At 40.7% G+C, this 144179-nt stretch overlaps 1 protein-coding gene and 1 long non-coding RNA gene across 5 annotated transcripts; both read left to right on the top strand.

Moving 5' to 3' along the window:
• The first annotated feature begins 4067 nt into the window (after positions 1–4067).
• LOC134299307 (uncharacterized) lies at positions 4068–10655 on the top strand. Its single transcript, XR_010006491.1, has 2 exons — positions 4068–4511; positions 10195–10655. It is a non-coding gene; the product is annotated as an uncharacterized LOC134299307 (long non-coding RNA).
• A 48527-nt stretch (positions 10656–59182) lies between these two features.
• On the top strand, positions 59183–142459 carry rnf24 (ring finger protein 24). Of its 4 annotated transcripts, none has more exons than XM_062980885.1 (6): positions 59183–59329; positions 118887–119036; positions 129488–129530; positions 130196–130237; positions 137512–137591; positions 139789–142459. In XM_062980885.1, the coding sequence occupies exons 2-6, from the start codon at positions 118894–118896 to the stop codon at positions 139931–139933; spliced, it is 453 nt and encodes a 150-aa protein (XP_062836955.1). In that variant the 5' UTR covers positions 59183–59329; positions 118887–118893; the 3' UTR covers positions 139934–142459. The 4 variants fall into 4 exon arrangements, with proteins under 4 accessions (XP_062836955.1, XP_062836956.1, XP_062836954.1 ...); XM_062980886.1 differs by lacking the exon at positions 59183–59329 and adding an exon at positions 80544–80568; XM_062980884.1 differs by lacking the exon at positions 59183–59329 and adding an exon at positions 80589–80690.
• The last annotated feature ends 1720 nt before the right edge of the window (positions 142460–144179 follow it).

Below are 144179 nucleotides of genomic sequence, written 5' to 3'. Positions count from 1 at the left end.
CTACAAACCTAGGGTCCCAAAAGGGACAAATTGTAATAATACTTACTAATAGGCATCTACCAAACATTTTCCTTCTCTGATGAGAGAGTTTAGGTCCAACAACCACTGACCTCTGCAGTGCTTCAGTTTCCCTGGTAATTTCCTTTCATGCTTCAAGCCAAGATCCTCCTTATACTTTTAGGTAAAGGTAAAGGTTTTCCCCTGACGTTACGTCCAGTCATGTCTGACTCTGGGGGTTGGTGCTCATCTCCATTTCTAAGCTGAAGAGCCGGCGTTGTCCATAGACACCTCCAAGGTCATGTGGCCATAGGCATGACTGCATGGAGCGCCGTTACCTTCCCGCCGGAGCGGTACCTATTAATCTACTCACATTTGCATGTTTTCGAACTGCTAGGTTGGCAGGAGCTGGAGCTAACAGCAGGACATCACTCCGCTCTCCGGATTGGAAACTGACAACCTTTCGGTCAGCAAGTTCAACAACTCAGCTGTTTAACTCACTGCGCCACTGGGGGCTCCTCTATATCTATATATCGATATCTATAGGTATATATGTGTGTGTATAGATACAGATATAGATATATAAAGGTAAAGGTTTTCCCCTGACGTTAAGTCCAGTCGTGACCGACTCTGGGGGTTGGTGCTCATCTCCATTTCTAAGCTGAAGAACCGGCGTTGTCCGTAGACACCTCCAAGGTCATGTGGTCGGCATGACTGCATGGAGCGCCGTTACCTTCCCTCCGGAGGTACCTATTGATCTACTCACATTGGCATGTTTTCGAACTGCTAGGTTGGCAGGAGCTGGAGCTAACAGCGGGCGCTCATTCCGCTCCCGGGATTTGAACCTGGGACCTTTTGGTCTGCAAGTTCAGCAGCTCAGCAGTTTAACTTTTAGTTAGTTTATACTTTTAGCATTGTGTAAACAGACACCGAGCCCCCGGTGGCGCAGTGTGTTAAAGTGCTGAGCTGCTGAACTTGCAGACCAAAAAATGGTTGCAGGTTTGAGCCCAGGGAGAGGAGTGAGCGCCCACTGTTAGCTCCAGCTTCTGCCAACCTAGCAGTTCGAAAACATGCCAATGTGAGTAGATCAATAGGTACCGCTCCGGCGGGAAGGTAATGACACTCCATGCAGTCATGCCGGCTACATGACCTTGGAGGTGTCTATGGACAACACTGGCTCTTCAGCTTAGAAATGGAGATGAACACCAACCTCCAGAGTCGGACACGACTGGATTTCACATGCTTCAAGCCAAGATCCTCCTTATACTTTTAGGTAAAGGTAAAGGTTTTCCCCTGACGTTAAGTCCAGTCGTGACCAACTCTGGGGGTTGGTGCTCATCTCCATTTCTAAGCCAAAGAGCCGGCGTTGTCCGTAGACACCTCCAAGGTCATGTGGCTAGCATGACTGCATGGAGCGCCGTTACCTTCCCACTGGAGCGGTACCTATTGATCTACTCACATTTGCATGTTTTCGAACTGCTAGGTTGGCAGGAGCTGGGGCTTTTACTTTTACCTTTACTTTACTAGACAGACACCGGCATCGTCATCCGGGCTCCCACACTTACGTAACTGACGCCATGACCTGAAGGTCAACCTGCCGCCTATTCGCTCCACAAGAACAAGGGAGAAAGTTGCATACAGAGCTGTAAAACGATTGTCTGTACTAAGGGCGCATTTACACTGTAGAATCAATGCAGTTTGACACTACTTTAATGGCCATGGCTCAATGCAATGGAATCCTGAGAGTTGCAGTTTAGTGAGACACCAGCACTACAGACCTTGTAAAACCACAACACCCATTATCCCATAGCCTCGATATCATTGAGACATAGTCTTTAAAGTGATGCCAAGCTGCATTAATTCCACAGTGTAGATGCACCCTTGGATTACACCAACTTTTAACTAACTTGTCAGGCTGGCTCAGTAAACTTCCATGCTCAGATGCAATAACCATCACTTGGAAGAGTGAAGCATTCCTGATCCCGGTCAGATGGTAACCGAATCAGCTGCAAAGCGGTCTAGCAAGCTGCTTGTTTGCTATGAGATCATATGAAGGTAACCCTATACCCCAAATCCTTCCCTTCCAGTCTCCAGTTTAATAACAATCTATAATTAGCTTTTTAAAAAGCAGTTCTATACCTTAGACCAGGAGCCCATGGTGTCGCAGTGGGTTAAACCGCTGAGCTGCTGAACTTTCTGACTGAAAGGTCACCAGTTTGAATCCGCGGAGCAGGGTGAGCTCCTGCTGTTAGCCCCAGCTTCTGCCAACCTAGCAGTTTGGAAAAATGCAAATGTGAGTAGATCAATAGGTACTGCTCCGGCAGGAAGATAACGGCACTTCATGCAGTCATGCCGGCCACATGACCTTGGAGGTGTCTATGGACAACGCCGGCTCTTCGGCTTAGAAATGGAGATGAGCACCAACCCCCAGAGTCAGACACGCCTAGACTTAATATCAGGGCAAAACCTTTACCTTTACTATACCTTAGACAGGTTTCCGGAGATAGCCAAAGCAAGATTAAAAGCTGTTTGAATCTTGCACTTCTCATTTCTAGAGCTTGAAAATAAATTAGCAAAAGACTCAATTTGGAAAGTTTGCACAGAGCAGTGTGTCTAAACCTGACCCCTAGTGGCTATTTCTGAATATTTCGTGTAGAGTTATGCATCAATTGTGAACTGTTTCTACCTTTGCAGATTTGTTTATATTCTCAGACTGTCCTGATTTAATAGAGATGGTGCCATTGAATCCTCTGTCATCCCACTGTTTCGGCAGACTTTAAAATGTCCTGGATTTGATTTTTTCCTCCACTTTTCTCCGTTATCCTCAGCTTACTTCTATTGCTGAAAACTGGGATCAAAGTGCGTAAGTAGTTTGCATTTAAATGAATGAGAAGAGGATACATTGGAGAAGAGATGATGGATTTTTTATCTTTCCAGTCGGCTCTGGCAAAAGGAAACTGCTGATCAATAAATCCCAATAACTTTTGCCATTTTGACCGCTGGTATTGCTTGTCCACATGTATCTCAGTGTGCAGACTATAGAATTAATGCAGTTTTGACACTACTTTAACTCCCGTGTCTCCGTGCTATAGAATGATAGGAGATGTAGTTTAGTGTGCACATCTGCAGTCTTTGGCAAAGACAACTTCGTAAAACTATAGCTTGTGCAATTCCAAAACATTGGATCACGGCAATTAAAGCGGCATCAAACTATATACAGTTGGTTTCTTTTAACTCTATAATTCTATGATTAATTCTACAATAAAGGCTGGCTCAAAAATTCCATACATTCCATACAAAAATTCCATACACAGCCCAGGCTGTGGTGCAGGCTGGTGAGCAGCCAGGTGCAGCCAGCTGCAACAAATCACTCTGACCAAGAGGTCATGAGTTCGAGGCCAGCTCAGAGCCTGCGTTTGTCTATGTCTTTGTTCTATGTTAAGGCATTGAATGTTTGCCTTATATGTGTAATGTGATCCACCCTGAGTCCCCTTTGGGGTGAGAAGGGCGGAATATAAATACTGTAAATAAATAATAAATAATAAATACATAGGGAAAGTTAGATTATATTATAAATTTTATTTTAAAAAATTGTAAATAAAGCTACATTTAGCTATAATTTCCCATTTTCCCTTTATATCTATATATAGAAAAGAGTGATGGCATCACGGCGACCCACAAAACAACAAAACTACAGGCCCCCCAACCTCGAAATTTGACAACACAACCCATCATCCACACCTCTAGGTTGATACAACAAAAAGAAAAGAAAAATAAAGTCCTAATTAGAGGGAGAGGAATAATTGCTTTTATCCAATTGCTGCCAGTTAGAAGGCTAAGCTCCTCCAACTTGGTCTCCTAGCAACCCAATAAAAAATAATAAAAAACACTAAAAAAATTGATACAATAAAATACTATAATAACAGAAAATAACTAAAAATAATACAAGAAAATAATAAAATATAATAAATAAAAATATAACTTACAATAAAATTAATTTTAAAAATGCAAATAACGTCAAATAAAAATTACACAACAATTTTTAACCAATACCGCCACAGCAACGCGTGGCCGGGCACAGCTAGTGACCCTATATAATTGCACCCTTGGTTTCCATCTGTACCGAAATGAGACAATTGGAGGGTGCGTCAATATATATAAATCGTGCCTGCGAATCTTTTCATATTTAAAAAGGAAAGTAGGATGTTTTCATCTTGCAAGGGAATCTTCAGTTGGATCTCGCTTTACTCTCCCCGTCTTCTCAAACCAAGGCCAAGGGGTCAGCTGGGGTGAGGGTCAATGCGTTGCCCAGAGATAATTTGGACGCTTTTGCAAGTATTTGGTCCTGGCTTTTTCCATGCTTGCAAACCTAAGAGCGGGCCCTTGAGTTACCAAGCAACCAGGAAGGACGAAAAAGGGATGCGGGAGGAAAGAACATCCCGGCTTTTTCTTTTGTCCATCTCTTGCAGGCGAGCTATTGAGAAAACAAGGTCAAGGACCACGGATATGGAGAGGTGGGCAGTTGTTCTCCTTTCTAAACTGGAACATTTGAGTTGCATGTTAATTTTATGTATCCTTTTGGAATTATATATAGAGTGGAATTAATTTCATTCTGAAGTATGTTGTTAATCATGTGCATTAGGTCTCATTTGTTTATTTATTTGCTGCACTTACTGTATATACTCGAGTATAAGCCTAGTTTTTCAGCCCTTTTTTTAAGACTGAAAAAGCCCCCCTCGGTTTATACTTGGGTGAGGGTCCTGGGTGGCTTATATTTGAGTCAGCTTATACTCGAGAATATATGGTACATTTGTTATTTTTCTCTATTATTATTGGTATTATTACATTTACAGTAGAGTCTCACTTATCCAAGCTAAATGAGCCCGCAGAAGCTTGGATAAGCGAATATCTTGGATAATAAGGAGGGATTAAGGAAAAGCCTATTAAACATCAAATTAGGTTATGATTTTACAAATCAAGCACCAAAACTTCATGTTATACAACAAATTTGACAGAAAAGTAGTTCAATACGCAGTAATGTTATGTTGTAATTACTGTATTTACGAATTTAGCACCAAAATATCACGATATATTGAAAACATTGACTACAAAAATGGCTTGGATTATCCAGAGGCTTGGATAAGCGAGGCTTGGATAAGTGAGACTCTACTGTATTATTTTTTCTCTATTATTGTTGCTACTATTACATTTATTTTACTCTGTTTTTATTATTTCACTCTGATCTTATTATTATTATTGCATTTATTATTTTACTCTATTTATTATTACATGTATTATTTTCCTGTATTTTTATTATTATTATTATTATTATTATTATTATTATTATTATTATTATTACATGTATTATCTTACTCTATTATTATTATTAAAAGGATACATAAGCACATTTACATTGGAGAAGATGAGAATAATGATTTAATCAGAGTTAGACAGTCTTATCTTAAATTAGAGCTTGATGTAAATATTCAAAAACATTTAACCTACCGATGCCTCAATTAATATAATTTTATTGATATCTATTTTTATTTCTGAAATTTACCACTCTCGGCTTATACTGGAGTCAATGTTTTCCCAGGTTTTTTTGTGGTAAAATTAGGTGCCTCGTCTTATATTCGGGTTGGCTTATACTCAAGTATATACGGTATATCTCACTTTTCTCAAAGGCAACAATTCAATGCTGTGTGTATAAATACATCAATGAATAAACAAAAACATTAAAACCAACCAATTAAAACATACCAGTAAGACAAGAATTAAAATCAAATAATCCAGATCATATTCCAAAGCCAGTCAGGGTCATAGGTAAATTAATGTATAGTCTATTATTGCACTGCTCCCATTATTGATTGTTGATATGTACTTGCAAAGTTACACACAATCTTCAGGTCACCTGTTGACATGTGACAACCCCATGCATTTTGTAGGATTTTCTTAGGCAAGGAATCCACAGAGATGGTTTTGCCAGTTCCTTCCTCTGAAATGCAGCGCCCGGTATGTACTGGTGGTCTCCCATCCAAGTATTAACAAGGACTAACTCTGCTTAGCATATACAATCAGATAGGATCTGGTGCTTTTGAGTACTTAGGCTCCTGAACACTAACCATACCCTCCAACATTGGGAGATTGAGCAACATCAGTGTGCGGCCACAGCAAAGGAGGGCAAAAGTCTTTAAGGAGGAATACATGAAAGTCCTAATTTAAGAATAAATTGGTTACATACAGAGTGTCGCACCTCAGGTTAGTTTCACCTTGCTGAACACACCAGGCTGTACACAGATTGAAGTCTTTTGTAGTTTATTAGGAAATAGGAAATAAACAATCCTTAAAAAGCAAAAGTAAAGATCCAAAAGATTGTTGCAAAACCAAGGCTATAGAGAATAATCCAAAAAATCCTTAGGCATAAAATAAGGTTCCATTAATACATGACATAGTCCCATGACCTTGAATACACAAAACTGCAGGATAATCCAAGAAAGCAAGAGCTGCTTCTAACTCAAATGAGACGTTGCTTTTGACAAAGATTTCTCTCTCAGCACACCCTTTAATATTCCCTGCATAGCATGAACGCATTTCTTTGGCCTCTGACCTTTTTTGTTTGCTATTCTGACACTCCTGCGAACCTGAAATTCCAAACCCAGCTCGATCCGATCCAGAGATTCCGTTTCATCAAGGCCAGACAGCTCATTAGCAGCAGCCCCTGTCTGCATGCTATCTAACTGGGAGCTATCCTCCCTTTGCACCTGGCTAGCTTCGGTATCAACTCCAGTATCATCAACACCATTCCCTGCCTTGGGAATGCCTCCCTGCTCCTCATGTCTCACAGCAGGGACACTCTGAACCTGAATCCATAATTCCCATCAGAGTCATCTTGCACCTGAATCCCATCATCTTGAACATCTGGAACCTGAATCCCACAATCCCCATCAGAGTTACTCTGAGACTCCAACTGAGTCACAACACAGAGTTTTGAGAAGCCGGAGCTAAGTAGGAAGGACAGGACTCTCACAATGTCCCCTCCCTACTGCTGAGTTAACTGCTCTATTTACTCAAATCTAATGCTCACCTTTTTTGGCTACATCACCTTGCCAAAATTAGGGTGTGCATTAGATTCGCATCATACCGTGATGTTAGCATTGAACCAAAGTAAGTTGCTTCAGGAGCACCTGGAGCTCCTATCTGAGGGACCTCATCTCTCATTTAATTGTCATGGCAGGATAAGAACGGTGTCAGCTAGTGTGTCCCATATCCGTTCACTTGGGGGTTTAGTCTGAACCTTATAGGCTCTATATTTAATGATGAACCCTATATAGACAGATAGAATTCAAAATCTTGGATAGCTCCTTTAACCTTTGGAATAAAACCTAGGGTGGACTCACTGCTGCACTCACATGGAAGCCAACAGCCACCACAGGGCAATTTTTTGTGTGTGATGATGTTATTGGGAAAAGAAAGGACCACAAAAACGAGAAACAGATGGATTGCCTTGTGAGGTCCCCTTTTGCTCCTTCTTCCACATTCCAGGACCAAATGGAGGCTCTTCCTCAGGCTCTCAAATCAATTGAAAGCTGTTGTGCATTGGAAAGGACCCACAATTTCAGATAAGCACTATTTGTTGATTTGTCCACAATTCAAGAAGGATATGGGCAAACTGGAATGTGTCCAGAAAAAGGTGACCAACTTTGTCAAAAATCTAGAAACCATGAATCCCTATGAGGAACAGATTAGGAATTGAATATATTTATCTTGGAGAAGAAAAGGTGATCGTCATGTTTAAATAGATGATGGATCCAGCATGTTTTCTACAGCTCCAGAGCAAGGGATCCAAACTTCAGGAAAAGATAGTCCACTTTCATGATAGTAAATATTAAAAATATTAAAACACACATCCTCAGAGTCCAGTGGAATCTCCTTCTCTGGAGGTTTTTAAGCAGAGGCTGGATGGCCATCTGATGAGAGTGCTTTGATTGAGCATTCTTCCATGGTAGACTGGGACAGGGTTGGGCAGCCCTTGGGGTGTCCTCCAACTCTATCTATATATATAAAAGGGTAATGAAATTTCGGCCTAGGACAAAACAACAAAACTACACATCCCAGAAACACTAAACTTGGCAGCACAACCCCTCATCCATGCCTCTACGTTCATACAACAAAAAGAAAAATAAAGTCCTAATTAGAGGGAGAGGAATAATTGTTTTTATCCAATTGCTGCCAGTTAGAAGGCTAAACTCCATCAGGGGAAAACCTTTATCCTTTACCTTAACTACCAGCAATACCTCAATACTTTATTTCCCATACCACCATACTTTGCCACAGCAACGCGTGGCCGGGCACAGCTAGTGAATCTATAAAGCAACTCAATTGAAGTTGGGTTCTTGTGTGTGTGTAATTAGCATTTCTGTCTCAAGTTAGCTCCTCTTAATTTGTGCACAATCTGCATTTTTTAAAAAAAAAATGCTGTATCATCCGAAAAAATGAAGCACCCGATTTTGGCTATTTAAAGAGAGATCAAAGCAACGCTTCGGGGTTTGTCCAGATCTTGGGAACATTGTTGGCTAATTGAACAGACTAGAGAATTTTTCAGCCAGTATTGCTCCTATACCATTTCATACATTCCTCCCCCCAATTAAGCCACGAGATTTATAGTCTGGGGACTCTTGGAACTATAGTCAAAAAGCAGAACTTTTTCCAGACCTATGGATATGAAGCTATTTTACATCGAGTGAGAACATTGTTCCAACTCTGGGTTTGTCTCTTGGCAGCTGCCAGCTAGATGCCTCCTTATCAAAGGAAGCCAAGGACCAAGGGACTGCCCTTCTCATTGCATCAGATTAGTCTGAGAGGCTTTGCCAGGCAGCTGTCAACATGGCACTCTTGTCTGAATCACTCCACTAGTCCCAAGAGCAGACCATTATGTGTGGCCAAGCTGTTGAAAGAGTGGGGATTTGGACGGGAGCTGGAAACTGGCTTTATTTGTTGCCAAGTGATTTGAGCGATGGCTCTCGTCTCAAGAGCCGGACTTCCCAACCAGCTAGAAGGTACCAAAAGGGAAATGCCACTTCCTCCACAATGATCCTCTGCATGGAGAGAGGCAGCTGTTAGGGAAACGGTGCTGGTTTAGAACCTATAGGAATCTTGGGCTTCAGGGGATCATAAAATCTGAGACACCACATACACAAAGTCTATCAGAAATCAAGCAGGGTTATGAAGTAGGTTTGCTTACAAATGACAAAAGCTTCCTAACATCTCAAGGTGAGTGGCTCTGTACCATGAACTGCTGGTTAGTAGCCAGCTGCAATAAATCATGACTGACCGAGGAGCCTCCGGTGGCCTAGGGGATAAAAGCCTCGTGACTTGAAGGTTGGGTTGCTAATCTGAAAGCTGCCAGGTTCGAATCCCACCCGGGGAGAGTGCAGATGAGCTCTATCAGCTCCAGCTCCATGCGGGGACATGAGAGAAGTCTCCCACAAGGATGGTAAAAAGATCAAAAACATCCGGGCATCCCCTAGGCAACGTCCTTGCAGACAGCCAATTCTCTCACTCCAGAAGCAACTCCGGTTGCTCCTAACATGGAAAAAAAAACTACTGACCGAGAGGTCATGAGTTCGAAGCCAGTCTGTGTCGGAGTGAGCGGCGACCATTAAAAATAGCCCAGCTCGTTGCTGACCTAAGCAACCTGCAAGATAGTTGCATCTATCAAGTAGGAAAATTTAGGTACCACTTATGCAGGGAGGCTAATTTAACTAATTTACAACACCATAAAATCATTGAGCAGCATGCAGAAAGGAATGAGGAAGCAATCCATCAAGGACTCAGCATCACAGTGGATGATGAAGCAGCAGCTCCCCCTGTGGCCGGAATCAAGCATCCCTCTTGGCTGAAATGAATAAACCTCTGTGGCTTGTCTTCAACCTGGTGAGTGTTTCTCTGTCTTGGCCTATTTGGTTTAGCTTGTGATCACCAGGCACAGATCCTTTTATCTGCGATCCTAGGTATCCACAACAAGAGCTTAGAGATATCACTGTTTTGGACCCCAACTCGCCAGAAGATTTCAGGAATTGCGATCCAAAACAGTAACTTTTTGTGCCCTTTCTGCACTGGAGGAAAAGCTTCTTCAAAACACTAACAATGAGTTCCATTTCTTTTTCTTTCCCTTCTCCTCCTTTTCTTTTCTTGCAGTAATGTTACAGCGAGGTTAGTTGATGGGCACATGCTTTGCTAATGAGATCAGCTGCAACAAACCAAACCGAGGGAGTGTATTTGTTTTAATCTTCCTTCCTGAGGTCCAGCAGGGGTTTTTCACAGAAGAATTTCTTCCAGAAGGCAGAGATAAACAAATCGAGCAACACAAAGAGGATGGAATGACTGGCACAACATGGTCAAGATCCTACATCGAAGATCTGGAAAGGAAGGTTAAGATCAGAAGTATGCCGTCACACTCGGGCATCTATGATAAACTAAAATGTGCTGCTTTCTTTGCCCGGGTGAACTGCGGGGCCTTACTTCGAAGCTCAGGAGTCCCAGTAACCAAGGCCACTTCAAGTTGAACATCCAACAAGATTTTTATTTTCTCAAAGTCCTTGACAGACTTGACACACGTAGTTAAGGGTACAAATATAAACAGTCAACTTATAAAATCATGCAGATGTTTCTTTCTTGCTTTTCCCCTTAGCTGCTGGGCTAACTTCCTCCAAAGGCAAAGAGATCCTGAGATGCTCTCTACCCTAGCCCTGAGCTGCTATATTAGAAAGAGCAGATCTTTCCCTATCTAAGCTCAAAGCTAGCTTGGAGACGAAGTAGTTGGAGCTTCTTCCAATGGCAGAGAAATCCTGAGATATTCTCTGCCCCAGTGCTGAGTTGCTATATTAGAAAGAGCAGGTCTTTCCCTATCTGAGCTCAGCACCGGTTTCAAAGACAAGCAGTCAGTACTTACGATGGCTTGTCTGAGCTGGCCTGGCTTGACCACACAAACACATCTGAGTTCTTTTCTCTTCTGTGGAAAGGCAGAAAAGGCTTCTCAAAATGGAGATCTCATCCCCAGGAAAAGGGGAGGTCTCAAAAATAAAAGGATACTTTGCAAGCTTTCAGCAGCAGAGACTTTGCAGAATGGTTACAAATCTCTGCTAATGGCTAACTGTCAGAGTGCTGCTGAGTCTGCAGCAACCCTGGAAAAAATGCAAAAAGAGTGCTATTCCCTACAACCATAGAACAATGCAAAACAAACCTCTGGGGTATGGAACGATAAGGTTAAGCAGAAGTTATGCAGTTTATTAGGGAATTAGGATATTGCAGAACCATCACTATGTTCTATGCATCACTTTATGTGCATCCATGTGCCATGTGCATCGTGAGTTTTAAATGTTATTTTAAGTGTGTGTATTATATTTTAACTGTATTTTCACCTAAATCCACACACTATTTAGTTGTTTTTAAGCCCGCCCGCCCCTACACAGGTTATGGATTATCTTCATCTACACTGCCATATAATCCAGTTCAAAGCAGTTAATGTGGATTTTATATGGCAGTGTAGGAGGGGCCACACTCTCTCAGCCTCTGAGGAAGGCAAAGGCAAACCATCTCTGAGCAAACCAAGAAAACACAGTGATAATTTCCCCTTGGGTCCCAATAAGTCAGAAATTACTTGAAAGCACACAACAACCGCAGTAACCGGGTTCCTGGTAGAATATTTATTTGTGCCCAGAGAGAGATAGGAAAAAACAAGAGAACTAGGGCCAAGGGAAGTGGCAGCGGGTATTTTCTTTTCAGAATACAAATACTGTTTTCCTTGGTCTTCCTTCCTTCCTTTGCACAGACATTAGCGTTATGCTTTCTGTCTGAACGGGTATCCCAGGGCAATGAACACAGCTGTCGAAAACATCACAACAACCACAGTCAAAACAGAATCCAGACTGGTGCATATTTCATTTGTAACAAAGAGATTCTGTCCTACACTAAATGTATAAGGTTTCAGGATTTTACCTAAACAGGAAGTCCCTGACTTACAAACATCTAACCTACATCAGAACAGGGCTGAGACAACCGAAAGTAAGAGAAATCTACCCCTTGGAAGGGAAATTCACCCCTGGAAGAGTTATTATCCTGCAGGAAAAGGGTCTCAATTAAGCTTTATCTCCTATTCTTGTTTCCCCAACAAGCCAAATTTTTCAAAATCCAATTCTCACAGGGGCAGAAAGTGAGAGGAAATCTTCTGAACAGGAGCACAGGCAGCAAAGGAAATGCCATAGGGGTGTGTTCACCTTTCCCTATGCTATCCAAAGCTTAGTTATACTTAAAAATGTCTCTGTTCCAACTTACATACGAATTGACCTTAAGAACAAACCTACAAAACCTACCCTGTTCGTAGCTTCGAAGACTGACTATGCATGTAACATGTATTTGAAGCTCGAATTATGCCTTCTGCAAGTTGAGGTGCTGGAGTAGCAGGCTGCAAAAACAGTACAACTGCCATATCTGTGGGATTTATCCATATTTGATTGCTTACTTACTTATTTACTTAGGCAACACCTCCTTGCCCGAGTATGATGGCCTTCCAAGTGTCTTGACGGTGGGTAGGTAGGTGGCTGTGGAATCCTATTCTGGATCCGTGTGTGGACATTGGTTTCCAGGTGGAAGGCGGTCCCGGTCAGGGTTGGCTTCCTCTTGGCCCGTTTCTCCCTTAAGCCCTCCATTTGTGCCTCTTCGAATTCCATAGCACTGCTGGTCACAGCTGACCTCCAGTTAGAGAGCTCAAGGGCCAGGGCTTCCCAGTTCTCAGTGTCTATGCCACAGTTTTTAAGGTTGGCTTTAAGCCCATCTTTAAATCTCTTTTTCTGTCCACTGACTTTCCGTTTCCCGTTCTTGAGTTGGGAGTAGAGTAGCTGCTTTGGGAGATGGTGATCGGGCATTTGGACAACAGAGCAGATGGTGTAGGAGCATCGCTTCAATGCTGGTGGTCTTTGCTTCTTCCAGCACACTGACATTGGTCCGCCTGTCTTCCCAAGAGATTTGCAGTATTTTTCTGAGGCAACGCTAATGGAATCGTTTCAGGAGGTGAGTATGACGTCTGTAGACCATCCACATTTCGCAGGCGTAGAGCAGGGTTGGAAGGACAATGGCTTTGTAAATTAGCACTTTGGTATCTCTACGGATGTCCCGGTCATCCAACACTCTCTGCTTCATTCGGAAGAATGCTGCGCTCACAGAGCTCAGAAGTTGTTGTATTTCAGTGTCAATGTTGACTTTTGTGAAGAGGTGCTGCCAAGGTAGCGGAAAGGGTCAACATTTTCTAGTGTTACACCATTAAGCTGCATTTTATTTGATTAAACATGTCATCTCTAGTAATTTTCTATTTCATCCAAGTAATTGTTTCATAGAGGATACCATGGAGTTGCACTGGAGTATCTAGCAAATTTTTAAAGAGGATATCGCTGAGTGTTCGAGGTTTATAATAACTTCTGGCAGACATCATTCATTTTCCACAGTTTCCTGTAAGTTCAGGAATGTATCCCCGATGAATACAAGGGTCATACTGTATATCATTCCATAAAAATAGAAAAATAGTTTATCAGGAATGAGATACAGAAAATGTGTAAGTCCAGTGGTCACCAAATGGTGACAGGAGACATAGAGCTGAATGAAAATAAGTCGTAGGTATTAATCACTAATACTTTTGCATATGTATGTCTTCATGTCACCTATGGAAAACCTATGAATAGGGTTTTTTTAGGCAAGGATTCCTCAGAGATGATTTGGCCAGTTCCTTCCATTGGAATATAGCCTGTAACACCTGGGATTTGTAGGTGGTCTCCCGTCCAAGTACTAACCAGGGCTGATCCTGCTTAGCTTCCAAAATTGGACTGATCTTGGCCAGGTTTATGTTTCAAACCAGCTAGTTCCATTACTGACCATCAGAGGGCAGAAAAGCTCCATTTCTCATGCAAGCTCGTGACAATACACATTATTGGCCACTAAAAATATCATAATTGCAATCAAATTGATTTGGCATGCAGCAACTCAGTCCATTTCAGGTCTCGAAAAGCTGTTCCGTGTCTATTCTTTTGATGTCCAAACAGGGCTAGAAACCTATGTCATGCCACTGTAGTATGTATTTACAGTAAAATGCTTAAATTGCAGTTGCATTACACAACCCTTTACCTAAAAACTGACATTTTTCAGCCAGATACACAGCTGTGAACATGTCTAATACGTCCACAGTTTTGGTGAATGAAACACTGCATGGATGAGTAGTTAATGTTATATACAGCCGGAGAATGCACAACTTTTGCTTGCAAAAATCCACATATACACCTGTGAACAGAATATAGCCATTATGTCAGAGCCAAAAAAAGTACAAAGAGTTGTGAAAGAAGGATGGTCTATCTATCTATCTATCTATCTATCTATCTATCTATCTATCTATCTATCTATCTATCTATCTATCTATCTATCATCTCCACAGTGTGTGTATATGAATTTCCACAATGTACACAGTATTGTATGTACACTATACAATATCACAGTGCAGCAATGAATCATAGCCTCAAATCATGCCTTATTCCACCTACTCTTCCTCTCCTCCCCAAATCACTGCTTGTCTGTCCTCTTCATAATAAATTATCCTCAACTCTATTGTTTTAGTTTAATAATAAGTCATATGATAGCTTCCCCTCGTCATTTCATCTAAGGATTATTTTAATTTGCTATTGCTCTGGTGCATACAGCTGATAAGTGGCTTCGCTATAACCTCAAACAAATTCTCTTTTATGTCTCCTCTCTCATATTACTTTGTATGCTAATTTTTCAGATAAAGCAATGGTTAAAGCTGTTTAACTAATTCTGTTCTGATATATCCTCTAATGGTTTCCATACTTTGATGATCTCCTTATTTGAAGGCATAAATGAGAATCTACGGAATAAAGGCGTTATAGTATTTCGGGTATGCTCTGCAAGGATGGAGATAGTCAAGGGATGGTCAACACTGTCGTGTCCCAAAAAAGCTTTCAAGGGGTCACAGCTTTTGGCTTCTAAGTCACTGGAGTGGCAATTTTTCTGGGGTTTAATTACATTATTTAAGAGGAGTGATCCAGGATATTGAACAGTATCTCTCTGTTAGGTCCTTTGATGATATGGTGACCTTTCTTTAAAGTCCGGACTAAAATCTGAGGCTGATTTAAAAACTCCTTGATACCAGTCAGTTGCAAGTGCCCTGGCTGTTTCTTCATTGCTTTGCACCAAGGCATCTACAAAAAGATTTCTCCTAATCAAAGCAAGGTCCAGGAGTTCATCATGGCATATTTGCAATTGAGCTAGTTTTGTTATAGTGGAGTAAAGAGTGTTGGATGGTTATGATATCAAGAAATCGGACCCCAAATTATATAAAATACAAGCTCTACTAGGACCTAGCCAATGTACACACCTTTTGTCTTACATTTACTTTTCGTATGAATTGTCTCTAGGATGCTGTCTGATCACACACAAACTTACATTATAATTATTATTATTATTATTATTATACCCCGCCTCCATCTCCCCAGGGGGACTCGGGACGGCTTACAAATACAAAACAAACATACAATACATTATATCCCCCCCCCCCAAAAAAAACCACGCAAATGTAAATTAAAAAGACATAAAATAAAATCACAATCAGCAATAAAACACAGATTAAAATACAGCAATAAAATCATAAAATGAACTGGACAAAAGTGCACTAAATAAGGCTTGAAAATATGGAGGAAGTTAAAGTGCTATAAAACCATGGGGGAGAACCTTAAAATGGGGGTGAACCCTGAGGCTATATCCAACAATTAACCATGCGGGTGCAACCGATCAAAAAGTAACCGCTAGTGCAAGAGTTTAATATACAAATTGGAGGTACTTATTCAAAAGCCTGTGTAAAGAGCCAGGTTTTCAGGCTCTTCCTAAACACTTCCAAGACATGAAAGACATGATGGGAGCACATAATAAATTTGCATCAGAGTTTCTGGGTTCATTTTCTGATTTACCTGACATTATCTAAGATATTGGTGGAAACAGCTTGGCTCCCATGCCTCAAGACAGCCTCACCTATTGAAATGGACATCATCTCCAAGCACCCACTGCATACTTGAACTAACCCTATTGTTTTCACCAGAGTCAGCTCATGAAGCATATCAAGGACTCAATGCCTAATGCCACACCACATTCCTTTTGAAACGTGCTTCTCTCTGTTGGAAATAGCAAACTCCCAAGCCTCTTACTATTGATTTGTTAATGTTTATAATTGCTAACCTGTATTCTATGTGTATGTTGGTTTGCCAGTTTGACTGTACCTCTTTGATGGAGGGACCAGAGACATGTGATTATACTGAGCATGTTCAGACTCAGGACTCCATTTTGTCTTCATCTTTTGCTTCAGACCTCAGTGGAGGTGGATGCTGTTTGGACTTCAATATAGAAGTATGCTTATGGACTTCAGTGAGTTCAAGTATACTTAAAGACTATGGACTATTGATTAAGAATGATACCCTGTGTTGTTCTATGTTTTCTGGGCTGTATGGCCATGTTCCAGAAGTATTATCTCCTGACGTTTCGCCCACATCTATGGCAGGCATCCTCTGAGGTTGTGAGATACCTCACAACCTCTGAGGATGCCTGCCATAGATGTGGGCAAAACGTCAGGTGAGAATACTTCTGGAACATGGCTATACAGCCTGGAAAACATACAACAACCCTGTGATCCCAGCCATGGGCCGGGCTGTGGCGCAGGCTGTTGAGCAACCAGCTGCAACAAATCACTCTGACCAAGAGGTCATGAGTTCGAGGCCAGCTTGGGGCCTGTGTTTGTCTTGTCTTTGTTCTATGTTAAGGCATTGAATGTTTGCCTTATATGTGTAATGTGATTCGCCCTGCGTCCCCTTCGGGGTGAGAAGGGCGGAATATAAATACTATAAATAAATAAACGAAAGCCTTCAACAACACATTGATACCCTGTGTATTCAACACAGAGAAGCTACATCCTATCTGTAACTGAACTTCAATAAGAAATGTGCCTGTATGGTGAATTAATACAAGATGTTTATGAGTAAACAAGATACGTTATTTTTCAAAGAAGACTTTGTTTTTACCTCTGAGTGTATATTTTAAACTAAACAGTATTTTAAGGAAGTGTATATGTTTTGGGGAAATGCAACTACAATTTCAGTTTTAATGAAACAACCATCCTCTGCTAGCCAAATATATTTTTGTAGTCTTTGTCCTTGGCAGTTCAGAGACATGGTTCTTCAGTTTAATGGCTGAGTTACCTGTGTGCCATTACATGAATGCTTATAAATATCACTTGTTCAAAGGGTTGACTTCTAACAAGGTCATGATTTTCTTGAATAATGGTTTTCAAAAGGTGGTCTCCATATGTTCATGGAGATTCATGTTTGCCAAACAGATATGACATCATTTTTTTCCTTTTCAACAAGGTTATGATTTCCATTTATTTCCAAAAGGATATGTGCCCAGAGATTGGGTGTAGTTATTTTCCAATACTCCATTAAATAGGCTGACACTTCAAATGCTCCAATGACAGTTTATTGAATTTCTGCCACCACAAAGAACCAATCAATGATGACATCTGACAGTGTCCTGCGCCACTCAAAGCACAGTTCCTAGCCAGACAGTTTTCCAACCAATAAGAAGTTGCCACGGGTTTTTTTGAATGAAATAAAAATGCTCCATATTTACCATTGTATTATGTTAGTACTTTGGAGCATTTTCTTCGCTAACATCCGATTTAGCCATTGAGAATAAACCTTTGGTTTTTCCTTCTACCCATCTGTGTCCGATTTGGTCTTCTGGAAAGCTAGATACACCGGGGACCCCGAACTCACGGTTTTAGCAAAGCTGAAATCACAAAACAGGTATAAGAATGTTTGCAATGTGTGTCCGTCCAGCCTCATTGAGCACCGCTGTCCTTTTCCGCTGAGTCATTCCACCTCATTCTCGGTTCGAAGCGATTTAGGAATATCTGGGATTCCCTGGGAGCAACAGTGCAAGGAGGCGGCTCAAGAGGCTATTGTGCTTGAAGATCTCCTTGAAAGAGGATCTATTTGGGGCCTCCTCTCTTCTCCACAAATCCAGAAAGCGAATGCAAGCTGCCCAGTGCAAAAGATTAACATGAACTGGGTTCTTTACAGTTCGCTTCCTCAAAGGAAAAACTCTCATACCTTCAAGTTCAAAGTGAAAAAAAAAGTTCAGTCAGTTAATTCAATGTGGTTCTTCCAAAATAGTTTCAGACAAAAGCAAACTCCTGCAGCCTCTCTTCTCTTGTATATAATTCCTCATTAATAATTTCTGCAGCCTTGGCCACACTTTGGGTGCATCTACACTGTGGGATTAATGCAGTTCAGTGCCACTGCTATGAAATTATGTGAGTTCTAGTTTTACAAATTCCTTGGTCTCCTCTTCCAAGTAATGCTGGTGCCTCACCAAAGCACATCTCCCAGGATACCATAGCATTGGAAGTTAAAGCGGTGCCAAAGTGTATTAATTCTACAGTGTAGATGCACTACTTGAGTCCACAAATGGCTGGATGTAAATGGTGACAAAAAGGAAATCATCATAACAAGACACCTTTCTATCCAGGTAAGCTTTTTACTATTTTGGTTTGGCACTTATTAACCCTTTCTGGTTGTCTTCTGGTGGATGTTAATATTGGTATCAGCTGTTTGAATTGCTGGTTTTGTTATGTGGCATCGTTGGATTTTTATGTCGCAGTTTCCTTGTTGGGTGGCATATCATCCCAATAATTCAACACACCCACCCTTTCTCTCTCTTCAAATGACTTCACAGCCCGGCCGGTCTTTTTCCAAATGCCATAATAACAACCTCAGGTGCGTCCTCCTGTCGAATCTTGTCTGAACACAATCTCCCTGCTGACTCCAAAAGAATGACACCGGCTTTCGCCTTGCCAGCTTGCAAAGACGCACAGGAATTTTACGCAACGGCCAACCCCAAAGCTGGGCCCTCCCTTTGGGGATTTCAAAGGAGCCGAGAAGAGATCAAGTTGCCTTCACTTAGTAATTATGTCAAGCAGCGTAATTATGCCATTGAACCTGGAGCTTTTCAGGCTCAAGAGTTGCTTGCTTTGCAACTCAGGTAGAGAATCTGGATGCCTTGAGCGCTTCATCCTGACAGCCCTGGCTGGGAACCGAGAGTTACCAACTACCCAGTAGTAAAGTTCTCTATTTGCTCTTCTGCTTTACGTAAGTTTCTCTTACATAAGTGTATAAATGCCCACCACCAACTATTCTGATTTGGCAGAAAAATTCTCAAGGCCAGCCAGCTGGGCCAACAATCAGAAATTTGGGCAGATGAAGTCCAAAACATCTAGAAGACCAACAACCAGTGGATTCAAACCAGGATGGGTGATATCTGGCTTGGAATTTAGAGCTCTTGGTAAATGAACATGAACCAACAGTGTGTTGCGGCAACTAAAATGTAATTGTAGGCTGCATCAATATAAGACAAGTGTCCAAATCGAGGGACGTCAACATTCCACTCTCTTCTGCTTTGGTCAGATCTCACCTGGAATAATAGTGTCCAGTTCTGGTCACCAAATCCCAGACAGAGATGGACATTGTGTGTGCCGTCGCGCCTGGGGCTATAATTCTTAGCGAAAGAGGCATGGATGTGACATCTTTCCCCAGGGGATTGCTTCTTGCCCTCCTTTAGGAAAGCTGGAACTCCCAAGGTGTGACGCCTCAGGGCAGCGTGAGCACTGGGAATCAGACACGGAGGCCAATAAACAATCTAATATCTTTATTAAGGAAATAAAGGAGACAACTAAAAATAAGCAGAGTATATAGTCCAGCAATAGACCTTTCAGAAAAGGTCAAATATAGTCTAGTAATGTGAAAGTAGATGTCCAGTATTAGAGTTCAAAGTTTTAAATCCAATCACCGAAACACACTCAAACCTTTAGGCTGTTTGAGTGGGGATTAAGGCAAGATCTGTCAAAGAGTTCCAGGGCTCAAATCCGAGGCTAGGATGCAAGGCAAGGCAAAGTTAGTCGTGGTAAAGCTGAATCGCTGTCCAGGCTTGACAGGGGGACGAGATGCAATGCCGGTCTACTTGAGAGTAGCACGCTGCAGAACTAGAGTCGATGTGAATTCATCAACTGACACATTGAACACCGCAAAGGTCAGACGGCTCCCAGAACTTTTATGGGACTTCCTCTCCAGCCAGGTGTCTGAACACTCTTTCCCAAGGGAAAGTGGACTAAGTCAACAACTTGCCAGATGCAATCCTCCCGGGAAACTCTCAAGGGAACCGGCTTAATTAACGCTTGCTCTCTCCGCTAATCTAGCGCTTCTCCTCAAATTCTGCTTCTCCGAGCGAGATGTTTCCCAAAACATTCTGCGGTCAAACATAGCATTCTCTGGAGAACCGGGCTGTGAGTCAAGGCCCTTTTTAATTAACTGTGGGCTAAAACTGTCAACAGGGGACATCTGGAAGGGAGCAGAATCGTGCGGAAATGGCACAAACCCCATTTCTTCTTCGGTCTGATCCATAATGGCAACGGGGTCACGACTCGGGGGTCTCTGAGACACTACACAAGGATCAAAACACTGTAGATAACTCAAAACTGGTTTTATTGTTTACAAAAGGTTATCCCTTCAAAGCAATAAGCTGGAAGTTTCAAAGGGGTAAAGGAAAATATACATTACAGTCTCTGGTTATCTTGAGTCCAAGGAGCTTTGCAGCTGAGAAGCTTTTCCAGGTCCCTCTTTCTCAATGGCTGTGAATGCCAGAGCAATCCTCAACCTCAGTCCAAATGGCCTATGTTTGAAGACACTGTCTTCCTCTGGTGCCAAAGAACTGATTTGAAGGCACTTGAGACTTCTCAACGTCGTCCAGGTTGGTCTGAACATGAAGCATGTCTCAAGGGTAAGAACCTCAGAATTGGTGCTGAGAGGTAACTTAATCAAGGGCTTTTAGAACCAAGTCTCTCTCTCACGTCCCTCTGATAGAAAGCTTGATGGTGTAATGAAAAAGGAAACACTGACCTACTCCAGGAAAGAGTGGAGCCAAACAATTGAGCTGAGGGAGCAATATAACTGGTGCAAACAACATTGATTGACAGCTATAAATAACCAATCAATCCAACTACATTTACAGGGTAAAAGGGCAAAATCAGGCATGATACAACAATTCAAATCTTGCAACTTACAGTTCCACATATAGATAGCACCACTCGCATTGTCACACTATGGAAGGTGGCCAGAGAAGGACAACAAAATAGCCTGGAAGCCAAGCCCTATGAAGAACAGTTTAGGGAGCTGGCTGTATTTACCATAATTTGGAAAATACAAGGTTGCAAGTGGACATGATAGCTTGGCTTAAATATCTGAAAGGACGTCATATTGAGGAAGGAACTAGCTGGGTTTCTGCTGCCTCCGAGACGAGGACACAGTGGAGCCATGGATTCAAATTTCAGAAAAAGAGATTCCATAAACATTAAGAAGATCTTGATAGCAAGAGCGGTTTGACGGATGCTGCTGCTCTGAAGTTTGCTTTTCTGGAGGTTTTTAAGCAGATGCTCGATCATCATCCTCAGTCGAGAGGGTTTGGATTGTGGATTCCTGCATGGCAGGACAGGGTTAATTGGATGGTCCTTGAGGTCTCTTCCAACTCTATTATTCAACGATAACCACTTAATTCCATAAATGTTGACTCACATTGTGCTGGAATGATGTCGGATCTCAGCCAAAGTTTGCAAACAGTGCTGAATATATGTGTTTCCATTGCATGATTAAAACTTCCCTACGCACACGCACTTTCTTCCATTTCCTAAATGATGTTTTCAGTCTCCCATCAGGGAAGTGATCTTTTCTTATCTGGTGGTTTGCTTTTCACCAGGAGACCGGCGCTGATCCTATCTTTCAGCAGAACTTAATGGCATGCTAAAATAACTTTGTCTCGGCATATCAATTTGTGGGGTGGCCATAAGATGACTGGAAGGCTCCATATCTTTTTTCCTCTTTCATTCTCAGCCAGCGCTCTGCGGAACTGTGAAAGCTATTGCATAATTTACAGTCCACTCCCTTATTATATAACAGCTTTGAATTTCAACCAAGAATCAAAGCCATACAGCTCCACTGTTTACATGCTGTTTGCCTCTTATCAAATGATAAGCTGCTGAGTAGTCGGTGGCTTCAGTGGCTTCTGAAAGCATTTTTAAATCAACAGAATGCAAGTCTATTGATGTCTGATAAATATAATTAAAAGATTGTTGCTGCTGTTGTGTACATTAATATCATTTCTGACTATGGTGACCATATCATGGGGTTTTCTTTGCAATATTTGTTCAAAAGAGGTTTGCCATTGTCTTCCTCTGAGGCTGAGAGAGTGTGACTTGCCCAATAGAGCTTTCCTAAGCAGTTGATGTTTTTGTCTCTCAAAAATATTATTTATCCTAAGCAGCTTTGTAATGATTTCCAGAGGCATATGTTAGGATTGCCAACTCTCCTGTAGTGCATTTAACAATGGCTTGGTATGTAGTACCATGTTGTTATTATTATTATTATTATTATGATTACCCCATTTTATCTCTCCCAAAAGTTGTGTCTGTCTCTATGCTGCCCAAAATTTGGCTGACGTAACTAATAGCTTAATAATCAAGCTCTTTCTACACAGGCACAGCTGCAGAATCTGTCTGAAGATTTGGCAGTCTTTGTGAAATGTGCTCTCGTAGGCTACCTCACAACCTCTGAGGATGCCTGCCATAGATCTGGGTGAAACATCAGGAGAGCATGCTTCTGAAACATGGCCATACAGCCCGGAAAACAAACAACATGTATGATCCTGGCCATGAAAGCCTTTGACAACACATTGATTCATGCAGTAGTGCATTTAACAACAACTTGGTATGTAGTGCCATGTATTTATTATTATTATTATTATTATTATTATTATTATTATTATTATTCCCATGTTATCTTTCCCAAAGGTTGTGACTATGCTGCCCAAAATTTGGCTAACACAACTAATCGCTTAATGATCAAGCTCTTTTTCCACAGGCACAGCTGCAGAATCTGTCTGAAGATTTGTGTTGTCAAAGGCTACCTCACAACCTCTGAGGATGCCTGCCATAGATGTGGGTGAAACGTCAGGAGAGAATGCTTCTGGAACATGGCTATACAGCCCGGAAAATTCGAAGGGAATTTTCAGGGCAAAGTCAGCACTCCTCAAATCTCATTAAATCTCATTGAGAAGTAGCAAGCAAGCAAGCAAGCAAATCAGTTGCCACCTTGCTGCACATCTGATGGCAACCTGACAAATGTTTGCTCAGCTATAGAAACTTCATAAGCAGACATGCTAAAGCAGATGCATTTCACATGCTCCAGACTTCAGTCTTCATGATCCCTCATTTATTGGCTGGGGAAGATGGGACTGGCAGTCTGGAATATATGGATGGCGCCTGATTAAGGAAGCCTGGCATATATGAGAAGAGCTTATCTGTGAATTTTCCAAAATGGGAATTTGGGTCAGCATTTCAGTATCTGGCCGCCAGAGGGAACTTAATGCAATATTCTAGCTGCTGCATCAATTCCAGTGAATGGGGGAAAAAACCCTCGCCAGCTGTAGTGCTGCATTCCAAAACAAATGCTAATTGGAAAAGCTAGAGATGTTTGGGGAGTTCCTTCTTCACTCCAAGGAAAGTTTAAGAAATTCAAAGAGAGGGTTGAAAAGAGGAGGGCAAACTTTTAAGGAAGGGAGAATATCACTGAAAGAAAACGTGAACAGAGCATGTAAGTTGACAGCGGTAAAAAAAATGTTGTAATGTTTTCTTCTGCTTCGTGATGCAAGCAGAAGTTTGACAATGCCATTATAAGCAGTTTCGCTCAATGTCACACAAATCTGGGTGCTTTCCACCTTACTCAATTATAGTGCTATGATTCCATTATAACAGCCATAGCTGCCTCCTGGAATATGTAATTTGAGGAGGCAGAGAACTCTCTGGATGTATCCTGCCAACCTAGCAGTTCGAAAACATGTGAGTAGATCAATAGGTACTGCTCCAGCGGGAAGGTAACGGCGCTCCATGCAGTCACGCCGGCCACATGACCTTGGAAGTGTCTACGGACAAACCGGCTCTTTGGCTTAGAAATGGAGATGAGCACCAACCCCCAGAGTCGGTCACAACTGGACTCAACGTCGGGGGAAAATTATTAATTATTGTAGGTTCGAACTATCTGCCCACTCAACAATAGGATACTTTGCCATTATTATCTTGCACTTTATTTACTACTTTAGCTGTGAAACTACCTCTCCCATTTTGAAATATTCTGCACTTTGGCCCAGATCCGTGTTTTAGTCTCCCGTTTTTAACATTTTATACTGTATGTTGATTTTTATGACTGTTTTATTGATGCTGATGTTTTATTGTTGGGATATTTGTTCATTGTTTTATTGCTGTTTGTGTCGGGCAAGGCCCCATGTAAGCCGCTCTGAGTCCCTCCGGGGAGATGGGGCGGGGTATAAAAAAAAGTTATTATTATTATTATTATTATTATTATTATTATTATTATTTATTTCCTCTAAGCAGGCAGAGGAAAGGTGAAGTGTCCCAGCTTTCATGGACCTGTGAATTGAAAAGACAACTTGGCAGGTTCTTGAGATTAGCTGAAAAATGACCTGAGTACTTACCATTTAAGGAGCTCAAGTGTGGCATCTTGTTGCTGGCTGCAACGTTGGTGCTTGGAGCTGTGACCTTGGATTCTTTCTATCTTGTATTCCCAAACTGTGGACTTACCCTTGAGATTTTGGCTTTCGGATTCTGATTTAACCTTAGCTCTTGACCTTGGAAAAGATACTCGGCTTCTCTGTTGTATTACCCTACTATTGTTTGAATTTATTGGCTTGAACTCAAACTGTTGGTTCACTCCCTGCTCGTATTTGGAGTCAAGGCTTTTGACACCCAGAATCCTATGGAATCAACTGTTCAATCATGATCTAGAAAAATCCAGTTGATTTACAGCTCTACTTTTGTCGGACTAAAGCAGTCAGAGCTATAGCAAGACTGTATTTCCAGTACACAGGACAAGAGGCCACAGTTAAGACATAATAGGGAGAAATTGGATGGTTTTCATTTGGCAAAGGGGTCGATCAAGGCTGCATTTTATCTCTCTAGCTGTTTAACTTGTATGCTGAACAGGACAAATGTAAATCAGGATTAGACTTAGAGGAAGGAGCCATGAAAACTGGAGGACGGAACACCAACAATTTAAGCTATGCAGATGACACCATACTACTAGCAAAAACAATTACTGAAGAAAGTGCAAAGATAGATGTACATTTGGACATTATGAAAACAAAACTAATGACTGCAGATGGTTTGAGCAACTTTAAAGCAGACAATGAAGATATTAAAATAGTTCAAGATTTTTTGTACTTGATTCAAGAAATCAGAAGACGATGAGGACTTGAGAGGGCAGCCATGAAGGAGCTGGACAAGATCCTGAAGTGTCAAGATATAGCGCTGAATATTAAAGTTATGATGGTTCATGCCATTGTATTTTTCAGTGTGGACTATGGTTGTGAGAGCTGGACATTGAAGAAGTTCGATAGGAAGAAAATAAACTCATTTGAGATGTGGGGCTGGAGAAGAGTTTTGGGGATGATGTAAACTGCTGAAAAGACAAATAAATGGATCCTGGAGGAAATCAAGCCTGAACTTGTCCTAGAAGCCACGATGGCTTTTGTACTTTGGAGATATCACGAGAAGGCAGGATTCACTTTTGGCAGAAAAGAGGAAGACCACAGTCTAGATGGAGAGACTCAGAAAAGGAAGATGCAGTTTCTCCAAGATTGCAAGACCTGAGCCAGGCTGTTAGGAGAGGAGGCCTTGGAGATTTATCATTCATAGGATCTCCATAAGTCACAGTCAACAATAAGCAATCTCCAACATGCCTGCCTAATGCAATAGAGAAGCGTGCAAATTGACTGTGTTGACAATCTCAAGAATCAAGTGACACATTGAAGGAACTGATGAGGAGTAGTTACATACTGTTCAAGAATGCACAACTGCGTGGCTGAAATTCTGGAACTATTGAGTGGTAAGTCAACCTATAGATAAATCCCATTACTTTAATCGGGACTAAAGTTAGGGAAAATGCATGTATTGAAGTGTTTGCATCTCCAGTGTGGTTGCTTATTGTCGTCTTGTACAAGAGGAACTCATACGCCTTGGTTGCGTCGACAATTCCAGGAATGGATTGGCACACTGAAGGAACATGCCATTCCAGAATCCGGTCGATGAGTCCCAGCTCGATCAAACCCTCTGAATCAATTGGTGATTCAAGACAGAGATAAATCCCCTTGATGCCATGGCTTTACAGTCACTGGGGATAATGATAGTCCTTTAGGCTAATGTGAAAGGATTAAATATGTGGAATTGGACACCTCCAGGGTTTCAGGGATGTCATTTACCATCTGTGGATAAATTGTCACGAAGAGGGATAAGTGCCAAGGAGTTACGTTGATATGGGCCATCAAAATGCAAGAAAGAATAGAGAATAGGTGGCCCCTGGACTTGTTGAAGATGTTTATTTCTCTTCTGAGCCTATATGTGTTGTATGCATTCAAGTCACTTCCATCTTATGGTGACCCTAAGGCAAACTTTGGTGTTTTGTCAAAATTTCTCCTTAATGCTGAGAGAACGTGATTTGCCCAAATGAGTTTCTGTTTCTGTGACTGAGCATGGATTTGAACCCTGGTCTCTTGAAGTCCCCTAAGCCCTAATTATCCAGCCATCATTCCATTATGTAACTGCAATAGTAACAGGGCTGGTTCCTTCTCACCGGTTGGGCCAGAATATCCGATACGATCAAGCATTTGTTCCTTCCCTCTTCTTCTTTTTTTTTTTTTTCAGAAGGCCAAAACAGGCACGGATTTCGTCACTCTGGCATTATGTAAGAGGTCATTGGGAAATACCACAGGATTAATTGGAGGAGGAAACCGTGAACTCTTTGACGGTGGAAATTCATCCCTGCCCATTTGGAGAACTCTGGGCCTATTAAGCAGGAAAGCTATGCACATCCAGAACATGATGTGCCGACGCAAAGCAAGCCATTGAAAGCAGAGCCAGAGGAAGCCAGATAATTTTCATTTTCATGTTGAATTTTACAACTGACTCTTCCCTCTCCTTAAAATTAATGTACTCTTGCATGGCGCATTTGTGTTCATGTGAATCCAGAGATGCATCTACACTGCAGAATGGATGCAGCTTAACACCATTTTAACCACCTGACATCCGCCGGGAAGTAGCAGCCAGCAATGAAAGGATCAAGGCATTGACATCTCCGGCCCATCCTCTGTTCAGATATTATCCAGAGATACTCGCAAGGACACCTCAGCAAGCAAGAGTCCAAAAGAGGCAGGCTAAAACTTGGAACCTCAATCCATCGCTGATGCCAGATGAGAAACTCCCTTCTGGGTACACAGAACACTGGGTGACTTGGAAGGCACTGAACAGACTGCGCTCTGGCACCTTAAGAATTGGGGCCACAAAGTGGAGGTCATTTATTTATTTATTTATTTATTTATTTATTTATTTACAGTATTTATATTCCGCCCTTCTTTCTCACCCCAAAGGGGACTCAGGGCGGATCACATTGTACACATATAAGGCAAACATTCAATGCCATATAAAATAATAATAATAATAATAATAATAATAATAATAATAATAAAACTTTATTTATACCCCGCCACCATCTCCCCAATGGGGACTTGGGGCGGCTAACATGGGGCCATGCCCAGAGCAGTACAAAATAATAAAATAAAAACAACATATCATAACACAATTAAAACAATACGATAAATAATAATATACATTACATCAATAAATCCAAGACATAGAACAGAGACAGACGCAGAGGCAATTTAAACCTTCTCCATCTTCCAACTTCCTGGGGGTATGCTTGATTCAGGCCACAGGGGGAGCAGCTGCACCATCATCCACTGCGACAGCAACTTCCTCATTCCAACGGAGGCTGGGTGATTTTTATGGTGTCATAAATTAGCCTCCCCACATATAAATAGTACCTAAATTTCCTGCTTGATAGATGCAACTATCTTTTGGGTTGCTTAGGGGCTATTTTTTATTTTAATTGTTGGGTGCTCACTCCCCACATGGGCTGGCCTCGAACTCATGACCTCTTGGTCAGAGTGATTTATTGCAGCTGGCTGCTAACAAGCCTGCGCCACAGCCCGGCCCCTCCACATGCAAGTGTGGAGAAGAGCAAACCACAGACCACTGACTCCATTGCAGCCTGAGCCCTGCCACATGCACAATGGAGGACTTTCCCACAGTGACACCAAAACACTCCAAGTAGCCAGTTTCTGGAGAAAGGAAACCTAGTATAATGCCAAGTTTTTAACTTTGTTTGTGTTTTTAAAATACATTATAACTGTATCCTCAATTTGCCTCTGACACAATAAATACATAGAAATAACTACGATGGCTCAATGCTAGAGAATCACGAGAGTTGTAAGTCTCAGAGTGCTAGGGCCCTGTTGCGGATTGTGGATTGTAGATGATAAATGGAAGCTCTTACGTGTGTCCGTGAGCCCAGAGTCACCCTGCAGAACTATGATGCACCACTCAGGTATGCAGAAGAAATAATACAGAAACTTTACTGATTCTAAGAGATCAACAGAACAGTGGTATTCACAATAGTTCCTCTGATTGCTTACAGAAATCAGCAGTCATAAGTAGTCCTTTCTCAGTCCATAAATATGCTTCAGTGAAGAATACAGTCTCGGTTCTTTATTCTCTTTTCTCAGCAGCAAACAAGGCCTCAGAAATAGCAAGGCCTCTCAGACCTTGGATAAGCGAATATGTTCTCTTGGATAAGCGAATATGTTCTCTTGGATAAGCGAATATGTTGGATAACAAGGAGAGATTAAGGAGAAGCCTATTAAACATCAAATTAGGTTATGATTTTACAAATTAAGCACCAAAACATCATGTTATACAACAAATTTGGCAGAAAAAGTAGTTCAGTATGCAGTAATGCTACATAGTAATTACTGTATTTACGAATTTAGCACCAAAATATCATGATGTATTGAAAACATTGACTACAAAAATGCGTTGGATAATCCAGAATGTTGGATAAGTGAATGTTGGATAAGTGAGCCTCTACTGTAGTCCTTTCTCTGTCCATAAATATGCTTCAGTTAAGAATACAGTCTTGGTTCTTCATCCTCTTTTCCCAGCAGCAAACAAGGCCTCAGAAATAGCAAGGCCTCTCTGAGTACAGAGCCATCTTCCCCAGGCCCAGAACGTTGGATAAGCGAATGTCGGATAAGTGAGACTCTACTGTAGTCCTTTCTTGGTCCATAAATATGCTTCAGTGAAGAACACAGTCTTGGTTCTTCATCCTCTTTTCCCAGCAGCAAACAAGGCCTCAGAAATAGCAAGGCCTCTCTGAGTACAGAGCCATCTTCCCCAGGCCCAGAACGTTGGATAAGCGAATGTTGGATAAGTGAGACTCTACTGTACTCCTTTCTCAGTCCATAAATCTGCTTCAGTGAAAAATACAGTCTTGGTTCTTCATCTTCTTTTCCCAGCAGCAAACAAGGCCTCAGAAATAGCAAGGCCTCTCTGAGTACAGAGCCATCTTCCCCAGGCCCTATACAGTCAGCACACACACACACACTGAACAAAAACTTGTTCAAACCGGTTCTCCAGCAGCAGAACAAAAAAGGTATCAAATCAATTCCCAGGTCTTTTCAGGATGAGCCAGTCTGCTTCATGCACTTCATTTTCTAGTTAACACACATATAGCACAGTGCCTTTGCAAACCATGACAGGCCCCACCAAACCACAATTTCCAGCATCCCATGTCATTGAGCCATGGCAGTTAAAGTGGTATCAAACCACATTATTCTACAGCATGGATGCACCTATTGTCTCATCAGGAGCATTGGATGCTCGAAGTCTCCAGTGGTGATTTTCCATTAGCAATGAACTCGTTACCTCCGCCTCTAAGTAATCTTCAGGAATTTCCCAATCTCGCCTTATATAATACAGGAGGAGGAATAAATGACATCATGCGCCACGCAACCGTCATGTTCAAAAGAAAAGGTGAAGTAACCGTGTTCGATAGCATCTGGGATATTGCAACCTCACCTTTCCCAAGACGTTGTTTCCATTTGCACATTCGTTACATAATGACGGGATGGCCGTAAGCATCATTGTGGCAGAGAGGGAAATAGATACACGCTGTCCTAGAATTAACACAGTTTGACACTGCCTTAATCACCCCAATGTTATGAAGGCAGGATAGTTGTAATTTGGTGTGACACCAGTGCTCTGGTTTAGTAGGCTAAAGACCTTGTGAAACTACAATTCCCACGATTACATAGCATTGAGCCAAGACAGTTAAAGCGGGTTCAAACTGCATTAATCCTACATTAGAGAATTCAGGCATGGGCAAACTTTGGCCCTCCGGGTGTTTTGGACTGCAACTCCCACAATTTCTAACAGCCGGTAGGCTGTTAGGAATTGTGGGAGTTGTAGTCCAAAACACCCGGAGGGACAAAGTTTGCCCATGCCTGGCATAGATGCACAAGAATTCACATTGCAAAGCCTGTTTCCCCACATCGCCATGTGACATATTGATTGCCTCGTGATTTTGGGGTTTTGCTGCAGGAAATAATAATGTGCCATTAAATGTGCCGACATGCCCAGTGCACATCCCTTCAATTAAAGCGATGCGGCCGTTTGATCTGGATTAATAACACGCTGATAATGAGGAAGTACAAGACAGTCGCCATGATAAATATCCTTAAAATACACTGGTGTGTTGTTGCGGTAGCAAATAAATAGTGATTAATACGAATGAGGAAGAGCTGTGTGCTTTTATAGGAACCTAAGCTCAGAGAATTCTGACTAAAAGTTCCTATAGAATCTTACTAGCTGTGCCCGGCCACGCGTTGCTGTGGCAAAATGGTGGTGGTATTGGTTAAAAATTGTTGTGTAATTTTTATTTGACGTTATTTGCATTTTTTAATTAATTTTATTGCAAGTTATATTTTTATTTATTATATTTTATTATTTTTATCTTGTATTATTTTTAGTTATTTTCTATTATTATAGTATTTTATTGTATTATTTTTTAGTGTTTTTAATTATTTTTATTGGATTGCTAGGAGACCAAGTTGGAGGAGCTTAGCCTTCTAACTGGCAGCAATTGGATAAAAGCAATTATTCCTCTCTCTCAAATTAGGACTTTATTTTTCTTTTTGTTGTATCAACCTAGAGACGTGGATGATGGGTTGGGGGGCCTGTAGTTTTGTTGTTTTGTGGGTCACCGTGATGCCATCACTCTTTTATATATATAGAAAGATTTATAGTATCCAGGAGGAGTAGGAAAGGTTGTATTCTAAGAGGATGGAGGTTGACTTTTTTGTTTGTTGTCAATGTTCAAGATATTTCTTACAGAAATGTCTAAGAAGATATAATGGTATTATGTAATTTTCATGGCAATATTTACTCAAAGAAAGGTTGCATTTGCCTTCCTTTGAGGCTGAGAAAGTGTGACTTGGAAATGATCATCCAGTGGGAATGTGAGATATGTAGTTTAGCAAAGGATTACTCTCTGCCAGTTAACTCTAACACATTGGTTCTCAACTTGTTACCTTCCAGATGTTTTTATTCCATCTCATAGAGTCCTGGGATTTGTAGTTTTCCCTGCCTGTGAGTATTACGGTAGTACATATTACGCCAAATTGCTATGTGTGTGTGTAAAGAAATCCTTGCAAAGTTGCTTGCAAAAGATCTCTGCAAAAAGGGAGCTGATCTTTTGCAGAGGCAAGCCACGCCTCAAACAATGTATTGGTTTGCTGGCAGATGGCTGGGTTTGTCAGTTGGGAATCTGAGCTTGCAGGGAGAGCACAGAAAAGACAGGCTCTCTAGCTATGGTCAAGTAGCAGTTTAAATATGCTATGCTGTATATATTGAATGCTGATTGATTAGTTATTGATCCTATGCAACTACAAGGACATTGTACGATTGCAGAACTGTTTACTTAACTTCAACTCAACAAGTAAAGTTCCTTTGTTCTTTCAATTCCTCTGCCTGGTCTGAGTCTTTTGCACATGGTGTTAACTGGACGCTGCTGGTTCCGCTATACACACTCGCTAACAGTACAGTACTTAACAAACTGTCTGTTAGATGTTTTGGCTTCATCCTGTGTCATCTTGAGATTTGTAGTTTGGGAAATATTCTTCTCAACCAGAGGGGTCTAGTACAGTGTTCCTCAAAGTTTGGTTTTAATTCCATTCTATGGAACCTTGGGATTTGTAGTTTGGGGAAATATTTGACTTTCTAAGAGAACTCTAGTACTGTAGTTCCTCATGTTTTGGGCATTTTAGTACCCAGAATCGCTGACTATTGTCCAAGCCAGGGGTCCTCAAACTTTTTAAGTGGAGGGTCAGTTCATGGTCCCTCAGATTGCTGAAGGGCCAAATTATCATTTGGAAAAAAAAATGAACAAATCCCTATGCACACTGCACATGTCTTATTTGTAATGCAAAAAAAAAAAACAAAACCCAACAACAATTATTTATTTATTTATTTATTTGCTACATTTATACCCCACCCTCTCTCACCCCAAAGGAGACTCAGAGCGGCTTACAAGTTGTATGTACATACTATATATTTTGTTATTAGCATAGCACAATATTAGCATCATATATTACTACTAGCTGTGCCCGGCCACGCGTTGCTGTGGCGAAGTCTGGTGGTATGGGAAATAAAGTATTGAGGAATTGGTGGTAGTTAGGTAAAGGGTAAAGGTTTTCCCCTGACATTAAGTCCAGTCGTGTTTGACTTTGGGGGTCTCCATTTCTAAGCTGAAGAGCTGGCGTTGTCTGTAGACTCCTCCAAGGTCATGTGGACGGCATGACTGCATGGAGCGCTGTTACCTTCCCACCGGAGCAGTACCTATTCATGTACTCTCATTTGCATGTTTTTGAACTTTAGGGTTGGCAGAAGCTGCCTAAGTGAGTCCTAACTCTGCCTGTCCCCTGGGCTGAGTGGGTTGCTAGGAGACCAAGTGGGTGGAGCTTAGCCTTCTAACTGGCAGCAAATGGATAAAAACAATTATTCCTCTCCCTCTAATTAGGACTTTATTTTTCTTTTCTTTTGGTTATATCAACCTGGGGGAGTGGATGATAGGTTGTGTTGTCAAATTTCGAGGTTGGGGGGCCTTTAGTTTTGTTGTTTTGTCGGTCGCCGGGATTCCATCACTCTTTTATATATATAGATCTGGTACTATACCATACATTTAATATATAATATATAATTAATATTATTATATTATACAATATTATTATATTGTATTATTATTATTAGCCGCCCTGAGTCCCCTATTGAGTGAGAAGGGCGGGGTAGAAATACTGTAATAAATAAATAAATATTATATTGAATTACATTATAATATTATTATCAATATTATATGTATACACAATATATCATATTATTACCATAGCACAATGCTAGTAAATGAAAGAACAATATAATATTTAAAAATAAAAACAATTTTAACCAACATACTGTAAACCTATCAGGATTTCATTGGGAAGTGTGGGCCTGCTTCTGCCCAAAGAGATAGTCAAGTTAAGTAGGATTGTTGTTGTTGTGTGCCTTCAAGTCATTTCAGACTTTGGGTGAGCCTAAGTCTAAAACTGAGGGCGGGGGGCCTTGGAGGGCCGCATCTGGCCCCCGGGCCTTAGTTTGGGGACCCCTGGTCCAAGCTCATCGAGGCTGATGGGAGTCGAAGTCTTTGTCACTTGAAGAACCCAAGTCTTCACTGCTCTAAGTCCATCGCCAAACTAAAAATCTCAGAGAATGTCTTAGGGTGCAGCAGTTCAAAGGCTTTCATTATGGAATGATGTGCCGGAAATCCTAATTTAAGCCTATGGGATATCTTTGCACTGGAGTCCTGGCAAAGGAACCAGAAAGTACTTGAACTACAAGGGAGAGAAGTATAAAACAAAAGTAATGGGAGGAAGGGAAAGAATTTCCAAGGAGGCCCAGGCCATCTGGCCCTGCGGAGGAGGTTGTCTCTGGCATGCCATCTTCCCCAGGGTCAGCCCTCTCCAGATGTTCTCTCTTCTGATCTCCGATCATGAATGATGTAGTGCTGGAGACCCCCAAAGGGATGCCTTTCTTCTTCCCCTCGAACCCAGAGCCAAAAACAGATGAAGATGGATTCCACGCTGTTGTTTGCTGGATGCCTGCCATCGCCTGCTGTGTTGGAAAGTTTGCCGTAAATATCTATAGGAAGCCCAAAAGGAATTCTCTCCTGCTGCAATAGGAGAAAAATTAGCAAATCTGATCCACTCACTTACAATATGATAGTAACATTTCAGAGCTGTTCAGCCATGAAATATGCGCTTCCTCGGAGTCCGGTGGAGTCTCTTTCTCTGGAGGATTTTAAGCAGAGGCTGGATGGCTATCTGTCTTGAATGGTTTGTGTTTTCTTGCCTGGCAGAACAGATTGGACTGGATGATCTATTCTTGAAGTCTTTTCCAATTCTATAATTCTATAGGTAAAGGTAAAGGTTTTCCCCTGACGTTAAGTCCAGTCATGTCTGACTCTGGGGGTTGGTGCTCATCTCCATTTCTAAGCCGAAGAGCCGGTGTTGTTCGTAGACACCTCCAAGCTCATGTGGCCAGCATGACTGCATGGAGTGCCGTTACCTTCTCGCCGGAGCGGTACCCATTGATCTACTCACCTTTGCATGTTTTCGAACTGCTAGGTTGGCAGAAGCTGGGGCTAACAGCGGGCGCTCACTCCGCTCCCGGGATTTGAACCTGGGACCTTTCAGTCTGCAAGTTCATCAGCTCAGCGCTTTAACACCCTTCGCCACCGGGGCTCCTTTTTCTATGATTCTATACATGGTGGTAATATATGGACGAGACACGGAATACCAGGAATAGGGCACTATATTTTAGAGGAAGGAGTTTGCAAACAATTTCTGAACTGTCCTAAAAATGTACCTGATTGTATCTGATCTTTGAAGCTAAGTAGGATCTGCCCTGGTTAAAACTTAGATGGGAGGCCACCAAGAAATACCAAGTACTGTATGCTATATTTTGAAGGAAGAAGCTGGCAAAACCAACTCTGAACTGGCTTGAATACAGTGTTCCCTCACTTACTGCGGGGGTTATGTTCCAGGAACGCCCGCAAAAAGGGAAAATCCGCAAAGTAGGGACACTATATTTATTTTAATATTTATACATTATTTTAGTAGTTATACACTATTTTAAGTCTTTATCAACCAATCGTGTGTTGATAAATCACCTCCTTCTCTTCCGGTTTGCCGCTTGGACTCCTTTTCTCTCCCTTCAGCTTCTCCTTCCTCCCTTCCTTAGGCTGTAAATTGTATTTTTTTATGATTTATAATATTCTTTTAGAGTTTATTGAAAAACCGCAAAACAGTGAATCTGCAAAAAGCGAATTGCGAAGTAGTGAGGGAACACTGTACTACTGAACCTCGACTTAAAAGCATTCCAACTTAAAAGCATTTTAAGTTAAGAATCATAGAATCCTTGAGTTGGAAGAGACCTCGTGGGCCATCCAGTCCAACCCCATGCTGTCAAGAAGCAGGAAAATCACATTCAAAGCACCCCAGACAGATGACCATCCAGCCTCTGCTTAAGAGTCTCCAAAGTCATATTGGATTAGGAGACAACTTGGCTATACCTTTTGCTGAAATATTTTACCTGGTTCTGGAAGCAACTCAAGAAATCTGAAAGAAATAGGCCACTTCATCCATGTCGACATGGTATTCAGTGACCATTCAGTAGGTGTCTTATCAAAGAGCTCTCCTTTGTAGCTGTGCCACTTGCGAGCCGGGATGTAGCCGCTCTTGCGGTATCATTAGCACAAGAATCCACAGCTTTCGGGCTTCAAGGGTCTCATTCTTTTGTTCACTTTGGGAGACTGCTTTCCACTTTGGTCTTATCTGCTTTGAGGAACGTTGAGTTAGTTGATTTTGTGTGGTTGGTTTCTATCCCTGGTATGTTTAGCTTCATGAAGACAAAGAGGGAGAGAGGCTGGAATGAGGACAGGAGGAAGAAGACAAGGATGCTTCTGACTCTTCGTTTTGTGCTTTGTGCTTCCTTGCCACAATGTTGAGTTTCTACTACCGTATATACTTGAGTATAAACCGACCCGAATATAAGCCAAGGCACCTAATTTTGCCACAAAAAAACTGGGAAAACATTGACTCCAGTATAAGCCGAGGGTGGGAAATTTCAGAAATAAAAACAGATACCAATAAAATTCCATTAATTGAGGCATCAGTAGGTTAAATGTTTTTGAATATTTACATAAAGCTCAGATTTAACTGTCCAATGCTGATCAAATCATTATTCTCATCTTCTTCAATGTAAATGTGCTTATGTATCCTTTTAATAATAATAGAGTAAAATAATACATGTAATAATAATAAATACAGGAAAATAATACAAGTAAGAATAAATAGAGTAAAATAATAAATGCAACAATAATAATAAGATCAGAGTGAAATAATAAATGTATTAACAATAATAATAATAATAATAATAATAATAGAGTAAAATAAATGTAATAGTAGCAACAATAATAGAGAAAAATAATAAATGTAATAATACCAATAATAATAGAGAAAAATAATAAATGTACCATATATTCTTGAGTATAAGCTGACCCAAATATAAGCCAACCAGGACCCTCACCCGAGTATAAGCCGAGGGGGGCTTTTTCAGTCTTAAAAAAAGAGCTGGAAAACTAGGCTTATACTCGAGTATATACAGTATTTTAAAGTTGATCTTTCTTTTCCATGTTAATGTGCATTTATACATTATTTGTTATTTATAAAGTTCATTTTCTTATTTAGGAACAAAAAATGGGGGGTGAGGGGTTTGGGAGTTCGGAACAGATTAATAACACTTGAATGCATTTCAATGGGAAAATTCACTTTGAGATCAGAGAGAGATGAGTTAATAGTTTGGTCACAGAATGCATTAAACTCTTAATTCAAGGTATCGCTGTATTCTAATGCACAGGATCCTGTCTGATCTTGAAAGCTAAGCAGGGTCTGCCCTGTTTAGAGCTTAATGGGGGACCATCAAAGATGCAAAGTGATGTAGGATTTGCTCCAGAAGAGAGAAATGCCAAACCAACTCTGAAGTGGCTTAAATATTCTAAAGAAGTGTTTCTCAAACTGGGCTCCTCCAGATGTTTTGGACTTCCGCTCCCAGAAATCCCAGCCATCTTACCAGCTGTTAGGAATTGTGGGAGCTGGAGGAGGATAATTTGAGAAACTCTGTTCCAAAGGCACCAGATGCCATCTGATCTTGGAAGTTATACAGGGCCAGCCCTGGTTAGTACTTAATGAGGGACCATCAAGGAATGCCAGGTGATGCAGGCTATATTTCAGAGGAAGGAACTAGCAAAACCACCTCCCTTCTAAGGAAACCCTGCAAAATCCATATCTCACCGTAATTTGACAGGTGACTTAAAGGCACACACACACATATATGCAAGAACAAAGCTGCCACTCCTCCTGGGTAAGGAGGCATTCGGTTCACGTTCACCTGGCCCAGCTGTGGGATGAATCACCACCACCGCTTTTCCACGTCAGCATAACATTTACACCAGAGAAATCCAAGCAGCGCATTTCACGCCTCTGAGTCACCAAGGCCTGGAGCCCATCCCCAGGATGCGATGCACCACCACAACAACCACCACCGGCTTTCAGGAACTTAACATAACCTTCCAAAAATGCAAACAAACATTACACCCCTTCCCCATATATAGTTATTTTTCAAGGACGCGGTGTTCTAGCAGGCGCTTTCTTTGTTACCATGTTGGGGTTAGATTTCCGCAACCCACGCTGCTGCTGCTGCTTTTGCAACAAATTTGGGAGAATCCTACTCTTGACCAGACATATTGTTTTGCTTTTATAAAGGACACAAATAAAGGCCCTTTTCAAATGAAATGCAATTGGATTTTAAACTCTTAAGATGTAGTGCTGGCTGCCATTAGCTTATGTTTTCGCTGCCTGGATCTGGATTTAATACAGAAGCTGTAGTGGGGAAATCTGTATTAAAATTACAGGTATCTCATAAAAAGAAGGAAAATAAAAGGAGAATAGGATCCAGAAAGATCAAAATCATGTCTTTTTGAGATCCTATTACAGTCTGCCACATGCCCATAGCTGCATCAATATGCTTTGAATATTAGACTTTAATACCACTCCCCACAGCACACCAAAAAGTGGGTTTATATAGGTTGCTGTTTCCAAGCTGTATGGCCATGTTCCAGAAGCATTCTCTCCTGACGTTTCACCCACATCTATGTCAGGCATCCTCAGAGGTTGTGAAATCTGTTGGAAACTAGGTTTATATATCTGTGGAAGGTCCAAGGTGGGAGAAAGAACTCCTTTGTTGGAGGCAAGTGTGAATGTTGCAGTTGATCACCTTGATTAGCATTCGATGGTCTTGCAGATTCACAATTGTCCACAAGAAGCGTGTGGACAATTTCAACAGAATGGAGGAAACCATAAAAATGAACAAAATCTGGCTACCAGTATTTTTGAAAAACTCTAAAATTAGAACAGTAAATAAAGAACAGCACTCAGAAAACAGCGGAATTCCAGACATGAATGAATCCGGACCGGCTAACACCTCCCAACAAAGGATTCCCCCAGGCAGGAAGCAGCCAGGCTTTGTATCTGCAAGGCCATTAATTGCTAATCAATGTGTGTCACAATATTCATACTAGCCTCAAACAGACAATATTTCTTTCTCCCACCGTGGACATCATTCCATAGATATATAAACCCCACTTGCCTAGTTTCCAACAGGCCTCACAACTTTTGAGGACGCCTGCCATAGATGTGGGCAAAATGTCAGGAGAGAATGCTTCTGGAACATGACCATAAAATCTGGAAAACTCAAAGCAGCCAAGTAATTCCAGCTATGAAAGCCTTCGACAACACATGCCTGCCATAGATGTGGGCAAAATGTCAGGAGAGAATGCTTCTGGAACATGACCATAAAGTCTGGAAAACTCAAAGCAACCCAGTAATTCCAGCCATGAAAGCCTTTGACAACACATGGGTTTATATATACAGTAGAGTCTCACTTATTCAACATAAATGGACCGGCAGAACATTGGATAAGCGTAAATGTTGGATAATAAGGATGGATTAAGAAAAAAGCCTATTAAACATAAAATTACATTATGATTTTACAAATTAAGCACCAAAACATCATGTTTTACAAAAAAAAATGACAGAAAAAGCCATTCAATACACCATAATGTTACTGTATTTACGAATTTAGCACCAAAACATTGCAACATTGACTACAAAAACATTGACTACTAAAAGGCAGATGTGTTGGATAATACAGAACATTGGATAAGTGAAGCTTGGATAAGTGAGACTCTACTGTACATGAAAGCTTAGGCAAAAATAAAAAACAATTTTTTTTCACCACCATAAGTTTTCTTATGATGTCTGAGGACTTTAAACCAACCACCCATCTTTCTATGGTGTATAAAGGAAGTTGTTTACTCCACAGCTGCCTTTTTAAAAGCTAGACGAATGCCCAGAGATTTGGCTTAAAAGTATGAGAAAAAATATTTTTGCCTTGGCTTGTCTGTCTTCACCTTTTGCCAGCTTATGTTGGCTGAATCAGCTGAATGGTGATAGCTGGCATTTACGTTAGTCATGCCCAGATAACCTGTTGCATAGGTTACCACAGTTTGTTTTAGGCAAACCTACCTTTGGAGATAGTTTGCAATTGTTATGAGTTGGTATAAAACAAAGCATGGGAAAATAATAAGGGGGAAAAATCTTTCATCAGGAAAGGATTCTGGCTTGAGTCTTGCTTTTTAGTCCCAACTAGAGCAGACCTACTGGTCCTGATTTTTACGCAAGGTGTAATGATGCACACAACTTGTCGGAGGAACGTGGGTTTCCTGTCTGAGTCACGGTCAGGAAGGAATGATAACAGAAACAAACTGATAAAACCAGGCCAGCTCACCCTGAGATCCGGAACAACGCATACAAAACAAAAACACTGAGGAGAAGCTTTGCCCAATCTGGATGGAGGAATCACCAACCACATTTCAAGGCCTGTTTCCATATCGTCCAACGAGCATCTCCTTCATGGAATCAGGAAGATATTGTTGAATTACTGAGTCAGCACCAGAGCTTGGGAAAGCCACTGCTTTGGAATACAGACCAATGCAACAGTCCGTGGGTGCATCTACATTGTAGACTTAATGCAGTTTGAGACCACTTTGACTGCCATGGCTCAATGCTATGGAATCTTAGAAGTTGGAAGAAACCTCATGGGCCATTCAGTCCAACCCCATTCTGCCAAGAAGCGGGAAAACCACATTCAAAGCACTCCTGACAGATGGCCATCCAGTCTCTGTTTAAAAGCCTCCAAAGAAGGACCCTCCACCACAGTCCGCAGCAAAGAGTTCCAACGCTGAATAGCTCTCACTGTTAGGAAGTTCTTCCTAATGTTCAGGTGGAATCTCCTTTCATTCCTGTAGTGTGAAGCCATTGTTCCATTGTGTCCTAGTCTCCAGGGCAGCAGAAAACATATAACTTCCTATAACTTCCCTTCACATCTGAATACATGACTTTCATCATGTCTCCTCTTAGCCTTCTCTTCTGCAGGCTAAATATGCCCAGCTCTTTAAGCCACTCCTCATAGGGCTTGTTCTCCAGACCCTTGATTATTTAAATTGCCCTCTTCTAGACACATTCCAGCTTGTCAACATCTCCATTAAGTTGCAGTGCCCAGAACTGGACACAGTATTCCAGGTGTGATCTGATCAAGGCAGAAAGCATGGCTTTCCTGGATCTAGGCATTAGACTCGTATTTATGCAGGTCAAAATCCCATTGGCTTTTTTGTCGCTGCATGACATTGTTGGCTCATGTTTAACTTGTTGTCCACGAGGACTCCACAATCGTTTTCACACAAATGGCTGTCAAGCCAGGCATGTCCCATTCTGTACCTTTGCAGAACTCTTAGGCAGTGAAATGTTAAGATCTTATAAAACTACAGCATTGGAGCAGGGATGGAAACATTGCCGTCCTTTCAGACATTGCTGAACTACAACTCCCATTAGTTCCAACAATCATATTGGGAGTGGTACCTAACAACATCCAGAGACGCATATTGTTCCCACTTCTGGAACATTGCCTCTTTTCAATAACAAACACTTGGGAGTTTGACCTTTTTGGACAACAATCCCCAGAATCTCACAGTTAGCATTATCAGAAAAAGTAACTTTACCCAAACTCTGCTTCTTTGGAGATTAGTGTATTTACTCAATTGCAGTATATGGATAAAGAATGAATTACACAAGGCCCTTTCACACCCACACTGTATCTAAAAAACATCACAGCGTATTGGCTCTGCTTGCACAAGCTTATTTGTTCTGCTAGATGTGTGATAGTTAAAGGATCCAGTCCGACTAGCCAAATATTTGAGAAATATTGTTAACACTCCAATGTTCATTACATCGTTCACGGTCACTTCTTCTAAAGTGTCCCTTCACTGATGAGGACTTGTCTTTCTAATAAAAACAAACAGCAGATGTGCCCCACAGCCATGTCCTTTAGGTTATAGGTGGAAAAGAGGCCCTTTTTGTTCTAATGCTAAAACTGTCGCACCTCAAGTTAGCTTCACCTTGCTAAAGACATCAGGCTGCACACAGAATGTAGTCTTTTGTAGTTTATTAGGAAATAGGGAAAAGCTAGTTCACAAAGGTTAAAAGTTCAGTTCAAAAAGATAGTTCCAAAAACGAGGCTGTAAGAAACAAATCCATAGAAACATTAGGCATGAAACAAGGTCCTTTCAAAAGAAGCCAAAGTCCCAATAACGAGAATACATCCAGGCTACAAGATTATACAGGAAATCAGCCTTGGTTCTTGATTTAAGTGAGGAAATTGCTTTGACGAAGATTTCCCCCTCAGCAGACTGTTTTAATAGCATGACATGAAGGCATTTCTTTGCCCTTTGACCTCTTATTTGCTATTCTGAGACTTCTGCGCAACCCAAACGACTAACCCGATCGTCAAGTCCACTGAGCTCATTAGTGTTGTCTGGCTGAGGCTGGGAGTTGCTCTCCCTTCCTGCGTCTTGCACCTGAAAACCATCATCATTAACAACATCATTTCTTCCCGTGGGAAAAACTCCAGGCTCTTCATCTCCCACAGCAGGAACACTCTGCACCTGAATCCTTTATTCCCATCAGAGTCATCTTGAAACTCATCCTGAACCTGAATCCCATCATCATGCACTTGCATCCCAGAATCCCGGAGCCCCCAGATGGCGTAGTGGACTACGTGACTTGAAGGTTGAGTTGCTGACCTGAAAGCTGCCAGGTTCGAATCCCACCTGGGGAGAGTGTGGATGAGCTCCCTCTATCAGCTCTAGCTCCATGCGGGGACATGAGAGAAGCCTCCCACAAGGATGGTAAAAACATCAAAACATCCGGGCGTCCCCTGGGCAACATCCTTGCAGACGGCCAATTCTCTCACTCCAGAAGCAACTCCGGTTGCTCCTGACACGAAAAAAAAAATCCCAGAATCCTCATCAGAATCACACCAAGGTTGAGTCACAACAAAAACCATTGTGATGTCTCAAGCACCTTTGGCCCCTGAACCCGCAGCCATTGCTGATGCGGGGGATTGGACTAGATGGCCCATGAGGTCTCTTCCAACTCTACTATTCTATGATTCTATGATCAAACTGAAGAGGATTGGGTTTTTTTCCCACCTCAGGAAGATTCAGTCCCTTTCCAGATGTCTCCTGTTGACATTGCAGAGCCAGAGCCAATTAGGAATGCCCTTGAAATGTTGCTGGCTCTTCCCGGATCTTCGGAGAGTTTAGAATTTGATAGAAGGGCTACTTTCCAAACAGATCGCTCTCGAAGACAAAGTTTAAAGAGAAGTGTGAGATTAGCAGAGCGAGGAGATTGTGGCTAAGCCAGTTCTCTTGGGAACATTTGGGGAGGCAGGCACCTGCTTTGGGGGAGCAGTTGGACTTTAATAAAAGTTCTGCGCAGAGAATCTCTGTTGAACTTCTGATTGAAGAATACATCGTCTCTTGATCCTGAGCTCCCAAGCGGCCCGTTGGCACGCTTACTCTCGAGTAGACCAGGCATAGCGGCTCGTCCCTTGCCAAGTTTGGACTGCGTTTCAGATCCACCATGAACAGCCTTGCCTTGCCTTGAAACCTTGTTCTGGACTATTATTTCAAGTACTTTCCGGAGGAACTTTGCTCCTTTCCCCACTCAAACTTCCAATAAGTTTGAGTGTGTTTCGGTTTTGGATTTGGGACTTTGGACTCTAATATTGGACATAAAACTTGCATTCTTTGGACTAATTCTGATCTTTTCTAAAAGGTCAACTGTTTGACTATCTATTCTGCTTATTTTTGTTTGAAACTTTTATTACTTTAATAAAGATATTAGATTGTTTATTGGCCTCCGTGTTGGTTCCCAGTGTTCGCGCTGCCTAGGGGTGTTACAACCATTATATTGCGCAAACTCTATTTACATGCATACCTACCTACTAATGGTACTATTTTCCCATGTTGATAGGATTGTAAGGTAGGAGGCTATGCTGACAGCAGAAATGACTCCCAAGTCAGATAGGCTTTTGTCATATGTGCCAATATATATATATATACACACACACACACACACACACATACACTGTCGGAGGATATCTCAAACACAATGGCAGTGGCACCATAGTAATATTGCACAGGAGGCAGGGGTAAAAAACTCCTTTGAATGTTTATTTGACATGTAAACACTAAGAAAATTCAAAATGAAATAGGAGATGAGACTCCCGGGTGAAAAGCACTCAATGAGCAGAAAACAACTACTAGAGTTGGCTCTCCACATTCACGGGTTTGGCATCTTCAGATCTGATTATTTGAGAAGTCATTGGCTGCTCCTTTGCTCCCTCTCTGGGTCTCCAGCGAAAGGAAAGTCTAAAGCTGCACAACACCTATTATGGGAACATGGACTGTAAGAAGCATGAATCAGGGGAAACTAGACATAGTAAAACAGGAAACGGAGTGTGGAAACATTGTAAGATAGTCCGACACAGGGATATGTTCTAAGACCCCACTTGGATAACTGAAATTATGGAAAATACCAAAGGCATGTCGTAGAATTGCATTGGAAGACATAGAAAAATGCACAAATACTTCTCCAGAGGGGAATATTGATTAAAATGTGGGTAACTGGAGTCATTAATAAGTTAGTAACATTTGTTTGGGGGTGTGCCTTTGCCTTCCTCTGTGGTTAAGAGAGTGTGACTCTCCTAAGATCACTCAGTAGGTTTCCATGACCAAGTCCCCAGAATCATGGGACTCAAACTAATACAGCACATTGTAGCCAAGTCAAATATCTTGGGATTAAACTATGCCCAATTTATTAAAGATTAGAGAAAGATCAGTGCATTAAAGGGAGTTGGTTTTCTCTTGCTTATTCAGCAGACACACTCACTTCAAAGCGCCCTGCAAAGATTATTTGCTACATGTGGCATGGAACACAAACATGAGTCTGATTTCCATGGAAAGTAAAATTGAGGAGTGTCCGAACAGGGAAAGGATTCACACTGGGAAAGGGCAAAATGTTGGCCTCGCAGATGCATTTATGTCCCAAGATAAACAGAACAATGCTGTGCATTCATGACGGAGAAACCCTGCAAAGGAATGCAATTGCTGACTGTTGCAAACTCGGAGAGAAATCCACGAAGGTCTTATATAATAATTTCCTATGCCACTGGCTGTTGGCTTCCCTTCCTGAACTATTTTTGACACTATTGACACTGGAGAATTATAGCAGTTTAACGCCGCTTTAATTGTCATGGCTCCGTCCTAAGGAATCCTGGGATTTATATTCTGTTGTGACAACAGAGCTTCCCAAGAAATGAGTGTCAATAGGTTGCTGTGAGTCTTTCGGGCTGTATGGCCATGTTCCAGAAACTTTCTCTCCTGACTTTTCGGCCACATCTGTGGCAGGCATCCTCAGAGGTTGTGAGGTATGAGAGTCAATATCTCACAAAACCACACATCTAAGATTTCCCTCAAATGTGATGTCAAACTGCTATGAGGCTTCCAAGAGCAGCAATTTACTCACGCTTTGGGCTAGACAAAGGCCACTCTGGGCTACTAAAAGTGTTGAGATTCACCAAAACAAACTTTGGAGACAACTTTGCCGTCCCTTCTGTAAGATGTTCTTCTGATCCTTGGTATTTCCTGCAAAAAAAGGCAAATAGTAGGTACAGTAGAGTCTCACTTATCCAACACTCGCTTATCCAACATTCTGGATTATCCAACGCATTTTTGTAGTCAATGTTTTCAATATATCGTGATATTTTGGTGCTAAATTCGTAAATACAGTAATTACAACAATACATTACTGCGTATTGAACTACTTTTTCTGTCAAATTTGTTGTATAACATGTTTTGGTGCTTAATTTGTAACATCATAACCTAATTTGATGTTTAATAGGCTTTTCCTTAATCCCTCCTTATTATCCAAGATATTCGCTTATCCAAGCTTCTGCCGGCCCGTTTAGCTTGGATAAGTAAGACTCTACTGTACTTTATGAGTAATCAGAGCCATTGGGATTTCCACCCAACCTTTGGACTTTGTATAAATAGTAGCCAATACACTGAGGGCACAAAATGGGCAGATCTGGAAGCAAAGGAAAAAGAATACATGGGAGCGTACAGACCTGGGAAGCATGCAACTAAGGACTTTATTGCACGAAATAAACTATTCCACTACAGCAGTGGTTCTCAACCTGTGGGTCCCCAGATGTTATGGCCTTCAACTACCAGGAATCCTAACAGCTGGTAACTGGCTGGGATTTCTGGGAGTTGTAGGCCAAAACACCTGGAGACCCACAGGTTGAGAACCACTGCATTACAATCACACTGTCCATGATAGCAGATACATATTCAGTTGATATCAGCCTTCTTGCAATGGCGGTGGTTCACCAATTCATAATTCCACATATCCTTGCAAACCTACCTTCCTACTAATCCTTAATTGTTTTGCAATTTCACCTCTTAAAAACAAAAGGCAAATATAATTACAAAATATAGAATGAAAGGAAAACGGAAAATGGCTAGGGAATAGCAAAAGGGAGTGGGGAGAAGAGAAGCCCATCTCTTGACATCACTTTAATGCTGGCATGGAAATGGACAGGATGCATTGCAAAACGTTGGTGATTGGATCATTGCAGGATTGCGAGCTTTTGATGGGTTTTACTCACCAATGGTTCAAAACGGCATGATTTTTTTCGTGTCACTTGAGAAACTGCAAATCACTTCTGGTGTGAGAGAATTGGCAGTCTGCAAGGATGTTGGCAGGCCCCTACCCTCCTTACTTTTCGGAAGAGCCTGAAAACTTGGATCTTCCAACAGGCCTTTGGCGACTGATCTCCATAGTAAAGGATTGACCTGTTGCCTATTTTATCTTTATTGCACTCCAATTTTTTAGTTGGCAATAGTCCCTTGTGTACGCCTTCCCCAGCACTTTAATGGGAACAATTAGCTCTGGTATCTACCTCTCCCTGATGGTACTGACACTACTTGCACTTTTGGCCCAGTTCTTTTTGCAGCCAACCCAGGATTTTATCAGTATATTTATTGTATGTGACCTCATTTGTTTTATGATTTGTTTTATTGTTGATTGACTTGTTTTATTGCTATGTTTTTATATTGTCTGATGTCTGGGCTTGGCCCCATGTAAGCTGCCCAAGTCCCTTTGGGGAGATGGGGCGGGGTATAAAAATAAAATTATTATTATTATTATTATTATTATTATTATTATTATTATTATTATTATTATTATTTTATGACACAACAAACAAGATAGATATGCTGGATTTCGTATCACAAAATCACAAGTCAAACACTTCCCAAGTGTCTAGGACTGTGTGATGTATTTTCGGATAATGCGCCCAGATCCCAGCAGGGTGGCCTTTTGCAGTTGGCAGATAGTAATTTTGTCAATGTCTATTGTTTCCAAATGCCGGCTGAGATCTTTTGGCACGGCACCCAGTGTACCCATCACCACCGGGACCACCTGCACTGGTTTCTGCCAGAGTCTTTGAAGTTCAATCTTGAGGTCCTGATAGCGGCTGAGCTTTTTCTGTTGTTTTTCGTCAATGCGACTGTCACCTGGGATGGCAACATCAATGATCCAAACCTTTTTCTTCTCCACAACTGTGATGTCTGGTGTGTTGTGTTCCAGAACTTTGTCAGTCTGGATTTGGAAGTCCCACAGTATCTTTGCGTGTTCATTTTCCAATACTTTTGCAGGTTTGTGATCCCACCAGTTCTTTGCTGCTGGAAGGTGGTACTTGAGGCATAAGTTGCAATGAATCATTTGGGCCACGTAGTTGTTGTTGTTGTTGTTATTATTATTATTATTATTATTATTATTATTATTATTATTATTATTATGTTGCCCACGGGACTCCCAGATGTTTTGATGTTTTCACCATCCTTGTGGGAGGCTTCTCTCATGTCCCTGCATGGAGCTGGAACGGATAGAGGGATCTCATCCACGCTCTCCCCGGGCTGGATTCGAACTGGCAACCTTCAGATCAGCAACCTTCAGATCAGCAACCCAACCTTCAAGTCATCAGTCTTGCTTACACAAGGGTTTAACCCACTGTGCAACTGGGGTCTCCTAATTGCACAATGGTCCCATCATATCAATTGATTGTGGGGAATGGGATACCCACAGAAGAGAGGGTGCAAATAGTGCTATGGGATAGCAATCCCAGTTTGCCTGCCTTGTGTGATAAAGTCCAAACTTGTGTCTGTGAGCAGGCACAGTTCTGTGACTATACAAGCTTTGCATAACATGAGCAGATGCAAGAGCCAAAGGGGAATAAAATGGTGGGGCAAAGGGAAGTTAAGCCTGATTGCATCAACAGAGCCCATTTCCCAACAGCTTAGTGTTTTTCTCACAGTATCATTCCAGCTTCAATGCCTTGGCTTCACAGGCCTAGAGGAAGTTTTGTACCCAGATTTGCACCGCAGTGTCAAATTGAGTACCACTGCATCAGGGAGCAGCATGCTGACTTCACGCTCCGTTCGTGAATTTCTCACTAACCCTGAACCTTGTGGAAAACAGAACATCAGGCGAGATGAATCCTTGGGCTGAACAGCAGGGCACTTCTGTTCACGCAGCATATTTTTGTCGCAGCTGTCATGCAGCTTGGGAAATTGTGCTCTCCTGTACTATGCAAACTGATGCAATGCAAGTTACCTTGGAAGCAGGTCCCGGTGGATTTGGGTGAAGCTACATCCAAATAACTGTTTCAAGGGTTGCAAAACTTCAGCAACTGCTTACTGGAGTTGTTATGACCTAAAGCTTTGGTGTTATTTACTATAATGTTGGCTTCGGCTTATGGCAGCCCTATGAAAAAGAGAGGTCCCCGATATCAAACTTGGGGTTGTGGCTTCCTTTATAGAATCCATCCACCTGTAATTCAGACTTTCTTCCACTTTGTTGTTGTTTTTGTTGTTAAAGTTGTTCCTGACCCTTGGCTACCCCAAAGCATCACTATCACAGAGTTTTCTTGGCAATATTTGTTCAGAGAAGCTCTGCCAAGATTGTTATTTTTGTGCATGTTCCCCAGTTTGAATTACAATCCCCACAAGGAAAGATGTTCCGTCCCCCAGAGGTTCGGTTTGCATTTTTTCATAGTTGTAGCAATAGCATCTGTTTGCATTTCTTCCAGGACTGTTGCAGATTCTGCAGCACCCTGATGGCTAGCCATTAACAGAGGTTTGCAACCAGCATGCAGGCCTTTGCTGCTTTCAGTTTGCAAAGCTTTGCTGCTTTCAGCTTGCAAGTGTATCTTTTTGTTCTGGAGATCGCCCCTTTTCCTGGGGAAAGAAGGCTCCATTTTGAGAAGCCTCTTGCCTTCTAGACTGAAAAAGAAAGAACTTAGATGTGCTTGTGTGGCCAAGCCCGGCCAACTCTGACAAAGCCATCATAAGTACTGACCTGCCTTTAAAACCAGTGCTGAGCATAAATAGGGAAAGACCTGTTCTTTCTAAAAATAGTAGCTTAGCACTGGGGCAGAGAATATCTCAGGATTTCTCTGTCACTGAAGGAAGTTCTACCTGCTTCGCCTCAAAAACTAGCTTGGAGCTTAAATAGTTATAGACCTGCTCTTTCTGATAGCTCAGGGCTAGGATAAAGAGGATCTCATGATCTCTTTGCCTTTGGAGGAAGTTCAACCAGCAACTAAAGGGGAAAAGCAAGAAACGAACATCTGCAAGATTTTGTAAGTTGACTGTTTATATTTGCAACCTTAACTACGTGTGCCAAGTCTGCCAAAGACTTTGTGAAAATAAAATTTTGTTTGATTGTTCAACTCAAAGTGCCTTTGGTTACTGGGATTTCCAGAGCTTCTAAGTAACACCCCGCAGTTCAGCTAGGCAAAGGAAGAAGCACATCTCAAAGCTTTAAAAGGTGCCTGGGTGTGACGGCATAAAGAAGTTTACGTGGCAATATATATCCCACTCAACAAACACGTGGATAGGCAAACCCACAGACCATAGAGAGTGACACCATTGGCCCTAAACTGGATTAGTGCCATCAACACCAGTGACAGAAAAGTCTGATTTAAATGGATGCCGGTGGAAAGCTTGGCTCCTGTGGTTTCCTTGGTTTAGGAGGATGTATATATGGCTCAAGCGCATATCATCCTGGAGAATCCGAAAATGGGTGGGCAGAGACGGAAACGATTTATTCTGCTGAAAGGCCGGATTAAAAGGGCGAGAGGTTAAACCCAGCAGCAGGGAGAAACTAATTAAAGCAACTTGGCTCATGGAGCTGAGGGCCAAGTGACGGCTCAGGTTGGACCTTGGCCACGAAACCCAGGCAGAGAAAGACCTGCAAAGTTGCCTACAGAGAGGTTTTACTGATGCAAGAAGTTAGACAAAACTGAACAGATTTTGTCATTTCCTGCAACAAGCCATGTATCATTTGTGGGTGCAGAATCCGCACGCGTTATAGAGGGCTGTGATCTTATTTAAAGCAGTGTTGATATGTGAAAGCAACCACTCTGCTTTCAGAAATGATTTCCTTTTGAGTCAAAACATTCTTGGAATGGAGTCCTTCTGTTATATGTACGGTTGAGAAGACTTATGTATTAATGCATACATACATAAACAATGGAGCCCCGGTGGCAAAGTGCATTAAAGCGCTGAGCTGTTGAACTTGCAGACCGAAAGGTCTCAGGTTCAAACCCCAGGAGCAGCGGGAGCGGCCGCTGTTAGCTCCAGCTCCTGCCAACCTAGCAGTTCGAAAACATGCCAATGTGAGTAGATCAATAGGTACCGCTCCGGCAGGAAGGTAATGGCGCTCCATGCAGTCATGCCAGCCACATGACCTTGGAGGTGTCTATGGACAATGCCGGCTCTTCGGCTTAGAAATGGAGATGAGCACCAACCCCCAGAGTCAGACTTAACGTCAGGGGAAACCTTTACCTTTACTTACATATACAATATATATACACACACACACAAATTACACACACGGTGTCCCAAAAGTCTCCATACATATGAAAAACTAACAAACGCATATTCTAGTTTATATTTTCACTTCATGTTGTGTGTCGAAAAAGATGACCAACATGTACAGAATATTTTGCTGTTAGCCTTAGCTTCTCCCAAGCTAGTAGTTCGGAAACATGCAAATGTGAGTAGATCAATAGGTATTGCTTCTGCGGGAAGGTAACAGCACTCCATGGAGTCATGCCAGCCACATTACCTAGGAGGTGTCTACAGACAACACCGGCTCTTCAGCTTAGAAATGGAGATGAGCACCAACCCCCAGAGTCGGACTCGACTGGACTTAACGTCAGGGGAAACTTTTACCTTTACCTTAGAGCAAGAGTGTGTGTGTGTGTGCAATGAAACATCATCACCATTATTATTATTATTATTATTATTATTATTATTATTATTATTATTATTATTATTACAGTAGAGTCTCACTTATCCAACATAAATGGGCCGGCAGAATGTTGGATAAGCGAATATGTTGGATAATAAGGAGGCATTAAGGAAAAGCCTATTAAACATCAAATTAGGTTATGATTTTACAAATGAAGCACCAAAACATCATGTTATACAACAAATTTGGCAGAAAAAGTAGTTCTATACGCAGTAATGCTATGTAGTAATTACTGTATTTATGAATTTAGCACCAAAATATCATGATATATTGAAAACATTGACTACAAAAATGCGTTGGATAATCCAGAACATTGGATAAGCGAGTGTTGGATAAGTGAGACTCTACTGTATTAATATCCTGCTTTTCTCCCTCATGGGACCCAAAGCTGCTTACAACATATTAAAATCCTATAAACAACAATCAGAATACATCAACAATATAAGCATAATAAGATAAACAGATTAAGAAAAACAATTACAGTATACAGTATAATAGACTGTAATTTTCAAAAACAGTCATCCCTCCATATCATTAACCCATACATTTCATGTTTGTGGATTTGACTGTTCACAGATATGATCATTCACGGATTGGATTGAAAATGTTATCTCTAGGAATTTCCAGAGCCTTCCAATGCAATTCTTTTTGTTTGTTGAAAAATTGCCACAAGTAAGTCCCATCTTGTATGACCAGGAAAGGCTTCAATATCCATCAATGACACCTAGATAGGTAAGCAGACAATGGTACCTAAATAGGTAAGCTTATCTTTATTGAATGTTTTTGTTTATTGCATTATGATTATTTATTATAACAGTATTGTGCCCCGCCTTTAACTGTAAGGAGAGGTGGGTAATAAATAAAATATGTTTTGTTGTTTTGTTATTGTGATTATTATTGTTTCCCCAAGATAGAAATAATTGATTTGAGTGTTGAAAGACTCTCCATGCAAAGCTCTGGAGCTTCGTTTTGCAGGCTTGATCTCCACTAGCCACTCCTGTTAGACCGCTTACCCTATTTTCTATTTTGCTTCAGGACTGTTATTATTGTTATTCCCAATGCGTTGATGTGCAAAAACCCAAAATAAAATAAAAGGGAGGCTGACATTGGCCCTGTCTACCAAGCAACAAAGGGAACAGTGTGCTCTTGCAGAAAGCATTGTCTGGGCAGCGGCCTGATTCAGCAAACTGCCCTTCCCTTTCATTGCGCCCTGGCCATGTGAATGCGCACAAGGGGAAAAAAGCCGACAACAGCAGCAGCAGCGCAGGCGAGAGAATGAGACTTTTCCTCTCGTCGCCTGGGGGCCCTTGTCCTGCTGACTCTTGTCTCCTGAAATCCATCTAGACAGGCTAATGTGAGTTCAGCTCAGCACAGAACTGACCCAAGGAAGGGCACTGCCCACAATACAACATGTCACAGAGTGTGGTCTGATGGCAAATTAATGAGCAAGAAAACCAAAGCTAAGAGAGACTGCAGCAGTTTGCTTTTGCCTGAGTCTTTTGGAAACAACAAACTTCCCAAAAGCTGAATTAACAGAGTTGTTGTGGTTCAGTCTGATGATGAAGGGGGATCTGAGTTTGCACAGTCTGAAACTGAAAATGTTAGACAGTCTGAGCAGCCAGAGATTCTGAGAAGGCTGCAGTCAGGCAGCCAAGATGAGCTAGCAGGTCAAGATGAGACAGCAGAGGCTTTCACAGCTCTCAGAACGGGAGGAGGGCAGGGAAAGTCAACAACAGCCAGGTGGTTCTGAAAGTGATAATGAGGAAGTCCAATTAGACAGAGAGGCAAGGCTGAGAACCAAACTCCCTAGACTTTTGCTACGGATCACTGCCAAAAGGCTGGGAACCCAAGGTCAAAGGAATGCCTTCATGTCATGTAAGAATGAGTAAATAAGGGGAACTTTGCTTTCAGAGTAAGATCTCCTGCTCTGTTCCTGTTTTCAAGCCTCAAGTCTTGATTCAAGTGTTGCCTATGGTTTTTGGGGGACGTCATATGGAGTTTTGGAGTTGGGTGCCATCTCTATGTAGATGACACACAACTCTACTACACTCCCTCTGATGACACAGGTCTGCAGTTTGGGGTCCTCTTGGATTCAGCGCTGATGCTTGAATCCAAGTTTTGCACACTTAAAACTTGTGTGCCAGCTGCGACTGTACCTCGAAAAGCCTGACTTGGCCACGGTGGTCCATGCCTTAGTTACATCCAGAATAGATTACTGCCATTCACTCTACATGGGGCTGCCTTTGAAGACAGCTTAGAAATTGCAATTGATGCAAAGACCGGCAGCCAACTAGGGCTAGCTATAGGGAGCACACCATGCCGCTATTGTAGCAGCTCCACTGGCTGCTGATAAGTTTCCGGTCCCAATTAAAAGTGCAGGTTATCACCTACAAAGCCCTACATGGTTTGGGTCCAGCCTTTCTTCATGACTGCATCTTCCCCTATGAACCGGCGCAGGCTCTAACACAGTGATTCCCAACTTGTGGTCCATGTACCATACCACCATTGGTCCCCAAGAACTAAAATATGGTCCGTTACTACACTGTTGCAACTAGAGTGACTGCTCTGCAAAATGCTCTTATAGTGCCAAGGCAATGGGGATGTCGGGAGGGGAGAGGCTGACTACCCAGGAAAGGTGTAGCCTCCTGACTGCTGTTTCTCCTCCTCCTCCATCCCCGAGTGGAGCCATTCCATGTGGCGCCTGGAAGTGGGGACGCCTTGGTGTCTTTGTGTTTAGGCCTATTCCTGGGGTTATTTGGGGTGCTGATTCAGAAAATTGCATTGGATAGACCACATGTCATGATCTCAAATCTTTGACATCTCCAGTCGGTTGACAAAGAACAGGTGCCAGCCATAGAACGGGCCAGCCATAAAACCTCAATTACCCTCTGGTATGTGAGAGCCCCTATATAAATGGGCTAAAGAGAAGGTTCTGGTATTCTGGTATTCTGTACAATAGAATCTACCAGCGTGTGTCTTGGTGCTTTCTTCTGGTGGAAGACTTACCTACAGCACAACTGGGAGAAGAGAACCCAACACCACATCGGTTCTATATTATTAAATATGGTTTTCTGTGGGCGAGGAGATGGCGATTACTGGATGGCATATGTTCTGTATCAGAAACTGGAGCTGATGTGGTCTATCCAGTGCATTTTTCTGAATCAGCACCCTAAATGACTCAACCGAATCTAAAGTTGACCAAAAAACGGACTTGTAACACTTTTGGTACTAATGTTGGGGAGTGGTCTCTGGTCAAAGTGGCCCCTGGTTAAAAATGTTTGGGAACCACAGCTCTAAAATCTTGCCACTGTCTCAAACGCGGTTGGTGGGGAGAGGACCTTCTCGGTGGTGCCCCCCAGTTTCCCAGGGAACTTAAGCAAACCCCTGCACTGCAGCACTTTCGGAAAGAGTTTGATATCGTTTAAGGCAGAGGCTAGACCAGGCATGGGCAAACTTCAGTCTTCCAAGCATTTTGGACTACCACTGGCTGTTAGGAATTATGGGAGTTGAAGTCCAAAACACCTGGAGGGCCGAAGTTTGCCCATGCCTGGGCTAGACTGATTGCCAATAGCACTACATTCTGCATACATTCTGATTGGTATACAGCTGGGACGCTAACCTGATTGGATCTTTTTAGTGAATGGCTATAGCTACATTTTACTGATTAGTTTATTTAAATTGAGTTTGCTCTTGTTAATTTTATATGTCTGGCTTTATGTAAATGTGTTACTGATTTTAAAAGTTGATGTGTTCAATTTTATATGGCACCAACGTGTGCTATTTTGCAAGCCGCCCCAAATCCTTATGGGAGATGCTGACGGGGTATAAATATTTTTTTATTATTATTACAAGATCTAAAATTTCCCAAGAGAACTCCCGTTGAGCTGCTGAACTTGCTGACTGAAAAGTTGATGGTTCGAATCCGGGGAGCGGGGTGAGCTTCCACCGTTAGCCCCAGCTTCTTCCAACCTAGCAGTTCGAAAACATGCAAATGTGAGTAGATCAATAGGTACTGCTCCGGTGGGAAGGTAACAACACTCCATGGAGTCATGCTGGCCACATGACCTGGGAGGTGTCTATGGACAACGCCGGCTCTTCGGCTTAGAAATGGAGATGAGCACCAACCCCGAGAGTTGACTTAATGTCAGGGGAAAACCTTTAGCTTTACTTTTAACTTACTTAGTATTTCCTAGCAATTTTTTTAATCAGGTTAAAAATTAATAACAATGTTTAGATTCATAGTTTTTCACTTTCGCACGGGTGGCCTTATCCCCAGTGAACATGGAAGTCTTATTGTATTGTGATTTATTTATATAATACCTTTAAATATACATGGTGCTTAGTGTCTCCTATCAAATGCCTGCGATCTAAAATATACGCGTATATAAATATACACATGCACACAGGAATAACAAAGCACAAACTGTTCAATGCAATTGCAAAACAAATCCTCCAAATAAAATACACACAACTCCTCCAAAACAAAACAAAGACACCAAAAGGGACTCTGGGTTCTCCTTCTTCATGGAAAGCCAAAATGACAACACAGTTGAAACATGCAAACATGGTGAAATCCCGTGGTTTCTTTGCTGCTCTGACCTTCGTGTTCTCATATTATTGTGCTCCAAGGAATAGACCATGGGAGGGGGGGTCTACACTGTAAGGATTAATCCAGTTTGACACCACTTTCACTGCCATGGTTCAATGCAATGGAATCCTGGGATTTGTAGTTCAGCAAGGCACCAGCACTCTGGTGGAGAGGGCTAAAGACCTCATAAAAATCCAGCTCTTATGATTCCATAGCATTGAGCGAGGGCACTTAGAAGTGGTGTTAAACTGTGTCAATTCTACAGTGTAGAGATGCAACCTGGGATTTGCAGTTTGGTGGGGTGATAGCACACTCTTTGGCTGCAGACCTTGTAAAACTACAACTTCCAGTATTATACGGTAGTTCAAATTGCATCAGTTCTACAGCGTAGCCTCAATGCTATGGTATCCTGGGATTTGTAGTTTGGTGGGATAATATCACACTCTTTGGCTACAGGCCTTGTAAAACTACAGCTTCCAGTATTATATGGCACTGAACCATGGTAATTCAAACTACATTAATTCTACAGTGTAGCTTCAATGCTATGGTATTCCGGGATTTGCGGTTTGACAGGGCAACAGCATTCATTGGCTACAGACTTTGTAAAACTACAACTCCTAAAATTATATAGCACTGACCCATGGCAGTTTAAACTGCATTAATTCTACAGTGAAGCCTCAATGCTATGGGATTTGCAGTTTGGTGGGGCCACCACACTCTCTTTGGCTAGAGGCCTTGTAAAACTACAACTCCCAGGATTATATATATAAAGGCACTGAGTTGTAGCAGTTCAAATTGCACTAATTCTACATCGTAGATATGCACCCTTCACCAATGCTATGGAATCCTGGGATTTGTTCTTTAGTGGGGGCAACAGCACACATTTTGGCTACAGGCCTTGTTAAAACTGCAACTCCCAGAATTATATATAGCACTGAGCCAAGGCTGCATTAATTATGCAGTGTAGAAGGATGAACCTTTCACCTGCCTCAATGCTACGGAGTCCTGGGATTTGTAGTTTGGAGAAGGAAAAAAGCACTAATAGGCTTGTAAAACTACAAATCCCAGGATTATTTATAGAACTGAGCCAAGGCTGCATTAATTTTATAGTGTAGTAGAGAGATGCACCTCTGTATGCTAACCAATGCTATGGAGTCCTGGGATATGTAGTTTGGGGAGGGGGAAAATCTCTAATAGGCTTGTAAAACTACAACTCCCAGGAATATATATACAGTAGAGTCTCACTTATCCAACATAAACGGGCCAGCAGAATGTTGGATATGCAAATATGTTTGATAATAAGGAGGCATTAAGGAAAAGCCTATTAAACATCAAATTAGGTTATGATTTTACAAATTAAGCACCAAAACATCATGTTATACAATGAATTTGACAGAAAAAGTAGTTCAATATGGAGTAATGCTATGTAGTAATTACTGTATTTATGAATTTAGCCCTAAAATATCATGATGTATTGAAAACATTGACTACAAAAATGCATTGGATAATCCAGAATGTTGGATAAGCGAATGTTGGATAAGTGAGACTCTACTGTATATATATATATACACACACATATAGCATTGAATTATGGCAGTTCAAATTAATTATGGCATTAATTCTATAGTGTAGCCTCAATGCTATGGAGTCCTGGGATATGTAGTTTGGGGAGGGGAAAAAAATCTCTAATAGGCTTGTAAATAGGATGGTAAAACTACAACTCCCTTGACTGCAAAGCACTGGGCCGTGGCCGTTCAAATGGAGTCAAACTGCATTCATTACCTATTTTAAGCAAAGGGTTAAACCAGGGGTCCCCAAACTAAGGCCCGGGGGCCGGATGCGGCCCTCCGAGGTCATTTACCTGGCCCCTGCCCTCAGTTTTATAATATAATATATTGTATATACATATAATATTGATAATAACATTATAATGTAATACAATATAACACTAATAATAATACCATATAATAATATTAATTATATATTCTATATTACATATAATATTACTAATAATATTACAGTATAGTGGTATAGTTCAATAAAGTAATATATAATGCTAATATTGTGCTATGCTAATAATATAATATATTGTATGTACATATCATTTGTAAGCCACTCTGAGTCCCCTTTGGGGTGAGAAGGGTGTGATACAAATGTAGCAAATAAGTGCAGTAAATAAATAAATAATAAATAAATACATTTTAGACTTAGGCTCGCCCAAAGTTTGAAATGACTTGAAGGCACACAACAACAACAACAACAACCCTAATTAACTTGACTATCTCATTGGCCAGAAGCAGGACCAAACTTCCCATTGAAATCCTGATAAATGTATGTTGGCTAAAATTATTTTTATTTTTAAATATTGTATTTTTCTTTCGTTGTTGTTGTTGTTGTTGTTGTTTTTGCACTACAAATAGGACATGTGCAGTGTGCATTGGAATTTGTTTGTATTTTTTTTTTCAAATGATAATCCGGCCCCTTAACAGTCTGAAGGATTGTGGACCGGCCCTCGGCTTAAAAAGTTTGAGGACCCCTGGGTTAAACCCTTCTTAAACTAGAATCTTTTTTGTGTTGTCGAAGGCTTTCATGGCCGGGATCACAGGGTTGTTGTATGTCTTTCGGGCTGTGTGGCCATGTTCCAGAAGCATTCTCTCCTGACGTTTCGCCCACATCAATGGCAGGCATCCTCAGAGGTTGTGAGGTATGGAGAAAACTAAGCAAAGAGGTTAATATATATCTGTGGAAAGTCTAGGGTGAGAGAGGTCAGTGTGAATGTTGTGTAGTTAATCACTTTAATTAGCATTGAAAAGCTTATCTGCTGTCTTCTTCCTCTCAGCCCAGTAGTAGCAAATTTCTATATGGAATACTTTGATATACTTTGAATACAACTATCATGTCAGACTACACAGAGAAGCCATTGAAATCCACAAGCATGTGGACAACTTCAACAGAAAGGAAGAAACCATGAAAATGAACAAAATCTGGCTACCAGTATTAAAAAACTCAAAAATCAGAACAGTAAATAAAAAGCAATACTCTGAAAACAGAGGATTTCTAGACATGAATCAACCAAGGGCAGTTAACGACTCTAAACAAAGGATGCCCCAGAGGCAGGAAGAAGACAGCAGATAAGCTTTTCAATGCTAATTAAAGTGATTAACTACACAACATTCACACTGACCTCTCTCACCCTAGACTTTCCACAGATATATATTAACCTCTTTGCTTAGTTTTCTCCATACCTCACAACCTCTGAGGATGCCTGCCATAGATGTGGGCGAAACGTCAGGAGAGAATGCTTCTGGAACATGGCCACACAGCCCGAAAGACATACAACAACCCTAGAATCTTTTTTGTTCTTCCTAGGTATGCTCCTGCATTGCATCGTCCGCGCCTGCGCAGTCGGGAGCGAGGAAGGCTCCGCCCCCTTTTGTGGGCGGGAGGGGCGAGAAAGAGGCATGGACGAGAAAGGGGCGGGGCCTTCCTTCTTCCATCCGGGCCTTTTTCCCGCGCCTGCCTATGTGTGCGCGCGCCTGGTGTCCGGGGCCGGCAGTGAGGCGCAGCGGCTCGCGCGAGTTAGTTGGCGTTATTTCCCCCGCGATTCCTCCGCCCGGACCAGAGGCATTGCCGCATCTCCCCTGGGTGAGCAAAGAGTCCTCCAAGGCATGCCATTGTCTCTTATTGCAAGCACTCTTCCCACTCTTGAATTGCAAGCGTGCAATGATCAATTAATTTCACTATCTGGCATTTTGTTTCCATACTGTGCAGTGCATGCATTGCATTGTATTTGAATTGGTCATGCAACAAAGAGAGCGAGCCTTGGAAGGTTTGGGAAGATGCTTGGAGTGTCTTTTCCCCCCTCTCCTAATAATAATCATAATGCTAGGTTTTGATCATGACTAGCTTTTGCAAAGCAGAAGAAAATGCATGAGAAATAAAGGCATTGTATATATGTTTAACCTTAGTTAAGAAAGTCAGAAGGCAATGTAATATTTTCTATATATCTTTCTCTGATTTTTCTATTATTATTACTATTGTTGTTTTCTGTATACTAGAAAGACACAAGGCATATTTTCATTATATTTTCCTCTGAGTTTTCTATTATTATTATTATTATTATTATTATTATTTTCTGTATACTTCTTTGAAGCCATTGCAAAATCATAGTTTAAAAATCCCAGGAGGCAATGTAATATTTTCTGGTTTTTTCCTGCTGATTTTTCTATTATTATTACAGTAGAGTCTCACTTATCCAACATAAACGGGCCGGCAGAATGTTGGATAAGCGAATATGTTGGATAATAAGGAGGCATTAAGGAAAAGCCTATTAAACATGAAATTAAGTTATGATTTTACAAATGAAGCACCAAAACATCAAGTTAGACAACAAATTTGGCAGAAAAAGTAGTTCAATACGCAGGAATGCTATGTAGTAATTACTGTATTTATGAATTTAGCACCAAAATATCACGATATATTGAAAACATTGACTACAAAAATGCGTTGGATAATCCAGAACGTTGGATAAGCGAGTGTTGGATAAGTGAGACTCTACTGTACTACTATTACCACCATCATCTGTATACTAGAAAGACAGAAGGCATATTTTCATTATATTTTCCTCTGATTTTTCTATTATTATTATTATTATTATTATTTGTATACTTCTTTGAAGGCATTGCAAAACTATAGTTTAAAAAGCCAGAAGGCAATGTAATATTTTCTGTATTTTTTCCTGCTGATTTTTCTATTATTATTTTCTGTATATTAGAAAGTCAGAAGGCAATATTTTCTTTATATTTTCCTCTGATTTTTCTATTATTGTTATTGTTATTATTTTCTGTATGCTTCTTTGAAGGCATTGCAAAACCATAGTTTAAAAAGCCAAGAGGCAATGTAATATTTTCTGTATATTTTTTCCTGCTGATTTTTCTATTATTGTTATTTTCTGTATATTATTTTTATTTGAAGGCATCCTAGAATCATAGTTTGAAAAGCCAGGAGGCAGTGTAATATTTTCTTTTTTTTCTGCTGATTTTTCTATTGTTATTATTATGTGATACACAACTAGATTAGTACTCCGCAAACAAGTTCACTATGCTTGCTGTTGTATTGGATCACACTTTCTGGTCTGTATGGCCATGTTCCAGAAGCATTCTCTTCTGACATTTCACCCTCTTGTATGGCAGAGGTTGTGAGATCTGCTGGCAACTAGGCAAGTGGGGTTTATATATCTGTGGAATGTTCAGGGTGGGAGATAAACTCTTGTCTGTTTGAGGCAAGTGTGAATGTTGCAATTGGCCACTTTGATTAGCATGGAATAGCCTTGCAGCTTCAAAGCCTGGCTGTTGTGCCTGGGGACATCCTTTGTTTGGCACTTAGTTCTTTGCTGTCTGGAATTCCCCTGTCTCCTGAGTGTTGTTCTTTATTTACTGTCTTGATTCTGGTGTTTTTTTTAATAATGGCAGCCGGATTTTGTTCATTTTCTGTTGAAATCCACACTTGCCTAGTTTCCAACACACCTCACAACCTCTGAGGATGCCTGCCATAGATGTGGGCAAAACGTCAGGAGAGAATGCTTCTAGAACATGGCCATACAGCCTGGAAAACTCACAGCAACCCTGTATTATTACGCTTTTTTATTCTCTTTTTATTTGTCTTCTTTCTAGAAAGTTTCTAATAAAATACTATAATTCTGTGTGTGTGTGTGAGTTGTGAAAAGGTTCAATGCCAACCATATCTTTACTGCCAAGTTTAAATGGGCATAATAATAATGACTGAGTTAGCGCTGTAGTGCTATCCTGCTGCTTTTGAGGGTAAAAGCATTTGCAATTGAGGAAAGAACAGCGTGGTTTGAGCATTGGGCTCTGGGAGGCTTGGGTTCGAATCCCTCATCAGTCATAGAAAGTAGAAACACATTGGTTGGCATTGGGGCAAATCATACTCTCTCAACCTCAGAGGACAAATCCAAGAGCAACCTAGAATCGCTTTCTCATAGGGTTGCTGTGAGTTTTCTGGGCTGTTCCAGAAGCATTCTCTCCTGACTTTTTGCCTACTTCTATGGCAGGCATCCTCAGAGGTTGTGAGGTCTGTTGGAAACTAAGGTGGTATTTATATATCTGGAATAATGTTCATGATGGGAGAAAGAACTTTTGTCTATTTGAGACAGATGTAAACGTTGCAATTGGACAACTTGATTAGCATTGAATGCCCTTGCAGTTTCAAAGCCTGGCTGATTCCTGCCAGGGGGACTCCTTTGTTGGGAGGTGTTAACTGACCCTGGTTGATACATGTCTGGAATTCCTCTGTTTTATGAGTGGTGTTCTTTACTTTTTATATGTTCAGAGCCTTTGAATGTAGAATTTGAAAAACCCGGGTTCGAATCTATGCTTGAGCTGACCTTGGAGGAGTCACACTCTCTCAAGGCACTGAGAAACCAGATCTCCTTAGGATAGGCTTCTCATATAGAACAACAGTGTCAGACCAGAGTTCAAATCCTGGATTGGGTATGGAAATCCATTGGGTGATGTTGAGCAAGTCACACTCTCTCAACCTCATTGGCAAATCTCTGGATAAATCTTTGCAATCAGCAGAAACTGGGCTGAATTCCTCGGCACAGCAAAATAGATTTTCTAGACTGTGTGTGTGTGTTAGATTCGGAGTCGTTTTCCTTAATCTTTGGGACTGGGAGGTAATGGAGTTACTGGTGGCACTTTTGGGGGAATGTTTGGGACTTTTTCCTCTAATCCTTTCCCTAAATTGGCATGAGTATTGGGAACCACTTTGGGGTTTTTTGGGGGTGCACAAAATTGCACTTCTTATATGGAAAGTCACTAAAGGATACCCCATCGCATGCAAAGTATATAAAGAATTTTTTCACAATATCATTATCTCTTCTATGGGAAGTCTTTGGATGTGGGATGACAAATTGTGGGTCTGGGTGCGAAATATCATTTGCTTTCCCCTTATAGGAACCCGGTGTTGTTGCTTTGGAGATTGCACCGTCAGTGTGGCGACATGTGGGGTGTTGTTCAGCGGAACTGGGAGGAGGTGTGTGTGTATATATATGTTTGGAAACAAATGTGAATTTAAACGGCGGGCATGTTTTTAATGGGCGTCTCCAGGAAAACTGTGCCCACCTTGTAGGGGAAAGGCGAGCTCCTGCCGGGATTGTTCCAGTTTCTAATTCGGGTGTCGCTGTTTCATTGCCAAGCTCACAATATGTGAAGTCTACAGCTGATACCATCATCATCGTTGTTTTGGAAGAGTCCACAAAGGCCATCTAGTCCTATCCCTTTTTGTCATGCAGAACAGTGCAATCAAATCCTTCCTGGCAGATGTCCATCCAGCCTCTGATTAAAACTTCCAGAGAAGGAGACTTCCAAGCATTACATGCCTCTTACCATCAGGAGATTCTTCCTAATACTTCCTAATAAATGCTACTAATTGCTCAAAGTAGGGTCTTGAATACACAGATTAAATACATACCGTATATACTTGAGTATAAGCCAACCCGAATATAAGCCGAGGCACCTAATTTTACCACAAAAAAACTGGGAAAACATTGACTCCAGTATAAGCTGAAATACCAATAAAATTACATTAATTGAGGCATCAGTAGTTTAAATGTTTTTGAATCTTTACATCAAACTGTAATTTAAGATATGACTGTTCAACTCTGATTAAATCATTATTTTCATCTTCTTCAATGTAAATGTGCTTATGTATCCTTTTAATAATAATAGAGTGAAATAGTAAATGTAATAATAAATGCAGTAAAATAATAAATGTAATAATAAATTGAGTAAAATAATAAATGTAATAATAATAATTAATAGAGTAAAATAATAAATGTAACAATACCAATAATAATAGAGAAAAATAATAAATATACCATATATACTTAAGTATAAGCCAACCTGAATATAAGCCCACCAGGACCCTTACCCAAGTATAAGCCGAGGAGGGGTTTTTTTTAGTCCTAAAAAAGGGCTGAAAAACTAGACTTATACTCGAGTATATACAGTATATTAAAAATATAGAACACCAATACTAATATAATTGGATTGCTGTGAGTTTTCCAAGCTGTATGGCCATGTTCCAGGACCATTCTCTCCTGACATTTTTCCTACATCTATGGCAGGCATCCTCAGAGGTTGTGATATCTGTTGGAAACTAGACAAGTGGGGTTTATATATCAGTTGAATGTCCAGGGTGGGAGAAACAATCAGGGCCAGCTAGCACCTCCCAACAAAGAGTTCCCCAGGCAAGAAGAAGCCAGGCTTTGAATCTGCAAGGCCATTAAATGCTAATCGAAGTGATCAAGAACAACACTCTGAAAACAGGGGAATTTGAGCAGGAAACACTCAAGGACAGCTAACACCTCCCAATAAAGGATCTCCCCAGGCAAGAAGCAGCCAGGCTTTGAAGCTGCAAGGCTATTCCGTGTTAATCAAGGTGACCAATGACAGCATTCATATTTGCCGCAAACAGACAACAGTTCTTTCTCCCACCCTGGACTTTCCACAGATATATAAACCCCAGCAGACCTCACAACCTCTGAGGATGCCTGCCATAGATGTGGGCGAAACGTCAGGAGAGAATGCTTCTGGAACATGGCCATATAGCCCGGAAAACTCACAGCAACCCAGTGATTCCGGCCATGAAAGCCTTCAACAACAGAATAAATATAATGGTTACATGGCTTTTGGTGTTTGACCCAAATGGGTGGTTTTTAAGCAGCTTAAATATATATCTTCTTGACCCATAAGTCCCATTGACTCCAACCAGCATAAATGTAGAATAAATGCAATTTTATTTCACTGAATGCAGGTGAATCCTGGGATTTGCAGTCTTAGGTAAAGAAGGCGAAATGATTTGCAAAGCTGCAAGTGATCATTTCACGGTGTTGTCAAACTGCATTAAATCTTAGGGAGAGAAGGCGAAAGCAAAACAACAACTCTAATAACTCCATAGCATTGATTCACAGTGTTTTCAAACTGCATTAATGCTCCAGTGTAGACGCACCTCTCGTCTCAGTGGTGAAGGATCCCAAAAAGTATCCACATTGCCCAGCCCATTGCATTTCTGAGCTGACCTTGGTCAAAAGTGTCATGGAATTTATAAAGCCAATTGGTGCCATTTCCTTGGCTTATGGGAAAGCCAGGCGAAATTATTTGAGTGTCTCCAAAGTGTCTAGACAGGAGGGAAAAGCTGCATTTTTTTGGCTCTCCACCTCCACCCTGCCTCCAAATTGCCATTGATTGTAGCATGAGTAAAGCACCAGGATTGTGTGAAATCTAGCACTGAGATGAGCATATTAGTGGTTTATGGGTTGGACTCAATGGCTCTGGAGATCTTGGTTTTGATTAGGTTAAAAACATATAACAACAAAGGGATTGAAACACCTTCAGATGGGTTGCTGTGAGTTTTTCGGGCTGTATGGCCGTGTTCCAGAAGCATTCTCTCCTGATGTTTCACCCATATCTATGAAAGGCATCCTCAGAGTTGTAAAATCAGGATAGTAAATAAAGAACAACACTTAAAAATGGGAATTTCAGACAGGAAACAAGAAGGACCAACTAACACCTCCCAACAAAGGATTCTCCCAGGATGGAAGCAGTGGGTGAAACATCAGGAGAGAATGCTTCTGGAACATGGCCAGACAGCCCAGAAACAGCAACCTATATAAACACACTTTTTGATGTGCAGTGTAGAGTGGTATTAAAGTTTTCCCATGCCTGTTCTGGACCTCACAACCTCTGAGGATGCTTGCCATAGATGTGGGTGTAATGTCAGGAGAGAATGCTTCTGGAACATGGCCATACAGCCCGGAAAACTCACAGCAACCCAGTGATTCCGGCCGTCAAAGACATCAACATATCTTCAGAGGTTTATCTGGATGTCTATCTGTCAGGAGTGCTTTGATTGTGTGTTCCTGCCTGGTGGAGGGTTGGACTGGATGGCCCTTGGGGGTCTCATTGAAGTTTGTGATTCTATGTAGACTTTATAAAGATAGCTGCTGCTTTTCTTGTCATAGTGTTGCAAAAGAGCCCCCCAAAGGCCATCCAGTCCAACCCAAGTCTTCCACGCAGGAAGACACAGTCAAAGCACTCCTGACAGATGGCCATCCAGCCTCTGTTGAAAAACCTCCACCATACTCCTAAGAAGTACATATGTTCCACCCTTGTACAGCTCTTACTGTCAGTAAGGTTTTCTTAATGCTTCGGCGGAAGCACATGATGTGGTTTTTTTGTGTGTGTGTGTGTGGTTAGTGTGCCAAGCAAGCCACAATTGGTTAGCCAGCCCCAAAATGCCGCTCCCCTTCCACTCCTTGTTGCAAATACCAAAGGAAGTGCCAAGCCTTCTGCCGTGCTCTGTGTGTGTCTGTATGTGTGTGTGTTGAAAGAACTTTTTGGCACTAGATTCTGGTTGCATATGGCTCTGATTGGCTTCTCCCTCTCTCTCTCTCCTTTTCTCATTCCTTCCCTTTCCCCCCTTCATCTGTCGTTCCCGATCGTGCATGTTCTCGCTGGCGCTTGCAACGTGCTAGGCGACACGCAAAGCCAGCTCAGTAGCTCCGCTTGCAGGGCTTCTTTAAAAGGCAGCGTGCGCCGTCCTGCCGCCTCCGTCCTTTTGCATTCAAGGCATTGATGCAGGCAGAGTATCCTTCATCCAAAAGGCTTGGGGATAGAAGAATTTGAGATTTCTGATATTTGTAAGTTTTGGAATATAGGAGTTACAGACGTCTGGCTTGCAAACAACGTCTAGTTAAGAATGGGGCTGAGACAAGAGGAATCTAGTCCTCAGGAGCAGGCCCGTAGCCAGAAATAAAACATTAGGGAGGGATTGAAGCTTTCCCCCCCAAAAATGACTTTTCAGGACAGTGGAATGAGATCTCAACAAGAAATTGCCATCATTCTGCAAAGGTTCTTCACAGGTAATGGGGCCGGGCTGTGGCGCAGGCTGGTTAGCAGCCAGCTGCAATAAATCACTCTGACCAAGAGGTCATGAGTTCGAGGCCATTCCGTGTCAGGGTGAGCACCTGACAATTAAAAATAAAATACAGTAGAGTCTCACTTATCCAAGCTAAACGGGCCGGCAGAAGCTTGGATAAGCGAATATCTTGGATAATAAGGAGGGATTAAGGAAAAGCCTATTAAACACCAAATTAGGTTATGATTTTAAAAATTAAGCACCAAAACATTATGTTATGCAACAAATTTGACAGAAAATAGTTTTAGTACACAGTAATGCTATGTAGTAATTACTGTATTTACGAATTTAGCACCAAAATATGATATATTGAAAACATTGACTACAAAAATGCGTTGGATAATCCAGAATGTTGGATAAGCGAATGTTGGATAAGTGAGACTCTACTGTATTTGTAAGTTTTGGAATATAGGAGTTACAGACATCTGGCTTGCAAACAACATCTAGTTAAGAATAGGGCTGAGACAACAGGAATCTAGTCCTCAGAAGCAGGTCTGTAGCCAGAAATAAAAAATTAGGGAGGGATTGAAGCTTTCCCCCAAAAAAATGACTTTTCAGGACAGTGGAATGAGATCTCAACAAGAAATTGCCATCATTCTGCAAAGGTTCTTCACAGGTAATGGGGCTGGGCTGTGGCGCAGGCTGGTTAGCAGCCAGCTGCAATAAATCACTCTGACCAAGAAGTCATGAGTTCGAGGCCAGCCCATGTCGGGGTGAGCACCCGACAATTAAAAATAAAATATAGCCCCTGCTCGTTGCTGACCTATGCAACCCGAAAGATAGTTGCATCTATCAAGTAGGAAATTTAGGTACCACTTATATGTGGGGAGGCTAATTTACAACACCATAAAAATCATCCAGCCGCTGTTGGAATTAGGAAGTGCTGTCGCAGTGGATGATGAAGGAGCTGCTCCCCCTGTGGCCAGAATCAAGCATACCCTCAGGAAACTGGAAGCTGGAGAAGTTTAAATTGCCTCTGTGTCTGTCTCTGTTCTATGTTATATGGCATTGAATGTTTGCCTTGTATGTGTATTTTGTGATCCGCCCTGAGTCCCTTTCGCGGTGAGAAGGGCGGAATATAAATATTGTAAATAAATAAATAAATAATCAGTCCTGAAACTTGCTCCCTCTTTAAGCTACAGTAGAGTCTCACTTACCCAACACTCACTTATCCAACGTTCTGGATTATCCAACACATTTTTGCAGTCAATGTTTTCAATACATCATGACATTTTGGTGCTAAATTCGTAAATACAGTAATTACTACATAGCATTACTGTGTATTGAACTACTTCTTCTGTCAAATTTGTTGTATAACATGATGTTTTGGTGCTTAATTTGTAAAATCATAACCTAATTTTTTTTTTTTTTAGAATCATAGAATAGTAGAGTTGGAAGAGACCACATGGGCCATCCAGTCCAACCCCCTGCTAAGAAGCAAGAAATCTCATTCAAAGCACCCCCGACAGATGGCCATCCAGCCTCTGCTTAAAAGCCTCCAAAGAAGGAGCCTCCACCATGGCCCCGGGGAGAGAGTTCCACTGTCGAACAGCCCTCACAGTGAGGAAGTTCTTCCTGATGTTCAAGTGGAATCTCCTTTCCTGTAGTTTGAAGCCATTGTTCCGTGTCCTAGTCTGCAGGGCAGCAGAAAACAAGCTCCCTCCCTCCTCCCTATGACTTCCCTTCACGTATTTGTACATGGCTATCATGTCTCCTCTCAGCCTTCTCTTCTGCAGGCTAAACATGCCCAGCTCTTTAAGCCGCTCCTCATAGGGCTTGTTCTCCAGACCCTTAATCATTTTAGTCGCCCTCCTCTGGACGCTTTCCAGCTTGTCAACATCTCCCTTCAACTGTGGTGCCCAAAATTGGACACAGTATTCCAGGTGTGGTCTGACCAAGGCAGAATAGAGCATGGGGAGCATAACTTCCCTGGATCTAGACGCTATTCCCCTATTGATGCAGGCCAGAATCCCATTGGCTTTTTTAGCAGCCGCATCACATTGCTGGATGATATTTAATAGGCTTAATCTCTCCTTATTATCCAACATATTCGCTTATCCAACATTCTGCCAGCCTGTTTACGTTGGATAAGCAAGACTCTACTGTACTTCTTGTCGTCCACAAAGGATAATAGTTTCCACAATTGGCAGAAGTTTCTACCTGTTTTCTTCATACAGTAGAGTCTCACTTATCCAATATAAACAGGCTGGCAGAAGCTTGGATAAGCGAATATGTTGAATAATAAGGAGGGATTAAGGAAAAGCCTATTAGACACCAAATTAGGTTATGATTTTACAAATTAAGCACCAAAACATTATGTTATGCAAGAAATTTGACATAAAAAGTAGTTAAATACGCAGTAATGCTATGTAGTAATTACTGTATTTACGAATTTAGCACCAAAATATCATGATATATTGAAAACATTGACTACAAAAATGTGTTGGATAATCCAGAATGTTGGATAAGTGAGACTCTACTATATTTTCTTTGTCATCAAGATGTTTTCCACTGTGAATTAGCAAGAAGATTTCATCCAAGCACAAGTTGTTCTGATGGTACTGTTTTTTGGTGTCTATTGAAGTCTTTTGTTGCATTTTTCCATCACACAGATGGTTTAGCAACTGATGCGACCCAAGCTTGTGATGACCATCTTTGCCCCCAGCTTCACCTCCAAACACCACACCATACTTACAGAATGCATCTTGTACATGAAATGACGGAAATCTGCTGAACCATTTGGGTTGAACACTTAGCTGCCTCTTCTTATCCGTAGGAAATACATATCATGGCAATGGAGTCTGTGGATTTTGCACTAATTGAGCTTTCATTTAGTCATCAGAAATAGTTGTGTTCATATATAGTCCAATGATATAGCTTCTTCTCTTTGCTCCTGTTCCATGGTTTCTTTGGCATGGCTTGGATTAGATGAACCAGTGGTGGACACCATAGTTCCCTCAGTTTTCACCTGCAATCCAGGTGAAATCACCTTCTGCCCTTCACCTTAGCTTGGTCACTACCACTATGTCAGTTATTGCTGCTATTGCACAATAAATTGTTAGAAAAGATAGGTAATGATTAGAGTTGTGCATTTGTTTGGAATTGCTATACGTGTCTGTATGTTCCATTCGTAGGGCCCCATTTTAGTTTTTGGGCACCACTACCGAAAATGGGTGCCTATACAAATGGGCATTTTGGAAAAGGTACAAAAATGAATATTTTTGTGCCTGCCAGGGCTGCAGGCCCTGGGAGGCACGGGCACTTCTCCTCCCTGAATTGTGTAAAGCAAAGGAAAAGAACCTTAATGTAACTCCATTGGCGTGTGTGGACACAGCGCATCTTTGGCGCTCGGCGCTCCACTTCAGAGTCTGGCACGTGTACGTTTTGGGCCTGAAAAAGACTGCGTCTGGCGAGCAGGCCTGCCAGCAGGTCCTGAAGCAGAGCGCCAACCACCGAGCACATTTTCGGGGCCTGAAGTGGAGTGCCGAGTAAGATGCACTTGGTGTTCGGCGCTCTGCTTCAGGGCCTGCAGTCATTTTCCAAGGAGAGTGCGTCTGGCAAGCAGGCCCAAAACGTGCAGGCCAGGCCCTGAAGTGGAGCGCCGAAGATACGCTATGTCCACACAAGAAATGTCCCTGGACGCAACCACACTGTAGAATTAACACAGTTAGACAGCACCTTAATTGCTGTGGTTCGTTGCTATGGAAATATTGGAGTTGTGGTTTGGTGGAACACCATCATTCTTTGGCAAAGAAGCTTAAGACCCTGTAAAACTGTATATCCCATGATTCCGTAGAATTGAGCTATGGCAGTTAAAACGGTGTCAAACTGCGTTAATGCTACAATTTAGGTGCCACTCATGTGGATAATTTCAGGTTTTGGAATTTTGGAAAAGGAATGCTGCAACAATACTGAGTTCTTCATATTTCTTTTTTGGTTCAAGGATGGATTCTATCTGGCGAACATGACTGGGGATCATTAAGAATACTTTTTACTCTCAATTGCATCGGCATTCAGTTCCAGGTCTCTATCTCCTTTCTTTCGTCTTTGCTGACACCTATTTTGTCCACAACAACTTTGTTAAACTGAGACTTGATATTTTGGTGCAATGAAGCATTAATGTGTAGCATGTAAGGTAGATGAGTAGCTGATTTAACCAAACCGCCGGGTTAATTTTCAAACAACCATTGCTTCTAACTTTTTGTGTTGCTGTTTTTCTTAGGGTCGGTGTGAAATGTTGCTTAAAATTGGGGAATTCTCAATAATAGTTCCACACCAAAAGGAAGTTGAATTAAGAACTTAATAGCTATGTTAAATATTTAGAGCTTCCATGCAAGTCAAATTTTGGACTGCATCAAAGAATTGCAAATAATCATCCATTTTCTTAAGCAAGAGTATAAGATATACTTACATTAATATCAACGGCTCACAGCTTTCCCATTGTGTGCAATAGCTTCCTACATACAACTCATGTAAAATGAAAAATATGATGCAAGATTCGGATACAACAGAAATATACAAGTCCAAGTTGGACATGAACTGGTGCATGTGATTGTGTCCAAAGAAGGAAAAGAGATTCCATCTACTTTAGGAAGACCTTCCTGATGATAAGAGCTGTTTGGCAGTGAAATATGCAACTGCGTGGGAGTTTGGTGAGGTCTCCTTCTTCAGGTGTTTTTAAGCTGAGACTGGATGGCCATCTGTCTGGAATGCTTTAATTGTGTGTGTCTTCCTGGCAAGGGTTGGACTCGATGGCCTTTTGGGGTCTCTTCCAGCTCTGAGTCTATGTATATTATTTCAGGTGAGGTTGGTGTAGTTTTGTTCCCCATCCCAAATTAATAAACTCATTGGCTTTGTTTTGGTAAATCAGACACAAATGCAGCAGCTCTTGCAGATGGTTCTCTTATTTTTTAGTGACTGTACTAAAAAAAATGGGAGCCCTTGGTAGCACAGTATGTTAAAGCATTGAGCTGCTGAACTTGCAGATCAAAAGGTCGCAGGAGTGAGTGCCTGCTATTAGCCCCAGCTTCTGCCAACCTAGCAGTTTGAAAACATGAGTAGATAAATAGGTACTGCTTCGGCAGGAAGGTAACAGCGCTCCATGCAGTCATGCCAGTGGCCACATGACCTTGGAGGTGTCTACGGACAACGCCGGCTCTTCGGCTTAGAAATGGAGATGAGCATCAACCCCCAGAGTCGGACACGACTGGACTTATTGTCAGGGGAAAACCTTTACTTTACCTACTAAAAAAATGCATCTGTAAAAATACTGTTTATATTAAATTTGCAATAGAAGGAGGAGCAAGCTGTTTTAAATTGAATTGAAACTGATAAGAGCAATGTTTTGTAAACACTCCAACTGGCAGAGCTTTCCCTCCAGTATGGAAAGGACCACCACTAATATTTGTGCCCATTAAATACAACTGTCTCTTTCTTTGCTGGAAACCCTGCACAGACTGGCAGCCAATGGCTTGCAAACCAGCACTGGTCCATTGATTACCAGTTTGAATAACACTGGAGCAGACTTTAGATTATTTGAAGTCCAGAACAGATTGAACATTGATCCAGATTTGAAAACCAGATTTACAGCAATGAATTACTGTGAGTTTTCCGGGCTGTATGGCTATGTTCCAGAAGCATTCTCTCCTGACGTTTCACCCACGTCTATGGCAGACATCCTCAGAGGTTGTGAGATCTGTTGGAAACTAGGCTAGTGGACTGTATATATATCTGTGGAATAATATCCAGGGAGGGAGAAGGAACTCTTTTCTGTTTGAGGCAAGTGTGAATGTTGGAAGTGATCATTTTGATTAGGCTTGACCACTCTAACAACTACCATGTCAGACCACACAGAGAAGCCATTGAAATCCTCAGGCATGTGGATAATTGCAATAGAAAGGAGGAAACCATGAAAACGAACAAAATCTGGCTCTCAGTATTAAAAAAAAAAGTCTAAAATCAGAACAGTAAATAAAGAACAACACTCAGAAAACGGGGATTCCAGATAGGAAACAATCAGGGCCAGCTAACATTTCCCAACAAAGGATTCCCCCGGGCAGGAAGGAGCCAGATGCAAGGCTATTCAATGCTAATCAAGGTGACGAATTGCAACATTCACACAAAAGTTCTTTCTCCCACCCTGAATATCATTCCACAGATATATAAACCCCACTTTCCTAGTTTCCAACAGAACTCACAACCTTTGAGGATGCCTGCCATAGATGTGAGCGAAATGTCAGGAGAGAATGCTTCTGGAACACATGGCCACACAGCCTGGAAAACTCATAGCAACTCAGTGATTCCCACCATGAAAGTCTTCGACAACATATATAGCAATGACATTACTACTGTGCACTGTGGTTTCCCTGCCAAATTGGGAAGGATTTGTTTACTTCTTCCCTGAATTTGTTATTTCTCTTATGGATGTGTGCACTTTTCACTTGTGTAAAGGAGCATGTGGGTTCCTGTAAATCCAATGTTATTGCAACACTGTTGAGACTATAAACGGAGTCTTTTACAGTCTGGCTCCAGTACTACTTTTATTAAATAATGCAAAGAAGCAAGCAATGGGATACTGCTAATTATCACCTAAATAAGTTATCAGATTTGTGGAACAAGATCTTGATAACATTTCCAAGCGTAGCTGCATTGGCTGTGTAGCAAAATATAATTAACATCCAAAATCTACCAAAAGGGATAGCAAAATGTAAGAAAATATATTTATATATGTACACTAGCTGTGCCCGACCATGCGTTGCTGTGGTGAAATATGGTGGTATGGGAAATAAAGTATTGAGGAATTGGTGGTAGTTAAGGTAAAGGGTCCCCTGGGCTGAGTGGGTTGCTAGGAGACCAAATGAGTGGAGTTTAGCCTTCTAACTGGCAGCAATTGGATAAAAACAATTATTCCTCTCCCTCTAATTAGGACTTTATTTTTCTTTTCTTTTTGTTGTATCAACCTAGAGGAATGGATGAGGGGTTGTGCTGTCAATTTTCGAGGTTGTGGGGTGTTTACTTTTGTTGTTTTGTCCACTGCCGTGATGCCATCACTCTTTTATATATATATATAGATAGATAGATAGATTGCACATTTTTGGAGCTCTACTTCCTTCTTCATCAGACAAAGACCATATAGAAGAAGAAAAACCTGATATTAGAGTCACAAGTCTACGTATTGTCAAGATGTTGTTTTTGCAATTGTCATTTAGGATGGTCTGGAGGGCCATGTGGGAGTCAAAGAATAATAAAATCCAGGCCATTAACAACAGAAAAAATAATAATTTCCCTTGTGACCCAGGAATTTTATGTTTTGATACCGTTTCTTTGTTAAAAAAAACCCCAAAGGCCTAGGAAATCAAGTTCAAGTTCTAGATTAATTCCAGACGAAGCTGAAATGGTCTCAGACTGTTCCTGGTGTCAAAAGAGCAAAATCCCAAGTTGTTCTTTTTCCTGCTGCTTTAGATAACTTTCCCAAAGCTAATAAAATGCCTTCTCTGAAGCTGTATTCCTTGGTCACTTGACCACTGATGACTTTCATCCTCCTTCGCTTGATGCATCATTAAAGATTAACGATTAGTTTGAGCTTTCTTTGAAAGGCAAGCTGTAAGATGCGTTCTGAGGTCTTGTTTTGGAATGCAAAAAATTACCTTCCTTTCTATTTAAAAGGTCCTTTGGTGTGCATTAGACATACTTTTGGGTGTTTTGGTATCACAATAAATTCTATGCAGACCCCGAGACCATCAACCTATGGGTACACCTACACTGTTGATTTAATGCAGTTTGACACTACTTTATTTGGCATGGCTTTTTAAAAATAATGTCAAAAGCGACTTGAGAACATACTGCAAGTCGCTTCTGGTGTGAGACAATTGTCCATCTACAGAGACGTTGCCCAGAGGTTGCCTGGATGTGTTGCCATCCTGCTGGGATGTCCCTGCAAGCTAGAGCTGACAGACGGGAGCTCACCCCATCTTGTGGATTCGAACTGGCAACCTTCATGTCGGCAACCTAACCTTCAGGTCAGCAGTCTAGCCATCACAAGAGTTTAACCCATTGCACCACCGCGGCTCCTATTTGGCACGGCTAAATGCTTTGGAATCCTGGGAGTTGTAGTTTCACCAGGTCTTTCGCCTCCAGGTGCCTCACCGAACTACAAATCCCAGAATACTGTAGCATTGAGCCATGGCAGTTAAAGTGGTGTCAAACTGCCTTAATTCTGCTGTGTAGATGGCAACCCCATGTCTCATACAGGAATGATTAAATTTCACTGAAAGACAGAGTCCCATTGACAACGTATGATGATATAAAGTTAATTACTCTATATGCAGTCCTTTGGGCCTTTAGTATCTGCTGGGATTTTACTCCTGGACTTTGGATGAATGCAAATGGCCAAAATAGGAAGACAATGGTGAACCTCCTCTGAATAGGGGTTGCTCTGAGTTTTCCGGGCTGTCTGGCCACGTTTCAGAAGCATTTTCTCCTGACGTTACTCCCACCTCTATGGCAGGCATCCTCAGAAGTTGTGAGGTTTGTTGGAACTATGCAAGTGGGGTTTATATATCTGGAACAATGTCCAGGGTGGGAGAAATAACTCTTGTCTGTTTGAGTCAAGTGAGAATGTTGCACTTGGCCAGCTTGATTAGCATAGAATAGCCTTGCAGCTTAAAAGCCTGGCTGCTTCCTGCCTAAGGGAATCTTTTGTTGGGAGGTGTTAGCTGGTCCTTATTGATTCTCTGTTTTCTGAAAGTTGTTCTTTATTTACTGTCCTGATTTTAGAGTTGTTATATACTGATAGCCATATTTTGTTCATTTTCATGGTTTCCTCCTGTCTGTTGAAATTGTCCACATGCTTCTTGTGGATTTCAGTGGCTTCCCTGTGTAGTCTGACATGGTAGTTGTTAGAGTGGTCCATCATTACTAGGTTCTCAAATAATATGCTGTGTTTATCCTCTGAATAGATCTGGTCAAGAAAACTCTTGTACAAGGATCTCCAAAAATTGGAGTTACCTTGAAGGCATACAACAGCAACAACAACATTGATACAAGTTGAGCTCCCTTTTTCCAAAATACTCCAAAATTGTCTCCCTGGATGGCTGAGGGAGTGATTCCTTGGCTTTCTAGATGGTTCAGCATACACAAACCTTGCTTCATGCACAACGTTATTCAAACTTCGTGTATGAAATTACTTTCTGGCCATGTGTGTATAAGGTGAATATGAAATATAAATGTATGTTGCGTTCAGTCTTCGGTCTCACCTCTTTATGGAAGAATCCCAAAATTTGAAAGAGACACGGAACAATTCTGAGAAGGGATGCTAAACCTGTAAAATATGTGGTTTGCATCCAAAAGACCCAAGTTAGGGATGGAAAAAATTCCTATCTTAAACCCTAGAGAGATGATCCCACTTTGCATAATGGGGATAATCCTAAAATAATGTATGGGCATTGGGTGTTAGAGTAGGTAGAGAACAGAGGAGTTATGGAGTTATGGATTCAAATCATGAGTCAAGAAACTCCAGCTAAACATTAGGAAGAACTTTCTGATGGTAAGAATTATTCATCTGGTTTGGACTAGAGATTTCGAAGCAGTGGAAAAGCTGTGATTTTCTGCACTGCAAGAGGGTTGGACTATATGGCTTTTGGGATCCCTTCCAAATCTAGAGTTCTATAATTCATTCAGTAAGTTCTATAATTCATTAATGAATGTCACCATTTAATCTGAAAACCACCCTAGGCACGTCTTCTTGTTTTGTATCGAGGTGAAAATTGCACACAGATGTCACTGTGCAGGTACTACAACTTACATGTTTGTTTTAATGAGAGTAGCATTGCTTATTTCCCAGGTGCATCCAGATTTATTGCTGGAAAACCAGGCTCTGTTTAAATGCAAATGTATTTTTCCTTTTGCCTTCTTCTTCAACGAGCAGATTGGGATGGCAAGCAGTGAGAACATTGTAAACATTGGAAGTTTCCTTCTACAGATACTGGGAGTTGGTCCATATGGAGCTTGTTTTATCTACTTTGGCAACCTTAAATCTTAAGGAGACTTTGCTAGCCTCCTTATTGCTACCACTGTATGTATTTCCTTCTATTAATTGTTTTGGACAACGCCTTATAAGGGGTGCATCTACACTGCAGGCACTACAAAATAAAATCATTCCCGACTCTTGGAAAGAAGCGACAATAACCATGATATATAAAGATGGAACAGACCCAAAAGAGGTTCGAAACTATTGACCCATATCATTACTTAATAATGACTATAACATTTTCACTAAAATAATGGCAAATAGATTTAAAGAATTCCTAACCGACTGTGTAGAGGAAGAACAAACGGGCTTTTTGCCTAACCGAAGTATTAAAGACAATGTAAGAACACTAGTTGATACAATAGAATATTATGAATTAAATCACCAAAAAGAAGTAGGCCTACTAGTGCTAGACACAGAGAAAGCCTTTGACAATCTGAATTGGGACTTTTTCAAATTATTATTTCAAGAATTAGATACGGGTTTACAGTTTCAAAATGGTATTAACGCCATCTATGAATGCCAAACTGCAAAAATACGGATAAACAGCCAAGATACAGAAGAATTTGCCATAAGTAAGGGCACGAGGCAAAGATGTCCCTTATTTTTAGTTTTGCTTTGGAAATCCTACTTCGGGCCATTAGAAAAGATAACAATCTGCAAGGGATCAAAATAGATAAATAAGAATTTAAGCTTAGAACCTTCGCAGACGATGTGATCTGCATAATAGAAAATCCAAAATGAAACATAAGAAATTGGCTTAGCAAAATTGAAGAATTTGGTCGAATGTCAGGGTTCAAAATTAATAAAAAGAAAACAATGATATTAACAAAAATATGTCAAAGAGCAATCGGGAAGAGCTAAGGAAAATATTGGAACTAGAGATAACATCTAAAATAAAATATTTGGAGATAAGGACAACATCTTATAAGGGGTGCATCTACACTGCAGAATTAAAGTAGTTTGACACCACTTTAGTGTGATAGATTCCTAGGAGTTATAGTTTTGCAAGGCTCTTCATTGCTGTGTCATCTCTGGGTGTAGCCAGAACCACACATTTCGAAAAGGAAATGATATCTTGCATTATATACTGCACACATATCCATCCCTCTGTCGCGCTGACAGTGTTAAATGGAACTCATATCCTGTTGGGAGTGTATTAAAACAGACATGTCATAAAATTCTCATCAGCCAACCTGGCTGATGTTTGCTTTATTGTTTACTTTTCTGCTCATGATGGTGCTGATTATCCCTGGCATTATATCTGCACTACATATGTTCCTATTTGCCATCATTGAAGAGAGAAGGGTTTACAAGAAATCAGTTTCTTGACATGGAGAAAACGTAATACGAAAGGGACTTTGCAAACTATTACAGTATGTAAACTTGTGACATGGCTCCTATTCTGTTGCAATTCGGGCCTATCAGAATATAGAAAATATAAAGTGCCATATACAGTAAATGCAAAAAAATACAAATATAAATCAACTACTGGAGGGAATATATGAGAGCTAGCATGGCATAATGTTTTGTGCATTGGTCTACAACTCTTCAAATCAGTTTGAATCCCGCTTGGCCATGGATATTTGTTGGATGACCCATGGACAAGTCATATTCTCTCAACCTTAGAGGAAGTCAAATTGGCTCTTGCCAAGAAAATCCAGTGATAGGATTAACATAAATTGGAAACCACCTGAAGGTAAATAATAACAACAACGGAAACTATAGCTTTCCTGATTGGTATTGGCTGCTAACACAGCAAAAGGAGATTTGGAGAACTAGAAAACTCATAGTTTGGACAGCCACGGGTTAAAGAAGCTCATAGGGAAGTGTAATTTCACCTAGTAATAATATTAATATTTCAGAGTATCTGACAAAGTTGGCTGCAGGCCTCTTAACAGCCTCCCCAATATTGATGCTAGCGCTGGAGTCATTTTAGGACAAGCCATCCACAGAATGTAGCTCTGTCCAGGAACAGTTGGAAATTTGGAAAGGAAACCAGTGAGGAGGAACCCTTTCCAAAAAAACCGCTGTGTGTTAAAAGGATGACTTGCATCAACACTTTGAGAAGTGACTGAGACCCAGTGTTGCCATGCTGGAAGTGAGGGATGTGTCAAAACCTTCACACTTCTCCTTGCGAAGCAGTTTGATGTTTTTTCCTAACACAGTTTGAATGAAAGCATTGCTGATCTCAATGATCTGTGAGTTTCTTTATCCCTTGCTTCTAGAGGTAAGAGAGAAGCAAATGCGCATATATGCACAGACCCCTTGCTTGCAGATGTGCATCTTGATTGAATCCACACTGGTGCCCTCCAAATAGTGCTACTGAGTTGCAGTTCCCATTATACCCAGTCTGTATAGCAGATTATGGTGGAGTTGTTGTTTAGTAACATCTGGAGAGCCAATTTGGGTACAAATTAAAGCGTACTGGCCACTATGAAAAAATTATAGTTGGCCCTCTCAGTGCCAGAATCACGATAGTAAACAATGAATACCATTCAGAAACAGAAGAACTCCAGACAGCAAGCAATCAAGTGCCAGTTAACACCTCCCAAACAAAGGATGCCTCCAGGCAACAGAGGCCAGGGTACCTCTATGGCAATAACATCACTGATCGACTGGGTTGCTGTGAGCTTTCTGGGCTGTACGGCCATGTTCCAGAAACATTCTCTCCTGATGTTTCACCTGCATCTGCATGTCAGGAGACAATGCTTCTGGAACATGGCCATACAGCCTGGAAAACTCACAGCAACCCAGTGATTCCAGCCATGAAAGCCTTCGACAGTACACCTTACCGATTGACTTTCCAGCTGCAGGGCTACTCAGTGCTTTTCAGGCTAGCTAATTGCAACATTCACATTTGCTTTAACAGCCAAGGGTTCTTTTTCCCATCCTGGACATTATTCCACAGGTATTGAAGAGGCCAACCACAGATACAGGTGAAACATCAGGAGAGAGTGCTGCTGGAACATGGCCATACAGCCAGATAAATACAACCCAGTGATTCCAACCATGAAAGCTTTCGACAACAGACCTAGAGATTGCAAAAGAGGCGTTTTATCTAGGAACCTCTAAGTCAGTGGTTCTCAATGTATGGGTCCCCAGATGTTTTGGCCTTGAACTCCCAGAAATCCTAACAGCTGGTAAACTGGCTGGGATTTCTGAGAGTTGTAGGCCAAAACACCTGGGACCCATAGGTTGAGAACCACTGATCTAGGTCCTCATGTATGACTTCTGGTCAACTTCTGCTGATCCCACTCAAGGACCTGGAGAAGTGTTCTATCTAAAAACCTCTAGGCCAGTGGTTTGGCCTACAACTCCCAAAAATCCCAGCCAGTTTACCAGATGTTAGGATTTCTGGGAGCTGAACACCAAAACATCTGGGGACCCATAGGTTGAGAATCACTGTTCTAGGCCTTCCAGTATAATTCTGTGGTCAACTTCCAGCAGAAATGGGAATCAGTTTCATGAAGGTCAACCCAGCAAATGTGGAGGGTCAATGTAATGCACTCAACTTTTGGATGAAAAAAACCACTGTCTTTTCACCATCTTGAGATGTTCTTCTGAGCATTTGACTCCTTGGTGATCTGCAGTGGTTTGTAGGCTACATGGGAAGAAAACCATTGGGTGCATTTCCAAGACTTGCATTCCAACTTGTCTATGCACAGGTTTCCTAGTTGACCAGCGACGGAGAGATGACCCATCCCACCCAGCGTCCATTCATTTGGCTGCCGGCCAAGTGCAGACCACCTGGGCTTGTCCATTAACAGGCCCGTTGCTTCGTCAGGGCTCTTGCAGCCCGTATTACTTTCCACCCTTGATACAGCAGCTGTCCTATTTGCGGCCAGTGGGATTCGGGGTTAGTCGACTTCTTTCCTTGATCAACGCTGTTGCTTTTGTGTGCTTCGCTTTGGGCTTTTAACCTGTTTTTATTTTAAAATCTGTGCAGATGTCCCTCTCCCTTCAGATGTCAAGCTTGATGTAAGTTGTGGGGTGTTTTCCCCCCAAATATGGGGTTGGTTAATGTGAAAGATTTTGGAGGTGCTGTTGTGTCTTAACTTTGTAGGTTTCTGCTTTTGATGCGATTGGGAAGTTTGGATTTATGCAAGAGGGTTACTTTCAGAAAATGTTGACTTTGATGTTGATTGTTTTAATGCACAAAGAATGGGAAAGAGATGTTTTTGGAAAAGAGAGGAGGATCAGGTTCAACATGGTGCTTGTGTTTGATATCTGTTTATTACAAGGTAGAACAATTCAATGCGGTTTCTGGGCTGATACTAGGTGAATCTTGAATTATGCATTCAACATCAGGGTCCAGATATCTTCTATTTGTATTCCTTCCAAGAATCTGTTATGGAGGAGAAGACAGAAAAGGAAGGTTCAGTAGGTTCTTGGCATTTACTGAAGTTTAGTTCCAAAATCTGTGGATGCTTACGTCCCGTTGTACAACGATGTAATAAGATGGCATTCCTTATATAAAATGGGAAAAATCAATGTTTGCTTTTTGGAATTAAAAGAAATATCAAGCTATGCATGGTTGGGTTGCTGTGAGTTTTCTGGGCTGTATGGCCATGTTCCAGAAGCATTCTTTCAGAACGTTTCACCAACAACTATGGCAGGCAAAACATCAGGGGAGAATGCTTCTGGAACATGGCCATACAGCCCAGAAAACTCACAGCAACCCAGTGATTTGGGCCATGAAAGCCTTCAACAACACATGCGTGGTTGGATTGGTGGATGCAGAATCCGTGGATACAGAGGGTTGACTTTAATGTCTTTTGATTCGGTGTTTCTCATTCAGGAGCACAAAATATGATACCTGTTTTTCTTTCTTCGTGTTTTGTATGGTTTTGTTAGTATTGGATATAATGCTGTAATTTTCCTTTTATGGACTTGTATTTGAGTTGGCCGGCCTGTTTCTCTCCATTATTACCTTCAAGAACAAAGAGATTAAGAGATTAGATTATGAAGGCCTCCCAATTGTAATGTCATTATGATGTGTCTTCAGGTCAACTTTTAAGTTACGGCAACCCCGTCTTCATTTTTGGGGGGCCAGATTATGTTCAGAGAAGATATATCTTTGCTTCCCTCTAAGGCTGAGAGATTGTGACTTGCCCCAGGTCATTCCATGGGTTTCTAATGGCTGAGCAGGGATTCAGATATTGGAAATCCTAGTCCAAACCACAAATCCATGTTGGCTCTTAATTGGATTTAAAGCAAAATATGAATTGCAGATGTTGCAGTGGGTGCACTGCTTAGTCATTGCTTGGCACCTACCAGACAGGTTATATTAAATTTGGCTCATGCATTTTAAAAAACCAAATGGGGAATAGTTACCTTTAAGAACTGAGTAATGCATTGTGTTGCCACATGATCTGAGAGCGAGCAAATAATTACAGATATTCGGTTACAAGACAAGATTCCATTCTGCATTTTGTCAGAATAGCCCGTGGTCAATATTTCATTGCAATTCACAGCTCCTGATCTCTGTAAAATGTCTCTGGTTACTCAGTGCAACCATGCTAAGATGTTTAAAAGTGGTTTATGTTTCCAAAGTATTTATATTTTTCCAAGACCTCCCCAAACTATCTCTGCTAAGGTTCACTTCTGCTTAGCTTTGTTTTGGTTCTTTAGCTTCACACTGTGAAACTCTTCGTTGCACAATATAAAGCAGGCAATGGAAATAAAAGCACATTTATTTTTATCTGGCAAGATGACCGGGGCTTATGGGGATGGTGTCTGGTTTCAAAAAAAAATTGCAATGGGGAAATGTTTATTGAGCTTGGCCATGGGTTTGTGGCCAACCCTAGAAAGGTGGCCAACTTTTGCCCGTGACGTAACTTGGGATCTGGTGACTACTGGCGCATGTGATATGGATTTGCCTTACGGTGTCTGCCATCTGGGTTGGTCTTCGAGTTAACCCCATTCTTCTTGTATGAATTGTGGAATATTCCCTATGTCTTGCAGGGTATAAAACTAGCCCATGTGTCAAGGGATCTGTTCTGCCCAAACAGCCAGATTTGGAAAAACACAAGCTGAAAATAAAAGTAAAATGGAAACAATCAAAGAAATGGTTCCCAAAATGGCAGAGGCTCCCCTCCATCCCACAGACATTCGAATTCCCTCCAAATATGACAAAGTTTCTGGCATGAATGTTACATCTGTGTATAAAATTGCTTTCAGGATATATAAGGTGTAAATGCAATGTAAATGGATTTGTCTTTAGACTTGGCTCTCACCTCCCAAGATGTCTCATGATGAATATAAAAATGTTCCAAAATTCAAAACATCTTGCATTCGAAGCACTTTGGAGAAGGGATACTCAAGCAATATGTATGTATGTGTATATGTATATTTTCCATATGCATATATATATAGAGAGAAAGAGCTAAATTGATGTCTCAGTTAGAATAGACTCACTGAATCAATGGAAGTTATGTAAGTACAGTATTGGTATGCCAAGTTTCCATTGACCCTTTGAGTCTATATTACTTGTGGCTATCAATTCGATTTAGGCCACAAAAGGGCAAAGGGCCACCTTTCAGATACTGGACTGTATCTCCCATTTATCCCCAGCCAAAACAAAAGCTAGGATTTAGGGCATAGCTGGCAGAAATTCTGTGCATTGGTGAAAGTTGCAGTGTTCAGTGTCTTGCATGCAAACCTTTTAATCAATAATAATAATAATAATAATAATAATAATAATAATAATAATAATAATAATAATGACTTTTCATGCTGTATTCATGTGCCACTTTCTTATGCTGTCACCCAAGTAGGAAGCCCCTTATCTGAAGGGATTGGGATCAGTGTTGTTCCACATTTTGATTTAAAAAATTTTTTTGGAATACAGTAGAGTCTCACTTATCCAACATAAACGGGCCAGCAGAACGTTGGATAAGCGAATATGTTGGATAACAAGGAGAGATTAAGGAGAAGCCTATTAAACACCAAATTAGGTTATGATTTTAAAAATTAAGCACCAAAACATCATGTTATACAACAAATTTGGCAGAAAAAGTAGTTCAATATGCAGTAATGCTACGTCGTAAGTACTGTATTTATGAATTTAGCACCAAAATATCATGATGTACTGAAAAGATTGACTATAAAAATGCATTGGATAATCCAGAACGTTGGATAAGCAAGTGTTGGATAAGTGAGACTCTACTGTACTTGCATTATGAGATCTTGAAGATGGAAGCCTAGTCTAAATGCAGAATTCCTTTATGTTTCATATACACCTTATGCACATAGCCTAAGGGTGTTCATTGAACCATCAGATAGCAAAGATGATACCATCTCATGACAATAGTTTTGGAGTACAGCCAGTCTTCCACAACCTCTATTAATAAATAATATAAATAATAATAATTATAATAATTAATAAATAAACACTATTTTTTTATCAGAGAGAGCATCTCTGTGGAAATCTCTAGGTCTTCGAGTTTCACCAGAAGATCCAAATTTTTTAAGAGACAACGTATGACCCAAATTCATGAAAAATTAAATCCGTAAATGGAAAGCAAACTGTATTTTGGGTTTTGTGGTTCCGGATAACAGATGCTCAACCTGTACTGATATTTCTTGGGGTAAAAAAGTAAATCCATTTATTTTATTAGGCAAAAGATCTGGACATTGCTGGGTACACTTTTTAAAATTGTATTTCCAAACCCTGGCAGTACTGGCTGAGTTCAGCTTTTTGAGGCCTGGGAATGTCAGGCTTGTTCCTGCGTGCTTTATTTATTCTGCGTACAGTTGAGCAAGCTCTTCTCCACCAAACAGCTTGCCGTGTACATTCTGATGCTGGAGGAAAGTATGGATGGGAACACGGCAATTGACTGGCTTTATTGCCGCACGGAAAGGCAGAGCCAGGTCTTTTCTCCCATGAGGAGACTGCCCGAAGCTGTTCCGATTTTGAAGCCAAAACCATTTCGGTTCCAAGACCGTCACGAGCCGTAATTGAATCGATTATTGAAGCTCTAAATATTTGTGGTTTGGAGCAGAACCTGCTGCATCGGCATGTGCAAATGGATGCAAAGGAAGACTGGAGCCATCCAAAAACCCCAAGAGTTTGTAACAGTCGCTTGTCACGACCGGCACGTAGGGCTTCGGTTTGCAATGTGTCGGTTGCCTTGCATCTCATCCGCTTGTGCACGGCGCACTTGAGATCGGCATCTGGAAACAAACACAACTTTCGAGTCCATGCGGCAGAGCAAATTGAAAATTAAACAGCACTCAGAGCTGTGGCTATAAATGCCATCTTTGCAGCCAGGAGTGCATCTACAGTGTAGTACTGATGCAGTTTCATACCATTTTGAATTCCATGGCACAGTGCTATGGAATACTGTCAGTTGTTGTTTGGTAAGATTCCAACACTTTTTGCAGAAAAGGCTAAAGACCTGGTAAGATAGGATTCCATAGCATTGAGCCATGGCAGTTAAAGTGGTATCAAATTGCATCGATTTGACAGTGTAGATGCCCTTTTTTCAAAATTGCCCTTGACATTTGGGAGTTGTAGTTACTGGGATTTAAAGTTCACCTGCAATCAAAGAGCACTCTGAACCCCACCAAAGATGGACCTAACTTGGCACATAGAACCCTCATGACCAATAAAATAATACTGGAGGGCTTTGGGGGGAGTTCACCTTGATTTGGGGGAGTTGTAGTTCACCTACGTCCAAACAGCACCGTGAACTCAAACGACCATGCACACATGCCTGATATGTCAGGACGGTTTTTCCTAATGTTTAGGGGGAATCTCTTTTCCTGCAGTTTGGATCCATTGCTGTAGTCTCTGGAGCATCAGAAAAACAAGCTTGCTCCGTCTTCAATGTGACATCCTTCCAAATATTCCAACATGGATATCATGTCACCTCTTAGCCTTCTCCAGGCTCACTAAGGTTCTCCTCGTAGGGATTTATGCTTTCCAGACCTCTGGCCATTTTGGCTGCCCTCGTCTTCACCCTCCCAGTGTGGCCTCTTCTAAGAAATGTCCCTCCGGTGACGTTGGTCAGGTTCTCCTCTTACACCGCAGACACCTTGGCCAGTTTTTTGATGAAATCGCAAAGGAGCAACACTCGAAATTCCCGGCGTGCCGGATCGACAGCCAGGATGCAGCCCTTAACGAAATGTGTCGCCTACCTAAATACCAGGTGAAAGTATTCATTTCAATTAACCTTGACATGTATTTATCTGTGAAATTCAATACGTCCACATTCATAAAGAGCGTGGTAAACAACACACCTGTCTTTATGAAGCAGACACTCCCCAAAATACAAGAATTTTTAGGGCACCATAAGAGGAAAGTTCTTCTAGTTCTCCAATTCTTTGACATCTCCTTCTCTTGAAGATATTGAAGCAGAAACTGGTTGGCCTTCTGTTAGGTGGGCTTAGATCAGCGTTTCTCAACCTGGGGGTCGGGACCCCTGGGTGGGTTGCGAGGGGGGATGTCAGATGGGTTGTCAAAGACCATCAGAAAACACATATTTCTGATGGTCATAGGAACCCTTTTGGAAAAGAAGGCTGAAGATCTCTCCACCCGCCAAACCCTTCCAGTATTTTCTGTTGGTCGTGGGAGTTCAGTTCCATTGTTGGTGGAGTTCAGAATGCTCTTTGATTGTAGGTGAACCATAAATCCCAGCAACTACAATTCCCAAATATCAAGGTCTACTTTCCCCAAACTCCACCAGTATTCACATTTGGGTATATTGAATATTCGTGCCAAGTTTGGTCCAGATGCACCATTGTTTGGAATCCATAGTGCTTTATGGATATAGGTGAACTACAACTCCAAAACTCAAGGTCAATGCACACCAAACCCAGTATTTTCTGTTGGTCATCGGAGTTCTGTGTGCCAAGTTTGGTTCAATTCCATCGTTGGTGGAGTTCTGAATGCTCTTTAATTGTAGGTGAACTATAAATCCCAGCAACTACAACTCCCAAATGACAAAATCAACCCCCCCCCTCCCACCCCCATCAGTATTCAAATTTGGGCGTATCAGGTATTTGTGCCAAATTTGGTCCAGTGAATCAAAATACATCCTGCATATCAAATAATTACATTATAATTCATAACAGGAGCAAAATGACAGTTATGAAGTAGCAACAAAAATGATGTTATGGTTGGGGAGTCACCACAACATGAGGAACGGTATTAAGGGGTCGCGGCTTTAGAAAGGTTGTGAACCACTGGCTTAGATTGTGTCTAATAGGGTTGGAATGGATGATTTTTGAGGTCTCGTCCAACTTTTAGGATTCTATGAAATACAGGATCTGTCTTAGAGTGAGGAACATCTACTGACCCTATAAGAGATGAACTTGTTGGTGGTCAATTAACAAGAGCAGTTCTACTTGCACAGGTCAGGATTTCATCCTTTGGCACTTTTGCTACTATCTCTATCAACTCTCCCTTCCCACTCTTTTTGGAAATGAAGTCAGGTAACTAAGCAAAGATCTCAGGAGCCACATTGGTGCTTTGCATATTTAAATTGAACTTGGATTGCAAAGCTACTTGAGATGGGAAACATTCATGAATCCCAACTGAGGTCAGGTTGTTGAAAGCCAAGCAATGCTGTAGTAGGTCTAATGCTTTTTGTGAGCTGGAAAGAACCCAAAAGGTTATTTAGTCGAAACTCCACACTATGCAAGAATCTACTGCTAAAGCATTCCTGAATGGTTCCCATCCTATGTGGAAATATCCAGTGAAGTAGGGTCCAAAACCTTTTGGAGAAGTTTTTCCAAATTTTAGGTGAAACAGTCCTACTTTTCTCTATTGAAAGATATCTGTGTGTTCCGGATGTTGGACAAGGACACCAGGATTCAAATCCCCACGCAATGTAAATACTGTAAATAAATAAATAAGTCACATACTCTCAGCCTTAGAAAAAGGCAATGGCTAAATTTGAAAGCTAGCATAATGTGGAGAGATTTGAGTGTTGAACCAGGATTTGGGGAGTTGTTCTTGTGCACCTTCAAGTCTGTTGGAGATTGTAGATGTAAATAAATAGAAGCTTTACCACAGTTTCTGAACCAAAATATATGCTGCAGTGTAATAAAATGTCACTCAGGCTTGTGTAGCAAGTAACAGTAACTTTATTTCAGTTCAAAAGATCAAACAGAGCAACAATATATATAGCAGTCTCTCTGAATTCCTACTGAGAAGAGGGAGAATAAACAGTTCTTTTAAACAGTATTTGAATATGCCTCATTTGCCTCAGAAATAATCAGGCTTCAGATAATTGGCAGCCATTTCGTGCCTGGCTGTTTCCAGTCAGCGTTCTCTTCACTCTCTTTCTGTCAGCAGAAAGCCAGAGACAGTAGCCAATCAGAATTCTGGTCTCTGACACACTCAGCCAATCAGCTGCTGACATATTCCTTTCCAGTCAACCCATTACGTCGTGGTGCTTTTTACAAATCCCCAAAATTTCTGACCCTAAGGTGAACTTGTCATGGGCTTTTGCCTTCCTCCAAGGCTGAGAGAGTGTGACTTGCCCAATATTGCCTAGTGGCTTTCCATGTCCCACCAGGATTCGAACCTGGTCTCCAGACCTGTCATCTGACACTTAAACCACGTTGGTTCTTGCATGGTTTATTCTGAACCGTTTGTGCTACGACTTAAATGACTCTTTCGGGAGGAATAGTTATGGGAAAGTTTGGGTTTTGGCTACAGATCTTTCTTTCTTTTATTTTCTTTTTTGGAAAAAGAATGACTGGCTCCAATTCCTGACAATGAGATCAAGGGATTAATGTCTTCAAAGGCTTAGAGATTAACTCAGTCCCATTCCCTCCTCCTTTTATGCCCCACCACCTTCAAATTTAATAGCATAGAAGAAAGCAAAAATGGAGAAGCACCCAATAAAAGCCACCTTTGGAGGTCTTTAAACAAAAGCTGGAATGGCTTTGGTTGTTGCATTCCTGTGTGGACTAGATAGCCTTTGGGGTCCCTTCCAACTGCGAGTTGACGTTTCGATTGTAGGAAATGTTACTCCTTTTGCAGTGAATGGAAATTTTAATAAAAAGGCAAAAGAGATGAGGAGTGATTTCTATAATGGCTGTGCATTGCAAACTTCTCTTGCAGGATCTTGCAAGCTTGTGAATTCCCTTTAAAATGAAATTCCCAATCTACTTCTGCTGTTCGAGTTATTCCCAAGTGTTGTAATCTTGCTTTCATGGCCAGAATCACTGGGTTGCTGTGAGTTTTCCGGACTGTATGGTCATGTTCCAGAAGCATTCTCTCCTGACGTTTCGCCCACATCTGTGGCAGGCATCCTCAGAGGTTGCGAGGTCTGTTGGAAGCCAGGCAAGTGGGGTTTATATATCTGTGGAATAATGTCTAGAGTGGGAGAAAGAACTCTTGTCTGATGGAGGCAAGTGTGAATGTTGCAGTTGGCCAGCTTGACTAGCATTGAATGGCCTTGCAGCTTCAGGGACTGGCTGCTTCCTGCCTGGGGGAATCCATTGCTGGGAGGTGTTAGCTGGCTCTGATTGTTTCCTGTCTGGAATTCCTCTGTTTTCTGAGTGTTGTTCATTGCTAATCAAGCTGCAATATTTACACTTGCCTCAGGCAGACAAGTTCTTTATCCCACTCTGGACATCATTCCACCCACTTGTCTAGTTTCCAACCTCTGAGATCTCACAAGCTCTGAAGATGCCTGCCATAGATGTGGGCAAAACATCAGGAGAGAATGCTTCTAGAACATAGCCATACAGCCCGGAAAACTCACATTAACCAAGTGACATATTCTTGTTTGGCAATGCTAAGAAAAACATCTCCTCCACCTCACCGGAATTTGCAGGCAATGGGGCACATTGCTGTTTGTTTGTTTAAAAAAGGACCGCAATTCACGAAAAAGCCACGTTTTCGACCACAAGAGCTTCTTTAATTGGAAACAGTTCCCTGCAAAGCCGAGTCTGTCACTCTGTTGATATAGCTATGGCAGTATTTTTAGCCAATCTCGCTCAACAAGTTGGGTTGCAATTTCAGAACGTGCCAGCCTTTGCTGGAGAGCTGAGATTTGGTGGGTGGAATAATCTCATTTTGCAACGCGGTTTTTGTTTCCTGAAATAGACGAGCAGGCATCTTTTCCCAGCCCAAGCCAAAAACAGATTTGTCCTTTCAAGCCTCTTTTACTCATCTGCCCTTAATTTGAAATTTCCTTGCCTTTTATTAAAGCAGGGAATTCCTATCCAAAGAATGGGGCTATGCTTAAAGTTAGGCTGCAGACTGGAAAGTTTCCAAGACGGGAAAGTTTTTCTCAAATAGAAATAGAAATACAGTAGAGTCTCACTTATCCAAGCTTCACTTATCCAATGTTATGTATTATCCAACGCAGTCTGCCTTTTAGTAGTCAATGTTTTTGTAGTAAATGTTGCGATGTTTTGGTGCTAAATTCATAAATACAGTAATTACTACATAACATTACTGTGTATTGGACTGCTTTTTTCTGTCAATTTGTTGTAAAACATGATATTTTGGTGCTTAATTTGTAAAATCATAACCTAAATCTGGAATTGTCCTCTGGGGTGGCTGAGACAGTGCTTTCTAGTGATTCAAATGTTTACACATTTATTTGTATTAATTAACTGGTTGTGCCCAGCCACGCATTGCTGTGGCTTATGGGAATCATTTGTTGGCCAGGTGGAATAGCAGTGAATAGCCTTGCAGCCTCAAAGCCTGGCTGTTTTCTTCTTATGGGAATCCTTGTTTGGTGAGCTGGAATGCAACAGAATAAGCTTGCTGCTTGGAAGGCTGGGTACTTGAGTGCTAGGAGAATGGTTTTTTGGGCTGCTAGAATTGCAATGAATAGCCTCACTACTTCAAAGCCTGTCTGCTTGCTGCCTAGGGGAATCTTTGGTTGGTCAGCTTCAATAGTACAGAGTAGTATCGCTGCTTCAAAGTCTGGCCACCTTCTACCAAGATTAATCCTTTGTTGGTCTGGTTGAATTGCACTGAATAGCCTTGCAGCTTCAGTGCCTGGCTGCTTCAATACTTGGGGAATCTTTGTTTGGCGAGCTAGAGTAGCACCCTCAATCAAAGAGCTACTTCCTTTGTAGGGGAATCAAGCGTTTTAGACTCTTGTGTGGTATTGTAGTCCGTCACACCTACCAGGTATCCATAACTGATTTAAGGTTTTCTTTGCTTTTAGTATCTACTAGATTGTGTACCCGATGTTGCTTGGGTTAGTTGTTTTGTGGGTGGACTGCAACTCCCATCATCCTCTTTTAATCCCTGCCAGTATTTTATGTTGGAGAATGCTGGATATGTTTACCAAGTTTGGTCCAGATCCATCTTGGGGCATCATATACTGTGAATTCACAATCTCTGTTTATTGTATTTTCATATTTGTTTCATGTATTTTAATACATGTCTTCTATAGAAATATGTTTTTAATATGTGCTTTCTATGGAAGGTATTTTATTATAACTATGTGGTGTCTCACCTTAAACCATAAGGATTGGTGGGTAATAAATATAATTTATATTATTATCGTCATCATCATAAGAATATTATTAGCCTGAATCGAAAGCCTTGACCTTCACGCGTAGCTTAAGTTGGCTTGCTTCTGGCGTTTTGGTTGCTAAGTGGTGGCACTAAAACAGGTAATGCCACTTTGTCTTCCTGTATTTTACGTTTCTGGCTTCATGTCGCTCTGCGGAGAGACGTGAACACCAACAGAGACACACCAGAAAAATGCCCAAAACTTGATTGTTGCCTATTTGGTGACTATATAATCATACTTGGGGAAAGGTGTGCCATAGAAGTAATTGCTAGGCAAAAAGCCTGCAAGCTGTGTGTTGTCCTCTTGCCTGATTTGGCAAACTCCAAAAACAACAACTACCCACTCCTAAAAGGGATCTCTTTTTGAGAAAATAGCTTGTATTGAACACACACATTTTGTTTCAAAGCATTCTCCTTCAAAAAGCGTGGACTCCTAGTGTGTCTTGTTATTTTGGGGGGAGTAATGTATTTTCCCCTTTGTATTTCTAAGCATTGTTTTAGGAAGGAGTAAATTAATTGATCATGGGACTCCTTGTGGCATTATAGTCCGTCACACCTGCCAGGTATCCATACCTGACTTAAGGTTTTCTTTGCTTTTAGTATTTACTAGCTTGTGTATCCGGTGTTGCTTGGGTTAGTTATTTTGTGGGTGGGCTGCAACTCTCATCATCCTCTTTTAATCCCTGTCAATATTTTATGTTGGAAAATGCTGAATATATTTACCAAGTTTGGTCCAGATCCATCGTTGCGGGGTTGACTTAGTTCTCCGGATGTGTTTGGACTACATTTCCCATCATCCCCTCCCCCAAAGACCACCAATCCTTCACGTTGGTCATGATGGGTATGTGTGCCAAGTTTGGTCCAGATCGATTGCTGGTGGAACTCACACAGCTCTCCAGATGTGGGTGGACTACAACTCCCATCACCCTCTATCACCTCCCAGGCTGTGTATGTGGGTAGACTACAACTCCCACCATCCTCTACCAATTCCCATCCTATCAGTAGTTTGAGTTGTGTCATGATGGGCATGTGTGCCACATTTGGTCCAGATCCATGAAGCCGTGTAGGAGCCTTTGTGGATCAAACATACATGTTGGAATTGCCCTGTTCAACAGCCTGGTGTCCAATCTCCTATTTGTTTCCATCAAAAGTGATCCAAAAGTTTCTTCCTACTAGGAAAAAAAGTCTCTCTTCGGTCCAAAAAGGATAAGGGGAGGTTTATCCAAGTGGACACCTGCTCCTCTACTATTCCTAGACATTGTTTCAGGTGGGATTTTGAGGGCCAAATAGTCCAAAAAAGGAAAATCCAACCTGGCAACCCTTCTTTGAGCTGCCCTTTGAGTGTGGAAAGCAAAGCAAGGTGCATCCAAGAAAGCATTTGTGCTGGACTCGTTGGGTGGTTATTTCCCCCAAATTGGCATTTCCAAAACACGCTTCACACAGAGCTTAAACCTTGGCAAGCGTAATTTTAATTCCCTTGAATTTTTTCTTCCATGCCCAAGGAAAGTGAAAACAGATTTCTCCCTGGGTGCCTAATTACCCGCATTAATGGCCACAGTAGTTTGTTTAGGAACTGACTTTCCTTTCCTATTAAGTTGGGAGGGAACACTTTTAAAGATATATATACCAAATTAGTAAAGCTGCTTGGAAACTGGCAATCATATTCAACCAATGCAGCCCAAACGTAAAAATACATTAAATCCAATGGCCAACTGAGTAAATCTAGTTGGTCTTTCTGTGCCATGCCATGTTCCACAGATATTCCACTTTGCGTGAAATCCAAAGTGGATCGACGACGTATCAGATAGGATAGGATTCCACTTGGGCTTCCATGGCACCAAATGCTACAATTTGCAAGTATTTAACAATCTTAAATCCTTTTCCTAAAGTGTATTTTATTGGGAAAGTGTGGTGCAATGGTTTGCATCTCCGGAGACATGGGTTCGAGTTCTGGCTCCACGTTGAAACCCATTGAATGACCTTGCGATGCTACAAGGCTGTTTCATGCAGCAGTTTTTTCTTTCACCGCTGAAAACTCTTTGCATAAGGCAAGATTTGAGAGAAGAAGGAGAGCAGACTGAAGGATGCCTTGCATAATTGGAAATTTCAATTTTACAGCCGTGTCCCTTCCATGACACAAAACCTCTTCCCTTCCTTGCGAGTCCAAAATAGTTCTTGGCAAACATGTCCATTGCAAAACACACACAGAGCGCTCCAAAAATAGCCAGTATCATGTTCATCTTCTAAATCTCCTCCCAGCCTCCTCTGCATCTTGCTTTCGCAGTTGTCCATCCCATTTTGACATTCTGCAAAACATTCTCATTGATTTTGCATAACCCTTCCTTCTTTTGTGTGTGTCTTTTTTTGGAATCTAGGTATGGTGAACAGATACATTTTAGGACTACTGTACTTGTATTAAGCAGCATGTTAAAACGTTTCAACCCATTGAGCCAAATCAGTAGAACTGAATTTTGCAACTTGAATCAAACAGACTTTGCAGGAATTTGGGCATTAGATTATGACTTTGAAGACCCGGGATTGGATCCCTGCTGAGTGGATGACCTTTCACAAACCACGCTCTATCAGCCTCAGAGGAAAGCAAAGGCAAACAAATCTTGCCATTAAAACCCGTGATAGGGTTGCCATAAATCAGAAAAGACTTGAATGTACGCAACACTAAAAATTCTAGCCATGAGAACCAGTATTGTATCTGTTATGGCTCGCTTTTGGGTTGCCATCAGTTAGAAATGGTTTAAAGGCACACAACAATGCTACATTTTTGAACCTTTCCAAAATTCACAGTCAATAAGGATACGAAAAACAGGGCCTTCTTGGTAGCAGCCCCGAGACTCTGGAATTTCCTTCCCAAGTAATCCAGAACAGTCTCTTCTTCTCCCTTTTTGCCAGAAGGCAAAGACTTTTCTATTCCAGTGGGCTTTTAAAACAGAAAGATTTAAAAGTTGAAGTAGCTTTACAATTTAAATTTCCAACCTGAATTGTTCCCATTACTTTTTAACTTTAACATTGCATTCTATTTCTTTAACCACTTTCAGAGTCCTTGGGAGAAGAATAGCAGGATAGAAGTCCTACCACTAATACTGATAATAATTAGCAGTAGGTTTAAAAATCATTTTAATAGTGTGGTTCCATTTTAATATCGTCCTTTTGTATGTTGTTAGCAGCATTCGTTTTGAAATTGTAAATGACCTAGAATCCCAATTTTGGAAGTAAGGCAGGATATAAATAAATACTGCCTTTGCCTTCATCTTTTCTATTTGGACACACATATCTGTTCCCACGTTGCATTTCTGGTTGTGTTTGTTTACTAATATTGGATGCCATGTGTGTATTTGTGCGTGGGAATTGAGACAGAATATATATTTAATTCTTGAAGCTACTTTTACACTAGAAAGAGTCACAACAAATTGCAAAACAGTCAAAGACCTGCACGTGGTTTATGCACATCGTTTGGCGGTCAGTTTCTACTCATTTTTCCCTCAAATGCTTGGGAACTTGTTAATTTTTAATTAGAAGAAGGGATTCCACCAGTTTAATGTGCATGAGGTTGAGGTTTGTGTTTATTTCCCAAGGGAAGAGAATGAGGATTTATTTAGGGTGTAAGTTAATATTTTCTTCATAGGTCAACATTCCTAGCTGGGATGAGGAAGAAAATAATAATCTGGTTTCATAAAAGGGGGAAGTTAATGTTTGGACTCTAGAACCAATTTTGCTTGTAGACTCAGCTGTCTTCACCTTTCTGATGCAGTCTTTTGCTTAACCAATATATTTGCTGCTACAAAAAGAATGGACTATATGTCTCAAAATCCCTAAGTGTATTATACTGTAGAATGGGATGTTCGCAAGTCCCGTTTTGTACAAGACTTCCCATGTTGGGACCTTGTATAGTCAGATCTTCATATTCACTGGTGTTAGGAGCACGGGACCCCTGTACAAGTGAAAAACTGTGAATTAAAACATTGCCATTTTGCAATGGTCAACTTTTGTTGGAAGCTGACTGGAGAATCCCACTAGAGGATCCAGAGATTCCCAGAGATAGATTTTCTCTAGAGATTTCTAGGTCCGTCGCTGTTGTTGTATGGTCAACATCTGGAGAAGGATGCCATGGAGGACCTAGTGCAGTGATGGGCAACCTATGACACGCGTGTCAGCACTAACACGCCTAACCATTTTTGCTGACACGCTGCCGCATGCAGATTGATTGGACGACTATGTCTTTTGTGGCCAAATTTGTTGTGATTTGGTCCAGTGGTTTTGTTGTTTACTCCATGGGAATTATGCACATTACACACACACACACACACACACACACACACACACACATATATATAATCTCATTCTAGTATTATTCTATTATTGTAGTATATTATCATATTATTACTATTATATTATTATATTATTCATTATTCATGATTACATTGAAACTAGAATAGAGAGAAATCAGCGTGGAAAGTGCAAGAGGTAGCATAGATTGTTGTACATGGAAATAGTGGTAATAAATAGTTTTTGATTTATTAAATAGTTATATATTACAATTATACATTTTTGTTATCTAAACTATACATATTACGAAATTATGGTTTTTTTCTTGAAGTGACACACCACACAAGTCATGCTAGGTTTTTTGGTGAATTTTGACACACCAACAAGCGCAAAAGGTTGCCCATCATTGACCTAGTGATTCCTAACCTTCTGAGGCTTGAGAGAGTGTGACATTTTAATTGAATCCATGAATAAATTATCTGTAATAGTCATACCTCCAAATGTGACTTATGTCAGATGCCACAAATTCTGTAAAGCTTGGAACTTTAAGAGAGCACCAGTCACATTACCTTTTGGTACACAGCATTCAGAGTTTACCAAAAGCCATACTTATTTTTGAGCATCACAATAGAATAGAATAGCTGTACTGTCATTGTACTATTGCACAGTGAAATTAAATGCCTTCCCCAGCACACACCACAAAACAGCACACCCATCCCTCCACACTCCAACCACCATTGCACAGCATCCAATGCCACATCAATGTGAAACCATGGAGTTCAACACAGTTCTAGGATAAAAGCTATCTCTCAGTGTGTTTGTCCTTGCCTTTGTCACCCTGTACTATTTGCTAGATGGCAATAATTCAATAAAATAATGTACTGGTTGAGATAGATCCCCAAGAATGCTCTGAGCTTTCTTAAGGCTATAAGGACCTATAAAGTTCTTAGGAAAGATCTTCCACAAGATTTCGGACCAGCTTTACATACATCTTCACATGCCCACATGTTCCTACTTTCCCAATTTAAGGGACATATTGAATCTCAGAGCTAGAAGAGACCACCAAGGACTATCCAGTCAATTTCCTTGTTGTGCAGGAACACAATCAAAGCCTTCCTGACAGATGGCCATCCAGCCTCTGCTTTAAAACTTCCAAAGAAGGAGTCTCCAGTGGACTCCCAGGCAGCAGAAATTTCCACTGAACATCTTCCTAATGTTTGAGTGGGATCTCTTTGCCCATTAGGCTCTCCTAGTTTGTCTGTTTTCCACATTAATCACTTTGTCCGTTTTGTCCCATTTTTTTACGTGTCCAGATGTGCCCCTATTTTCATCTGTGAAATGTTGGAGGCTGTCCCACATCACCATCTTGTTTGTGTCACCATCTTTTGAAGCCATTGTCTATATGCTTTTGTTTAAAAATAATAATAAATGCAAGGTCATTTCCTTGGTTGGTTTCATCTTCCTACAACCCATTTTCAGTGTGTTAAAATTGTAGGATCCTTGGAGAGAACAATCTGCCTCTCTTTGCTGAGATAGGTGTTACACCGTAAGCACAGAGTGAATTATAACAATAGTCATTCTCTTATTTCATAGTTTTCCTTGCCTTATATAATCTCCGATCACCTCCATGAATGGGTACCTGTAGTACCAGCAATTTTGAGTCAATGCTGCGATACCTTTGTACGAAGAGACATAATTTGCTCGTTTAAAAAGAGAAGCGATTGTGCCAAAGGACGTCACGATGTTATATAACCTTCCTCTCTGTGAACTTATGACTTGCATAGAGAAAGCTAGAAATATTCATAGTCCGGCACTACGTTTTTAAGGTCAGTTTTGATTTGTTGTAAATGGCATGAGCCAGCTCCGCTTCTTGCATGGCCTGAATCAACTGAAAGCAAAACACGGCTGGATGTTAGGGTTAGATTTCACACTTCTCCTTTTCCGCGAAATGCTAGAGAATAAAGAAATAGAAAGTTGGATCTAGGAAAGACAGGATGGGGAGGGTTAATGATTCAGGATTTTCCTTCCTCCTCCAGGGATGGAACAGACGAGTGCCTTAACTACAATTTGCTGTAATGCATGACAGTGCTAGCATTTATTTATTGAACTCCTTTATCTTTGGGTTTTTGGGGTGACACAAATATAAACAAAATAAAAACACATTCAATTATCCAAACAAGTTTTAAAAGCTTAATATACTTTATTTATAGTCCGCCCTTCTCCCCTAGGGGACTCATCGGATTACAGCATTTACATACCTAGGTAAATATTCAATATACAATGAAGATACATAAACAGAAACAAAGGCAAAGGCTTCTCCTTTCATTTCCGGCTTCTGCAGGCGGTGCTCATCTCTTGCTCTAAGTAGGTGTTTTTCTCCATTTTCAAGCCAAGGAGCCTGCGTTGTCACCTCCTGGTTGTGTGGCTAGCAAGATTGCTTGAAGCGTCTCTTTTCCTTTTCCTGTCGAAGCGATACCTATTTATCTACTCACACTTACATGTTTTCGAACAGCTAGGTTGGCAGGAGCTAGAGTTGACAGATGGGAGCTCACCCCGTCTCGCAGATTTGAACTGCCAACCTTTACCTTATCAGTTTAGCAGCACAGGGGTTTAACCCAGGCATGGGCAAACTTCGGCCCTCCGGGTGTTTTGGACTACAACTCCCACAATTCCTAACAGCTGGTAGGCTGTTAGGAATTGTGAGAGTTGAAGTCCAAAACACCCGAAGGACTGAAGTTTGCCCATGCCTGGTTTAACACATTGCACCATTACTTCTGGAGTATCAAAAGTAAAGGTACAAATTTCATTTCAAGTGTTTGTGTAGTGTTTTGATCTAGATGCAGAATTGATCAGCTACAGATTGAGAACTAACTAATGTAAATATATCGTCAATATACCTTCCATAATAGAGGATATCCGGCAAGAATTGATTATTAGTAGTGTTGAAAATGAATTTATTTTCTAAATGTGAGACAAATAAATTGGCTACCCAAGGTACCAGTGGGCTGCCCATAGCTATCCCAAAGGTCTAACATTGGCTCAAGATTTCACGCAGCTCCAGGAATTATATGGACTTAGTTGTCTCTTTATGTTTGTTATTTACGTCTTGAACATTGGATCATTATATGAAATTTGTACCTTTACTTTTGATACTCCAGAAGTAATTTCTTTATAAATAATACAGTTTGAAGTAATTTACTTTCAGGCAGAATTGCAGAAAACAGATCTGTGTAACATTTTTTGTGACTTTTACAAGAGTGTATATGCACATACATTGTTGTTCTATGTTGTTATAGATATCTCTGCATTACCCACTTAAAGGCCAACTTTTGAGAAGAACCTATCAAAAGGGGTTTGTTTGCCTTCCTCTGAGGCGGAGAGAGTGTGACTCACCCAAGGCTACTCTATGGGTTTCCATGGAGGAATAGGGATTCTGACCCTGATCTCCACATTTGTCGTCCAACCATTATGGTATGTTGGGTCTTCAGATCCATTGTACCTAAATCATATTGTGAATTCTGACTAGAGCAGAGCTATTGAATCAGTTAGATCCGTGGTTCTCAACCTGTGGGTCCCCAGGTGTTTTGGACTACAACTCCCAGAAATTCCAGCCAGTTTACCAGCTGCTAGGATTTCTGGGAGTTGAAGGCCAAAACATCTGGGGACCCATAGGTTGAGAACCACTGAGTCAACAGGATTCAATGGGTCTTTTCCAGTTCAGACAAAGAAAGGTTATTCTATTTCTCATAAAAGAGACAGTGTGGAGTAGTGGCTAGAATACCTCTTTAAGTAGTAAGTGCAGAGGACAATTGGGGAAAAATTATGGCCTTCTGTATCATCTGGCTGTCAACTCTTAAAGGCTATAAAAACAGGTTTTGGTTTAGTCTCACAAAGGACTATTTGTAGTCTTTGCTCCACCCTGATATTTCCAACACAAACAAAAATTAGGTAAAAGACTGGAAATATAAGGTGTATAGTTTGCAGCAAAGAAGTTCCAGGAAATACAATACAGGTTCCTTTATCCATGATACTGATACCCATGGATTTGTTTATCTACATGCAACAAAATATGTTATCTCTAGGTATTCTCTAGGTCCTCCAGTCTGATTATATGGCATTCTTGGGCCAAAGGTCTTTCATTTCTATAGGTGTTGCTTCTATCCATAATTTCACATATCTGTGCGAAATCAGTGAGTGGGTACAGGAATCCTTCTGTAAGTGTGGATCTTGTGATAAGAGAACGGTGAGATATACATTCAATAAACTAATAAATTGAAAGGTTGTGCTTGAATCACAAGATTCTGTTTCCTGTGGATGCTATGACAGCCACATGAACATGAACCACTCATGGGTTTATGACCTGCACATTTCAAAAGTCAGTTGTAGCGACACAAATGCATTGGTGACGCAGGCTGGCTTCCAACCGGTCCAGAGGTGGCCTTGTCACTCGGGGATTTATGCGGCGGTCACCATGCCTCCTTATGTGCAGGACACAGACCGTACCTCCCTTCCTTCGCACTTAATCTTTGCATTTCATCACAGAGGCTAATTGTGGTGTAACTTTACAACCATTTCCAAATCAGCAAAGTGATAAACTGGAACATTTGTGTCCTGATTCCTTAGTTCACCCTTTCATCGCAAGTGGCAAAATGGGACGGCATCGATGTCCAAAACATTTCCCTTAAGGTGTTGACAAAACCTTGAATTGCATTTGATATACTTACTTGCAGTTAGCAAGTATTGGTGGCATTATCTTGGTTTCATAACCTATTGGTTAGAGTTTAGGACCATTGATTTGGATTCTATCAGAGAATCTAGGCATCTGTGCGGTATCTATTAGGTATCATTGGGCAATGCGACGTGTTCTGATTATTATCACTTTTTACAATTGTGCTGTTGTGATCTTACGGCAAACTAATTGAAATGTTTAATCTGTCCGTTTGGAGTTGCTCCCAGATTTCCTATTACTTGACAAGAAGAACGATTTGAGGATTATGGTGTCAGTTGCCTAGAGCAGCAGTTTCTTAACTTTTTCGGTCATAGAACCCTCTAGAAGGAGGTTCTCCATTGTGCATGTGGCAGGGCTCAGGCTGCATTGTAGTAAGCAGTCTGTGGTTTGCTCTTCTCCACGCTCACATGTTGTGGACTCCACTTTCTGACCCCATTTCTTGAAACTGGCTCTGCATCTCGTGGTGCCACAGCACAGTCTGTTCAGTGCCTTCCAAGTCGCCCAGTTTTCCGTGTGTCCAGGAGGGGGTTTCTCATCTGGTCTCAGCCACTGATTGAGGTTCTGGGTTTTAGCCTGCCACTTTTGGAATCTAGCTTGCTGAGTTGTTCCTGCGAATATCTCTGTAGATCTTAGGAAGCTATTTCTTGATTTAAAGTGCTGCCTTACTAATATCCGAACAGAAAATGGGCCAGAGATGTCGATGAGACATGTAGCATGTCTCATTAAGAGCCACATCCACTGTTTTAATATGATGAGATTCATTCCACACTGGGCATGCGTATTCAGCCGCAGAGTAGCAAAGCACAAAGGCAGATGTCTTCACTATCTGGTTGTGATCCCCAAGTTGTGCCTGTCAGCTTTCGTATGATGTTATTTCTAGCGTCCACTTTTTGCTTGATATTCTTGTAAGTCAGAGCACGGTCCAGGGTGACTCCCAGGTATGTTGTTGTGCTGCAATGCTCCGGTGGGATTATTTCCCAGGTCATCCTCAGAGTTTGAGATGTTTGTCTGTTCTTAAGATGAAAAGCACACGTCTGCGTTTTAGATGGATTAGAGATCAGCTGGTTTTTCCTGTAATAAGCAGTAAGAGCACCTAAAGCTTCAGAGAGCTTCTGTTCAACCATTCAAAGCTTCCTGCTTGAGTGGTGATGGCACGATCATCAGCATAGATGAAACTCTCTGTCGCTTCTGTCAGTGGCTGATCACTTGTGTATATAGAAGATGTATATGAAAAACAAATGAATTTGATATTTTACCCATCTCTTGAGATACCTGATTTGTGTATATATTTGTGTATATGTGCAAATACAGGTACAGTAAAGTCTCACTTATTCAGCATTCGCTTATCCAACATTCTGGATTATGCAATCAGTCTGCCTCCTGCCCAGATCCACAACTGTTTTTCTAGGCAGCAAGGACTGAACTTTTAACGGATTTAATTTTTGAAAATATTGTTACTCTAAGTTCATTTTATGCAATTCTATCTTTATTTGTAGTCAATTTGTTAGTAGCCAATGTTTTTGTAGTCAATGTTTTCAATACATTGAAATGTTTTGGAGCTAAATTCTTAAATACAGCAATTACTACATAATGTTAATTTGCATTGAATTGTTTTTTCTGTTGATTTGTTGTAAAACATGTTTTGGTGCTTAATTTGTAAAATCATAACATAATTTGATGTTTAATAGGCTTTTCCTTTTTCCCTCCTTATTATCCAAGATATTCGCTTATCCAACATTCTGCTGGCCCGTTTATGTTGGATAAGTGAGACTCTACTGTATTCCAAAATCTGAAACAATCCAAAAAATGCTTCTGGTCCCTAGTGTTTTGGATACAGGACACTCTGTTCTGGAGGTGGAATTTAATGTATAGTTTAGTTCAATTTTTTTAAAGTGCATTCACGAATGCAAACAAGTTTCCAACGTAAATCTGATTGATGCTGCTTTCTGTGCTGGAGTCTCAATGAGACTTTAGTGGAGAGATTTCTTCCCTCTCGTTTTCATTTGAGAGAGAGAACAGAATCTTGGCAGCCTTGGAGGGGAACGTAATGCGGCCTCTTAACTAGTCCTGGATTAGATATTAGGACATCCATCCCAAGCAGCTGTTTCATCCCGGAGCCATTATACAGGCGGGTGGAAACTCAATCCGGTGGCCCCGTGAGCCTTACCGGGGGTTTCCATGCCCTTTTTGCACACAGGAATATTTCCAAAGGGAAATTAGTGGGTTTTGCCCCTCCTTATCCTCCTTTTTTTTTGGCTCAGGTTAAAAACAAAACAAAAAAAAGTCAAATCATTGCTTGGCCATGACATACTCGCTGGCTTAGAGCCTTTGAACTTTCCCCTTATTCTCTAAATAACATCCATGCTGCGTTCTTGGCTGTGGTTTCCCCGTTTCTTGGAAGCGGCAAATCATTCTCTTTTAAACACAGTCGCACACAAACAAATGGGCTCTTTCTCTCTCCCTCTGGGTGCATCTACACTAGATTAGTTAATGCAGTTTGATGCCACTTTGACTGCCGTGGCTGAAGTTTTTTTAAAATACTTTTTATTAAGATTTATTTTATAATACAATTATAATATAATAGCAATAAAGAAGAAAAAGGAAAAGAAAAAAAGGTAAAAAGAAAAGAGAAAAAGAAAGGTTAATATATAGATATAAAAAGGGACATAAATAGAACAGATTTAAGACTGCAAGTTAGATTACCTATTTTACTATGTGTATTACCTACACTAAATTGTGTATATTCTGGAAAAAATCATGTGGTTTTAACAGGTCTTTAGCTGGTGCCGCAACAAACTACAGAACCCCAGGATACTATAGCATTGACCAAGTGGGATCAAACTGCATTAATTTCACAGTGTAGATGCACACACACACACACACCTGCATTGTGCATTTTAGTTAGAATTGTCAGCTCCTGTATCTTTAATACAGTAGAGTCTCACTTATCCAACATTCTGGATTATCCAACACATTTTTGTAGTCAATGTTTTCAATACATCGTGATATTTTGGTGCTAAATTCGTAAATACAGTAATTACAACATAACATTACTGCGTATTGAACTATTTTTTCTGTCAAATTTGTTGTATAACATGTTTTTGGTGCTTAATTTGTAAAATCATAGCCTAATTTGGTGTTTAATAGGCTTCTCCTTAATCTCTCCTTATTATCCAACATATTCGCTTATCCAACGTTCTGCCAGCCCGTTTATGTTGGATAAGTGAGACTCTACTTTAGTTGCGTTGAAGAGATAATTTCAGCAATTTCAAGGACTTGGTAACAATAATTTCAGTTTTAACAACTAGGTAACAAGCTTCTGCCTGGAAGTCCTTTGGAGTTTCTGTCTCTGGAGGCTTTTAAGCAGAGACTGGATGGCCATCTGCTGGTAGGGCTTGGATTGTGCCTTTCTGCCTGGCAGAAAGGGATTGGGATGAATTCAGGGAATTATAGTCCAACGAAGATCCTATCCAAGGCTTTGCCCATCTCTTTCGATTGCATATTTTGCAAAAATTTCCTGCATTCAAGTACTAGTTCCTGCCTTCCATGGAAAGGGTTGCACGGAGTGACGCATGAAGCAGCTTTGACAAGGCTTCATTCATTTTCGGTGAGAATGTAGACTCTGTTGTGTTAGTTTGTGGCTTTGTGGTGACGGGGTTTTTTTTTTGTATGTTTGTTTAAAAGTCCACTCATTCATGCATTTAAGAATCTCAATTGTGTTTTCATAAAATCTCTGAATGGCGTTAGTAATAAAGGAGCTTTATTGTGCTAGCAGCTTATATTCTTGCCTGTTGACTTCGGGGTCATGATTTTTCATATTTACGTTGCATTTCAGAACGTCTCCAATACATTGCCTTGGTAATCCTAACAAGAGCCAGCTTGTTGTTGTTGTCTTTATTATCATTATTATATTTCTTCAGTTCTAAGTCACACTTTTTTCCCTATATAAACATCTCTAAAAATGGGTTGCGTCTTTAAATTGCAGGTGTATCTTGTGTATTTTTCTTGATGGTGACGATACTGAAATTAAGGTGTGTCTTACAATCAATGGTGTCTTACAGTTTAAGAAATACAATATTGTTGTTATTATTTTTCTTGATTGAGATGCAAAGTGGCACACAATGTTAGAAAACAATGCAATTTAAAATCTAAGGGCATTGTGGTGCCAGGATTCACCCTCCATTCTGCTGTGCATCCATCTTCTGGCCAAACAAATCAGTTAAAATCACTTAAAAGTAATTTATAAGTAGGGTTCCCTAGTGGTTAAGCCATGGCATTTAAAGTGGTGTTAAACTGAATTAATTCTACAGTGTAGATGCACCCATAGAGAGACCTTAAAAAGGTGATTTCATAGTGCTTTGGTTCTTGATCCAGGGAGGAAAACTTAAGTAATAATAATTCACTATGTAAATGTAATTCACTGGGTTATCAATGTCATTTCCTAATTGGTTCTATCATAAAAACATGAGAAAAGTTTATTAAACTGCAAAAACTTTGTTTTTGCGGGAAATCCTGCAGCACATTTTGCAATAGCAATAGCTCATAGAGTCTCAACCATTTCAACCTAGTTTGTGGCAGCCATAAAAACAAAGTTTCTGGAGGAGAACAACTACTTTCAAAGTCAGGACCGCACAATTAAACAGGAAATAACACTTCCAAACCAGAAACAGAACATTTTTCAAATTTTGTTACATAGCATAACAACAACAACAACAATAATAATCCAGCATATCTATCTTGTTTGCTGTGTCATACAATAATAATAATAATATGAAATCTAGCATGTCTGTCTTGTTTGCTGTGTCATACAATAAAATAATAATAATAATAATAATAATAATAATAATAATAATAATAATAATAATAATAATAAGTGTCCGACGTGTGATCCAATACAACAGCCAGCGGAGTGTCTGTTGTGGGCTCATCTTGTTGTGTTTCTAATGATAATGATAATAATAATGATAATGATAATTCCAGCATATATATCTCGTTTGCTGTGTCATACTGTGTTTTTGTGTCAGTAAAATAATAATAATAATAATAATAAGTGTGTCAGTGTACACTCATGCTTCTCTCGCTCAATCACTCTCTTCAGCAAGAACTTCACCCATGCCTGCAAAGATATTTTTGAGATAATTATGCTTTTGCATTAAAGGGGAAACTTTGAGAAGAAGCTTCACATTTTCATTCTCCTTTAGGCACCAAAGCTAGATTATTATTGCTTTTGCTGCAACACCTGCTTTCTGGGACTTTTCCAACCCATTCTGTAGTAGAACAAGTTTGGTGGAAGCTGGAGCTCTGTCTTCATGCCTCGAGGTTAGATGTGGAAGTTCAACTCCCAAGTCCTGCACTTTGTCAATGTCAAGAGTTCTTCTTCTTCAAGATATTATACCCTAAAGGCACCAGATCCTATCTAAACTTTAACGCTAAGCAGGGTTGGCCTTGGTTAGTACTTGGATGGGAGACCAACCAAGATGAGGTAGAATCTGGTGCCTTTGTAATATTTAGGCCTGCCATACATAGAGTTTTCTTAGACAAGGGGTGGTATGGGTTGGATGGATGGAGATATATATATATATATATATATATATGGATGAAAATAACAGTGGATGCAAAAATGCATTGTAGAATTGTATTGAATATTGAATATTATGCGTCTGCTGCATAATAAATGATGTAAAACAATTTTTAAATAAATATTATTGTGTAAAAAAGAAGAAGACGACAAGGGATGGTTTTTACCAGTCCCTTCTTCTCAAATAAAGCGTGTAACACTTGCAGTTGTTGATGGTCTCCCATCCAAGTGCTAACCAGGGCTGACCCTGCTTAGCATCCCAGAATTGGACAGGGGTTGGTGTCATTATGATATTTAGGCTCTCTATATGTTTGATAACAAATCAGAAACTTGCTTTGGAGACATTTGATTTTTTTTAATGATAACTCCCAAAACAATGGCTCACATCTTTCTAAAAAGAAGTAACTTTCCAAGCACCGAAGGGGAAGTTTTGCTCCACAAAGTGTGTTGAGTTCAAAAGGAGAGAAAAGTGGTTAGGTATACTTTCTCTGTAAATATTGCATCTCTAGACGTAGGAAAAAACGACCTGATGGTTACTTTAAAACAGGTGGGGATAGAAAGAAGTCGGGGGCCAGACTGTGAGAAAACAGAAGAGGAAGTGGGAGAGATTGCAAATAGCCGGGGTTGGTAAATTGAGACTCACTGAAATTGCAAATAACATAAACAGCTGCAGAACTTTCCTATGGAAAGGCTTCAAAGCAAAAAAACCCTTTTGCTGTGTTGACCCAAAACAAATCTGCTGGAAGAGAGGTGTGTCTATATCTGTGCAAACCTGTTTGCAGATATGTGTGCGGCTGATCGTTACCCAACTAAACTCTGTAAGATTCTCTTCTTTTTCACCAGACTTTAAAATAGAGTTAGGAATGCTTTGGGACCCAGGTGTCAAGGGACTCCATCTCCCATCATCATTGACTAGGCTAAACAGGGATGATGGGAGTTACAGTCTTGTAACAATATAACCCTATGATGCTGCCAACTTATGGATATCTGAAATGACTTGAAAGTTCACAACAACAACAACAACAACAACCACCATAGTATATCATTGTTGATCATTAACTTGGGATATCAGGTCACAAAACTAGAGTTGTGCAAATAATAATAATTTTATTTTTGTTTGCCGCCTCCATCTCCCCCAATGGGGACTCGGAGCAGCTCACATGGGGAGCAAGCCCGATCAATACATTTAACATCAAAGGTCATCAATCATACAAAAAACATCATGATAAAAACAATTTAAACAAAACATAGTTAAAAGCATCATAAGACACAATAATAAAATGATTAACAAACAGTATATGCCAGTAAAAAAGTCCAATATAGGACATAAATGGGCAGCAATCAAAACTGATAAAATGTCTATATCAAAATAGACATACTGTACATGAAAAGAATATAAAAGGGGAGCTGAATCTGGATGGAAATCAGCTTAAAAGTAACAAGAAAATTAAATATAGATAAGGCTAGGTAGAACATCCATGTTTTTAACTGTTTCCGAAAGACGGCGAGTGTTATCATAATAATGATAATAATAATAATAATAATAATAATAATAATAATAATAATAACAATAATTTTCTAAGATAAGTAGAGCAGAGGTGTATGTTTGTTCTAATTTTGGGAAGGTCGGGACGCAGTCTAGTGAGTGTGCCTTTGGGTAGTAAAATAATGGAGCTCATCTCCAAAGCCAGAGTTATGGGGCATCTACACTGACCATGTAATGCAGTTTCAAACCACTTTTGCCATTCACATGTGATGACATAGGAAGTCCCATAACATCTGAGGAATAGATGGCGATTGCACGAACCACAGCGCTTTTGTGAGCATTCATTGTCTTGCAACCTCCGTTTAAAGCTAGTTTGGAACTGAATTAAATGGCCAGTGTAGATGGGACCTTGGGCCAAGTGGTGCTGTATGTTCCAGAAAGCTATTCCTCTTGAGATTACAATTCAGGAGGGCGGTATTACAACGCTCTAACGCCATGGTGCATTATGTATCTCTGCATGGTGCATTGTACAATTCGGTAATGTTACCGACATTGTAATGATAACGGGAGTCGTGCAAAAAGGCTCAGTTTTCCACCTCCACAACTCAAAATGCCAGGTAAATTTACCCAAATGTTTCCGTTTTATCCACTCATTCTAGCTCCAAAACACTTCTTTTTTTGGACCCCCAAATAACTTTGTTGCAGAGCAAAAGGTCTGGCTATATTGCGAATCCCTGAGCACCAGCTACATGTATTCTTTTGACCTGCAAAATACATACAGAAGATTTCAACACAAACAATGCGGAGATAATATCTGGCCAGAGCTTATCTCAGTTACTAGAGTATGGAAAAGTTTTGGATTGCTGTGAGAAAAGGGAAGGAAAAATTCACAAAACCACTCATAACATTAGAAAGCATTTTACTTTTTAGTAATGACCGGCTGCAGCTAATTGCTTCTATTAAAGTGTCAGCACTCCACACTCACTGGGGTTGGGAATTCCATGAAAATGAAAAAAAATGCAAATAAAAATGCTATTTTTAATCTTTGAGAATAACTGTTTATGGAGAATTTTCACTGGAAGTTGACCGTAGAAATTCATTGTAAATATGACTTTGTGGTCAGCTTGCATCCAAAATTGATCGTTGCTTTGACTTGGAGGACCTAGATATTTCTGGAGAGAACATTTTAATTAAATCCACTCATAAGTGTAGACTATATAGTGGTGCATTGCAATCGTAACTTTGAAATAAGCAACCAGTGTGCTTCCTAAACCTATTTTGGAGGATGGGAACTGTTACGAGTCAGACGCCAGCCAATATAAACAACTCAGTTTATTGCAAAACAACACAAAAGAGCCTAGAAAGTAACCAAAAAGGGCTCAAAACACTTTCCCTTCAGTGTGAAATAACAATGTCCAAAAAGAACTCAGAAACCTCAACTTGGGATATAATCTGGATTATCCAGGAAAATAGTCCGGATTAAAACAAACTACGCCGAAACGGCTGGAAACTCGCTCCACCTAGAGCTTGGCAAACCCAGGAAAGCAACCAGCAACAACCCACAGCGACCAGCGACCACACCGTGCCCCAAAATGTCCTTGAAGCCAATCTGCGTCGTAAAGGAGAAGTCACAGCTGCCACGTCCGGTCCGCATCGTTAGGGAGAAGTCACAGGCATCGAGTTCCAATCCGTGTCATTAGGAGGAAGTCACAGGCATTGAGTTCCAATCCGCGTTGTTAGGGAGAAGTCACAGGCATCGTGTTCCAATCCGCGTCGTTAGGGAGAAGTCACAGGCATCGAGTTCCAGTCCGCGTCGTTAGGGAGAAGTCACAGGCATCGTGTTCCAATCCGCGTCGTTAGGGAGAAGTCACAGGCATCGAGTTCCAGTCCGCGTCGTTAGGGAGAAGTCACAGGCATCGAGTTCCAATCAGCGTCGTTAAGGAGAAGTCCCAATCACCAAATTCCAGTCCAAGGTCAATCACAAAGACCCAAAGCGACGGAGGCAAGCCGGCAGGTCCCAAAGCAGTCTTCCAAACACGTCTTCTGAAACAGAGATCCCGAAAGTGCCCAACATACACCTTGCGGATTGCAAGGTTACATTAGGAACAAACTTACTTTTATTTATAAGTCCTCCTCTCAGTTTGAGCCAGCTAACGCCCTATCTACAGCTGAACCTTGTTGCTGCAAATCCTCATCGGAGCTGGAGTCGGTCAACGCCCCACCAATCCCTCCACCAGCTGCTGCCCTTCTACGATCTCTCCAGCCAGTCCACCTTCTATCCAAACCCATAACTCCCTGAGATCCAGCTGTATCTTCGCTGTGCCATCCCTCAAATGTACCACTGCTTGTGGGTTCCTCAAAACCATCCCGGATCTCTTGAACCCTAGTCCAATCAATCACTTCACTCCCAGAGTCCGATATCCCATCCTCCTGACTCCCAGCCCCATAATCCCCTTCAAAACCCTCAAAAGATTAATCATCAGTGGGTTCCATAAGTATTTCCCGGATTCTCTTCCTTTGTTGCTCCTCATCGGAGTCTTGCTCACGAGCAGTCTTCCTGCCTCTTCGAACACAACTAGTAGTATCTCTACTCGAAGGCTCCATCACAACAGGAACGGCTCATGTCTTCCACAACCCTTTCAAAATTTGGATTAAACCTCAAAGCTGATTCACCATCCCACTGATATGGATGCTGCCCATGATGATGACCTGCTCAAATGAGAAAAATAAAATACGAGAAGAATCTGCAGTTCTGTGCTTCTATGCCTAATGCAGCTGCTCTGAAGTGTGAGCATGTTTTTGAAAGCGGCTTTTCAAAGCTACATTCATAAAGTTTTGCCATTCACAGAAAAGGATATAATTCGGCCAAAGTGTAGATGTCAAAAGGCTTCATTGTGTTTGGAAATTCAAAGTAAACTTACGTAATGCGTTAACAGGCAGGAAATAACGAGGTCCGGTCCCCCCCCCGTTTTTTCGTAATGACAGAATCCTTCCTTCCTTCCCATTCTTTCAAACTGAATAGATTCTCGCAGCGTTTTTAAGTTGCTGGTCTCCCAAGCGATGACTCACAACACTGTAATGTTTTTTCCTATCCTTTTGTCCAACGTAATGCTATGTTCCTCTTTAAGGAAATAACTTTTAGATGTGTATTGTTATTATTATTGTCTATACCTACGCAGTCAAAAAGGACATGTAATGTAAACTGAGACCCTCAGTTACGTGATATTGGAGTTAATGCTCCCCCCATTTTTTAATACAGATGATCAACAACTCAAAGAACACAGTTTCAGGTTAGCAACCTTTTCTACTTCAAACCATAGCCTGTTGTCTAGTTGCAATTATATATTCCTAAATAATGGGTGGATCAGACTTCTCACAAACTTCTTTGACACGTTATGGCACCAATCAATGTGTCTGCGGTCAATGCGCATGACAGTGCTCCATGCACATATCCTGCACCTTGAGATATGGCATGCTACCTTTCCAACTTGCAATGTATGCCTAAAAGAAAGAGATGCATTCCTTTTCTTTCTCTCTCTTTGGGCCAAGTGTGCTTTGAGAAGCAAGTCTACACTGTGATGCAGCAGCTAAAAAAGCCAATGCAGTTCTGAATTGCATCAATACGAATATAATGTCCAGGTTGAGGGGAGTCATAATCCCACTCACTTCTGCTTTGGTGAGACCTCACCTGGAATAATTTTGTGTCCAATTCTGGGCATCACAACTGAAGAAGGAGATTGTTATTGTTCAGCCCCGAATTGTGCCTGCTCCTGTCGTGGATCGTCTATTTTATTTATTTATTTATTTATTTGCAGTATTTATATTTTGCCCCTGAAGGGGATTCAGGGCAGATCACAATGCACATATACATGGCAAACATTCAATGCCATTAGACATATGACATATAGACAGACACAGGGGCAATTTAACATTTTCCAGCTTCCGGCTTCATGGGGGTATGCTGGATTCCGGCCACAGGGGGAATTGCCACTTCATTGATACTTATAACACTGAGTCCTTGATGGAGTACTTTATCATTCCTTTCTGCACACTGCTGGGAGTTTTTATGGTGTCGTAAATTAGTTAAATTAGCCTCCCTGCATAAAGTAAAGGTAAAGGTTTCCCCTGACGTTAAGTCCAGTCGTGACCGACTCTGGAGGTTGGTGCTCATTTCTAAGCCGAAGAGCTGGCGTTGGCCATAGACATCTCCAGGTCATGTGGCCGGCATGACTACATGGAGAGCCGTTACTGCATAAAGCGGTACCTAAATTTTCTACTTGACAGGTACAACTGTGTTTTGAGCTGCTTAGGTCATCAGCAAGCTAGGCTATTAAATGGTCAGGAGCTCAGTCTGACTTGGGCTTTGATCTCATGACCTCTTGGTCAGTAGTGATTTATTGCCACTGGCTACTAACCAGCTGCGCCACAGCCCAGCCTATGGGATTTCTGAGCCGGCAAGCGAACATGAGATTTTAAATCCTGAAACTGAGCAGTCTGTCTCCAGCAGTCAGTGAAGGCCACATTCCAGAAAGAGGCCCAGATGCTTCAAAAGAGTCATTCACCAGGGAAGCAAAGTCAGAGGCTGATATGAGTTCAGAGGATGAAATTTCAGATGGAGAGGATAATGAGCTGGTAGATAGGAGACTTAGTTTCCGTAAATTACAGGCTGCTCAGCAAAATCTCCGAAGGTCACAGCGCTTGTTACAGAAGAGGCTGTTATCAGGAAGTCAGGGGAAAAGGCATGATTTTATGTGTATATTAGAGAGGTCGGGGTGGTGGTGGTGGTTGGTAGCCAGTCTGGTCAACGTAATTGAGACAACAGCTCTTGCCAAGTCCTAGTCAAGCCTGCTAAGGGGATTCTAATTCCATGTCTTTGTTCGTGTTTCAAGGTTCCAAGTTTAGAGAATTTTTCCCTGAATTTTGTATTGGATATCATGCTGCCTTGTATTCCTGGTTCTTTTGTATTTGCGTGTTGGATGTCTTTTGCTTTTGAGGGTTTTGAAACTGTTCTTGTACCTTGGACCTTGTGGACTATTTCCTATATTTAGACTTTGAAGTTTTTACTATTTTTGCTGATCTTCTTTATAAATATTCTTCAATAAACTGCTTAGCTGATTTAACTTGGACTGGAGTGTGGTGGTTCAGTACAGAGGTGCTTCCTGCCCTAGAGTACAACAGAGATGGATAAGTTAGAAAGTGTCCAAAGAAGGGTGACCAGAATAGACAAAGGTCTGAAAATCATGAATCTCATTGAGAAATGGGATAGGGAACTTTCATATGTTTATCTTGAAGGTTAAATGCTACCATGTTTAAATATTTACAAGGAAGTCATACTGAAGATAAAGCAAGGTTGCTTTCTGCAGCTCCAAAAACACAAGACACAAATTACACGAAAAGAGATTCCACCTAAACATTAGGAAGAGCTCCCTGATGGAAAGAGTTACTGTAGAGTCTCGCTTATCCAACATAAACGGGCCGCCAGAACGTTGGATAAGTGAAAATGTTGGATAATAAGGAGGGATTAAGGAAAAGCTTATTAAATGTCAAATTACATTATAATTTTACAAATTAAGCACCAAAACATCATGTTTGACAACAAATCTGCCACTTGTTTGGGAATGTGGCTGCACTTGTGTTGTTGTTGTGTGTGTTGGCCCGCTGCACATTGCTGCCTAGAGAAACCGTTGTGGATCCGGGTGGGAGGCAGACTACGTTGGATAATAGAGAACTATGCATAAGCAAAGGTTGGATAAGCGAGACTTTACTGTATTAGATGGTGGAATATGCTGCTTGGGAGTGTAATGGAGTTTCTGAATATTTTTCAATGGACATCTCTCCGGAGTGGTTCCATTGTGTCTGATGGTAGACTAAGGTTGTGTTGTCGAAGGCTTTCATGGCTGGGATCCCAGGGTTGTTGTATGTTTTCCGGGCTGTATGGCCATGTTCCAGAAGTATTCTCTACTGACGTTTCGCCCACATCTATGGCAGGCATCCTCAGAGGTTGTGAGATATGGAGAAACTAAGCAAGGAAGGTTTATATATCTGTGGAAAGTCTAGGGCAGGGGTCCCCAAACTAAGGCCCGGGGGCCGGATTCGGCCCTCCAAGGTCATTTACCTGGCCCCCGCCCTCAGTTTTATAATATAATATTTTTATATCAGTTTTAATAATATGATATATTGTATATACATATAATATTGATAATAATAATATGTTATACAATATAATACTTATAATAATACCATATAATAATAATATGTTATATATTGCATATTATATAATAGTATAGTGGTATAGTTCAATATAGTATCATTTTAAATAATATAATATATTGTATATACATGTAATATTGATAATAATATTATAATGTTATACAATATAATACTAATAATAATAATACCATATAATAATATTAATTGTATATTACATATAATGTTACAGTATAGTGGTATATTTCAATATAGTAATATATAATGCTAATATTGTGCTATGATATTAATATAATATATTGTATGTACATACAGCTGCTCTGAGTCCCCTTCGGGGCAAGAAGGGCGGGATATAAATGTAGTTAATAAGTGTAGTAAATGAATAAATAAATAATTTTAGACTTAGGCCCAAAGTCTGAAATGTCTTGAAGGCTCACAACAACAACAATCCCAATTCACTTGACTATCTCATTGGCCAGTAGCAGGCCCACACTTTCCATTGAAATCCTGATAGGTTTATGTTGGTTAAAATTGTTTTCATTTTTAAATATTGTATTGTTCTTTCGTTGTTGTTATTGTTGCACTACAAATAAGACATGTGTAGTATGCATAGGCGTTTGTTTGTATTTTTTTTCAAATGATAATTCGGCCCCTCCACAGTCTGAAGCAGGGGTCCCCAAACTTTTTAAGCAGAGGGCCAGTCCACAATCCTTCAGACTGTTGAGGGGCCGAATTATCATTTGGAAAAAAAAAATTCCTATGCATACTGCACATGTCTTCTCTGTAGTGCAACAACAACAACAACAACAATGAAAGAACAATACAATATTTAAAAATTAAAACAATTTTAACCAACATAAACCTATCAGGATTTCAATGGAAAGTGTGGGCCTGCTACTGGCCAATGAGATAGTCAAGTTAATTAGGATTGTTGTTGTTGTTGTTGTTGTTGTTGTTGTTGTGTGCCTTCAAGTCATGTCAGACTTTGGCCGAGCCCAAGTCTAAAATTATTTATTTATTTACTACATTTATTTACTACATTTATATCCCACCCTTCTCACCCCGAAGGGGACTCAGAGCAGTTGTATGTACATACAATATATTATATTATTAGCATAACACAATATTAGCATTATATATTACTATATTGAACTATACCACTATACTATTATATAATATGTAATATATAACATACAATTAATATTATTATATGGTATTACTATTAGTATTATATTGTATAACATAAGATTATTATCAATATTATATGTATATACAATATGTTATATTATTAAAACTGATATAAAAATATTATATTATAAAACTGAGGGCGGGGGCCAGGTAAATGACCTTGGAGGGCCGCATCCGGCCCCCGGGCCTTAGTTTGGGGACCCCTGGTCTGAAGGATTGTGGACCGGCCCTCTGCTTCAAAAGTTTGAGGACCCCTGGTCTAGGGTGTGAGAAGAACTCTTTGTCAGTTGGAAAGCCAGTGTGAATGTTGCAGTTAATCACCATAATTAGCATTGGAAAGGTTCATCTCCTGGCTTTTCCTGCCTGGGGGCACCCTTTGTTCAGAGTCATTAGCTGCCCTTGGAACTCTTCTGTTCTAAGGTTGGTTTGGATGACCTTTGGGGGTCTCTTCCAACAGTATGATTCTAAGGGGAAGCAAGAAATGCTGCTTGCAATCTGTCAAACAGCTGGGCACCCCATTGAGAGAGCCACGGCTGTCAAAGCTCACTTTTATGACGCTTGTAATTTTCCTCTGTCTGTATCAGATGGCGAGTGGAAATCTCCTCCTTCCCCTCCCCTGTGCAAATCCAAAACCACGCCTGGAAACAAAAGGAAAAAGCCTGCCCGTGCCTTATAGGATCATTCATTCCAGACAACCGAGAGAGGAATCGGTTCCCAGACTCCAATGGTCTTGGAGGACGGCCAAACCGAGCTCGGCAATTGAAGCTTGGCATTTTATTTTTTTTGGTTTTCCCCAAGAGGGAATTTCTGCCGGATGAGCGTCTGTCGCTTAGCGGCTGCCAAAAGGACATTCTTATAATTTGCCCGAAGCTGCCTGGAAGATCGTTTCCCCCTCCTAGAACAATACAAAAACCTATGTTCGTGCTTTCCGCCTTCCTTCCCATCATCACGATGCCGCACAGCATGTAAGTCTAATGGTGCAGTCATGATTTTATTTGTGCCGCTTTCTGCCGCCTCCTCGGTTTTCCTTCAAAAAGGACTTGCTTAAATGTCTAGGAAAGGAAAGACTGAGCAAAGAAGGTATTCGGAGATGTAGAAGTTTGTGTTCCTCTGCTTTGTTTTGTTTGCACTTTGGTCATACTTTGGCTTACCTGGATTCCTGAATTCTTTAACCGTATTGCTCTTGATCTATCCCTCCATCCTTGATACGTCCTTCAGTACTCTTAATTTTGAAATTGGGAATGTGTAGGGTTGAGGAAGAAGGTTGCCTGTGATAGCAAAAATGGGTCAGATACCTATAAGACCTTACCTATATATACCTGTGCTTTGTGCTTAATTCCAACAGTGCATCTGAAGGAGTTGATAGAAATCTGTGTAGTTAAAATAAACCAGGTGGTCTTAAAGGTGTTGCTAGATTCCTTTCCCTCTTCTTTATATCTTGTACTTACTCTGACTGCAGTAGAGTCTCGCTTATCCAACATTCTGGATTATCCAACACAGTTTGCCTTTTAGTAGTCAATGTTTTTGTAGTCAGTATTTTCAATACATTGCAATGTTTTGGTGCTAAATTCGTAAATACAGTAATTACTACATAACATTGCCATGTATTGAACTGCTTTTTCTCTTGATTTGTTGTAAAACATGATGTTTTGGTGCTTAATATGTAAAATCATAACGTTATTTGACATTTAATAGGCTTTTCCTTAATCCCTCCTTATTATCCAACATATTCGCTTATCCAACATTCTGCCAGCCCGGTTAGCTTGGATAAATGAGACTCTACTGTATCTTGTACTTACTCTGACTGCAGTAGAGTCTCGCTTTTCCAACATTCTGGATTATCCAACATAGTCTGCCTTTTAGTAGTCAATGTTTTTGTAGTCAATATTTTCAATACATTGCGATGTTTTGGTGCTAAATTCGTATATACAATAATTGCTACATAACATTGCTGTCTATTAACTACTTTTTCTGTTGCTTTCTTGCAAAACATGATGTTTTGGTGCTTAATTTGTAAAATCATAACGTAATTTGATATTTAATAGGCTTTTCCTTAATTCCTCCTTATTATCCAACATTTTTGCTTATCCAACATTCTGCCAGCCCATCTGTTGGATAAGTGAGACTCTACTATTTGATTGTTCCATCCATTACTTTCTACTCTTGAATGGCAGTAGTTTTCCAGACCCTTTGTCAAAGGAGAGTCGTTTGCATTACCTGCAACCTGACTCTTCAAACTGCTGCCAGGTGCCGAGGGAGCATCTCTACTGTAGACTTAACTCAGTTTGAAACCACTTTAACTTCCATGGCTCAATGCTATGGAATCCTGGGAGCTCTAGTTTGGCACAGTCTTTAGCCTTGTGTTGTCGAAGTCATTCAGGGCCGGAACACTGGGTTGCTGTGAATTTTCCGGGCTGTATGGCCATGTTCCAGAAGCATTCTCTCCTGACGTTTCACCCACATCTATGACAGGCATCCTCAGAGGTTGTGAGGTTTGTTGGAAACTAGTCAAGTGGGGTTTATGTATCTCTGAAATAATGTCTAGGGTGGGAGAAAGAACTCTTGTCTGTTGGAGGCAAGTGTGAATGTAGCAGTTAATCACCTTGATTAGCATAGAAAAGGCTTGCAGCTTCAAAGCCTGGCTGATTCGTGTGGGGAAAATGTATGTCAGGAGAGAATGCTTCTGTAACATAGCCATACAGCCCAGAAAACTCACAGCAGCCCATCTTTAGCCTTCTCTAACAAAGGGTGTTAGTGCCTCAACAAATTACAAATCCTAGAATTCCATAGCATTGAGCCATGGCAGTTCAAGTGGCGTCAGACTGCATTAAGTCTACAGTGTTGTTGCACCCTGGCTCTGGCTATTTCCATATGCAAAGCATGTGCTGTACCCACATGCAAAGTAGGTGTTTCCATCAGATCTTGGCTGCAATTTGAGCCATGGCCTCTCCATGTTGGACCTATGCTTGAATCCATGCATTAAAGTGACTCTTGATCCATGGGCCCATGCTTGAATCCGTGCATGACTCGTTCCCTCTTATTTTCTGCTGCCCTGGGGACTATGATATGGAGCAGTGGATTCAAATGGCAGGGAAATAACATCCAACCTAAACATTGGGAATAACTTTTTGACAGTAATTGCTGTTCTGCAGTGGAATATGCTGCCTTGGAGTGTCCTTCTCTGGAGGTTTTTAAGCAGAGGTTGGATGGCCATCTGTTGGGAGTGCTTTGATTGTGTCCTGTGTGGCAGAAAGGGGTTGGACTAGATGGCCCTTGGGGTGTCTTACAACTCTAGAATTGTATGATCAGACACAATATATTTTCATTCTTCTGTTTCGCAGGTGTGTCTTTTGGAAAGATTTCGTGCAATGGAGAGAGTCATTATTGTGTTCCTTTGAATGTAAAATCATGGGGTTATTATGTGTTTCCGGGCTATATGGCCATGTTCCAGAAGTATTCTCTCCTGACGTTTCGCCTACATCTATGGCAGGCATCCTCAGAGGTTGTGAGGCATATACCTCACAACCTCTGAAGATGCCTGCCACAGATGTGGGCGAAACGTCAGGAGAGAATACTTCTGGCATATACCTCACAACCTCTGAAGATGCCTGCCATAGATGTGGGCGAAACATCAGGAGAGAATACTTCTGGAACATGGCCATACAGCCCGGAAACACACACAACAACCCTGTGATTCCGGCCATGAAAGTCTTCGACAACACAAAATCATTCATGGTCTACAAATTGACAGGCAAAATCTTCAGTCACTCAAGGGAACGACTCCTGTCATTACTTTTGTGTGTTATTATGTGTTTCATGTTGATTTCGACTCTTATCATATAATTTTCTGATCTTGTTGTATTCAAAGGAGGTTTTCCATCATCTTGTGACTTGTCCAAAATCTCCTAGTACATTTCCATTGACAAGTGGGGATTCGAGCCCAGGTCAAACTCTTATCTTTATATTTCACTTCTCCTGCGTCAAAAGCATATTCTCTCATTGTTTTTCCTGGTTTTTCGTAGTATTTTTATTTTGCTTTTGTATGTGCCCTTGAGTTTGGAACCTGATTTTGTTTAGAAAAGCCTTTTGTCATGATGGTTAACTCATCACAGTGTTTGGTATAGAACACCTATGGATTTGCTGAAGTGGTGTGTTGTGCAAGACTTTAGAACACAATTAATTCTCTTTGTTTCCTTCTTTCTTTGCAGACCATCCATGAGCTCAGATTTCCAGCATTACAGTTTCAGGATGCCAAACATTGGATTCCAGAACCTGCCTCTGAACATATACATTGTGGTCTTTGGCACTGCCATCTTCGTCTTCATCCTTAGCTTACTCTTCTGCTGCTACCTGATCAGGTGAGTCAAACATGTTTCTGCATAACAAAGGGCGCGTCTACGCCGTGGAATTAATGCAGTTTGACACCACTTTGACTCCATGGAACAGTACTATGTAATTCTGGGAGTTGCAGTTTTGGTAGGTACAAAACTACCACTCCCAGGATTCTATAGCATTTAGCCACAGTTAAAGTGGTATCAAACTGCATTAATTCTACAATATAGATGCACCCATATTCTGCTGAGTGTCACCAAACACTTTCTGGCTTTGGCTGCAATAGACAAATAGAGTTGTTTCCTCCTCCATAACTGGCTTGAAATTCTAATAAAAATGCAGGCGTCTGTTTTCTATGGCGGTGTTTACACATCCCCGAAGGTGCGGCACAACCGCCAGGTGGTTTCCCTAGAGATTGTTTGTTCCTGAGACCACAGACCAAGAAGTCGGTTGTGAGACTTGTGCTGGAGGAAACAGAAAGATTGATCACCATAGTCCTGGACTAACAAAGATTTGGAGGCTTGGAAAGGGCTATAACTCAGTAGTGAAGCACTTGCTTCCCATGCAAATAACAATAATATTAATATCCATGTTCAATCCCTAGGCGCACAAATAATATTTCCAAGCAGCCATTGATGGGAAAGACTTGGGGGGCATCTACAGCGGAGCTTTCCAACCATTTTGTGTTGGTGACATACCTTTTTAGACTAATAATAATAATAACAACAACTACTACTTTATTTTTGTATGCCACCATCATTTCCCCGAAGGGACTTGCATCATTTCACAACACAGTAATTGAGTTTTACTAGCAAACCAGATGATAAACCAGGCATGGGCAAACTTTGGGCCTCCCGGTGTTTTGGACTTCAACTCCCACAATTCCTAACAGCCTACCGGCTGTTAGGAATTGTGGGAGTTGAAGTCCAAAACACCGGGAGGGCCAAAGTTTGCCCATGGCTGTGATAAACTCTTATAAGAGAGACGCACGGACACATAAACTTATATAACGAAATGTATGGAGATATAACACACACACACTTATATATATATATATAAATATATAAAAAATTTATTGCTTCTTTCTCAGACTCAAAAGTTCACGCAACACACCGCAACCAACACACTTAATATGTCTTGACACACAGTTTGGAAAACTCTGATTTGCATTGTAGAATTAATGCAGTTTGAGACCACTTTAATTGCCATGGCTCGGTGCTAGGGAATCCTTGAAATTATAGTTTTACAAGGTTATTATTTATAATAATAACTTTATTTTTGTATGCCGCCATCATCTCCCCAAAAGGACTTGCATCATTTCACAACACAGTAATTGAGTTTTATCAGCAAGCCAGATGATAAAGCAGGCGTGGGCACACTTGGGCCCTTCTCTGCCAAAGAGTGCTGGTGCCCCGCCAAACTACAACTCTCATAATTCCATAGCATTGAGTCATAGTATTTAAAGTGGTGTCAAACTGCATTAAATCTACAGTGTAGATGCAGCCCCGGGAAGCTGCTCTTTGGTCCCAATCGAGTTGGGTTTCTCAACCTGGAACAAGAGGTTGCCATTGAAAATAATATAGTTGAATATCCAGATTTGCTGGTTGAACTTTTGCATATTTGATCATTCATATATTTGATTAAAATCTCTGGGAATGTCTTGCAGCAGAAATTTATTATTTTTGATTGTTTAAAAATCCCTGTAATTACATAATATAGCCACTTTTCGTAAGTCAAGTGTACCTTTCTGTATCAATATATAGTTCTCCCTCCACATTTGCTGAGATCAGGGTCTCAAGAGTTGCAGAAAAAACTAAGAATTAAAAATAAGCATTTTCTAAAAACTAAGACTAATACCTCTCTAAGGCCACTTTTACACAGCTGTATAAAATCCACATTTAACTGAATTATATGGCAGTGTGATAACGCAGTTCAAGGCAGATATTGTGGATTATCTGTCTTGATATTCTGGCATATATAGCTGTGTAGAAGGACCCTAAGTATCTCTAGATCCTCCAGCACGGCTTTATGGGAAAATTCTATTAGAAATCTAGACATTCCCAGAGAGAACATTGCAATCAAATTTGCAAATAATCAAATACACCAAAGTCAAACCCACAATATGGAGGGCCAACAATGCGGTGATAACCAAATTCTCCTAATTTCCTTGCAATCAGGCCAAGCCTTGAAACCTTTCTCAAGGCCAGAATAAAACTTTATGCCAAGTTTTCTTTTTAAGTCGGTTTTCCTTTTAAGTCAGTTTTACAACACAGATGGAGACAGGAAGAACTTTCTGACATTTCTTCTTTAATGTTTTGAAACATCCCTTTTCGACATCAGGAACTCATTTTCACCCCTCTCTTCTTGGTGCTCAAAATCCGGTTTATTGTGTCCAAACGTTGACCCTTCTGGTCTTGTGCAAACAGAGAAGTAAGTGCTCAGAGCTGCATTTATCTCTTCTGCTTGGCATTTTGATATCTGGCTCCTCTTGTTTCTGATCTTTCAGAAATGTGCACTCCAGTCCCCTTTTTCAGAGCAAAATGAACTATTTGCCCGCTTATTGGATATTAATTTAAGTGAAGTGGTTGCTTTGATGTTTTATCAGGCAGATTTTTTGTTTTTTTTTAAACAGGTGCTTTCTTCAGATGATGAATTATTGTTTCTATTATTTAAGCCTTTTTTTTCTTTGGTGCAGGGTAAAATTGCATAAAGTTTCTGATTTCCCCCTGATTGTTGAAGTATTGTTTGTTTGTTTGTTTATTTAAATATAGACTGCATATACACTGTAGAATTAGGGTTTTATTTTTATCGTGTCAGAAGCGACTTGAAAACATACTTCCAAGTCGCATATGGTGTGAGAGAATTGGCCGTCTACAGAGACGTTGCCCAGGGGATGCCCGGATGTGTTATCATCCTGGTAGGAGGCTTCTCTCATTTCCCCGCAAGCTAGAGCTTACAGACAGGAGCTCACCCCATCTCACTGATTCGAACCGGCAACGTTCAGGTCAGCAACCCAATCTTCAGGTCAGCAGTTCAGTTGGCACAAGAGTTCAACCCATTGAGCTACCACGGCTCCTCCTCTCAGGGTACATCTACACCATGGAATTAACGCAGTTTGGCACCACTTTAATTGTCATGGTTCAATGCTATGGGATCCTGGGAATTGTAGTTTTGGTGAGGCACCAGCACTTTCTGGTAGAGAACATTTGTAAAACTACAGCTCCCAATGTTGGATAATAAGGAGGGATTAAGAAAAAAGCCTACTAAACATAAAATTACATTATGATTTTACAAATTAAGCACCAAAACATCATGTTTTACAAAAAAATTGTCAGAAAAAGCAGTTCAATACACAGTAATGTTATGTAGTATGTAATTACTGTATTTATGAATTTAGCACCAAAAAATTTGTTTACTACAAAAACATTGGCTACTAAAAGACAGACTGCCTTGGATAATACAGAACATTGGATAAGTGAAGCTTGGATAAGTGAGACTCTACTGTACGTTAATTTTGAAGTATAGAGGTACCCCAGACCAAAGTGCCTCCAACTCTGTGCAAAAAATAATAATAAAGACTTCAAGCAAAGGGATGGGGTTTGGTCACTGATCCAACAAAGTGTTGCAGTTGCATCCTCCTTCCCAAAGAAAGCATTCTTCTCCACTATTTGTCTTCCTTTTCCACCCAACTGTTATTCTATATCCTCTATTTACCTAGAATGCTCAGTCTTGTTTGACCTGTTCTGGAGTGACTGATAGTTATCTTCATTTATACGTCCATTCGTTCATGTGTGTTTATTTTGCAAGACACAACAGCTCTCCCCAAGCAAGCAGAGAGACTCGTAATGTTCAGTGCTCGCATTTTGGTAGACCACTAGGACGTATGGTGGTCTCCAGGTCAGGCTTGGAGTACATTTTTCCTGAAATCCTAGAGTTGAGAATAACCAGATTAGAAGGGTCTCATCCATCATTCCATGTTGTCTTATGAGTCCTCAGTTGAACTCATTCAGTAGGTGGTAGACCCACTAGGACATACATAAAGTCTTCATGCAGAGCTTGGAAGGTATCCTTCCTGAAATCCCGGTTAGCCATTGCTTCCAGAGTTGAGATTAACCTGGTTTGAAGGATCTATGGATCTGACTTGACATCCCATATTGTGGGGTTGTTGTGTGTTTTCCGGGCTGTATGGCCATGTTCAATAATAATAATAATAATAATAATAATAATAATAATAATAATAATAATAATAATTTGGAAGTAATAGAAATTGATAAAATCACGATCTGCCAACTGCAAAAGGCCACCCTACTGGGATCTTCACGCATCATCCGAAAATACATCACACAGCCCTAGACACTTGGGAAGTGTTCGACTTGTGATTTTGTGATATGAAATCCAGCATGTCTATCTTGTTTGCTGTGTCATACAACGTCGTTGTGTCAATAATAATAATAATAATAATAATAATAATAATAATAATAATAATATGTTTTTGTGGAAGGGACATCCTGCAGCACATTTTGCTCTAGTTTTCCTGTGAATATGTCATAGAATCTTAACTAATGCGACATAGTTTGTGCCACAAAAACAAAGTTTCTGGAGTAGAACAACTACAGTAGAGTCTCGGCAGAATGTTGGATAAGCAAATATGTTGGATAATAAGGAGGGATTAAGGAAAAGCCTATTAAACATCAAATTAGGTTATGATTTTACAAATTAAGCACCAAAACATCATGGTATACAACAAATTTGACAGAAAAGGTAGTTCAATATGCAGTAATGCTATGTAGTAATTACTGTATTTATGAATTTAGCACCAAAATATCACGATATATTGAAAACATTGACTACAAAAATGCGTTGGATAATCCAGAACGTTGGATAAGCGAGACTCTACTGTACTGTCAAAGTAAGGAGCGCACAATTAAACAGGAAGTAACAAGTCAGGAACCAAAAAAAAAATCAACTTTTTGTTACATAGTGCAATGGAACAACAAATGTGCATTTCGAAGTAGGTTTGCTGAGAGTTTCTTCTCTTTTCCCTTCTCATAAGTGACATACATATTTCGTGCCCAAGGAATGGTTTGCATCTGTCATCTCCACTTCTCAGATGCACGCTGCTACTCGAAAGGTGACGAAAGAGACTTGGATGCCTAATGTGAACAAAAGTGGGACGATCCTCTTTGCAAAACCTTGGCCCCTTCCAAAGTTGGAATTGTTGAACTGAGTTTTCGATAGGGATCTTTAGGGGAGATGTGTTGAGAAATTTGAGACGTTCCACATGCATGACCCAGAAGCAATTTGGGATGGGGAATCCCATGATGCTTGTTCAGCAGGCAATGTTCTGGTTCCAGTTGAGTTGGGAACAAAGGCTTTCATTGTGCAGACTCCGGTTTATTAGCCCCTATTGTGAAGTCTCTCTACTCAGCCCTGCTGAGCTTGAAACAACTTTTTTTTTCGAAATAATTATCAACTCAGCAAGGACTCTGCATGTTTTGTCCCTCTGAGCAAAATGAGAGAATGGCCAGGAGACCCTCCGTTGTCCACAGTTTGACCATCCATGGCTTGAACTTGTTTCACAATAAGTGTCCAAAAAGTAGACCATGTTTTGGCCAGCTTATATAAGCAGTACCAATGTTCTATGCTATTCCATATAATGGGACTTGAGCATCCAGATTTGGGGATCCACAGGGGATCCTGGATCCCAACTCCAGTTGATAACTGCCCTGGTTTTTATTGCCTTTTCTGAATTTTGGATTGTAATGTATGTTATTATTTATTGTATTGTTAAATTGTGCTATGATATGTTGTTTTATATTTTGTCATATTGTATGGTTTTGGGCGTGGCCCCATGTAAGCCGCCCCGAGTCCCCATTGGGGAGATGGTGGTGGGGTATAAATAAAGTTTTTATTATTATTATTATTATTATTATTATTATTATTATTATTATTATTATTATTATAACGGGGTCCCACTGTACTTGCATTGCTTCTGCTATAAGTTTTACACAGAAAGGATAGGTAGGTCAGCATTTTTTGTGTTCTGTCAAATATATATAAAATGTTATCAATTTTTGTGTGGAATATTTTCAAGTTATGGGTAGTTGAATCCATGGATGAAAAATTTGTGGATGCATACGACTGACTGTTATGTTTTTTGGATCCCCAGTTGATTGAATCCATGGATCTGGTTGGCCAATCTTCTGCCAACAGAATCAGGGATTCCCTTTTCTTTCCAAGATTTTGATCTCTTTGGAAACCTTCTCTAAAAGGCTTACAAACCTCCTGGAGTGGTTTATGTGGGAAGGAAAGAAGTCCACAGTCTTAATTCTAAAACAATGGATTTATCAAATTCTAGCTTTGTATTATTATTATTATTATTATTATTTTTTTTTTTATTACATTGTATGACACAGCAGTCAAGATAGATATGCTGGATTTTGTATCACAAAATCACAAGTTGAACACTTCCCAAGTGTTTAGGACTGTGTGATGTATTTTCGGATGATGCACGCAGATCCCAGTATGGTGGCCTTTTGCAGTTGGCAGATTGTAATTTTTATTTAATTATTGTAATTTTATTATTATTATTATTATTATTTGATACACAACAAGATTAGTACACAGCAAAACAAGATAACTATGCTGGCTGTTGTATTGGATCACATGTTGGACACTTCCCAAGTGTCTAGGACGATGTGGTGTATCGGCGAATAATACTTGCAGATCCAAGTTGGGTGGCCTTTTGCAGCTGACAGATACGGTAATTTTATCAGTGCCAATTGTTTTTAAGTGCCGGCCAAGGTGTCGATCACCACTGGGACCATATTTACTGGCTTGTGCCAGAGTCTTTGCAATTCAATCTTTAAATCCTCATATCGTGCCAGCTTTTCTAGTTGTTTCTCTTCAATCCTGCCATCACCTGAGATTGCAACATCGGCAATCCATACTTTGTTTTTTAACACAATCATGAGGTCAGGAGTATTATTATCCATAAGGAGAGAAAAAGCAGCCTGCATCACCACCATCGTCATTATATTTATTTTCTCTTAAAGAGAATCAAAACGGTAAACATTAGTAAAAACAATACAATACACATTATACTTAACCTCTTAGAGGTGATGAGTTTACTTTAATTTCATGGATGCTCTTCTCACATCTCTCCAGTTGTTGACACCTTCTCATTTCACATCAGATGCCTTTGGATGGAGAAGGTCCAACTGTGGATTAAGAATGCAAAGCGCTTTGGATGGGTTGATTACACTATGTCACCAAATTTGGAAAAAAATATGTTCCTGGTTTGAAAGTGTTGTTTCCTGTTTAATTATGTGGTATTTACTTTGAAAGTTTCTACTCCAGAAACTTTGTTTTTGTGGCTGCCACAAAAATATGTCGAATTGTTTGAAACTCAGTGAGATTATTAATTGAAAAACTAGAGCAAAATGGTCTGCGGGATGTCTTGAAAAAATAATGTTTTGCAGTTTAATAAACTTTTCCCATGTTTTTATGATGGAACCAATTAGGAAATGACATTTATAACCCAGGAACAAAAGTCGTGTTACATAGTGTTATTTCCAAGTCAAATGGGCCACAGATTAAACAAGTTGTTCTGTGTTCCTTTTGCTAAAGATCGGATATAGCCACATCCCACGAGGATAGACGCTGGTTCTCTTTCTCTGCTCAGACCCTCCTTGTACAAATGCAGAGGCTGGGACCACAACGTCCCACAAAGACGACATTCTGCCCATTCATGATAGGAAGAGAATATCTGGTTTGAAATGGAGACACGCGTCTTCATTCTGAATTGTGCTTGATTTGTCCATAGGTTTCTGTTACGGAGTGTGAATAGGCTTTTGGAAACAGCCAGGAAAGGTGGAAGGTACAGCCTTCGCTGGACTGTACCATTTCAGTTTGGAACGAGATGGAGTTGGCATTGTTTTGGTCACTTCTCTGTACTTTGGAAACAAAATGCAGTCTGGCTGGAAAAAGTTTGATTTTGTGAGGTTATGTAGTTTTAAAAGTATTTTAATAATTTTATGTTCCATGTCACAAAATATTTATTTAATTACTTTTAATATTCATACTAGTGTATATACATACCCAGCGTTGCCCAAGTTAGGCATTTTGTAGAGCCATTCGTTAGAAATACTTGTTGGCTTTTCGATTCTTTGAAAAATGCATACCCGTATAATGGGACCTTTTATAAAATTATACAGCTGATATGCTGCAAGTTTCATTAGCTCAAGACCTGATCAAGCTGGTATCCGTGTCAAATTTGGTCCAGATCCATCAATCCATGTAGTAGCCTTTGTGGATCTATTCTTTAGGATTTTAATGCATTTGCTCTGTTTTTGTTGTTAGCCACCTTGAGTCCCTATATTGGGGGAAAGCAGGATAAAAATAAAGTAAATAAATAATAAAAGGGGTGTATACATGCAGTATTTATCATTTATTTACAGTAGATTCTCACTTATCCAAGCCTCGCTTATCCAACATTCTGGATTATCCAACGCATTTTTGTAGTCAATGTTTTCAATACATCGTGATATTTTGGTGCTAAATTCGTTAATACCGTAATTACAACATAACATTACTGCATATTGAACAACTTTTTCTGTCAAATTTGTTGTATAACATGAAGTTTTGGTGCTTAATTTGTAAAATCATAACCTAATTTGATGTTTAATAGGCTTTTCCTTAATCCCTCCTTATTATCCAAGATATTCGCTTATCCAAGCTTCTGCTGGCCCGTTTAGCTTGGATAAGTGAGACTCTACTGTATTTCCGATATTTCTACCCCCGCCCTTCTCCCCGAGGGGACCCTATTTATCCATAGGGATAAATAATGCTATGTGACAAAATTTGAAAATAAATTCTGTTCCTGGTTTGAAAGTGCTATTTCCTGTTTAATTGTGTGGTGCTTACTTTGAAAGTACAGTAGTTGTTCTACCCAGAAACTTAGTTTTTGTGGCACAGACTGTGTTGAATTGATTGAGACTTGGTGATGAGATATTCATTGAAAAACTAGAGCAAAATGTGCTGCAGGATGTCCTTCCCACAACAACGAAGTTTGGGCAGTTTAATAAACTTTTTCCATGTTTTTCTGATAGAACCAATAATGACATTGATAACCCAGGAACAAAAATTATGTTACATAGTGTAATCTCGTATGGATATGTATTTAATGGAGGCAAAATACCATAAAAGGGCTACATTGGAGTGTATAAAGTATAATATGAATTGCATGACTCACATAACGGGCCCCCACGGTTTCACTTATCCACATCCAACAAATTAGGTCCGCTATAGAAATGATCTGTGACAACTTCTAGGGGACATTGTTCATTTCAATAGGGTTTGCTATTATCCACAGTTTCCTGTTTCCACTAGTAAGTTCAGGAACATATATTTCCTTGGGATATGTGGCCCATGGGCTGTATAGTACGAATCCCATGGATGTGAGTTTTGTATTGTATGGACCACATGGACTGTTTTTGTGGATTGCCCCAAAATGCCTCCAAATTTGTCTTTGGAGGGCATTTTCACCACATTTTGGGACCTCCAGATCAGGTCTAGAAGAGCTTGCACCAGTATCTCTGTATCTTCTGGGGAAATATTTCTTTCCCACCAGTTTTTGCAAGCATCACCTGGGTGGAAATTTGCGGTCGGAGAAGGGAAGTCATACAGACCTTCTTTTGCATTTTAACGTCACGGGATTCAAAACGAAAAAAGAAAGCAGAAGCGTCCAACACCTGTAGATCTTTTGCACTGGATTATTATTTTTATTAATGCAAACAACCAGCCAGCAGTTGCGTTTCACAGGAAACTCTTAATTTGTATGTGTGTCGTAGTTGACAAAATGCAAGAGGCAGACAGAGAAAGAAGAAAAGGCTTTTCAAGATGAGGAAGGGGCACAAAATAGTGTTTCGATCCAAAGACATAGGTCTTTATTGGATATTAATTCTGGGGAGCGGGGCATCATGTGCAGCTCTTTAATGTTGCTTTTTTGACTTCTGAAGACCCCAACCGTTCCCACAATTAATCCCAACTTTTCATTAAAATATCAGTATGGTTTTGGGGGGCATTTTTAACCCTCTAAACCAGTTAGAAAGTTCCAAAATACAAGGAGACATTTAAAAAAATGAAATGCACAGATATAGGATGGGTGACACCTGGCTTGAAAACAGCCCATTTGAAAGGAATCTAGAACACAAGCTGAACTTGAGTCAATACAGTGATGCTGCAGCTAAAAAAGCCAATGCGATTCTAGGCTGCATCAATAGGAGGATAGTGTCGAGGTGGAAGGAAGCAACGTCTGCAGCAATGTTCTGAAATGCAGGAAGCATTTTACCATGCAAGTCGCTGGTTATATTATTTCCTACGGTGGTGTTGCCAATGTACTATATTTAGCTGGTTTTTAAAAAAAATTAAAATTGAATTAAAATTTAAAAATATTTTTTTTGTTCTTGAATTCTAGGCTGAGACATCAAGCCCACAAAGAACTATACGCTTACAAACAGGTAAGTTATTGTTATTTTTAGTTTTCTTTCTATTTTTTGTGTAAATTTGCTTGCCTTTTAAACTATAATCTACACAGTAGAAGGAATCCAGTGTGACACCACTTTAACCACCATGACTCAATGATAATAGAATTTTGAGAGTTGTAGTTTTAACAGGGCTTTCAGTCTCCTCGTCCAAAAAGTTCTGGGACCTCACCAAACTACATATCCTGCAATTCTGTCACATAGAGCCATGGCAGTTAAAGTGCTGCATTAATTCCAAATTTAAAGCTCCTTTGAAGTTCGGGCTGAAACCCAGAGTGGAGTCTCTGTCCCCCTGACATGGAACATACCAGCCAAAAACTACAGTTTTACTATTTTAAAATGATAATAATAATTGTTGCTGCCATTGTTATTATTGATAGCAATAGTATTCTTTCCAAAAACTACATTTTTAATATTTTAAAATAATAATAATAATAATAATAATAATAATAATAATAATAATAATTATTATTATTATTATTATTATTGTTACTGTCATTGTTATTATTGGTAGCATTAGTATTATTTCCAAAAACTACATTTTTAATATTTTAAAATGATAATAATAATAATTGTTAATGTCATTGTTATTATTGATAGCATTAGTATTCTTTCTTAACATCCTTTTCTTTTTTTTGCAGGTTATCCTAAAGGAAAAAGTCAAAGAACTCAACTTACATGAGGTAAGCTGCTATTCTTCTTCGTGGTCTCTGAAATAGCACCTACGGGTCTCGCTGTTTTTTAATTATTTCTGTTAAACCTTTCGTTTTACAGAGTGTGATATATATCAATTTTCATATAACAAAACAGTTCTGGACTTACTTATACATTTTTTTCCTATCTTCTAGCAGAGGCATGGGCAAACTTGGGCCCTCCGGGTGTTTTGGACTGCAACTCCCACAATTCCTAACAGCCTATCGGCTGTTAGGAATTGTGGGAGTTGTAGTCCAAAACACCCAGAGGGCCCAAGTTTGCTCATGCCTGGAATAAGGAGATTGGTGACTGCTGTAGTAGATCTAGATTGCATTTGTGGACATTTCAGAAACGAAGGAAAAGAGTGTCGCTCCCTTTGTGTGTCTTCTCTTATCTCCTCTTCTTGGTCTCCAGCTGAGCTGGTTTTGCTGGCTTTTTGAGATGCTTTCAAAACCTGTTTGGCCAAAGAAAATGGTGGGATTAAGGGAGTGCATATACATTTTAATAAAACACATTTAATCCCTTCAAAAATACGAGTGGAACAAGAGTGTGGGCACATGCATCTCCAGCCTCTTTTTTGTGCCCAAAATATCCTTCAAAGTACCTTTCAGTCCCATAGTTACCCACACAATCACCTACGAGTGCCATAATTTAATGGTTTGAGTTAATTTACCCCTTGAATAAAAGGAACAAAAAAGGCAGAAAACTGGCCGGTTTTAAATCCCAGGCCTTTTCACATTGCAGAATTATTATTCTGTTTTGATTGATTGTTTAATATCACATTGTCTCCCAGCATGCACTTCAGATTAGCTGACAGTTATTTAAAAACACTGCCCAACTTAAAGAAATCTATTAATGCAAACGTTAATGCACAATGAAATCCTATTTCTACAAGTTAAATTACTTTTGAAGTATAATAAAAGGCGACACCACGGTCTCCATTAAAAGCTCCCATCTGATGGAAACATACTTGAAGTCATGCAGTTCCATTCTCTGGAATTTGTAATTCAGGGAGCTAATTGACATTCCTAACCTGAGAAATTGCAACTAGAAGACATATACAAACTTAATACAAGATTAAATGTGCTTGCACAGGAATCTGAACCACATGTATCTTGTAAATGGGTTGCTGTGAGTTTTCCGGGCTGTATGGCCATGTTCCAGAAGCATTCTCTCCAGACGTTTCGCCCACATCTATGGCAGGAATCCTCAGAGGTTGTGAGGTCTGTTGGAAATTAGGCGTGTGGAAACCATGAAAATGAACAAAATCTGGATCCTAGTATTTTAAAAAATCAGGACAATAAATAAAGAACAAAACAAAAAACTGGAATTCCAGACATGAATCAACCAGGGCCAACTAACACCTCCCAACAAAGGATTCTGCCAGGCAGGAAGCAGCCAAGCTTTGAAGCTGAAAGGCCTTTCAATGCTAATCAAGGTATCCAATTGCAACATTCACAGTTGCCTCAAACAGACAAGCATTCTTTTTCCCATCCACAGGTATATAAACCCCACTTGCCTAGTTTCCAACATACCTCCCAACCTCTGAGGATGCCTGCCACAGATGTAGGCGAAACATCAGAAGAGAATGCTTCTGGAACATGGCTATACAGCCTGGAAAACTCACAGCAATCCAGTGATTCCGGCCATGAAAGCCTTTGACAACACATTATCTTGTAAATGTTGTACATCTTGAATTTTCCTTATCCAAAAAGCTTGGAACAGAACAATTACTGTATATACTCGAGTATAAGACTAGTTTTTCAGCCCTTCTTTTAAGACTGAAAAAGCCCCCCTCGGCTTATACTCGGGTGAGGGTCCTGGTTGGCTTATATTTGGGTCAGCTTATACTTAAGAATATATGGTACATTTATTATTTTTCTCTATTATTATTGGTATTATTACAATTATTATTTTTCTCTATGATTGTTGCTAGTATTATATTTATTTTACTCTATTTATTGTTAATACATTTATTACTTCACTCTGATCGTATTATTATTATTACATTTATTATTTTATTCTATTTATTATTACATTTATTATTTTCCTGTATTTATTATTATTATTATTATTATTATTATTACATTTATTATTTTACTCTATTATTATTACATAAGGATACATAAGCACATTTACTTTGAAGAAGATGAGAATAATGATTTGATCAAAGTTGGACAGTCTTATCTTTATATTGAGCTTTATGTAAATATTCAAAAACATTTAACCTACTGATGCCTTAATTAATGTAATTTTATTGGTACAGTAGAGTCTCACTTATCCAACATAAACGGGCCGGCAAAACATTGGATAAGCGAATATGTTGGATAATAAGGAGAGATTAAGGAGAAGCCTATTAAACATCAAATTAGGTTATAATTTTACAAATTAAGCACCAAAACATCATGTTATACAACAAATTTGGCAGAAAAAGTAGTTCAATACGCAGTAATGTTATGTTGTAATTACTGTATTTACGAATTTAGCACCAAAATATCACAATGTATTGAAAAAATTGACTACAAAATGCGTTGGATAATCCAGAACGTTGGATTATCGTTTGACAGAAAAAGTAGTTCAATACGCAGTAATGTTATGTTGTAATTACTGTATTTACGAATTTAGTACCAAAATATCACAATGTATTGAAAAAATTGACTACAAAATGCGTTGGATAATCCAGAACATTGGATAAGCGAGTGTTGGATAAGTGAGACTCTACTGTATCTGTTTTTATTTCTGAAATTTACCACTCTCGGCTTATACTTGAGTCAATGTTTTCCCAGTTTTTTTGTGGTAAAATTAGGTGCCTCGGCTTATATTCGGGTCGGCTTATACTCGAGTATATACGGTAAATATTTAGTTGTACCAAAGTTTACATATTTTTCTATCTGATGAGAAGAGCCAAATGAAGCCAGAGGTCTGCCAACATGAGGAGGAAATAAATGTTTATCTGGAGTTGCCTTGTCATCAGCCTATATCACGAGTCTTGCAAATATGTTCTTTAGTATTCTTTAAATTCTTAAAATCTAAAGAGTGTATTTGCTAAGCTGGGAAAAAGCAGTGGACCCTCCCCTGAGCAGAATGACTTGCAGAGGCTCTAAATGTGAACTTTTGGACACTGGAGAGCCCAGGAAGGGAAGGAGGGCATTTGGCACAACCTCCGAAGCCCGAAAGCAACACCATGAGCAGGCTGCTTGGAGGAAGCGGAGCCAAGGCTTGCTTATGCAACCGCCGTGGCAGCAGCCCTTGCCAACCGTCACACAAGTGGAAGTTATTTATATTTGCTGTAAACGCTTGCTTTGAATGGAGAGGCACAGGGTGGAAGGAAAGTCCCCACTGGTCTTCATAAAGGAGGCTGCCAAGGAGTTCTACCTTTCTCTTTAAAAATTCATGCCGTTCTCATAGTTCCTGTTCCCGTTACAGTTCACACTCCTCATTTGTGGATGTAACTTTTGCAGGTTTGATTACACTATGTAACAAAATTAGAAACATTTTCTGTTCCTAGCTTGAAAGTTTTATTTCCTGTATAATTGTGTGGTACAGTAGAATCTCGTTTATCCAACATAAGCAGGCCGACAGAACATTGGATAAGTGAAAATGTTGGATGATAAGGGGGGATTAAGGAAAAGCCTATTAAACGTCAAATTACATTATGATTTTACAAATTAAGCACCAAAACATCATGTTTTACAGCAAATCGACAGAAAAAGCAGGTCAATACATTGTAATGTTATGTTGTATTTATAAATTTAGCACCAAAACATTGCAATGTATTGAAAACATTGACAACAAATACATTGACTACTAAAAGGCAGACTGTGTTGCATAATCCAGAACATTGGATAAGTGAAGGTTGGATAAATGAGACTCTACTGTACTTACTTTGAAAGTAGTTGTTCTACTCCAGAAACTTTGTTTTTGTGCCTGCCGCAGACTATGTTGCGTTGGTTGAAAGTCAATGAAAAGCTACAGCAAAATGTGCTGCAGGATGTCCCTCAAAAACAAAGTTTTGGCAGTTTAATAAACTTTTCCCATGTTTTTATAAAAGGCCCAATTAGGAAATGAAATTTATAATCCAGGAACAAAAATTGTGTTATATATTATTATTGTTGCTACTATAACATTTATTTTACTCTATTTTTATTATTATTAATACATTTATTATTTCACTCTGATATTATTATTACATGTATTATTTTACTCTATTATTATTAAAAGGATACATAAGCACATTTACATTGAAGAAAATTAGAATAATGATTTGATCAGAGTTGAACAGTCTTATCTTAAATTTGAGCTTTATGTAAATATTCAAAAACATTTAACCTACTGATGCCTCAATTTATGTAATTTTATTGGTATCTATTTTTATTTCTGAAATTTACCACCCTCGGCTTATACTGGAGTAATGTTTTCCCAGTTTTTTGTGGTAAAATTAGGTGCCTCAGCTTATATTCGGGTCGGTTTATACTCGAGTGTATTCGGTATATTGATCAATGGGAGCTTCTGTGAGTTTAAACTCCAAACATCTGGAGGGTCAGAGCTTCCCCAACCTCTGTGGTAGAGTCATTTAAAGAGAAATCATAATCAGTTTGTGTGTCAAAAAAGGGCTCATCAATTGTTTCATAAGAAATGCCTTTGTTTTGCCACTTGGAGAGCGTCAGTGGAAAATTCAAAGCTGGAATTGATTCTCCATTTCCCAAAGTTGCTCCCCTTGGCCGTTTGGCTCCGCTCACTCTTCATTTGCGCTCACAAGAGTTTTTGTGTTTGTTGCTCCCCACTGTGTGGTTGTCTCTGCAAGAAAAGATGTTTCAAAAGGCAAGGAGAAAGAGAGAGAATGCACCTCAAAAGCCAGATACAGGTGGCTGGTTTCCAGCCTTGCTCTGTTTGGATGTGAAGGTGTTTTCAACAGCCAATTTACTTTCCAAAACTGAATTTGGAGTGCCAGCCATCCATGCCTTTCCATGGGGTGTTTCTACTTGGTGCTATCAATCCCAAACATAGTCTCCTTGCAGCTTTTGCATTTGTGTGTGTATGTAGGTATGTAATAATGTAATAATTCTGTATTTAAGCATTTTTGGGCATGTTAATGTTTACAGACAATGCAGTGTTGTAAAGCCTCCCCATCTCCCACAACCACCAAAGTCATGTACAAGTCTATATCCATTCATCAGTTCAACCATTGAATTCGCCCCCCCCCCCCCAAAAAAAAGCAAACATTTGTTTTATCATTTTATATAGGGAACACCATTTTACTGCACCATTGTATATAATGGGATTTCAGCACCCACAGGGAGTCCTGGGATCAAACCCCAGCATATACCAATTGTGCCAGTATATTTTCATATGGTCTTGAGCAGGGGTCCCCAAACTAAGGCCCAGGGGCCACATGCAGCCCATCGAAGCCATTTATCCGGCCCCCGATGTGGCGGCAGCTCCCTCCTCCTCCACTGAGGAAAGCGCGTGCAGCCTGGTGCGCGCCTTCCAAAACTTTGCTTGTTTTAATGGTATTTTAATTATTATTTAATTAATTATTAATTAATTATTAAGTGGTGCTTTGCTTGTGCTTTTGGTGCACAAAGGTAGAAGGAGGTTGGACTAAATGGCCCAAGGGGTCTCTTCCAACCCTCTTTATTATTATTATTATTATTGACAGAAGGACACAGTATAACACAGCAAACGAGATATATATGCTGAATTTTGTATCACAAAATCACAAGGTGAACACTTCCCAAGCATTTAGGACTGAGTGATTTATTATTATTATTATTATTATTATTATTATTATTATTATTATTATTATTATTGTATGACACAGCAAACAAGATAGATATGCTGGATTTTGTTTCACAAAATCACAAGTCGAACACTTCCCAAGTTTCTAGGACTGTGTGATGTATTTTTGGATGATGCGCGCAGATCCCTGTAGGGTGGCCTTTTGTAGTTGGCAGATTGTAATTTTGTCAATGTCTATTGTTTCCAAATGCTGGCTGAGATCTTTTGGCACGGCACATTATTATTATTATTATTATTATTATTATTATTATTATTATTATTAACAACAACATTGAGGCTGGGTGGACATCTGTCAGGGGTGCTTCGCTTGTGCTTTTGGTGCACAAAGGTAGAAGGGGGTTGGACTAAATGGCCCAAAGGGTCTCTTTCAACCCTCTTTATTATTTTTATTATGATTATGATTATTATTAACATTAAGGCTGTATTTGTTCCCATTTTGTTTTTTTTTTACTTCAAAATAAGATATGTGCAGTGTGAATGGGAATTTATTCATATTTTTTTTTAAAAAAAACTATTATCTGGCCCTCCAACAGTCTGAGGGACCTTGAACTGGCCCCCTGTTTAAAAAGTTCGGGGACCCCTGGTCTTGAGCATCATCAGTATAGCAAGCATTTATGTTGTGGTTTGAGTGTTAGATTACAGCTCTAGAGACCAGGCTTCAAACCCACCTCTGTACAAATCTTGCAAAGAACAGCCCATAATAAGTTTGCTTTAGGGTTTCCATAAAAGTTTGCATTGACCTAAAGGCAGCAGCAATTATGAGAAACCTGAGAGGTAAGAAAGGGATAGCTAAACACTTGGGAGTTGAAGTCCAAAACACTTGGAGCACTATAGAGTTTTGGAAATCATTGCAAATGAATGGTCCCATAGATGGGTTTGCCAGATGCAAAATAAGACACGGATCTTGTACCTCAAATGGTTTTTATGGAAGAGGGGATTTTAGCACATGGCGATCGCATGACAAGCAACACCTGCTGATATTTCCTCTTCTATAGAGTCATCGGCAGTTCACACGTCCTGTTCTGTTTTCAAAACCATTGTCATCTTGAGAAGTTAGGCAGCAAGAGCAAATTCCTTGAAGCAGATGTTTAGGACTGTAATCATGTACCATTGGCTTCATTCAGGAGTTGAAATCCAAACCATTCCTAGGTCTCACATCTCCCTATCCAATTATATAGGCATATGGAACAAGAAATGTTTGAAACTGCTTTCACTGTCGACATATCAAGACTAGTGCTGCCTTTGTTGCAAAATCCATCCAGCCTTAGTTGACATAATTTCTCAAAAAAGGCAACCAGTTTTGGGTGCATTTATAGTCTTGTTCTGCAACAACATGATAGAACTTTTGGGTCTCTTTGGAGCTCTAACTACATTTGAATGCAAAGTGTTTTTCCAGTTGTGCATGTGTGGCTGTGCCTCTAACTGACCTTTCCCACTTTTGTCCTTCTTTTGGTTCTTTATCCAGATTTGTGCTGTTTGTTTGGAGGAATTCAAGCCCAAGGATGAACTGGGAATCTGTCCATGCAAACATGCCTTCCACAGAAAGTAAGTGCCCAACCTGGTGGTGAGCGCAAAAGGTCAGGGAAAAATGACTGAGGCAGCCTTGGAAACCTTGGCTTGCTCTTGGCAGATCTGGAATCAGTGAATAGAAGAACCGAGGCAGATAGGCCTTGGCTGGAAAGTTAGCAATTGCTGGTTTCCTTGTACGTTGATTGGCACATGCACTGAACATCAGACACACTGTCTTGGAGGCCCTGGGATCACACTTCAGTCCCAGTTCAGCTTACCTGAATTATGGGATATAGTTGATTCCTTGTGTGGTTGTTGGAGTCGTATGTAGTGTTAGACCGGGCTGTGACGCAGGGGGGCCGGGCTGTGGCGCAGGCTGTTGAGCAGCTGCAATAAATCACTCTGACCACGAGGTCATGAGTTCGAGGCCAGCCCGTGGCGGGGTGAGCACCCGTCAATTAAAAATAAAAAATAGCCCCTGCTCGTTGCTGACCTAGCAACCCGAAAGATAGTTGCATCTATCAAGTAGGAAATAAGGTAACACTTATAAAAAGGGGGGAGGCAAGTTTAATTTACGACTTGGAATGAGGAAGTGCCGTCACAGTGGATGATGAAGCAGCTGCTCCCCCGTGGCCAGAATCGAACATCCCCTCAGGAGAAGGTTAAATTGCCTCTGCGTCTGTCTCTGTCTCGGTTCTGTGTATATGGCCATTGAATGTTTGCCCTATATGTATATAATGTGATCCGCCCTGAGTCCCCTTCGGGGTGAGAAGGGCGGAATATAAATACTGTAAATAAATAAATAGACCATAACAGCTCTTTCAGACAGAGGAAAACAAAAATGTAGGGGATAATACGTTTTCTGGGGTGCATACGAGGGTAGACCTATATTTGGAGTTTTGCATGTTTGGGAGGATTTTCCTGTTTCTAGGGGGCAAAAATTACCTCCAAAATAATGCCAGGGTTTCTTTGAAGGGCTGGAAAATGCATCATGGTGGGAGCAGTGAACCGCACTTGGTTTCCTTTGCCACTCCTTTCTTGAGTAGATCATCTCCCAGTTCTGGTGAAAGGCTTGGAAAAGGCAGAGGTCTCGCTCATCTCTAAGCAGCTACAGCTGCAGAAGCAGTAAAATCAAGAGTACTGTATATCCTCATGTGTAAGTCTAAACATTTTATCAAAAACATCAACCCCAAAAAAACCTGGGTTGACTTATTCAAAGGTCGGTGTGAGAACCGTACTTAACCCTTATTCAAAAAGATACTATCTGCTTCTCTGAATAGAGTGGCAAAAGCCAAGAGCTTAATTTATCTCGAGAGAATCTAAATGGATTACCAGTCCCCTCTATATTAACAACAACAACAACACTGTAATCAAATTTGGAAAATTTTCTGTTCCTGGCTTGAAATGTTATTTTCTGCTTAATTATGCAGTACTTACTTTGAAAGTAGTTGTTCTACTCCAGAAACTTTGTTTTTGCGGCTGCCACAAACAAGGGTGAATTGGTTGAGGCTCTATGAGATATTCATTGAAAAGTTACAGCAAAATTTGCTGCAGGATGTCCCGCAAAAATAAAGTTTTTGCAGTTTAATAAACTTTTTCCATGTTTATATGACAGAACCCATTAGGAAATGGCATTTATAACCTGGGAACAAAAATTGTGTTATATAGTGTAATAATACAGTATCACTCTTTATATCAGCATGATACTTTGGCCATTTTGAATGCCTGGGTGGGGAAAGGGTGGCTGGCGCTGTCCTTTTTCTGTGGAATGACCCCCAATTTATTTATTTATTTATTTATTTATTTGCAGTATTTATATTCCGCCCTTCTCACCCCAAAGGGGACTCAGGCCGGATCACATTACACATATAAGGCAAACATTCAATGCCTTAACTTGGAACACAGACAGAGACAAACCCAGGCTCCGAGCTGGCCTCAAACTCATGACCTCTTGGTCAGAGTGATTTGTTGCAGCTAGCAACTGGCTGCTCACCAGCCTGCGCCACAGCCTGGCCCAATTTATCATATCAAGATCCATAATTTTGGCCCTAAAAAAACTGCTCTGGAAATGAAGTCAACTTACACATGCACATATATGGTAGCTTAACCACCCCACTGAATGGGATCCACTTGAACCTAACAGATAACCTCATACTGGGCTGGTAGCCCCTGCTTTTGAGGAGCCAAGTCCCAATGTCCACCTGAACATGTGCTGCTTGGTCTCCATCCACAGGTGCCTCATTAAGTGGTTGGAGGTGCGGAAAGTGTGCCCCTTGTGCAACATGGCCGTTCTCCAGCTGGCCCAACTCCACAGCAAGCCCGACCACCACGGACTCCCCCCACAGGAACCCCTCCCCGGGGCAGCCAACATCGTATAGCTTCCCAAGCGCTGCGCACTTCTCCAACACAACCCAGAACCCAACGGACCTGCGCAGAGCGGCTCCGATCCCTGGACCTGCTGCCGGTTGCCTCGGACTATCAAGCAGGGTTCCTTTTGTCTCTTGAAGAGTTTCCCGAGATGCACTGGAAGGAAGGAAGGAAGGAAGGAAGGAGGGAAGGACACGGCGCCAGGCCCTGCAGCACAAAACGAACGCCAAAAGTCTGTGGGTTTGGCTTTGCTTTAGTTCTTTTTTAAAATGGTTTTGTACAAGCACTTTACAAAGGAGGCGCTTAGGGTATAGGATCAGGTGCCTGCCTTTTCCTTCAGTGGGATGGAAGGAGGGAGAGGACAACGCAGAAGAAGGAAATGAGGATGAAGACCAGGAATGGCCCCGGTGGCGCTGGGCATCTGGGGCCGAAGAGACTCCGCGTGCCCCCCTCCCCTCCTTCGCCACTGCTTTGGACGAGACCCAAACATTTCCACCTCCCTGGCAGTTACCTCATACCAGATTGCCTGTGGGCTTCCAGGACAGAAGAACAGTAAGGCAATATCCTGATGTGGCGGCAGCACAACAATCCGTGGTTTACGGGGAAATCCCACAGACTGATTTGTAGGGGAAACGTGATCATTTGGGCCACAACCCAGCCCCGAAGGTTCCTGTTAGGCACTTGAGACCCACCTTTCCTCCATTCCTGCCTCCGAAAATTCTTTTAAGTGCCCCAAGGAGGAGGAGGAGGAAGGGCAAACCCCCATCTCACAAAATATTGTCATCTTGATGGATGACTTCCATCTTTGGTAAGAAGCTCAAAGGAAAACTCAGCCCTGCCAGCTTCTGATAAAAAGGATTGATGGATTCAACCCCAGGATATAGGGATGTCCCTCCCCACTCTGCAGTGTGCATCTCATTCAAACCATGCGCTGGAGAAGAGGGCATTTATTCTTCCAAGTTCGATTGGAATTTTCTTTCTTTTTTAATGGCAGATGCAGCAACCTTGCAATTTAGGCTTAGTCACTCAGCTGGTGCCAAGAATAGGTTTACATGGCAGGGTTTGCTTGTCAACCAGTTCAAATGAATGAATGCAAAAAGAGCTGAGTTGGACCAGACCTAAGGCTTCTTTAAGTCCACAAAGAGTCATAGGTAGAAGCAGAAGGCCCTTTCTTGGTAATGTTCTCCAGCAAATAGTACCTCAACACATGTCCTTTGTCTGAAGACCTATTGCTGGGAAACAAAAACAACAGACATGCCACCTCAAAACCAAAACAGAAGTTAGCTTCTTTGAGTCAAAACGCCAGATCTGGCTAAGAGAAATTCTGGTTGCGATAGTCCAAGAAGGGTCATATATTTACAGCCATTGCAATGACATTTGTAGCCACCCATGACTTCTGTATCACAACTCTTTTCCAGTCTCAATTCCTTAAAATCCAAACTAAATTGCCAAGCAATAGTAGGCCGATACACTCAATACATTGGATTTATGCAATATATTATTTTTTCATTTTGAGGCTCCAGTTGAGGGCCCATTCAGGGTCTGGGTGGAGTCTTAAGTCGCCTTTCACTGTGGATTTGGCTTCCTGAAAATAATGACTGTTTGTTAGAAGAGGCAAGAGCTAAACCAAAAGCTTAGGCAGCTTAAGGTCAATAATGATAGGAGATAAGACCCCAACCAAATCTGGAAGGTCGGACTCGATCTCCTATCATCCTTGACCAGGCTGGGAATTGAGGTCCAGCAACTTCTGGTGGACCACAGATTGATCCATCCTTGTTAGACAGAAAAAAAATCAAAATGTCCACCCCAGCATCTCTGTTGTGGAATCCAGTCCCGATTATAACTGTGCACATCATTTTGGTGTATGCAAAACAGGCAGGGTATCTATCTCCCCAAGTCGTGACCTTCCTTTGGGGAGTGTTTTCATTATTATTATTTATCTGTCCGTGCTTGCAGTTGTTCAAAGGAGACAGGGAGGGCTTTGATTTTACAGTATTACGTTGTACAGCGTGGGTTTTTCTTTTAAAACAACGGCATCCAGACTGTTCTTCCTCAGTAGGGCAACTTTCCAACAGCCGATTGATATGAAACGTGGCAAGGGTTTTTGGTCGCTGCCCACACTTCAGATTGTCTTTTTACCATTTTAGACCATCCAGGAAGTCTCCCAATGCTTCCCATCCCCCCCCCCCCCTTCTTTCTTTTTTTTTTTGTAAATAGTGTGTGACTCTCTTGAACAGAGTTTATGAACCCTAAGGGAATCCTCCTGGATTCATAGACGCATTTGTACACTAAATAAATAAAATTCTGCAGCAGAATATTTTTTTTATTAAGGAGGGAAAAAAAACCGAAGATGGAAAACATTTGCTGGGTTATTATTTTGTAAGCTATATTTTTGTATATTTAATTGCTATTTTAAAAATCCTAATGCATCTTTTTTGCTAATCTCACTATTCTTAAATGCGAGTGGGGTGGGGGCAGGGAAGACGTTTGCATGTGATTTGACTTGAAATGTAAATAAAGGCAGATTTTTTTGGAAATAACTACTGCGTTGGGGAATCTGTTAATGACTAGTCTGTGGCAAAGATCTTGCCTTGCACTGGCTTAGCATATACAGTCGGCTGAATACATTGGCAGGTTTAACTTTTGCAGATCTAATTTGTAGATTTGATTAATATGTTCTCTGGAAGCTGACCAGTCGCTCTGCTGATGAACCTAGAGATTCTTAGACAGAACATTTCTCTAGGCATTAGAATCACAGAATCATAGTTGGAAGAGACCACATGGGCCATCTAGTCCAACCCCTGCTATGTAGGAAAAGCACAAACTACCCCTGACAGATAGCCATCCAGCTTCTGTTTAAAAGCCTCCAAGGAAGACGCTTCCACCACACTCCAAGGCAGTGAGTTCCACTACTGAACAATTCTTACAGTCACAAAGTTCTTCCTAATGTTCAGGTAATTTGAAACCCTGTAATTTGAACCCATGGCTCCATTGAGTCCTAGTCTCCAGGGCAGCAGAAAACAAGCCTGCTCCCTCTTCCTTATGGCATCCTTTCATATATATACATGGCTATCATGTCTCCACTCAAACTTCTCTTCTGCAGCCTAAACAGACCCAGCTCATTAAGACGCTCCTCATAGGGATTCACGGTCTCCAGAAATTTGATCATTTCATTAGGGGCCGTGGTGGTGCAATGAGTTAAACTCTTGTGCCGGCTGAACTGCTGACCTGAAGGTTGGTAGTTCGAATCCGCGAGACAGGGTGAGCTCCCGTTTGTCTGCGGGGACATGAGAGACGCCTCCCAGCAGGATGGTAACACATCCGGGCGTCCCCTGAGCAACATCTTTGTAGATGGCTGATTCTCTTACACCAGAAGCGACTTGCAGTTATGTTCTCAATTCACTTCTGACACGATAAAAAAAATCATTTCATTTGCCCTCCTCTGGGTGCCTTCCAGCTTGTCAATATCTCCTTTAAGCCGTGGTGCCCAGAACTGGATAGGTGAGGTCTAACCAAAACAGAATAGAGAGACACCATGACTTCCCTCGATCTAGACACTGTACTCCTTCTGATGCAGTGTAAATTCCCATCGGCTTTTTAGTTGCTGCATCACACTGTTGGCTCAGGTTCAGCTTGTTGCCCATGAAGACTCCAAGATCTTTCTCACATGGATTGTTGTCGAGCCAGGCTTCACCCATCCTGTATCTTTGCATTTCATTTTTTCTGCCTAAATGGAGAATCTTACATTTGTCCTTGTTGAAATTCATTTTGTTAGTTTTGGCCAATCAGCTTTCTAGTGTTAAGATCATTTTGATTTCTGATTCTGTCCTCTGGAGTATTAGCTCTCTAGATTTGGTATCATCTGCAAACTTTATAAGAAGCAGGCCCTCTAAAACTTCATCCAAGTTATTAATAAAGATATTGAACAGTACCGGAACCAGGACCAAACCCTCCGTATAGCACTCCATTAGTCACTTCTCTCCGGGATGAAGAGGAACCATTGGAGAGAATCACCCTTTGGGTTTGGTCACTTAACCAATTACAGATCCACCTAATAGTAGCATTGCCTAGCCCACATTTGATTAATTTGCTTGCAAGGTCATGGGAGACCTGAACACCATACTGAAATCAAGATATGCTACATCGACAGCATTCCCTGCATCTACCAAGAGATAAGATTAGTCTGGCATGACTTCTTTTTGCGAAACCTATGCTGATTTTTAGTAACTACAGCCTTCCTTTCTAACTGATTGATCA

This window comes from Anolis carolinensis, chromosome 5, assembly GCF_035594765.1.
Source record: "Anolis carolinensis isolate JA03-04 chromosome 5, rAnoCar3.1.pri, whole genome shotgun sequence".
NCBI classification, from domain to species: Eukaryota; Metazoa; Chordata; class Lepidosauria; order Squamata; family Dactyloidae; genus Anolis; species Anolis carolinensis.
Note: the sequence above shows the minus strand (reverse complement) of the source record. Positions and strands in the feature narration are given on the sequence as shown.

Excerpts from the sequence above, each read along its gene's own strand:
- rnf24 (XM_062980883.1), top strand. The coding sequence starts at position 115,594 with ATGTTCGTGCTTTCCGCCTTCCTTCCCATCATCACGATGCCGCACAGC. Across the intron at positions 129,531-130,195 it reads AACTATACGCTTACAAACAG|GTTATCCTAAAGGAAAAAGT; the intron begins GTAAGTTATTGT and ends TTTTTTTTGCAG. Across the intron at positions 137,592-139,788 it reads AAACATGCCTTCCACAGAAA|GTGCCTCATTAAGTGGTTGG; the intron begins GTAAGTGCCCAA and ends CTCCATCCACAG.